The sequence below is a fragment of the Argiope bruennichi genome, chromosome 6, assembly GCF_947563725.1.
Source record: "Argiope bruennichi chromosome 6, qqArgBrue1.1, whole genome shotgun sequence".
Classification (NCBI taxonomy): Eukaryota; Metazoa; Arthropoda; class Arachnida; order Araneae; family Araneidae; genus Argiope; species Argiope bruennichi.
The window spans coordinates 136375317-136493696 of NC_079156.1; the positions used below are offsets into that span (position 1 = coordinate 136375317).

Genomic DNA, 118380 nt, shown 5'->3' on the forward strand with positions numbered 1-118380 from the left:
GGACAACCAATGGATAGAAATTATTTTTTCTGACGAAAAAAAATTGTAATTTGGATGGACCAGATGGCTGGTATTTCTACTGGCATGATATAAGAAATGAAAAAGAAATATTCTCCAAGCGCCAATTAGGTAGAGGGTCTGTCATGACTTGGGGCTGTTTTGCTTACAATGGTGTGGGCTCAATTGCATTCGTTTCAGGTAGAATGAATTCACAAGGATACCAAAATGTCCTAACAAATCATCTTTTGCCAAATGCTGAATGTCTTGCTGGAGAAAATTGTAAATATCAGCAAGACAAATGCTTCGATCCATTCGAGTAACAGCACAAAAAATTGGTTCCAAGTCAACAATGTTGAAACTGTGAAACGGCCAGGTAGATAACCTGACCTCAACCCAATTGAGAACCTTTGGGGTGACTTATCAAGAAGAGTTTATGCAAATGGGAGACATTTTACATCAACAACAGAGCTGAAATTTACTATCGAAGTTGAATGGTATAAAACCAACCCCACCCTTTGTCAAAAACTCGTTTCATCCATGAAAACAAGAATATTTGAAGTAATTCGAAGAAATGGCTCCTACACAACCTTCTAAGAATTTGTAAATTTTTTTCTTATATGTTATTTTCTATGTTGGCCTTAAAGTTTTTACTCAGGCCCAAATATTCATCTGTGTGTTCTGTAATATTTTCTAATAATAAAATATTTGCAAATTAATTTTTCTACTTTTTTTACTTTTACTCAATAATTTACTCAATAACTATCAATCAAATGGTATTTTAATTCCTCAGTTTATATGTTTCCATTTTCTCAAAAATTTTTACTGGCCTTAAAGTTTTTACTCAGGCTGTAAAACCCCTTTAATAAAGTATACCAATGCCAAAGCAATGTCTGCACATTACAATTTATAACATTGCATTTTTTCAGCATAATAATTATTAAAATTTTATTCTTTTTACTGCTGACTTATAAAAACTTGTTTATTTCATTTATACTACTATTATAAATGTGAAAGTTTGGATGGATGGATGTTTGTTAGTCAATCACGCCAGAACGGTTGAACAGAATGGGATGAAATATAGCACAGAGATAGATTATAGTCTGGAATAGGACACAGGCTACGAATTATTCCGGTTAATTGAGCGGTTAATTTTTTATTAATTAAAAACTAACTTTCCCGCCAAAAATCTGAGGTATTTATGTTAATTATATATTTTTCGCATATGCTTATAGTTTTAAGTGTATCGGTTTTTAGGTGAATTTTAATTTTTTTTGTTTGTTATTATTTGATAGTTTTTCGAAATGCCCAGAAAACGCAAATCTGATCTTTGCAGAGGAGTAATAAAGCTCGGACTATGAAAGTAGCTAGAAGACCTGTTTGCAATTTCAGTGAGCACTTGCGGACTTCAAACCCCCTCTAGCTGTGGGATAAATACAAGGATGCTTTATCAAAAGATATCGTGCATAGGCTGGATGGCACTCACAATAACCTAATCATTAACAAAGCTTTGGTATTGATTGAGGATAAAATGATTTCCATATCTGGAAAATGTCTCACTGATTTCGGCCCAACCCCACCACAGTGAAGAGTGGAATTATCAAGCGAAGTTGTGAAGGAGCTAAACTACGACACCGCGGTTTTAGAAGCGCAGGTCAATGAAATGACACCACGATTACTTCCCGAGTAGCGTCAAATCTACGAAACGATTCTGAACCGAATAAATAGTGGAGAGGAGGGATTATTCTTTCTTGACGCACCAGAGGGTACGGGTAAGACATTTGTGCTGAATCTCCTGCTAGCCCAACTCCGCAAGGACCGCAATATAGCTCTGGCTGTAGCTTCCTCGGGCATTGCTGCAACTTTGCTTAACAGCGGCCATATTGAACATTCCGTTTTCAAATTGCAGCTTAATCTTGCAAGCGAACATACCCCAACATGCAACATCACCAAAAACAACGACCGGGGAGTCCTTTTGCAGCAGTACAAGTTAATAGTATGGGACGAGTGCACAATGTCGCACCAGCATGCATTAGAGGCGTTAAACAGCAGCCTGCAGGACATCCGCGGCAATCAGGCGGTGATGGGCGGCTTTGCCATTTTGCTCACAGGCGATTTTAGACAGACACTGCCGAATGTTGATCAGACCGACAGTTCTCATAAATACACATCAAAATTTCCAGGCGAACGAAGTCACAGGTAAAAGCTAGTTCTTCATAAAAAAAAAAAAAAAAAAAAAAAGAAAAGAAAAGAAAAATAAAAAATAAAAAGAAAAAGAAAACAACATAATAATGTTCTGTAACAAGTAGAATGAAGTAGTTTAAATAAAGCATGAATTCAAAATCTGATGTCTTGAAAAATTAATTTTATATATGAATGACATACATTTTTATTCTTATTTTAATAGTATTATTGGCAGAATAAATTTAAATATGTATTAGAATTTTAACAATAGATATGTTATATAACTAAAATGAATCATTCCATTTACCATTTCAAAACTCAAAAAAAGACGAAAAATAATCATTCCAAAATGAGTATAATATTAATAATAAACATTATTCGAAGGTAAATTTATTCCAAAACGACATGCTTGATACAAGTATTTTTATATATTAGAACATGACATTATTTATAGAAATATTAACAAAAATTATGCATGAAAGTGAAAAAGAGTGAAGAGCAACAAAAGTAGACACTAATCGATAACCAAAACGAAACCGAAAACGCAAATGAATTGTGAACATCGGTTTATTGAAATGCAACTATTATTCCTAATCATGATTTCGATCAATCGATATTTTTCGAAAACTGGCATGAAAAAATTGATTTCTCAAAAATATCGATTTTTTTCGATACATCGAAAATTGGCACAGCCCTAGTGACTTTATAGCACACAAAATCATTACCGAAGGATTTTTGAGGATTCGTTATTTCATAAATGTTGGTTCTTTTTTCCACATCCACATTGTGAATGCTCACTAAGTTTGATATAAAAAAATATAAGAATTTCTTTCGGAGGATTTTTATTTATAAATTGTAATAGAGGCTCAATTACTCGGATTCTCTCAACCCAAATATGAAAGAATTGAACTGAAATCATCTCGATTCCTGAAGTGGTAAAATGTTTTAACGATAGTTTCTTTACTTCTCGTTATGGTCCCACACTTGGAGGGTGTAGTCCTTGCTGCAAGAAAGGAAGACCCGTGGATGCAGGGGGTTCCAGTGGACACTACTGATAGCGTCTTTGTGCTCTCGGTAGGTGGCGTTGCAGATTTTGTCGTCGAAAGACCCGCGATGGATGAAGCCTGTTTCTGTGCCAATCAGGAACAACTCCTTGTCGCAGGGGTGAACCGAAAGTGTTGTAGTACAAGCTTAAAAAGAATTTTTAAAAATGGAAATAAATACATGAAAACAAGAGTAAAAATGACTTTCAAACAATGTAAGATAACTTTAGAAAAAGATAACTTTATATGCGATAAGGAAAAAAAATTTCTTTTAAAAAAATGGAAATATATATAATTCTTTTACAGAATATCAGAAAGCACATAAAGATAAAACATCTTTTGCATTTAAAAAATATGACGAAATAAACATTTCTATATGCATTTAAATGAGAGAAATTTCTAAATATTAAATATTTTCATTCCAGGTTCATGTTAAAGATAAAGCAAATGTAATAAATACAAAAATTGGATTTTTTTTTTGTATCTGCTTCTTGAGTTTTCATATATTTCGATTACTTCTTTTACGCTTTCTGTATGTATGTTTTTATTATACTTCTCTTATCTGGTATGGGAAAAGTCTATAGAAAGCTAACAAAATGAAATCGTACCCAAAACATGCGTGTGCCATATTACTTTAGCTTTCAAATAATGCAGGTAATTTGCATAACTATATTTCTATTAATGAGATGAATTTGGTATGGTGCATGGCACACATATAATAGCTAACAATTACTTCGTATCTTGGATATTATAACGGTAAATAAATCAATTATAATTAAAACTGAATCATTGGCTTAGCAGACGACACGGTGATCCCTCTCCTGCGCATTGTCATCGATCACTCACCCAAATAGAGTTCACTTTGGAGCATGATAACAAAAATTAAAACTCACTGTTCAATCCTAGGTTCTCCCCGACTTTTTGCGAGGGTTCGAGGTTCATTTCCAACCCTTTCGGAGGCGGCTCTATTGGCCACTCCCTCAGTCGAAGGGAAGTGACCACGTCCGCAGGAAACAGGTCATTCTAAATTGAACAAGAAAAAAGAAAACAGTCTTTATTAATTTTTTTTCTTTAAGAAGGAAAATGGCTTGCTTTCTGGTAGCTAACCATATCTATTGCAATTTCCCATTGAAAATAATTGAATTCACATTAGAATAATCTAATTTTGAATTTGAATTTATTTTCAAAACTGAAGTATCCTTTTCAGTACCGGAGATGGATCAAAACTTTAGCTATGACAGATTCTAAAACTGAAAACAGAGCTCATCTGGGAATTTTATGGTTGATAGGGTCTGTGTGATTTAATTCCCATATAATCAACAGAAGCAATTAAAATACTTATTTACAAACAGAAGTAATTAATTTTAATTAAAATATTGAAACACCTAGTTTCACACCTCGTGATCACACAGACTACGATTCATGTGTGTATATATCGGCTGTAGAAAACACTGTAGACCACAGTTACAAGGAAAAGCGACCTGAAAAGTCCAAGGAGAACTCTTTCAGTCTTCACTTTGATTACCCGTCGTTGGAATCTGATGGTATTGCCAACAAAAGATTTCAAATAAAAACGTCTATTGACATTTAGATTCTAATCACCTGTACTAGAACAACTACATATTTCAATTAAAAACGGTTTCAACTCTTGGGACCGTTTAAAAAGTCGTCTAACAGAGATTCAAATTAGGATCATTCAAAAGACAATGAGTAATATCCTAAAAGCATAAAACAATTATCGAAACCAAATAACCAGTTCTCCAGTTTCAACCACTCGATAAGTTTAATTCATATATGAAATTTCATAATCACTGGATACACCATCAGTAGGCGCCTTCCATTCATCGTCTTCTAATTCCGACAGAAATCTTAAAAGCACTACTTCACTATGTATTTCACATGTCTGAAAGTCTTGACAATACCCTCCAAGAAAAATTTTGCATTGATTTCGCCAACTTTTATTGAATATGAAAGCACATACCCTCTAAATGAGTTATCAAAACTCCTCTCCTCCATCACCATCTCCTTCTCCTCAATAATTGAACGCTTTCGTCAAAATGCCTCTCTAATTTCCAAGCACACCGAACCAACTGCATTGCTCCATTTTCATAGTGAAAGTTTAAACAGTATTTAGATCTGAATGCACTTCAATCAACATGGCATTTCGATAGTACTGTAAAACACTTCATTATAACCAATGGTGAGATTGCATTGTAATTTTGTTCGCAAACTCCGAGGAGGGCTGGAAAAATACTAGTATTAACATCATCTAGTCATTTTTTTAAAAACTTGGCATTCAAACGGTGGTATTCGCAGAACATCAAAATTCAAAGAAATGAATCGATTAATTGATAATCAAATTCGGAAAATATTAAAAATGTACTGTCATTGACAACTCACAAGCGTGAAAATTTTTTCGAAACTATGTATATTATTAATGTTATATGTTATTAATCTATATATATGTTAAGAAATGGCCGAAAAATCAATTACAAAATTTCATTTTGACGAACTTAATAGAAGGTACGTAAACGCATATCGTATAACTCTAATACCGTGTTATTGCAAAGAAACACAAAACAAATTTTAAAATTGAATTTTTATAATATTTTTTTTATCTTTTATGCTTTAAAAAGGAATCGTGTGCAATAATATTTCAAATAAGTTTCTTACAATCGATAAAAAAAATAATACTTGCCAACAAGAAAAGCCAGTTAATAATTTGTCCATCCAATGAAACGGAACAAAATTTGTCGGGAATCTTTTCCTGTTGCCATTTCACCTAAATAATAAAGGCAGTTAGACCAAAATTATATAGAAATGCTTAATTTAAACACATCCATCTTTCCAGGCTTATAGGCTATTTTACCAGTCAAGTGCTCTTTTCTAAAAAAGAAACGTATGTAAACAATATGATTTCATTTTTCAATTTAAGGCTTTAAAGCAAAACTATTGGCCTCTTAGGAGACCTATTGTTAATGTCTTAGGAGACCTAACATTGGCCTATTATTAATGTTTATGATAACGGATCTTCCCTAATTGTAATTTCCCCATTTTTCATATATTTGAAAATGAGCACAACAGAAAAATTCTATTTACAGATGAAAACGATTCAAGTAAAAAAAAATAGAAAAACTTATAGATGAAAGTAAGTATGCACAGGTATGCACAAAAAATGTACACAAAACTTAGAACAATAGATCATAAAACAAACAAATGCAAAAGTATGATTGATGAGTTTACAAGCTGCAGACATTTTAATCTTAAAACCATGTTCATTTAGACATTAAAAGGTATATCAGAGCTATCAAGATTTTGAGAATATTGTTGAAAAGTTTATAAAATTCGCATTAAAAGAAACTGTCGATACAATTTTATTTAGTCCAGTTGAAGAACTGCTTACCTCTCCTACCAAGTCCATGTGAAAGCATTTGTTGAATTTGGAGTCATGACTTCTGGGCGAGTTGGCTTCCCTTTTTAGGTCGAAGATGGCCAGTGAACCTCCCACGAATCCCACAGCCACCAAATGCGGCTGACTGGGGTGGAAAGCGACGCTGCTAACCCCCCAAAGACAAGGGAAGATCTTCTCAGGGTGCGAGGGGCCCTTCAAGCTCAACACACACATGCAGCCGCCCTCTCGCATTAGGCCCAAATCGTCTGGTGAGAAAGGAGGGAAAATGGTGATTAATTTTTCTGCCACCTCGAAAATACCATAAAATACAGGTATTAATCTTGAACCTTCAAAATGAAAATCGATCGAATTTTATTAACTGAAGGTAAGTTATATCGAAATAAATTTCGATGTTAAGTTCGAGCTTCATATGAATAAGAGCTTGTTTATAAAATGAAGCAGAAAAATTAGACATATACAGCACACATATTTTCCTTGGAGGCAAATAAATTCTGTACCGATTGCTCTGTTTGAAAGAAAATTTTCTTTACAAAAATTGCCCAGAAATTTATTTTTCTGAAAATTAAATTATTTTTATTAAGAAGCCTTTATAAAAACCGAAGTTTCTAGATTTTCTGGTCAGATTTTTCATTTCTGTGAATATGCAACTTGAGAGCCAGTTTAAAATCAATTGTAAGCAATCAATTGGAAATTTATTAGAAAAAAAAATGAAGTCTCAGTTTAAATCTTAAAAAAAAGAAAGAATATCTAGATATAAAATACTTCAGAAAGTAATAATACGTCTAACTGTTAGAAATAATCATTTCGAAGAACAATGAACGAAACGTTTTTCAATGTAGGATAAAAATGAACAAACTTCTGCCGATTTTTCTGCTTCAAGGAAACGTAATTGTTTGTAAATATTACATACTCAAAACGCAAACGAATTCAACAAACTTGATTGCTTGTATTTAAAAGTAAAAATCGAGATATTAGACATTATTTATCTTGTTTCGCTTATCTGCATATTATAGGTTTTTATTAGTTTGAAATCCATCCTCTAATGAATAAAATGAGACAAGTGATTGTAACTAGGACAGAGTAAAAAACATGGAGGAAAGGGTCGGGATAACCTGGTTGATAGGGCGTTGAGATGCATCCCTTGGGTGGTTGAGAGTTCGAGCCCCAAAGGGCGGAGACTCACCATCTACATGGTGGCTGGTGTATGTATAAATCGGTCGTAGCCACAAAATCCTCCAAGTCGGGACACTACCACTGAGAGTACTGGATCAGAGGTGATCGTTCTCTGATTCAGGTCTAAATTATGATCTGTGGACGAAATGCATGAATGAAGTCCGCCGCATGAAAAGAGCTGTGACGCATGAGTAGCTAAGAGATACTCTCTGCCCTAGATAGCACTACTGAAACAAGAGACGCTAAAACGCGGATTAAAGTCGTTGACTTCGCCAGTGGTCTTGTCTATGGTAAGTTCCATAAGCAACAACAAGGAGGAAAGATATTCCTAACAGCCCCCAAAAAGTTAACACTTTTAAAAGCGTAGGAATCAAAAGCATCACTGAAGAAATAAAATGCTTTTCGAATGATGGTGATCGTATATGTACGCATAGTTATAGATTCGATGCTTTAAAATTAAACAAATTTCCTCTTTAATAAGCATTTTCATAACATAAAATACCGATCACTGGTATTTAAAACCATCTCTGTTCTATTCTTTATCACTTATTTTTTATCAATTTTTTTGAAATACATGGGAATCATATTTATGTCTATTTAACTGGACATTACAATATGCCCTTTCATTTTCGTTGCAATTCATGTAATACATTCGATATTTAAGGAAACAAAAGATCCACCTTCTTCTTGTTCGTCGGCATCATCATCTCGTATCTTCCGGAATCCGACCACGAAAAGGTCCCGGTAGAGGGCGTTCCAGCTGAGGCTGGTGACGGGCATCCGGTGGACGTCCTTGAAGGAGAGTTTCCAGAGGGGCAGCAGCGATCCCACGCTCGGAGTGAACTCGTCGTTCGGGTTGTCGTAGTAGCTGAAATCTGCAAAGTAAATGAAAACATATGTGGTGAATGGCAATTTAATTTATATCTGTCATTTCGTTTCGCACATATAAATGAAAATTGTGTGCTTAATTGAAAAAGACCTCGATTCTTTTAATTATTTTTAATGGTTTACGGTATGGGAATAAAAGTTATTTTAATAACTTTTATTCGTGTGAAATAATTTTTCGATACTTCTTATTGTTTTGATTCTTATTTGATATTTTTTTTTACCTGGTTTAAAAGTGCCTCAACAGAATGAAAAATTTCTTTCGTTGCGATTTTTTTTCCTTGTCTTGTCTAAAAATATTCAAGGGTAAATAAAGAGTTACAAAATGATGAACCTGTTATTCCTAGTATTACCGAATACATTACAGCAGTAATTACACTCGGAGGATGTTGCAAGAATACTTAGTTTTTAACATTTCTGGTCGCTCTCCTATTCACAAAACATTTCCTTCCACTTCGTGTTTTATTGCGGATATCGTCGTCAAAGATATAAAGAGTAACATAGATTTGCTAGTAAAAATTTCATACTTATTTTTTTTTCAAATTTATTCTCAATTTTTTTAATAAAATTCATCCATGAAAGTGAAAGCAAATTTAATACTCGTGCGGAATAATTTTTGATACGTATTGTTTCGATTCAACTCTATTTCGGATAGAAAAATTGCGCATAAAAATGTGAGACAATTTTTATTGATCTTCAACAAAAGTTTAAAACCCGAGTCTAGCTTCAAGACAAAATCAAATGAAGTTGGAATGCTTGAATCTATTAAATATTTACCAGCCATTTAGAGATTTAAAGTTATTTCTTATTTCAGAGTGGTTACGGATACATGCAATTGTTCTTACGGAAAGAAATAATACTTTCGTAAGAGATACGAATCATTTATATTCACCTTCATAATCAGAACAAGGTTCCTCCTAAGTAAGGAGACAAATGCAAATCAACTATGTGGGAAATTCATTTTGTAATTTTATTTGTACTCAAAAATATTATAAATTTAGAAAGAAATATAGAAATATAAATAGAAATATAGTTCGATAAAACTGGGAAGGGATATTACATGAAAAATACACCACTCACCTAAATTGGCTTCTGACGCATTTTGATCTAGCATTCTTTCGCACAATCTTAAGTACTTGCGACAGTTATCCTGGAACTATTTTTATCAATCAGAAAAAGAAAAAAAAAATATATATATAACCGTGAATAAAATGAAGATCTTATCACTGAAATGCCAAGCACAAAATAGAATTAAAATCCATTCGTGAAGTTTAGCAATAAAATAATTTCAAAGATCCAAGGTATGATTAGACAACTCACCGCGAGTTCCCTCCGTCCAATTTTCTTGACCAAGTCTTGTAAGTCAGTTTGAATCCAATTGTCAGTCTTCTCCTCTTTCATTCCGAGTTGCCTTTTTTTTCTCTGGACGAAAGAAAATTTCAATCATATTCGGATAACGGCATTATTATTGTATATATGATAGGAATTACATTCAGGCCATTGAGAATAACATTTATTCTAGATATTAAGATATATCATCACGTCAGAATGAACTTCGTCAAAACTCAATGACAGTGATAATAAATAATATAATATTTATTTACTTCATTTTCCTCATAAGCTTCCAGAATGGTTTTTTTTGTAACTGCGCCTTGGAATTTCAAGACAGGATACAAATTGGGATCAATATGCTCATTCTGATCCTGTAAAATAAATAACCAAAGTGCTTAATTTTTAATTTTAAAGATGTTTGTTTGAAGCTGTATCCTGGGGATAACAGATCCAACTATCACAATTTAACAATCATTAATTTATATGCAAATTTCAGTCTCATGGCAATAAGAAAATAATTCTCATATTTCATTCGTCTGTTTCAACTCCCAATAATGTATCGGTTTAGTGCTGCCATCTACAAAACTAATTTTTAAATGGTATAGCTTTCCTATAATTATTTGATTTGAAGACAATATTCTTGAAAAACCAATTAGTTTTTACACATTTTATGCCTATAAGAAGAAATATTCGCAAATATCAATGAAATGAACAGTCAAATAGCTTCTAGAATGAAAACCTTATTTATATATACAAACTACAGTCAGAATAGTGATGCCCTCTATTGTAATTTTTAGGAAGCTTTCATTTATTCCATTTATATTTTATGAATATGTTTTTATATATTCATCATATATTATTCATAGTTCACCAATAAATCCTTCCTCATCTTATTTCTTAAATGAAGATCACATAAATGGATGCGACGTCAGAGTCACATTATAACCGCAATTGCACATCTAATCCAATATGTAACTAACCGCCCGCTTTCTTGCATTGCAGTGCACGTCGCGCCATTTCTTCCTTCAAGATTAGAATTGAGTGGAACGTTTTATTCGAAGGTGCATTTGATTTTTTAGTGTAAATTGATTACTGATCAAAACAAATAAAATTTCAAACGTATGCATGGGAGGTCGAAATGTGCATCAATGGAAGATAAAATTATTTAATTATTAAGTACTCTTTTAAGCAACTATTTCAATAGGACTAATTGACTTACAAACTAGAAATGGCTTCGAATAAGAAATTAATTTTTGTTTTCCATTCATATATGTATATATATACATATTTGACATTGATTGCAAGAAAATGCTTGTAGTTTTTGTAGTAGTCTCATATATTTTTGGAAAGCAAGCGATTCAGTTATCTGTTTTTTTTTAATTCGATAAAAATCTTCCTGGATGTGCTCTTTTGCGTAAAATATCGTGCAAGTTTACCTTTGGATCGATAGCTGTTGTCTGCGAAGCCACGCTGCGAAAATTAAACTTATTTTTCATCTTTTCGTCTCCGTTAGCAGGAACCTCTTGATAGAAAACACCGTATCCTGAAATACAAACATGGTGCGTCCAGTAGAAAAAAAAGAGATAATAAAAGAATTGATAGTAGAAAGATATGAAGAAATCCAAAGTCGATTTTGTATTTTATAGAATATTTTAAATCAAATCATTATTTTTGAAATACACCTTTATTAATGTGCTAAAAAACAGCATTTTTCCTCTTTAATTATTTCGTACTCTTTAGTTTTTACTTTATAATTCATTATTATAAACAATGGTGTATTTGAATTCAGTTGTTTTCATGTGAATTTCATGTTTCATTTGAAATCAGTTTTCTCTTAACATGTGGAATCTTTGGTATGAATTAAAAGTTTAATTAAATTATTTGATTACCTTATAATTAAGTTCGGAAATATTAAAATAGCGTTTGCTCATCAGACATGTAATTGTACTAAATTTCCAAAACCAAGTTCATCAGAAAATGATTGAAAATTCGAATATGAAATTTTATTTTTACAAACACGAAAACACTATTTTAATTTATTTCATTTGTATAAATGACTTTTAAAGTTTCTATTTCTATTTTTAAAGCCATGTTGAATAATAGCATTAAAAATAGAAATAAACGATTTTAAAAGTCATTTATACAACTGAAATAAATTAAAATAGTGTTAAATAGTAGTAAGCTTCTTCCATTCTAAGCTAAATATCACAATGACTAACAGATAATTTTTTAACCTTTATTACTATTTTTTTAAATTCAAAACTCTGTTGCGTGGGTTATTTAAATTGCAAAGACGTAGTGGCTACTGGGATTTTGGAGAAATTATTTCATTCTTGAAAACTGATGAATGAGGATTACTCATACTCATCCATTTTGCAAACAATCCTACTGAGACTTTAACTGCACAAACTGGCTTCCCATTATCAGAATACGAGTTTAGTCAGATATTTTAGACTGCATTTAGAGTCAAAATATAGAATGGAATACAGCGACTTACCATTCCAGTACTCAAAATGGAGAGTAAACAACACTGAGGTACGGGATAGGCATTTCGAAATTTTATTAGGTGCATGATCAAAAACGCTCTGTAGCAGATACTTCTAAACAAAACTCAAACGCGCACAATTTTATCGCAAATTTTGAATCATCGATGCATATTTAACAGATATTAAAAATGAAAGAAAGTAGAAAGGCCTGTCTCACTAAATCCCCGTTCCGACGACCCGTGGCCTTACGGATATGGTCATAAATATGCCAACTGACCTATTGTTGGACCACTCCTGCCTGTGGAGGGCGATCGGGAACTTCCCGAAAATCGTTGGTAAAATGAAAAGACATCAAAGAACCCTGGAAGAGATGGGAAAGAGGGCAAAATATGCCAAACTCAAGGCGGGCACAGGTCATTGGAACAGGGCTTAACATCCATTCCTAATAAAGTAAAGTCGCCCCTCAGCGGAGAAAAATAAGTACGGTCACTTTTCGAAAGTTCCTCCATCCGAAGAAGCTAGACTGGTTTAGATGTGGAAGCTCTTCTCTTCGGAACAGTTGACTCCATTTATCTATAAAATGTCAGATGGGCTCGACTGGATGTCATATTTCATAGACACAGCTTCATTTGTGAATATTCTTGCCTTCGAAATCGTCGGATATTTAAATATCTTGTTTTAATTTATTAACTGATATCCCTCAGGGGCTCACTTTCTTTAGGTGGGTACGGGTGTCCTCATTGCTAGGTTCCCGGGGATCTTTATTCTTTTTTAGTTTCTCTGCCCTGCCCTTCTCTCTTTAAGTTTACACCCCCCCTGCCCCTTTCCTCTTTAAGTTTACACCCCCCTGCTCCTTCTCTCTGCTTCATCCTTCTATCTCTCTACGGCAAGCAAGGGAGTTTTCCATGAGAAGCTGTCGCCGCTCTGTTTGCTTCTTGCTTCTCGTGGACAGCTAAAAACCCCACGTGTTGGCCGTGCGTGGTGACCCATTAGACGGGTGGTACATTTCGGTCTCCGGTGTATCAATCGGCCAGTATCCCAGGCACTTAAATGGGCTGCTCAAGGGGATCAAGCGAAAGGGTCACTCCTTAGGCTTGGTGTTTTATTGTGGTCACTATCCCCAGGGATGACACCCAGCGTATAGGTTCCGGCTAGCATTATGGCAAGTGCCGAGGTTGGGATTTTCCAGAGCCGGTAACTACTATCCCATGTTGAGCTCCTTGGTGGACGATGCAGTCGGGTCCGAATATTTTCTAATGTCGCATGGCTAATTCTAATTCACAGCACAGTAATGCGCATCCTAATTTTTTTATTATTACTTCTGACAACAATGATTTAAAAAATATTTCCCCAATTTTGATTCACTAAACTGTCATTTCAATTGTAGGTGACGTAAAATCTAATAAAAAGTTAAATAATGGAAAAATATTCATTGAAAATATGAACGCAAAACAATCTGAAAATATTACTAAACTGGAAAAAATAGGAAACATCGATGTAAAAATTGCTCCACACCGTACTCTAAATCGCTGTAGAGGTGTAGTATCCGAACGTGAGCTACAGAGCGATCTTGAAGAAGATATATTAGATTGCCTTAAAGATTAAAATGTTATTGCAGTCCGTAGAATCACAATAAAAAGATACAGTCAAACTTTTCTACCAAAATTTGATTCTTACATTCAGCACTCAACATTGCCAAAATCAGTTAAAATAGCATATATAAACTGTCCTGTAAATCCCCTCATACCAAATCCACTACGGTGTTTGAAGTGTTAAAAATTCGGTCACACCATAACAGCTTCCCGAGGTAAATAAATCTGGGCCCACTGCTCTCTTTCTGATAACGACAGTAATAACTGCGCTTCTACGAAAGCAAAATGCTTTTAGTGAAATGGCGACCACTCTGCTTATTCCATCTCATGTCCAAAATATAAACAAGAAATGGAGATCCAAACTGTTAAAATTACAAAAAATATTTCATTCCCGGAAGTACAGAAAATAGTTGGTGGCAGAATGTCGAAACCACTCATCAGCACTAAATTCAATATCTCCACCTGCAGAACAAAATATGAAAAATCCGCAAGAAATATCCACTGCTAAAAATAATACTCCTGCAGTTGCAATGGTAAATTCTTTGGCAAAGCATGATACAATTACAATTTAAAAAAGCGACTGGCTCGCACTCCTAGCCATTAAAAAAGTTTGTGAAGAAACTTCCACCTTTTCTTCTGACTCTCCAGCTGTCCAAACATCTCTAACTAGCTCCATAGACGTTAGTTCTGAGTCTCTGACAAATGCCCCGATACCTCCCACAGCTAATTCATCTAATACGCAATTTGTTTTAAATAAAGTTGTTTCCCATTCTAGAACACCGTCTACATCAGAAAATACTCCTGCCCTAAATTCTAATTCTAAAAGTTCCCGTGACAACAAAAAGCAAAGAAAAAAATCGGATCAAATAGAAAAAGTAAAAGAATCCAAAGCTGCCAAACGTGCTCGTATACTTGCCACCAAAAGAAACCACGACATCTCAAATTCTTCTGATAATCGACTTCATTCTAGAGAAGATTTTTTGAAAGATTCGATAAAAGGAAAGAATAATGACAATGATGACGATAGCGACTCTCTTTTGAAGATGCATCCGTCTGAAGACGATATGTCAACCAGTGAGGTCGATGACCTCTCGCCTTCTTCGTTGTTGCTTCGGGCATTTCCCCCTTCTTGGTATTTTTGTACACTGACCGTTTTTGATTATTACACATTGATATGATTTTAACCCTAGTTTTGCACAGCATAGTCAAAACCATGACTCTTGCGCCAGAAAAATCCAAACAAAAAAATATTAACAGATAAATTATGCTCGCACAAAAAGGGGGGCTTGGAGTAGTTATGAATATTTACCAGATTCCATAAGATAATGAAGAGAAGATAGTTTCTGTGACCTGTGATATTTATTTTCAAAATATTGTGATGTTGAAATTTCTTGAATTTTGGTTTTGTAACTGAACTTATTATTCAGTGATTTTTCTTTCTTTCTTCAAGATTGTTCAAAAATGAAACCGTATAAAAAGAAAGTGAGAACACTGCGGGAATTCCTGCGAGAATTTTAAAGTTGCGCCGACTAAAGTTTTGTATTATACTATATTTCAAAATGTCTTTTCTTTATATAATACGATAAATTGACTTATAAGATTTACCGACGAATTAAACTTCATCGTTTAAAGTTGAAATATCTGAGTTCATTAATTGAATTAATAAAGATGTAAATTATGATGAAAAATCCGCAAAAGTCTACTTAGAAATAATTACTGTCGAAAAATAGGATAAAGGAAAAAGAAAAAAGGAATCTGAAAGTAGAACTAAAAACATGTTTTTATAAGTGTGACAAGCGACAATTTTATGTTTTAAATGGCATCACTATGATATTGATAAAGATAAATGTTTTTCATTATTTGAAATGTATATTAGTCGGATCGATATTCCTAAGGAAGATTAAGTGGCTCATTTTCTTCCAGTAGAAATTGCTAACTATCTTGCAAGAAAACATAATTCATGTAAAAAAAAATATATATGCTCGAACTATTTTAAGTTAAGCCTTGAACAATTGAGTGAAAAAACCGTGATTCATAAAAAAAGAATCGCTAGTTTCTGGGCCAGATTTTGCATTCAAACAGCAAAATTATTGTAAAAATGGATAAACGAATTGTATATCAAAAGATAAAAAAAAAGGAAGTTGCTTGATCTGTGGCTAGCGAAACATGCTTCCTGATGTGCAATCTTTTTATAGATGGGTTATCAAAACATTGATGATTTAATAATTCTTCTAAATAACGTCTTGCAATTTAGAAGAGATCAACTAATCAAAATAAGCAAGAAAATACTAATAAAAAGCCTTTAGTGAAAAATTACGAAAAATCAGTCAGTAGTGATTACTTATGCCCAGTCAAATGATTCTAAGCCAAAATATGACAAAGGGTTAAGAAAGAAAATAAATAGAGAATGAAATGTTTCACCTGTAATTTCTGAAGACATAAATTTTAAGAACGCGTTAATGAGAAAAAAAAGTCCAAAACGTTTAAAATGCTCTAAATTCTAAACATTTAAAATGTACAAATAAAATTAAAAACTCTGAAATTCAGGATATTAAATTATTTATTAGCGCCGTAGATAAGAAATTATGAATTTAAGATTAAAATTAGAGCTTCAAAGTATTATCTTTTCATCTTTTATTAACATGATTTTAACAGGAATTTGAAATGAAAACTTTCTCCATTGAGGCTCTTTCATTTTAAAATACCTATAATTAAATGCTCTGTTAAAATTAACATTTATATGCTAAAAAACTATATGGTGAAGCTATTGTTCAGAACTGATAACAAATCAAATATTTTCATCAATGGAAAGAGAATCAAAATCATATAAAAAAGAATTCTATCACGAAAGTGCTCATACGTCGGCTAATTTAAAGGGGTGCGAAGATGATGAAAATTATTCTCCACTCGGTTCTTCTAGTTAAGAGATCAGAGAACGAATAAACGGTTAAAATAATCTTTGCATAAAATGAATAAACAATAAAATGATTCAGAATTGAAGTTCTGAAGGGTCATTTTGTAAAAAAAAACGATTGGCATACATTTTAAAAAGATAAGGATCTATTAATTATCCAAGATGTATTACCGAAAGTAATCACACATAAAGAAAATGAGAGAAAATGCTCATTTTACTATCACGGAAACAGAAATAGTGTTTATAACAACAATTTTACATTCCAAAAGTGCGAATTGAAAGAGAAAGTGCTACACTAAATCGCTTTGAAGGAACTTCTATACAATGAAAATCATGGTAAAGGCGAATGTTTCTGGTATTTTTTACACAAAGAATACTTATTATTGATATGAAAAGTACTTTAAGTATTTAGCATAACGATCCGATTGGGCAGCTTCCCTCTAGGAATAATCGACATCAACATATTTACATAGCTGTGAACATATTCACTAAGTTTATTTGGTTTTATTCTGCGGCAAAGGAAGCATCGCTATTTGAAATTTCACGAAATATTATTTTGAAACCTTTCTGCAATAATTATCCACAGACGCATTAACCCTTCCACAATAAGCACTCTTTACTGTAAACGAATTTGAAACTATTCGCACAGCAAAATATCTGAAAATTTCAACTGAAATCTCCAAAGTAATTCAATGGTGAGACCATTCGAATGCAGAGAAACATAATACTAGTTTTGTTAAAGTTGTCTCATAAAAATAGAACGAATAATTACCAATATACGGCGGGAAATCAACCATACAAATTCGTAAAGTGCATTGCCGTTAGACTAATATGAGAGATTTATCTGTAACAATATGACATTTTAAAGAAACATGTATTCATTCTTTTTTTTTTTTGACTTGGTCACTTTTAGCCGCATGAAGGCAACATATCAAAACAGAAACGGAAAAACAAGTCGTATAACAAAAGCCATATTGTTAAGCAAAAAACAGAAAAACCAAGTCGTATAAATTACAAAAATTTAAAATATTTGTTTTAAAAAATTCTGCCGTGTAATGACGCTTGGTTTGTAATACGGATTAATCGATTCATTAGAATTTCGAATAATACCTCAATGCTTGAATATATTTTGCATGCCTAAAAAAGAAAAATATTACTAATCAAATAAAGTTCGTTCTGGTTCAGTTCTCAATTTTATTGATAATAGAAGTACATTTTATATATATCTTAGAATATCTTACCATATCTTAGAAACGGATTTTCCAGTATCTTTGAGTCGTAATGTCTCGAAACTTTAGATAACACCATCTTCTAAAATAATATTGTTCTAAATTTATTAATTTGACATTATATAACCGAACATTATAATACTCACTTCCTAAAAGTTTCTGTTTTGATGCCCCAACGTTTCTGTAATAAAAAATTGACTTTCTAAAATCGGCTGTCGGCTTAAATGTTTGGCTCTGAAATAAATAAAAATGTATATATATATATATATATATGTATTGTTATATGAAAGCTTTGTAATGTATCAGTTTACATTCACAGGACAGAAGAGTTGAATTCAGAATACATTATCTGATAGAGAACTATTAAATCGTTTAAATGGCGATGGCATTGTCAGTTCAGGTTTATAATACTCATTTTGTTTCTTTCTGGACTGATAAAAAGGGAAAACTGAAAACCAGACTTTAAGTACATAATCGCAGACGAAATAGAAAAATGTTAAGAAATACTTCGCGCCCGGCATTAGAGTTGTTTTAACTGCTGAGGGGGGTTATAATCCAAGAGCGCCGTTTATCCAATCATACATAAGAGTTTCATTTCAATTCTGAATGAAAATGTTATTTAATCATAATTTTAAATAAATTAAAAGCAAAAAGAGTATAATTAGACCTTACAGCTAGAATGTTTCGGTTATGTAATGTCACATTAACACGATTATCAATTCAAAAATCATACATAAAGAGACAATTAGCAATTTGTAAAGTGTACCTGCCACACAAATTACCTTCATCCTCGATCATAAAGTAAATTGCTGTACTCTGATACCATATATAATAGTAGTCCGTTAGATTTAAGTTTTTAATCACATTATATATATATATATATATATATATATATATATATATATATATATATATATATATATATATATATATATATATATATATATATGCTATATTACAATCTGCAAAATGTAGTACGATTATTTTAAATACTAAAACAATATAAAAAATAATTGGCAATATAATAATAATAATAACTTCCGAGAGCTGATCCGTAGAAAACTATTTTGAAAATGTGCGAATTTGCGAAATTGGGTACTTGTACATTAACCACGTATCGGCGATCAATAAAAAAAAATCACCGTTTATGTTTATTAAAACCAATAATTAACCGCCAAAAATCTCACCTTAGTCTGTTAATTATGTTCGCCAATGAGATGTAATTACGCCTGCAGTTCATCGATGGTATGTAGTTATGCCAGTGACATGAGGTTAATACATAAATACTGTAATGGTAAGCGTTAAAAAGAAAACAGGAGAGTTTTAATTCCATTGCTCTTCGATTATTTTATTTCACAGTTATTTTCAATGAACCACAGGTATTTAAATTCCCAGTTACGGTTCAAATAGGGTAGCTAATTACTTCATTCCAAAGAGTTCAAATTTGTGATGGCTGCCCTTTCTAGTGTCCAAGTATGCCATTTTAAGAATTAGCCAATTCGAATTAGGCTAATTCTTAAATATTTCGGTTACAAGTAGGGATTGCAATACCGGTGTACCGGGATACCGAATACCGGTATTTGGAGCCATTGGTACAATTTTGTAATACCAGTATTCACAAGTTTAAATATCGGTTTTTCGGTATTTACTAGAAATTTTTACAATTGTCTCCACTATATGTTCAGGGATCACCAACATAGCAAAATAGTATACGTTTTGTTTTTATGTCTCCCTAACAGGCGAAATTAATTAGCTAATTAATGGCTTAAAAATAGCTTAAATCTAAATTAGCGAAACGCAGATTATTCCTGAAAGAAGATATTGTATCCATAACGACTGGTGGAGGAACAATTATGAAAAAAGTTGGAAAGTGGATTGGTGCAAATCAGCAGTTGTGCTATGCACATGGAATTCAATTAGGAGTAATAGATGTATTATACCAAAAAAAATAAAGAACAGGAGAATCCAAATACTGTGGATATAGAAACTTCGGATTCCAACTTTGAAGAGACTAAGAGTGAGAGTGATATTGACAATATAATTGTTGAAGAAGATATTGCTAATGAGGATGAAATATTAACCTACCAAGAATTGCTCCCTATAATTTATAAAGTTCGAGAAATTGTTAGGATATTTAAACGTTTCTCTACAAATAAACCTGAAAATAAAACAGAATATATGTTAATATTAGATTCTAAAACACGTTGGAACAGGTTATTCCTAATGATGGAACGATTTTTGAAACTGAGAAATCCAATCCAAAAAGCAATAATCGACTTAAACCTAAAACTTAATTTTTCAGGTAATGAATTCGACTTAATATCCAGAACTATATCAGCTCTACTTCCAATAAAACTGACTATTGAGGCATTATGTCGGAGAGATTCTAATTTATTAACAGCTAATGCAACAATAAATGTTAGGTTGCAGTCACTGAAAGAACAGCATACATCACTACCTGAAGAATTATATATTACGTTGAAAAATCACAAAGAAGAAAGGCATACCGAAATAGAAAATGTCTTAAGGTATTTACATAATTATAATGATTTTAAAAATGAAAATGAAAAAGAAGAAAAGAAAATAATCAATTCAAATCTGATTAAGTTTAGAGTAAATTTTCTTAAAATTTTTTACCCACAAACCTATCCACATTCAGAAGAATTCAGTTCAATTATCGAAGATTATGATGTCATTACTGTCGATAGTGAAAAGGAATTGTCTCTTGAACAAAAATTAGAATTAGCGATAAATAAAAAAATTTCAACGAACCAAAATACAATACAGAAATCAGCTATATCCAAAACCATCCGACGAGAAATCGATTTATTTGAAGATGAGGGATTTAGAGGTAAATACTTGAAAAGGTATATCGCGCATTGCTAACAGTACCATCAACTAGCGTAGATGCCGAAAGAGCGTTTTCGACAGCTGGTCATTTTTACACAAAATTACTTTCAGGCTTAATGACAGCAAAATCGATGCATTATGCTTTTTAAGATCACATTTCAAAAATTTGTAATAATACCACAGACTGAATAGCGATATTTACACTTTTTTTGTGATTTAAATAAATAAGATGTTCCTTTACTTTTTTGTGGTTATATACTGTTATAATTTATAAGTTGCAAATTATTTTTTGTGATATTTACACTCTCTGGCAAATAAAACAAAGAAACACCTGTGTTTTCGTTCTTTTTCCAAAATTTCTAATACCGGTATTAAAACCGGTATCCCGGTATTAAGATTTAAAAAATACCGAATACCGGTATTGAAATTTCGGTCCGGTATTGCAATCCCTAGTTACAAGCAAGATTAGAATTGGAGTCAAATGTACTATAATTAGATTGGTTATTTATGATAAAAGCGACTTTTCAGATAGTCCATAATTACAAAAAACGCGATAATGACATCAAACGAAATTGATTGACCGGACATGGGCGTTAAAAGCATTGTATTAAAGTTTCATAACGATCATGTTATCCATCGTCTCACAAGGAGGTATGTCCCATTGTTGGAGATATTGCCATTAATGAACCACAATACCAACACTGAACTGATAATCTTCTCACCTTTTTGGCGACTTATGATCCTCATACATCGGGTGGCCTCCCTTGGAATCTTACCATTCATAAGAATAAATAAGAATTATCTTTTCCGTTCTCCGTCGAGCTTTCATCACAGTGACAACCAAGAATTAAGATTACCATTTTGCAACAGAAATAGATTAAAAGACCAATGCCGTCAATTTCATGAATCATAGTCACAAATTAAACATTACTGCGCATGTTACTTAATGTCTAACTTCAGACAATCAGGCTGGGCCATTGTGGCCTGATGGGAAGGCTCTCGGCTTCATGACCTGAGGGTTTCAAGTTCGTGCTCCGATTCCACCGAAGAACCGTCATGTAAGCGGGTCTGGTGCACATCAAATCCATCGTGGCAAAACTTCCTCCCGTTGGAGTGGTGTAGCGTGGAAGTTTGGAGAGGAGGGAGTCAGTTCAAGTGTCGTCCTCGTCATCTGGCCGCGGTTCAAAATGACGAGGTCTGAACCAAAATAACCCAAGTAAATGCTTTAAAGTATGCTTTAAAACGGGACATTAATATAACCTAATCAACCAGGTAATTAAAGGCTAACTAATCGTGCTGTAATGCACTTTCTCCTCTCGCAACATGATGGATTTCAAGATGAAATAATCGTGGAGCGGAATGATGGCATATTCATTAGCGCCCCAGAACTTTTTCCTTAAAAGATTTCTTTTAATCATTTTTAGTCCTGTTTGTACACATTGAGAATCTGAGGAGCAATGGAAGTGGAAAAAAAATAATGAAAATGAAGAATAAAGACAAAACCAATTAATCAATTTGTATTGGGTACATATGGCGGGATTTCTTGGAGACCACCTCTAGAAAACATCAAAATTCACACATGACGAGTATGATTCAAAATTCCTCCCACTGAACTTGGTGGTAGCTGGGCTGCTCTGGTCGTAAACGAGGTTTGGCCCACAGCCAATTATGTGACGTCCTATTTTACTTGCTCGTATATGAAGTATAGGGAAAGTATTATAATCCTCTAAAAGTTCGAATTTGAGATTTTGACAAATGTCCCCGTTTTAGAGCTCTCCGAGTTCGAAAAACACCTTTTTGGCACTATGCCTGTCTATCCGTATGTACGTGATGACGATAACTCAAAATCGCTTTTAGCTGGACAGGATGTAATTTGATATACGGTCTTTACATCAAATCTGTAGATCTCCTTCTAATTTTGAGTGAAATCCATTTAGTGGAAATCTGTCTGTCCGGCTGTATAATATAAATTAACACGGTTACTCAAAATAAGGAAAGCTAGATGGATAAAATTTTGCACACAGGTTTGAGCATCCAACATTTAGATACCTATAGAAATGAGAACCATTTTTTTTCTCAAGAAATTGACTTTTTGTCAGTCTTTACTTTCACATGTATTTAAACGCGGAAACTCAAAATCGCAGTGACTTAAATATATAAATTTGATGCATGATTTTTCGACTACATTTGTAATTCTGTATCAAATTTCAGTTTAAATCGGTTAGGAAAAAACGCGACTAAAGTAGATATTCGATTTTCGGAGACTAATCATATGGCAGGGATTATTCGCCAAAAATTATGCCAAGGATCGCGCTATAGATTCAATAAAAATGCCAGCCAAAGATTAATATTTCGTTACTTTCGTGCGTCAATGCCGTACAAAGTGCTCTCTGCCGTACTCAAGGCCCGCAATTTTTGGAGGATGTGTATATGGGGGGGGGGGAGACGCACTTTCATTTGAAAGTATACGAGAAAGGTTTTTGGAGACTACTCCAGCTGATTGGATGTTGTTGTTTTCCACCCGCTCAAGGCTCGCCTTTACTCATTTGATGGGGTTTTCTCCTTAGCTATCATTTACTTTTGGCTGCGTTTTCTTATCGCCATGTCGGAAACTCGTTTGCTTTAATGCATATCCATTTTCTTTTATTAGAAGTCACTCATCGAGAAAAAAAATACGTTGATGATTCGCTAAAATACAATTCCATTAATTATAAGTAAAAATGTTGAGCTATTTAAAAGCAAATCTGTTTTTTAAGAATCGTATTTTAATCAAATTATTTTGCAACATTTTTTTTTTTGTACCTTAGCTCATTTTTTAACTAACAGGCCGCCACTTGACATTCATCCCATAACCCCACTCACCACTCTAAGCTTAACTTTAAGCTTTCATAGCTGAATAAGTCGGATTTCTTACCTTGAGATCGAATTCTACGCAATTCTGTGACATATACGGATTATAACAAGTTAGAAATGTGTCGATTTCTTCATTCAGCTCCTATAATGAAACATTACAGATTAGTTTCCAAGACATTCTTGAAATTAAGAATATATTTAACATCAAGAAAATTAAATTGTAAAGTGAAGAAACCATAACTTCTTTTTCCATTCTAGGAATACAGATTTAATAATAATAATAATAAAACAGCTTTTTTCATGAAATTATTTATTTATTAGTATATAAAAAAAGCCCATTATTTTCTAGATTTTTATAATTAATTTATAATTTAGCATTAAAAGTATTAAGAAATCTTGAATTCAATTTATCTGTTGCAAGTTTTCTACTAGGTGACGCCACACAAAATGAATCAAAATTTAATCAAACCAATCGATTAACTAACATCTTATTCTGAAAATGTTAAAACAAATTGATTTGATGTTTACTGTTGCAAAAATGATTTTTAATTTTACTGTGCCAAATCATTAAAATTATTATCTAAGTAGTATATTATCATTGTAAATATAAAAATTTGTAAAATTTCAGAATTCTATCAGACCAGGAAATGAAGTGAAAACAATTATAAAATTCCATCTACAGTACAGTTAATAATTATAATTCCATCTACATAATACAGTTTAATAATTATGTTACATACTTTCATATGGTATCAGAAAAACAACATACCTCAGTTGTGAATCTTGGCGCTTTTATAACCTTTGCCTGCGAGAAAGAACAAAAGAAAGAGAGAGATTATAAATACGCATCCTTATAATTTATGGATACTTCTCATAGAAGCCCATTTGGCCATTGAAACATAAAAATGAGTACGAAATGTTTATTTTCGATGGATGGTACAGGCGCTAAATATGTATTTCTTCTGCAAATGCTGATGATTTATTCTCTAAGTTGCTAAGTTGCAAATTTTTGTCGATTGCTGACCTTGGCGCAACTTGGCTTCTACCTAGGTTCCGATTTATGTTATGACTAGAGAGAAAGATTGACGATTCCAAAACAGGACAAAAAAATTGCTTTGTTGCACTTGCAATTATTTTTCTGTTTATAATCTATTGGAATAGAAAATGGATGAATAGCATCTAATTTAAAATTATCTTTTACTGTCAAGTATATATATAATGTTATGAATTTTGTGTAATTAGATATAAATTTTGTAAATACTTGTAAATAGTTTAACTGTATAAAAATGACTCGCAATGAAATCGCGCGTCAGCGAGAAAAGACTGTTCTAAGGGGATTTCCAATAGAAGATCGCCATATTTGAGTAACTTGGAGATGTAGGTGTGTTGGCGACATAATGAGGTCGCTAATAATTTTTACTACAAGCTAAAATGTGCAGTGGAAGCTTAGAAATAAAGATTTGTTCCTAGGGAACGTTGGATAAATTTCCACACTTGCCTGGAACGTCCACGCAGTTTCTGCGTTTGCCCCGCCCACGTTTCGTAGACAATTAAGTCTGCATTTTATCCGCATCTTCCCATCATTCTTGAGAGAATTTTCGTAACAACTGGTGTCAGGAGTTGGGTTTAGTGAATGCCCCTAACAAGAGCGGTGGATGAACAGTTGGTAAACATTCTGGCCGCAGTTGCCGGCTTGAAGAAGTCGACGAATATAGCCATGGCTGCATCGAACGATTCGACAAATTCTGCTATTGATGGAGTGAAAGATTCGACTGCCATTGCGGAAATCAAGGAGTCTACAGATGTCGCCGTCGCCAAAGTGGATTCCGCTGTGACCGAAATAACCAAGATGTCATCCAGGGTTGAGCAAGTAGAGAAATCTGATCAAGATGTGAGAGAGTCAACTACTGCCGCTATCCGAGAAATTGAGGAAAGGATTCAACAACTGGAAACGAAAAGAGTGCCGAAGGCGGAAGGAGCGACGGATGTTTTTGACTGTCCCAGGGCCTTGAGGGCATCTCTACCGTTCCTGCAACCCCTCCAGGGCCGAAGGTCAAGACTTCCATTTTTGATGGAAAGAGCGCCTGGAACGTGTACAAGACGCAATTCGACATGGTCGCTGCGGCAAACGGATGGAGCGATGTCGCGAAAGCATACAATCTTGTGACATCTCTTCGTGGAGAAGCAGCCGACGTCCTGCTGACAATACTTGAGATAGGCGGGCTGATTTGACCACCCTGACAACTGCCCTAGAACTCAGGTTTGGCAACTAACACCTAAAAGATTATACTAGAGTACAGTTTAAGTCCAGGAGACAGAGATCGGGGGAGTGTCTGCAGGAGCTGGTGTCGGAAATCGAGCGGCTCTCCCTCATTGCCTTCCCTGACTGTCCAACTGACATCCGAGATATACCAGGTCTGGAGTACTTTGTGGATGCAATTCGAGATCCAGATATCCAGACAAGCGTTAGACTTTCGGATGCAAAGGACCTAAAAAGTGCTTTGGTGTTTCACATGAAGGTTGAGACAACCCACCTAGCCTCCGGGAAGGATCGTCATTCTGTCCGTACCATTGCTGTCCAGGACACTACAGAAGACTTAGAGAGGAGAATTCAAGAACTCGAGAGGCTCTTGAGGTCCTAGTATCCGGATGGACGGAAGTCCAAGGAATCGAAAATCAGCTCTAGACGTGCAAGAAATGGCACCTCAGGAGTAACTGTCCCGAACGAGTCTACAGGAACGAGACCATGGATAGTTAGTCGAATGAGAGATTGACGGAATCCCCTGCCATCTCATCGTCGACACAGGAGCCAATATGACGGTCATCCATACAGATATTGCGAGCCGTGTGAGGAAGCAGCTCATTCACATGGCGCCTTCGGTTTCCCTGCAGACTGCAAGCGGCGACTAGATTAGTGTTCACGGAAAACTCGAAGTAAACATCTCATTCGGGTTCAAAATTTATCAGCATAGGATGTATGTCGCCGACGTCACCGACCCGTGCATACTCTTACTTGACTTCTTGAAGAACTATGACATTACGCTCGACTTGAAGAAACGTGAGCTCCACGCTACAGGAGAGGAAGTGCCGTTGTTTGGATTGGACACAAGAACGTCACTCGTGTCGGATTTTGGCTTTAGAAGACATCGCTGTAGCGGAAGGTATTCCCAAGGCAGGAAGGTTCGGGGTAACCGATTTTCCTGATACTGAGAAATTCCCGAGAGGAGTGCTAGTAGGAGCGGCACTTAGAAACGTCCAGGGAAGTCGTGCCCGTGAGACTGGCCAACATCAGCGACGGGATGAAGAGTTATCAGAAAGGAGAAGAAATTGCTACGTGCTCTGCCGTAACCAGCATTGAGCAAAGAAATGGCAGGACTTCTGCTGTGCCCATGGATGACCTAATGGAACAGCAAACAGGACGCTCAACTAGACGGGAAGCAAAAGACAATAGCCAGAAGTTTGATCCAAGAATTGCAAGATGTCTTCTTCTCCTCGTCCAAGGATGTGGGGCGAACGAGACTCATACAACACCGAATTGATAATGGAACTCATCCACCGATCAAACCACATCCCCGAAGGCTTCCTATTTCAAAGTAGGAAAAGGCCTAAAAATTGCTTAAGGAGATGGAAGAGAGTGATGTTATCGAGCCTTCTTCCAGTCCCTGGGCCCCTCCTATTGTACTGGTCAGGAAGAAGTATGGCTCCACCAGATTTTGCGTTGACTGTAGGAAGCTGAATGACGTAACAAAGAAAGACAGCTACCCTCTCCCCAGAATCGACGACACCCTCGACACTTATCCGTGAACAAGTGATACTCAACCCTGGACCTGAAAAGAGGTTATGGACAGGTTGAGTCCATCCAAACGACCGTCAAAAGACCGCCTTCATTACTGAACTAGGACTCTGGCAGTTCAAAGTGATGGCCCTCGGCTTGTGCAATGCGCCAGCCACGTTTAAAGGCTCATGGAGACTGGTTTGAAGGAACTGTCCTGTGACGCCTGCCTCGTCTATTTAGACGACATAATCATAATTGGGAAAGACTTCATAGGGCATGCGTCAAACATCAGAAGAGTTCCCACAAGGTTGAGGGAAGTTCACCTGAAATTGATTCCGATGAAGTGCAAGCTGTTTCGCAAGAAGGTGAGCTATATCCGACATGTCATCTCGTCACGAAGGTGTTAGCACTGAACCCGAAACACACATTCTGTGAGGAGTTGGCCCCGTCCTCGTGAGGTACATCAGCCTTGAAGTTTTCTAGGACTCTGCACATACTACCGTAGATTTGTAAGAAACCTTTCTATGATTGCAAGATCACTCCATAGACTGACCGGGAGAAAACAAGAGTTCCTGTGGACTGCTGATTGTGACAACGCATTCGACCAGTTTAAGGCTGCATTAGCATCTGAACCTGTTCTGGCATAACCTGGCGTTGAGAAAGGCTTCATTTTATATACGGACGCCAGTAACGAAGGAATTGGAGCTGTGCTGTCACAGGAGATAGATGGCGAGAAGCGGGTCATCGCATACTTCAGCAAGAATTTGTCAAAGGCTGAGTTGAATTATTGAGTCACCCGGAAGGAGTTGCTGGCTATAGTAAAGGCCGTCGAACATTTCCACCACTACTTGTATAGCCGGAAGTTCCTTTTTAGAACTGATCGCGCGTCACTGGCCTGGTTACTGAATTTCAAGAATCCGTCAGAACAAATAGCCAGATGGATATAGCGACTAAAGGAATATGACATGGACATCCAACACCGAAAAGGGACATCGCATGGCAATGCAGCCGCACTTTCTAGAAGACCTTGCTCTGAGAATTGCAAGCACTGTACCAAGGCGGAAGAAAAGTTCGAAATCACTGCAACTGCTATCCGACAAGTAACTTCGGTCCCTTCAACATTAGACAATGATCCTTGGTGTGATGCAAACGTCAGCAAAAACCAAATCGTAGACAAAAACCTGAAACCCATTATAGACCTAAAGGCCGTCCGCAAAAACCAAATCGTAGACAAAGACCTGAAACCCAATATAGACCTAAAGGATGAAGGTTTCCAATGGGAAATCAAAGTGGCAAGATGTGGCACATTACGGTCGTGAGGTAACGAAATATTGGGCCATGTGGGATTCCCTATACCACAGGAGCGGAGTACTTTTTCCGGAAATGGGAATCAAACGACAGAAAGAACTTTAGGTGGCAAATGGTGTTGCCACGTTCGCGAGTCTTCAGTGTCTTAGAGAAGCTTCATAGCAGCCCAATAGGTGGTTATTTTGGGATCATGAAGACTCTCCATAAGGTTCGAGAACGATTCTTCTGGGTCAAATCGAAGTCCAACGTAGAGAAGTGGTGCAGATCCTCTGATGCATATGAATATCGCAAGGGACTCAAGACTCGAACTATCGGGGAGCTCCAGAAGTACAACGTGGGAGCACCGTTTGAAAGAATCGCCCTCGATGTGTTAGTCCCATTGCCTCGCACGGCCGATGGCAACAGGTACATACTCGTTGTCATGGATTACTTCAGCAAATGACCGGAGGCCTACCAGATTCTTAATCAAGAAGTGACCACCGTAGCAGAAGTCCTGTTACAGAACTGGATCTCCCGATTCGGTGTCCTCCTTCTCATCCATTCCGATTAGGGGACAAATTTCACCTCTGCAGTCTTCATAGAACTTTGTAAGCTGCTAGGTATGGAAAAGACCAGGACAACGCCTTTGCATCCACAATCAGATGGCATGGTGGTGCGATTCAACAGAACCATCCTGAATCACCTGGCCCTGTTTGTATCCCGAAACCAACGATTGGGACCAGAAGTTGCCGTTGTTCCTTCTGGCATACCGGAGAGCAACTCACGAGAGTACCGGTTACATTCCATCACAGATCGTGTTTGGGCGAGAGTTGAACTACCATGCGACCTGCTTTTCGAACGATCACCGGATGCGCCTTGTTCACCTGAGTAGTATCTGGACGACTTACAGGTGCGGTTAGAGAGCTTTCATCCGTTTTCCCGAGACAGAATCAACATCGCAACGGAGCGCATGAAGACCCGATACGACGCCAAGGGAACACGTGGCTTTGGAATCCTAAACGTCGGAAAGGACTCTCCCCGTAACTTCAAACTTGCTGGAAAGGACCGTACTCTGTGGTAAAACAGATAAACGAAGTCGGGGTTAGGATTCAAAGAACTCCGTCAAGCAAGTCCAAAGTTGTACACTACGATCGTTTGGCACTTTATTAAGGTGATAATTAACTTCCTCTTCTCTTGAGTGCACTGCCCGGGAGGTGCAGTCTTTAAGGAGGGGGGGGGGCAATGTTATGAATTTTGTGTAATTAGATGTAATGGAATCGAGCGTCAGCAAGAAAAGATTGTTTTAAGGGGATTTGCAACAAAAGATCGCCATATTTGACTAACTTGGCGATGTAGGTATGTTGGCGACATAACGAGGTCGCTAATGTTTTTTTACTACACGCTAAAATGTGCAATAGAAGCTCAGAAATAAGGATTCGTTCCTAGCGAACGTTGGAGAAATTTCCACTCTTGCTTGAAACGGCCGCGCAGTTTCTGCGTTTGCCCCGCCGCTTTAGAGGGATGCTATATAAGGCGCGGCGTGGGAAGTTCAGAGAGAGAGCTGAGATAGTCGAGTGTGGCTTGAGAGAACATCTTTTCTATTTGGCTTGCGTTCTAACAAGAGCCCTGCTCTTACCTGTAATTAGCGGATTGAATAGTGTTAATTCGCTGTGTACTTGTAGGTTGTACTGTGTGTATTTAATACACGTTTTGTAGGCAATAAAGTTTGCATTTTATCTGCATCTTCGCATTGTTCTTGAGAGAATTTTCGTAACAATATATAGAATTAATTTGATATAAAACGCAGAACACTTCATTTTTTACAAAGTCATAGCCTAAAAATGCTTGTCGTTAAATCCCTACTGATATTAATGCAATGCAATCTCTTTCTTCAGTTTCATCTGTATGATTTCACGCACTTTTTCAGTTGTTTCTTTTTGATGGATTCTTGGCGATGTAGCATTTATTTTAAATTGAAAAATCTCGAAAAAGAGTTGTAAGCCAACGGTTCAAATCTACTTTCTGATATGTTTACAAGTAATAAGCCATCATTCTAAAATAGCAAGTGACTGATATCTACTTTAATGTGCTCCTTGAGTTTATCGCCAATATGGTAAACCAAACAAACAAATGGAGTAGTTCTTCTAACAATCCTCTTACATTTTTTAAACTGATGTTTTGTGTAATTTAGCTTTATACTTGGCATTGTTGGCGTCTTCAGTTTCATGAAGAGGCATATTTATATAGATTTCAATCTGCTAAAGCAGCACCGTCACCAGATGATCACCAAGGTCGACTAATCTATTGCCAATTTCGATAGCGGTAACGAAATTTGATGCATCAGAAAACAGATCTCAACTCGGCGATTGTCACTCTGGCAAATCACCCATGTCTCCAGTTAAGACGTTTATTTATACCAGCTTCTTTATTTTAATTATACTTCCCTATGTCGTTGGCAGTTATCTAAAAGAAATTTCATATTTCTAACTTTACAAATAAATATATATGCCTTATGTGTCTGAAACCCTTGTCACGCCATTGATTATAGCTGTTAAAAAATCTGGTAATATGTAAAAAATCAAATAACGGATTTATATGGATACATTAAAAACTTTTGATAAAATCTAGAAACTGAAAGATAAAATTTACTACTTAGAGTTCTTATACATATACATATACATTATACATATACCAGTATACATATTAGGATATAGTATACTGGTTGATACTTTTAAACATGTCTTGAATAGGAGAAAGAAAATTTTTAATATGTTTTATTTGGTGATGAAATTTTTCAAGTTGATAAATTGATCAGTGTTGTCTGCTTTAACATTCCAAAGTATGGTTTGCCAACGGATTCTAAAACCCTGTGCGCATGTGTTAGGATGGGTTTCATTCGTCGAAATAGGGGTGAGAGGAAAGTTGAAAGGTTGAGATGATTACATTTAACAATTAAGTAACTCGCGGGTTGAATTAAAATAATAACGTCAAGAACGACACAATATTCATATAAACGTGAAAACAATTGGACAAAAAAGTATCTAATAGGGCGGAAATCAAAGTCAAAGAATGGCGATTAATTCCAGAAATGCGCTCTTTCTTCCGCATCTCACCCCTTAGTGAGATAGAATCGTCGGAAACGGGTCGTCTCAAGATACTGAAACGAACAGTATTAAGAACGGCAACTAATAAGCCGTCGGGAAAATCATGCCACACAATGAATTCACCAATTCTTAAAATAAAAAATCAAATAACGAGTCCGCTCTGGAAAAAAGTTTGGCTTACTGCGGTTTGACCAAATAAGCAAAAAAATTCTTCCAGAGATCATCACTCACTGACCATAGGTTCCTTTAAGATAAAGAGCGATTACTATATTAAATAAGGCAATTTATCTGAAAAAGTCAGGCTTAAAGAGATGGCACACTATTGTCATCCATCTCACAACATTTTCTCCAATCGTCAATACGACCGTCAATAATTAAGTATTAATCTTATTAAATATGACAAATTTAGTGAGTCATTATTTGAAAAAATGTAAGATTGTTATCTATCGTATTTTAAAGTCTAACGAAAGGAAATGAAGAATGCTGTCCATTTTTATCTTATAATATGGAGATTTTACTTTTTTAATCAATTTTATGTGAACAATTTTACCTTTCGTTTCTTAGCTTTCTTTTTATTTACAAACTTTGGAGGCATCCTTTTATAAATATTTTTAAAAAACTGAGAAAAACACCAAATCAGACATCGATTTTAATATTAGTAACCCTTCAAGCATAACAACAGATTTTTAAAAAATACACGTGATTTAAAACGTTTGTGAAGCGTGCTTTACCTAGAGATAGTCCAACATTTATTTTCATTATGCTTCACATAATTCATACAATGGATAAATCTGCTTTCCCGACATCATTTCTATAAAATATCATTTTAATAAACTGAAAAAAAAATATTAACCTTATGTTGTAACCAAGAAATAATCAAAAATGAATGAGCATTATAATATGCATTATTCTCTTGATAATGAATTTGATTAAAATAAATTCTTCTATACTGTTCTATGATAATTTTAAACAGAATCTGAGAGCGTCATCTAGTGAATATTTTTAGAATTATTCACAAAGAAGCAAGGAATTATACAGCTATTTTCGCCTGCTTGTACTTCTTCTTCTTCTTTTTCTTTTTCTTTTTTTTTTTTTTTTTCTAAAACAGCACCGCAGAAATGTATGCATACCTTTTGTTACATCTTACATATATTAGAGGAAATACTTTTTTCATTCAATTTCTTTCGGCCTTTTAATTTTCAAAAAGAAAAAAATTCGATAGTTCAATATCTGATTGGTGCAGAAATGATTGAGTCGTAATTTTATTGCCTATAACGTTTCAGAATTTATAGTTTTTTTAAAAATATTTCTGCCATGGATAATATTGAGAAGCTCAAATCCCGAGACTAGAAAATTTTTCAGCTTGCATAATTTGAAGGAAAAATAGAAATTACAATTTTTTTTTATCTTAAAGATTTTCAATCGTGGCGTCATCTGGCGAAGAGCTTCTAAACTAAAGCGAAGAGCTTAAAAAAAAGAAAGAAAAAAAAAAGTACAATTTCTTTACACAAGTTATATTATTTCATCTCATTCCTTCACTATTTTCTTCTTTTTTTTAAAAAAAAATTTAAACGGTCTTCTTACATTTTAAATTACTTTCTTTTTTTAAGATTGAATGCATCTTTACAATTGGATCATGTGACGTGCATGATACAAAATATTCAAACCGTTTAGTTGGACCTGCAGTTAAAGAATTTGGTATGTAGTTACTTTTTGCGTAGAAAGTTCTCACGAGAAAAGGTTTTTCAAAATTTTAATAAGACTTTTAATTGAAATTGTATGGAACGGAAATGAATGAAATGTTTTTATTGTAAGTTCAAGCCATATAATTGCTAAAAATGTAATTTTTACATTATTTTGGAAATCAGAAAATTAGAGCTCAGAGAAGATTAATTTTATTCCAATATAATATTTTCCTTACTTTCGATACATTTAAAAATATTTTTAACCCTATTTAATAACAATACTTTTCTAGCCTTTAGTTATTCTATTTACACTCATGCATAGTACAACGAGATTAAAAACATTTTTTTTGTGCGTTTTTCCTTTTCTCTAATGCCAGGTTTACAATCGGTCAGTTATAAGACGGCCAGTAGGCAGCGCATGTGTAGAAAGGCTGAAAATAAGATTAGAATTGTATTAGATAAAATTGTAAATAAAATTTGAGCTCCCTTTATTTATTTATTTTGCTTATTTTATGACAATATTTGGCTCTTTCAGTAATATTATTCGATTATCAAAGGTTGGTTTGACACTATTCATTTCAGAATTATGAGACCAGAGCTTTCGGACGATATTACTTCGCAAAGGGATCATGCACAGTAAGATGAGCTCATTTCCGAAACTTTTTGCTTTGCCATCCGCCCCATTGCATGTATTTTCTTTTAGTTTTTATTTTAATTATCATTATTTTGTTTAACGAATGACTTTTGCGTCACGTACATCGCATCTATTTCCGCTATGCAGTTTACGTATATGTCTATCTAAAAGCCTTATCATGTATTCAGGAATCAATCTGATCCAGGAGTTTATAAACCATGCATCTGAATCCTAAACAGCGTCTCGAAATATAAATATGGGTTCGCAGAAACATTGACAAGATTTTTTTTTCCGATTAATAACATTTTAAAAACTTGCGTTGATTAAGACATATCATAAATTATCAAATGACTGCATTAAGTGATTCTGAATTTATCAAGAATTAGTACATTATTTGAAATTGTAAGTGGTATTGTGAAAAATTTCCTGCTCAAGAGGATGAAATTTCGGGTGAAAGAAAAGTCTTAGAAATTGTACCTTGTGAACAGAAAACGCAAAAAGGCAAGGATTGATATCTGTCAACTCTTTCGCATATTTCAAGTATATTACGAAAACGATAGCTATAGTTTGTCTCAAATTTCCAGTTTACGCAGCTTTTTTTTTTTTTTTTTTTCCTCATTGCTTTTTTCCTTCTCATTTTTCTGTCTGTACCAAGACGAATTATCCTGTCCTCGTGTCATATGAACCAGTTTTTTTTTACACTTTTTACACTAATTCACGTGACATAACTTTATTCGTCAAACTTGAATTTCCATTTTATCAACGAATCCTTATCAACTATATCATCTCTCTCCCAAAATTTACCCAAAAACCTTCACACATTCACCAGAGCACAACATAACAAGCAAGCAAACAAACAACAATTCTAACGAACGCCATCAACCGTCCAATGAACCACAGACGATGCAATCACCTCTTCAACTCTACTCAAGGCCACTCCCGTCCGAAATTTTCTAAAACATCCCCCAAAACGTGACAAAACTGCAATTTCTACAACCCTTTAGCTGCAGAACCACCTGCACAGCGCAGAAGCAGGTGTAACGAACGGAGTGAACCCTTTCGGGCCGGCAGGTATCATTCACCTGGGCATCGAACCAGGAGGAAGCGGAACCCCTCCAAGGACAGACGCCGAGTTTCAAGGTCCGCACTTTCTCCCCGGCAGGAAGAAAGGCGCATCTCGATCTGAACGTTGCCATGGTGATCCAGATTCGGTTCTGGAGAAGAGGCTCTTCCTCCTCTCGAGGTCGTTGTTTTAGTTCGGGAGGCCAAGAGAGGAAGTGGCCGTCGTTCGGTGTCCGCATTTGGGGATGAGTTCATTGGAAGAGTAGGGGTGGAAGTGTTTGTATTTAAGAAGTACTGCACTAGGGCTGGAATTCGGTTTTCGATTCGATAATCGTTGTGTATCATTTGAATACCTCCATTGATTAGTCAAATGATCACTTAAAAAATATTTTATGTTGCATTTTTTTCGAAAAATCCTTCACTTTTTGTTAAAAAAAATCCAGCTACGATATAAATGTAACACAAGAAAATATAATGAAAAAAATTAGTTTTAACTAATAATAATTCAATCAGAATTTGTTTCAGACTAGTTATTTCCATAACTATTCAATTCTCTTTCATATAAATGGATTCGTTTTTAAATATTTTTAATGCAAATGTTGAAAGTCTGAAAAAAAAAGTGCATTGATGTCCTGATTCACGACCGTGAGTTTAAAATGCTTGGTTCTACGTCAAAATAAATAAATAAAATAAAAATAAAAAATGTTCAATAAAAATAAAACGATTTCTTTCTCTGTCATTCCATGACAATATCTGGAAATGTGTGTTAAAGCATTAGTTTAAAATATCAATAATAAACTAAAAGATCTAATATTAACATTACAACGTTGCGCGAGACCTATTAAGGTATGGATTATGATTAGTCACAACCTTGTTGCTTACTTTTAATTGCATGTGATTTCATAAAAAAAAACAAAAAAAAACAGAATTTTTACAGAATATTTTTTTAAAAACTAATTTTGAAAAACTTACTAAAAATGAAGGAAAGAATCACAAGATCAAAACATTGAATTTTTAAAGTGTGCAGGAATGCTCCGAAGTCATTAAGGAAAGACGTGAATATTTTCATTCATTTTAAGTTAATTAAAAAACTAATTAAAAGTTAGAAAAAGCGTTTTATTGTGAACACTTAGTGCCCAAAAGGTAAGTATGCACCACATTCACTTCCTGAAGATCCAACCTTCTGCTGGATCATACGGAACGACTCTAGTATCAGGTAGAAAGCTACTTATAAAGCCTATTCCTGTATGAAAATAAGATTCAGTTAAAAAGAAAAAAAATGACTGGTTTTCAGGTTACATAGTTATTTTTTTAAAAAAAATTGCAAAATTGAGTATTTATCTTATAAAAAGTTCAATTTAAAGAGTACATTTCAATTTACTCTTCTTCCCTAGTTCTGAAAGCTAGGGAAAAGAGAAGGGATGGACAACACACAAGCTGTTTAGAACTTGCAACCTTCTCATTAAAAACTATTGATGTCCAAGAAGAAAATTCGCTAAAAATCTAAATTTTTGTTTCTAATGTAGTCGTTTTTGAAAGATCAGAAACGAGGTATTTCTCAGCAATCAACATTAGGATTTTGAAAAAAATATCTTTGAAAGAAATACTGAGTGGTCAATACCGGATACTCTGTAGAAATGAATTCATTAGAGATGCTGGAGTGATGGATACTATCTGCGCTAGTCGAACACGAGAGTGTATCTATTTAATAATTTTTGAATAATTTACAAACGAAGATCAACCTTTTAGCAGACATCATTCGACTTCATTCAAATACGCTGGAGGGTGTCTCCCCAAACCTTTATCGCCTAGTTCCAGATAAAAAGTGTTATCCTCCTCCACCCAGTGTAAAAACTGTGAACCTTGAGCAAAGCCGTGAACACAGGCAATACTCCGATTTTTATTTTGAAAGTCCTGCATATACGCCGTTTTGTGTTTCGTTATTAAGAAAAGCGAGAATACATTTTGGACTTCTTTCTGTCGATCCATTAAAATTGAAATTTGACACAAAACAATACATTTAGTCTCAAGACCGTATACAAAATTTCATTGATATGAGTCATTGACATTTTAAAAATCAGTCATTTAAATGCTTGTAAATGTATGAGCTGTACAAGATCAACTCACTATACGATTGACGTTAAACGTTTGGCTCACTATTTGTTACAAATTTTCATTTTAGATGCCAAAAATATCTACCCAATTTTATCCATCTAACTGTTTAAGTTTTGTGTTGTTATATTCACTTGATACAAGTCAGGCAGACAGATATGCCTCCTATGAATGGATTTTGCTCAGAATTTAGTAGAAATTTATAAATTTGAAGAACTAAATTTCAACAGGTCTCTGAATTATCATGTTAATAAAAGAAGAGAAATACTATGTAGAATGAATATCATTAGCCATATAGAGTAAATACCAAAAATGTTTAGACACAAGTAGATCGGAAATTTAAGATTCTTCAAAAACTCCAACTTTGAACAATTGCAATACTTATTTTTTTGCTTAAGAGAAAATAAATTTAAAAAAAAATCTGTATCAATGACGAAACTACAAATGGAAGCCTTTAAACAGCAATTCAAAGGCGAGCCTAACGTAGTCATATAAATAAGTACACGATTGTTTAAAATTATAGAAAAAAAGTACTAAGTACTAAAAGACTGTAAAAAATGATGAAGAGGCAGAATTTTTTAATGATTAATCCTTTTTGAAAAAAAAAATTGTTTCGATAAAATTTTCTAATAATAACTTGATACTACAATTTTTAGACAAAATAATAATTTAGGAAATGAATAAATTATTATTTTACCAAATTTTAACTTGAAAGGTAATAAATAAAATTTTGACAAATTTGAAATTTTCGATAAATTTTGACTTGCAAGGAAATAAAGAAAATTTTGTCAAATTTGAAATTTTTGGCAAATTTTAACTTGAAAGGTAATAAAGGAAAGAAATCAAACATCAAAACTGTGAAAAAGTGACTGAAAAAAAATGAATAAAAATAAAAAAAAACAGGAAGTTCCTTTTCTAAAACAAGAGCGATGAACGAGCAATGAACTCGAGGTAAAAAAAAGTAGGCGAAGGTCGGTCCCAGCCATTTTTCGAGGGGTAGATGAACTTTTTGTCTTCTTTCTCTCCCCGATCACAAAAATAGACCCAGTCCATCCTTGACCCAAAACTTTCTCTTACCGCGAAGCGAAAGTGAAAGTGCCGAACGAAATCGAAAGTGGGTCGAAAGTGAAAGTGAAGAGCAGGTTCATCGAGCACAGGGGTGATCGCTCGCTCGTGGGTGTCATTAACCCTCTGACCGTGTCGTTGCACTCGATGAACTGCCTCCTCGCGACAAATTAACATAACTGATGAGTAAGGAGGGAGGAGTCGGAATTTGATGGACATGGAAGGGGCGGGGTTTGTGAACAAGGAAGGAAACTTTGTATTCATAGATGTAATAGATATGTGAGGCATTGTATTGCTAAGTAACAAAACTGCGAAAGTAGGTTGTTTGATTTGAATGACGGGAGGGCAACGGGGCGTTAAAGGAGGAGATACGCGTAAGCTGAATGTCAATTACAGAGAAGTTTCTGAAAATATGTGGATTTTACTGCAATAGAATGTTTTTTAATTATTTTAGAAAATTTTGTGAAAGCATATTAGAATTTTCTCCTTGTATTGTTAATTCTAACAGATATTAAATGAAGCGAATAGTGCTGACTAAGAATTGTAAGTAAAATAATGAAAAAAAAATTTAAAAAAAAGGAGTTTAATTTTATGCATTGTTTTCTCTTACAGTGCATTAGTACTTAAAAATAAAAATTAAGAATGTTGATGAAAATTTAATATCCTGATGTTTCCTAAAGTATTGAATTTTCAACTGCATGATTGAGATTAACAAAAAAATTTAGAATCCAAAATAAGAAGGAGAGAAATGATACTATTTATCAACGCTTTGTGCTAGATTTTAAAATATTTTTCATAACTCGTAAATTCTGCTGCATTTCTATTGACGTTTCCTACAAATGATATTTGGAGGGGGGGATTAAAATTAAAAATAACAATTTGTAGAACTAATTGCTTATTAAATACAATTTTTTCACTTTTTGAAAAGAAATTCTTTAGGAGGCAGTTAACAAGAAAAACACCATTGTACCGGGGGCGGGGATAAAGATCCTTGAAAATTTATTTTTCATAGTTCCGTACTCATATTATTTTAATATAAGTATGGTACTTAAGCAATGCATAAAGCGATACGAAACGATTTTATTTTGCTTTCGTCACAAAGTATGCAATCGTTTTATTGAAAATTTCTAATAAAAAATATTTCTAATAGCCTTTTAAAATACATTGTAAAATCAATTTAATACAAACATTATGTCGATAACTTTTAAACATTAATATATTTGCTTGAATGATTCTGCAAATCATATCCTATTTTTATTAAATGGCTGTAGCATTCCAAACTCCTGAGTACAATAAATCTACCTTCAATCTGCTGAATAGCAGCACCAATCAGAGGGAAAAGTTTTGAACAAAATACAAAATTTATTTAAAGTTACTCATGCTGGAACAAAATACAAAATTTATTTAAAGTTACTCATGCTGCCATCTAGTGAGCAACTTTTAAACATCACATTCCTATCTTATTCCCTTCTTCCAATTTGAGTGTTGTTGTTTTTTAAATTAATTCTTCCATTTATTTAAGTAATTTTTGAAAATTAATTATATATGTTATAACATTACAACCTTGATGTTTTTTGATGTGTGAACGAAATGTCAGTAATCGTGGGTTTGAAATATATTCAGAAATGGATCAATGCAATAAAATATTGCTCCGAACTTGAAACGGTATAGATAAGACATAGATTATTAAACGGCATAGATTATTAACGGTATAGATTAATTAAGAAAGCATAGTAGGCGCCAAAACTGTCTTAAATCGGAACAAAGCGGAGACTTTTAAACCGTGCTATCATTATTTTTGCCATCACAGTGCTTTAACGAAAAATTATCAGATAAAAGTTATGGATGAAATCAAGTTATAAAGTCTTAGCAACTTTCAACTAATCTGTGACATAGAAATAAGATTATTTTGAAGCTTAAATTACCTAGAGATAGAAAGATGGTTCAAATCAAATGAGAAAAATACTTAAAATCAAATTGGAAGCCATATCCAATTATTTATTTTCATGGAACTAGAAATTTATTTGATTTTTAGGAACTGATTGACAGCTAAATGCTGGTTAATTTTTTCTTTATCCTTTTATGTTAGAATAACAAAAACTTTCTAACTTTAATATCTCAAATGAGATTTCCTTACCCTAATGTCAGTCCGACTGGAAAATAATTCATTTTATACGGAATAATTCTTCGAATAATTTTTCTTTTTGTTTCGAAATGATGGTGATTGACGCGATCCCAGAACCGAGTAAACAAAATGATAAAATTACGCTGAGTAGAAATAGCAAAAATTCTCGCCTTCTGCTCAGCGTAATTGTATCATTCATTCCGATAGCATGAGCGCTTTGAAAGCACTATATAATTATCACTATCAGATGCATCCTATTTCTGTGCGCATTTTGTTTACTCTTCGTTTATTACAAAATGATGATATTAATATCATTTTTTGTTGGGTTCCGGGTCGTGTGGACATTTTTGGTAACGAAAAGGCCGACTCGGTTGCAAAATCGGTGACGCCGTTTTAAGAATCGGACTTCCATTTTCTGATGTTAAGAGGGTAGTTTTTAATCACACATATTCTTCTTGACAGGAGACACGGAACCTTCAGGTTCAAAATAAGCTACGTTCTATCAAACCTATCATTGGTTTGATAGAACGTAGCTTATTCTTCCTATACGTGAGATGGATGTCAAACGGACTCGTCTCCGTATAGAACACACTCGCCACACTCACAGGCATCTAATTTTAGGCGAAAAAGCAACGGCGTGTCCCACTTATCACTGGATTTTACAGTATATCACATTTTGGTCGAGTGCCGTGCTTTTAATTCTCATCGTATTCGTTTCTTCCATTCACTTAACTTTGGCAGACTTGGTGGTTGAGAATTACCAACCGAATATTTTTAACTTTTTAAAAGCTATTCAGTTCTACAGTCACATATAGATTAATTTGTGGTTGTTATATTTTTTAAATATTTCATCATTGTTCTCGCATTTTGCTGTTTTTGAATTATTTTATTTTTCATGAACTAGAATTTCAAAACTTTTTATTTCTCTTTTTGGCGTATTTTATGCATTTTTATCTTGTGCTGTTTGCTTTTACTTTTTTTATTCATATGTTCTTATAATCCTACCATTTGCTTGGCACAGCATGGCCATATATGGCTCTAGCGTCAATAAACATAACGCAAACAAACCCAGAATTGAAAATGGAAACTTAGCTTTCGGAAAGCATATAAATGGCAAAATAAGGAAATAGGCTCTGTATTTCTGCAATTCTGCGCTTTCAACTTCTGCCATCGGCCTGCGGTAAGAAGGGTGGGCTGCAAATGTGGAGTCAGCATTTTGCCCTGGCGCCTGATTCCGTTCTCACATACCGAGTAAGCTGAACTTGTCTCAAATTTTCAATTTTCAACAACATATTCTTTTGAAGTTTGCATATGAAACTTTAAAAAAAACTAATACATCTGTGTATGGTTATTGTATATAATATGTACTACTCTATACAAAAATTCAATATAATTTATTTTTTTTGAAATTTGAAATTTATTTTTTTTATAATAATAAGTAAAAGAGAAAGTGTGCTTAGTGAAAATCACTGCAGGCACGTGTCTTATTTTGAAATGAAATAGAATTATTTTAAATACTGCACAGATAATATGCACATAAAGTAATTTTTTTCTAATTTTTAATTATGATACTTAAAAATAGACAGTCAAACGATGGCATATGAATTTAAAAAAATTATTCTATTTTCAAGTCAGTGACGAGAATAAAATAATTAAACGTTGAACTGTTTAAAGTTCCATTTGGTAAATTTTCAGTCATAATCAGAATAAATAATTTTCTTTTATGAGATTATCAGATTTAAAAATAAAACACAATTCACAATTTTTGTTTGCTATTCTACCAATTAGCAATGATCAGCTGCGAAAACGAAATACCGTTCAGTCTCGCTATTGTAAAAGCTTTCTAGTTACTTTAGATCAAACATTACAGATGGCACCCCTATTTTCAACTTTCATCTGTTGGCAGAATTATTTATAAGGGCACAAGTTAAGTAGTAAATATTCTTCCAGTGTGATAAATTGATGAAACTAGTAAGAAATACCGTTCACATTTAATTCCCTTCGCTCCTCGCTTGCCCACATCGATAAAGCGGTGCTAAATAAATTACAATATCTGTTAACTTACAGTTATAATGCCAAAACTTGAAGGGAAAAAATTATGCTCAGTACAAAACTTTTTGAATTCGGTCATAAAAATTCTCTTTAAAAAATACGAAAAGATCATCGCAGAGCGAGTATCCTTTATAATCCAGTCACATTGCACTTTGACATGGAGAAAAATATATATCAGTAATCACAAAGATTTGAGTTATTGAATAAGCTATTCAAATTGGCATCAAGGTTTGCGCACGAATATGTTCCGGATAAGGAATGAAGAGTGAAGGGAGTGGAAGTCAAAAGACGTATTTTTTTTTTTTTTTAGCTTAACCCCTTTAGTACCGGAGAAAGGAGAAAAAAGCATTCCCCCAGCCTGCGCGCTACGAGAGTGTAAACACCCACAGACCCAGGCGACTTTTCACGTTAAGCCTAATTTTATATAAAAATTCATATAAAATCATTACTGCTGAAATAAACAGTTTATTATCATTGATAGTATCTGGTCAATCTTCTCCAGCGAGCCGAAAAAGTGCCATTGTTTTTATGTTTAAATACCAGGATTTAAAAAAAAAAAAAAAAAAAAAAAAAACCTTGCGAACCAAATGAGCATATTGAAAGTCAGTCTTCTGTGAAACATTATTCGAAATTATAACGGACTCCAATCGCCAACTAGCGTCATTTAAAAATTTAAATAAAACGTTCCAAATTGAAATCGCGTATACGTGATCGTGGGCTACTGGAGTGGGAAAGGCTCATCTCAGGTGCGATACCGTGGGCTGAGAAAGGAAAATCGCCTGATCACAGTCTTGAAGGGCTTAAGCAAAAAGCTGTTCATCTTAGAGGAAAAAGCTTACATTAATATGCTGTAAATATTAAAATGTCTATTAAATGAGTTATCAAACGTTATGATAATTTAAGAAAATCATGAATACATTCAATTCAAAGCAGAAAGAATTCAGTTAATGTCTTCAAAATTCTGAAAATTAACATATTCATTTACCTGATGTATGATTTCGTAGCAGAACTACAGCAGATGGACAACGCCATATACGCACATTTGGTGCGATCATGACAGTTAAAGACAAGTCCGGTATGCTGGTTAAAACAGGAATCCTCTCTTTTTTCTTTTTTTTTTTTAAATTAAAAAGGAAGATCCCTCAAAAGAGTGCAGCTGTTAGCCTGCTGTCATCTATAAGTAAAATTGCCAATTCAAATTCATTTTGCTCTTGTCCTTGTTTAGGAAAAGTATATCTATAATTGACTTTGATACTTATATTATACTTTTGATTTCGTGCTAACTTAGGCAATTTAGAAACAAGAAAACAAAATTATTTTCTCGTACTTGTGTGCTTTCTAAAAATCCGACATATTTCATTAACTAGAAACGTTTGAATACTCTAACGATTTACATAGCATGCAGTTGACAATGCCCACCTTGTTGTTTAAGAATACAAATGTCGTTTTCCGAATTTTTGACATCCTTCTAGAAAATGTGTTTGCAGAACATTTTAATATTACAAACAGCAGCATCCTTACTTTCAAGAAGAAGAATGAGAAGGATGAAGCGTTATGCGTGAGGTGCAAAAGTTTTATTTTCGTTACCCTCATGCTAATGTCCGAAGAGTCAGTCTGGAACTTATTTCAAAACCGAAAGTGTTGAGTGTATTTCTATGTAATAACTGGCATTCATACAACATTCGTGGAGTCCATGGATTCATACAATAGTTAAATGGACAACACAACGCTCATCTAGAATTTTACAATCGAACCTTACTTTAGATAAAATCAAATCCTTCTTTTCTAAAAAAGGAATTTTGAATAGAGGTATGTTCCTTTTATTGGTAGACAAATATTTCGAGATAGCATCGTTCATCTTACAAAGTATCATTTTAGAAACAGTGAAGATCCATTCTTCTTAAATGCAGTTCAATAGTAGTGACAATTTTCCATAAATGTACTTCGTATTTTCCATTTTGTACAATAATATGCTAAACAATAACCGATGTATTCAGATGGCCTTGATTGGCATTTTGTCTGAACTAAGGGATACATTGGCTTTGGTCCGTAGGTAAAGGGCAGAAATTGGCTACACGGTCTGTAGATGTTTGCCAGAAACTGTTTTTAAATCACACGTGATGAACTCGATCGCATATGAGGAAGTATTATTAAAAGAAGGCTATTCTGAATAGGTGTCGAAGGTGTTCATTTTGAATCAGTTTTTAAGCATTTAAATGAACGTCTTATTTGACCATTTTAAAACAAATTTAACGAAAGTGAACAAATGTATACTTATTTTTTTGATGCGGCATTTTTAATACTTTTTCGCGATATTGAAAATACCCATGGAAATGACAACAAAAGTCTCACAGATATCCTATCCCTGAAATGTCAAGAAAAGTGTCAATGAGAAAAACACCATGGAGATAGCATAAAAAAAATGGTTCTAACTTTTTACCGTCCCCCTCTACATAAATCATATTCTCATACATCTGGGTACCCTATCTGATGGAACTTTGTAAATGGAAATGTATGTATAATTACAATAGTTATGAAAATAAACACTTGTTCCGCTTTTGGAGGACACCTTGTATGTATCACATTTTTTATAGTAGATATACGTAATATAAATTATTCGACCTATGTTATAACCATTATTTGTAATATTAGTAATAGATGAATGCATAATTGCTAATTTTATATTTTAAAAAGAAAAATGAATATCAATGTATTATATTAAATTGTCTAAAATCTTTCCTATTATGGCGATAATTTAATTAGAGATTTTAAAAAATAATTTCTCTTTTGTTGTTCATTACGAGTAATGAGTCCTTAACACTTTTCAGACGAAAGGGTTCCATTCCGGTTTTGAGACTTTCTTTGTAAATGATTCACTTCCTGATTCTTTATGTCCTTTGATAGCAAATTTAGTGCAGAGACAGCCTTTGGCTTTAGACTTTCTTCGCTTTGCTTTTTCATGAATGCCAAGCAATTTAGATTTTGAATGAAGAGGATAATTGCTCTCATTGAAATATTTGCAAAGTGAGAGAAATACTTTCTTTTATAATAACAAATCTTAATTTTTCTAAAAAATACATTTTGGAAATATGTGAAAATAAATAACTTTTTTTTAAATTTTTCACGATTCAATCGAATATTACGCAACATTATGTATAAAATTGTTATATACAGCAGAGAAAAAAAAATTTTAAGCAGTTTAATAGTAGCTCAGAATACAGATTATTATATTTCTGAAAATCGAGTCCTGCATGTTAGAATGTATGACTGATAGCCAAGACGAATAGCACTCCACAAATGAATGAGTCACATTAGAAATATTGATTCTAATAATAAAGGAAATATTACCCGTAGGACAGACTTATTACTTCCAGATTTGGCACAAATATACTTTGGAGGGTGGGAATTTATACTAGGAGCGATTTGAGGGCGGGATTCAATAAGAATTTAAATGAATTAAATACTAGCATAATTTCGAAATTCATTCTCCATAACTTAAGAATAGCACAAAAGTGATTTTTACACATTCTTAAAATATCATTTTCATTTTTGTTTGCAATATTTCACTCTGATTTTATTTTCCATAGATGATGATCAAAATATGAGGATTCAATTTTTTTTCCATACTGAATGAGTTTCTGTTGAAAGCATATTTTTAATGAAATTTCTGATTATGTCAGAAGTAACTAATAAGGTTTTTTTTTCCTTTTTTTTTTTAAATACCGTGCATATTTAAATGCTGCCGAGGGGTTTTTTTTTGTTGTTGTTGTTATGTAATTGAATACATATAAATATATTATTGCTCTTTTAACTTAATGTATCATTTTCTTTTGTTGCATCTTATTTTTATTGGATCTGAGGAATTTTTATTGAAAAATCCGTTGATATTTTATGTGAAATATATTCTGTAGAACATCCAAAGCTTCAATGTAAAGGAATCTTTTTTATATCGTTAGATTCTGCACGAACGTGCTTTGATTCAGCTAGCACGTCACTACATTAATTGAAGTCTGATCGCTTTCCATTTAAAATGAAACTTGAAGCTTTAGTGAAATAGCAGAAAGGTGTATATCACAATGTGTATGACTGGGTATAGCTTCTAAATTAGTGCAAATATAAATGTGGCAGTCGATGTACATGTTATGTATAGGTAAGTGTTATAGATGCTACTATGGGTATTTTTCCCCTAGATATGTTTACTTGAACATTTCATAAGATGATAATTTTGCTTGATTTCAACGCAAAAATAACTGCATAAAATTATTTTTTAATAAATTTTTAATTATAATTTGTTTAAATCTATTTTATAATTAATTAAATAATTTGAAATAATTATACTGTTAATGACATCTATGTTTGACTAAACGATAATTATCTTAAACCTCATTTTTTAGAAAGCTATTTTGCCTAATGTTTTAACAGATAGTATCCCCTCCAAACAATTTGACATTGATACGCTAGAATTAGATAGTTTCAATTTAGCGGATGTGAGTTTCAATGAACCTGGAGATGTGGATATTTTATTAGGTGCCCAAATATTCTATGAACTTTTAAGATCGGGTCAAATTAGGTTTCCGGGAACAGACATTGTTTTTCAAAATACTGTGTTTGGCTTTGTTGCTACCGGAAGTGTTTCAATAGAAAACGAAACTACTGTTCATTGTGGGTTGGTAATGGAAGATTTGGATGCAAATTTAAGGAAATTTTGGGAAATTGAAGATGTTGAGGGGGATAAATTACAAATTGATGAGAGTTTAATATGTGAAGATCATTTCATGAAAACACATTTCAGAAATGACGATGGAAGCTATGTTGTTAAAATTGCACAGATCTAAATAATCGATTTCATTGGCTGTGAAGCCCTCAGTAATTTGTATCTTGTAATGCATTTTTGTGTTCTTTTCTTTTTATCTTTTCTTTTATATTTATGTCTATTTTCAATAATTAATGCTTTCAACATATTAAAGAGTAAACAAGTTGTAAAACGAAATTTAAAAAACCAAATTGGCACTATGAATTAATACAACTGATTTGATAGATGAAACAGCAAATCGCTAAAGACAGCTAATTTGTAATATGTAGATTATACTAATTAATAAAATTATATATTATGATTTATATTTAAATTTTATTTCTCTCATTCTCTGGCTTAAAGTTTCTGTTGAGGAGAGGGGAGGAGACCATGCGATTGCAGCTTAAAAAAAAGGGAGAATTATTTTTTTTGGTATTTGTACTGGGTGCCATTTTCTATAGCGGCATCTCTGATTTCTCTTTTCCTTCCTCGCAGTTAAGAATAAAAACAATGAAAAGAAATAAGAAGCAATATTTAGAATCCGAGAAAGTTTCAAAAATATAAATAATTTATTTTGCATTTATTCATTTATCTATTCTTCACCCTTTCCCTTATAAGGCTCTAAGGGAACAAGGCGCAGATGGTTGAGAAGAAATTATTAATTATAAAAAAATGAAACCAATAAAAGCTAAATCAGGAAGAAAAAAAAAGAGAAGACATGATATTATTAGTTCTTTTTTCTGAGTTTGATTTCAGAACCTGCCAAAGAAGTATGATGGTGCCAGCTGTACCACGTAATGCCCACTCTGTTCTCCTCTCCAGGTATGTAAAGGCCATTCAAGTTGGATTCGGTACAATAGTGGTACCACCACCCAGCCATCCGTTCATTGGCGCATTTGGGCTTTTCCGAATCCTTGGTGGAGAACTTATGACCGTTGTGGTAGGCCATGCTGTCTCCTAAAAGGGAAATGGCATCTGAATAAAAATCTTTTCAACACTATCTCGCTTGAAGTGTAGAATGATATGCCTAAACTCCAAAGCACGCCAAGTCGACCCATCGCTTATATCAGCAGCAGCCCTGTTATTTAGACATACAGTTTAGAGTGCGGTCTCAAAAATTAGGTTTTCCTTGAAGAATTAAAATTATAAAGCAAGTGAACATTCCCTCTGAATGTTTTGGATGTCATTTAATTATTTTGCAATTTATATTGTGAAAAAGCAACGCCAATATATTTTACATTAAAACTAGAAGATAAATATAGATTATTAAGGCAAATATAAATTTTTTTACGAACAGTTGAGGAAAAACAAGAAAATCAATGTATGCTCATTTGTCAAGCATCAAGCGCATAACTTTGGAATCGATTGTGTATCTGCAAATGAGAAATCGGATGTCGTTGCATAGCATAACAAACAGTGCTATTAGATACCAGATGACATGCACAACCACATTTGGTACGTGATTGGGACATAACGAAAATTAGCGGGTCAGAAAACAGATTTTCCTTTTAGAAGAGTTCGATCTCAATTATTCCAACGACCTGTTCTTCATATGTCATTCTGTTTTACATAAAATTTTGCTCTTAAAGAAAACGTTAAGTAAATCACTTTCTATTGATCTTTCTTGTTTAAATGAAATGCTTCTTCAAGATGATATATATATCCTAATAGGAAGACTACAGTTTGTATTATTACTCTTTGAGATTGAAAAGAGCACAAATTTATTATAACCCTTTTTAAATGAACCTCTGACAGCATGCGATTGTTTTGCTGTACGTCAAGTCCACCAACATTGGAATGGGTTAATGCAATGCATGGCTGAGGGAAATGAGTCGGCTGAAGAATATTCTGAGCTTTGCTCTAGCAATGTGTTTCTAACCAGCATTATTTGAAAACTGATAAATCGAAGTGTGCTTTTGAAATGAATGCCACGCTAAGTATGAGCTGGGCTCTGGTTTGCTTTCAAGCGAAAAAACAAATGTTGGCAAGCTTTCTCTAAAATTCTACTTATTGAGCCAACCTTCTAATTATTGGAGCCAAATCCGACTTGGAATTCTAAAAGAGGCCACGCACTTCCTGGGTTCAAAAACTTAGCTAAAGATACTAGAACAAGTGGGATCAGAACCGCCCACTGCAAATCTAATGGAATCAATTCGTGTTATGTCACAGCTGTACGATAATTATCTCAAGTCATATATTATCTATCCTGCGTTGTTTTACTGTTATGTCATGAAATTGTGATGCCATGATACCTTTCCCTCTATAAGAAGCGAAATGGATTTCGCATTAAATTGGTGCAATAAGCATTCATTACCAGTACATGAACGGCTGCATTACACATAAAGAGTCTTTGCACACACAGAAAAGATTAATTCCTACAATGCTCTAGCGATGATATTTATTTAACTACCGTCATTGGAACAGATTCACGCTTATGTCTATAGTCCTGTCCAATGAATACAGTAGCTGAGCGGTTAGAATGACCTCGATATTTGAAAATGTGCGCTGTTTTCACTGCTGTCAAGTGAGCCAAAGGAATCGTCGAAGGAAGCCAAGATGAACTACGGAAAGGGAGCATCGCTTTTGTGAGAAATCTGTTTTCTAGGTGAGCGGTGCAATTTCTTTTTTCTTGGGAAAAATTTTCTCTAGTATTTTGATATGGGATTATATTAGAATATTATGGGAAACGCCGTCTCGTTTTCTTTCTCGTTATAAAAATCCTTACTTCGTTCCTCTTTAGCGTGATAATGAAACGGCGGCAGAATAGTTCTCGCTGTTCTGTTGCATTTCTCTCCAGTATTTCTGCATTCTAGTATGCCATGTTAGCACATTGCGTACGGTTAGGGATTGCAATATCGGACCAAAAGTTCAATACCGGTATTCGGTATTTTTTAGATCTTGATACCGGAAATTTAAAAAAATTTAGAAAAAGAAATTAGAAATTAGGTAGAAAATTTAGAAAAAGAAAGAAAACCCAGATGTTTCTTTGTTTTATTTTCCAGTTTTATTAAAGAGTGTAAATATCACAAAAAAAATAATTTGTAACTTCTAAATTATAACGGTATATAAAGAATCACAAAAATGTAAAGGAACATCTTATTTATTTAAATCACAAAAAAGTGTGAATATCACTATTCAGTCTGTGGTACTATTACAAATTTTTGAAATGTGATCTTAAAAAACATAATGGATCAATTGTACTGTCATTAAGCCTGGAACGTAATTTTGTGCAAAAATTACCATCTGTTGAAAACGCTCCTTTGGCATTTACGCTAGATGGTGGTACTTTTTTGCAAGGCGCGATATACTTTTTCCAAGTATTTACCTCTAAATCCCTCATCTTCAAATAAATCGATTTCTCGTTGGATGGTTTTGCATATAGCTGATTTCTGTATTGTATTTTGGTTTGTTGAAATTTTTTTTATTTATCGCTAATTCTAATTTTTGTTCAAGAGACATTAATGCCATCATAATCTTCGATAACTGCACCGAATTCTTCTGAATGCAAATAGGTTTGTGGGTAAAAAATTTTAAGAGAATTTGCTATAAACTTGATCAGATTTGAATTGGTTAGTCTCTTTTTTTCTTTTTCATTTTAAAAATCCTTATAATTATGTAAATACCGTAAGACATTTTCTATTTCGGTATGCCTTTCTTCTGTGCCATTTTTCAATGTAATATATAATTCTTCAGATAGTGATGTGTGCTGTTCTTTTAGTGACTGCAAGATAAAATTTATTGTTGCATTAACTATTAATAAATTAGAATCTCTCCTACATAATGCCTCAACAGCCAGTTTTATTGGAAGTAGAGCTGATACAATTCTGGATATTAAGTCGAATTCTCTATCTAAAAAATTAATTTGCCCATTTAAGATTTAGATTTGCAGGTTTCAGGTTTAAAATTATTGCTTTTTGGATTGGATTTCTCAGTTTCAAAAATCGTTCCATCATTAGGAGTAAACTGTTCCAACGTGTTTTATAATCTAATATTAGCATATATTCTGCTTTATTTTCAGTTAGTATGTATTTTTGTAATACGGCATTTTTTGTAGAGAAACGTTTAAATATCTTGCAAATTTTTCGAATTTTATAAATTATAGGAAGCAATTCTTGATGGCTTAATATTTCATCCTCATTAGCAATATCTTCTTCCACAATTAGTCATTATCTTCATTGACAATATCACTCTCACTCTCTTCAAAGTCGGAATCCGAAGTTTCTATATCCAAAGTGTTTGGATTCTTCGGTTCTTTATTTATTATTATTTTTTTTGGTATAATACATTTATTACTCATAATTGAATTCCATGAGCTTAGCACAATTTCTGGTTTACTCCAATCAACTTTACAACTTTTTTTTATTACTGTTGCTCCATCAGTCGTTATGGATACAATTTCTTCTTTCAGGGATAATCCATGTTTCACTAATTTTGATTAAAGCACTTCCACACATTTTTCGGATGACATACTTCTCAAGACATGTGTAAGTCCTATATTCCAAAAATTTTTTCTGAATGAATATTTATATTTAAATAGTGTCTATTTCTTACACTTGTCCATTCATCAAATGTAAGACTAAATTTTTCACCATTTACTTTTAATTTTATTAGTTTGTGTTTTAAAGAATTGCGAACACCGTCACTGTAGTTTGTACTAGTTCTTATAGTGTTAATCGATGTTGGTAGATTTTTAAAGTAGTGATTTTCTTAATTCAGTAGAAGTGCAAAACACTGGGAATGGCAAGCCATCTAATGCTGCCATTTTACTTATAATTTCATCCAAATTATCTTTAAAAAAAAAAATCTAAAATCCCTGATGGCTTGGGCTTAGAAACTGTGCTTAAATTTGTAACTTCATCGCAATTAGATACTTTCCTCTTTAACAAGTTTGTATCATGTTTCATTTTCAAATGCGTATGGAGTCCGCTTGTACTTCCTCCGCTCACTTTAATAACTCTTGAACATATCTTTACAATATGCCACCATATTCTTTTCATCATATAAATAATGAAACCAAACCGAAGTATTATCAACTGATTTTTTATGTTTTTTAAAGTTATTCTAATTCATTATTATGAGTTATTATTTATGAGAATATATATATATAATAAATCAGAAAAATATTTTGAACCCTAAAGTATGATATACAAATATAATGTCAATAACATATTCACCAATTTAAAAAAATATCGAAATATTACGCACTTTCTTCAACCCTAAAACTACAACGCACTTTCTTTCAACACCTACAACAGATACGAATCCTGCGCGTGTGCAGTATCGCTCGGAGCTGTAATAGGATAGTTTTGACCCGCCTCCTTGGATGATTCGCACTACTTCTCTTGACTGTACGATGCAACTTTGTATCCACAGTCTAATTCATTTCGGCAGTTAGGGAGAAATAAAAACAAAAACGCATACTATTTTGCTATGTTGGCGATCCCTGAACATATAGTGAAGACAATTTTAAAAATTTTAAAAAATTTCCGGAAAAGCGGGATTTAAACTTGCGAATACCGGTATTACAAAATTGTACAAATGGCTCAAAATACCGGTATTCGGTATGCCGGTATTGCGATCCCTACGTACGGCGTTTTGCGTGCTCTCAGGGCCCACAGAATTTTGAACGCTCTAGAAGCTTGCTTAGCAAGTAATAGGATGCGTATTTGCATAAACTATTCTTAAATATTATTAGATATTCAATAAATCTTTTTATTATATAAGATTTTTTACGTTTTAAAAAGCTGTTTCCTAACAAATTAAGACATGAACTTTGAAATAACAAAATGTACAACAATAAAACCCCTTTATGAGGTACGGTAAAGGATCGGCACAGATCTACCGACGTACTGGCTGTACTGACTGATGATTTCCACAAGCTTGAATCGTCGGTATTCAGTTATTTTGCTAATAATTTGTCATAAGAATGTGTAAGGTTACGTTACCCAGATAACGTAACAAAAATATTTGCCTCTGGTTGGGTACGTATCGATTCAGTCGAAAAAAAACCTGAAAACGTGACCCGGTTCGTGACCCGGCCACAAAAAAACAAGAAATCTCGTGACCCGTACGCAATGTGTTAAAGATGTGAGATAGTAAGCAAATGATTCGAAAGTAGAACAGTGGTTGAGGTTGGTTGAGGTTCATTGCTTTTTCCTAATTATTTTAAATATACTTTTCTTTTTTGGCTGAATTATTAAATAATATTTCCCTTTTAAATTGTACATATCAATCGCGTGCTTTTGCCAATATTGAAAGGAATTGTTTTCATCTGACGTTTTCACTTTTGCTTTTATCATCTAGAATAAGTATCTTTAATACACATACTCAGTAATTTAGCATTAAATACTGCCTTTTGAAACAACTGCAAATTTTTTCACTGCTTGATCGAATTTTTTTCAAATTTTAGAGCTTACAAAATTTTCATAAGCTCAAATGAGCATCATAAATCTTTTTATTGCATTTTTAGCTTGAGCTCATTTTATATGATTTTATTTCACTTGATATGTTTGTTAATGAATTTACAGTCCAATTATTGTATTTCTAATGTTTGATTAAACATTAAAGAATATTTCAAAATCAGAGCTTCTAAAATAATGTGGATATAAATATAGTTTATAAAATCTGCATGGAACCAAAAAAATTTTCAAACAAAAAAAAAACTTTTTTAATGTTGCATCTTGTACTATGAAAATTCATTTGAATGTTAACTGAATTTCATAATTATTGGAATTCTGTTTTCAGAGTGTAATGATATTAAGACTTCTACGTGCAAATATCACATCAAGTATTATAAGTCGAGGCACCGGTAAGCAACTGATACCTATTAACACGTCTCCTCTTAAAATTATTAATCTTTTAAACTTTAAATTGAATCGCTTTAAGTTGCAAGTATCAATCTAAAAATTTCATACTTCTTCCATAGCCAAATACTATATATGTAAAATTCTAAAAAAGCTATTCCAGGCAATCTTCATATATTTGCATGAAACGATGAAATTAAGATGGCCGCTTACTTGATAGCTTTAGTTTTTCAATTAATTAATTATTATTTATAAGGGCTGAAAGTCTTAAAAACCTGCTAGATGACGAATTCGAAAATTTCACGATGTAAAATTTGGATTTTGCTTTTCCTTTCATTTCTATAGAACAAATGAACGCTATCGGAGATGCGGACAGCAGTTGATGAACGAATCCTACCTGCATCTCCACTGTAGCCTCCTATATGTAAAGTGTAAGTGCTGTTTCCGTCTTCCAGCCAAAAGGTTTGATAAAGAGCGAAGCGCCGATCCCATTGTGCGTCCATCAGGTCGAAACGGATCTCTTAGTGGGATTGGTTGGTCATCAAGTAAATATTGTCATTGCCTGGGAAAACATTTGGGAGAGATATGAAATCTATTTAGAAAGTAGTTCTTTTATCTTATATCAAATAAATAAAGGGAAAAAAAGAGCAGAAGAGAGCGAAAAAGTGCCTGAAATATTTTTGCCGATGATTATATGCTATTAGATTCTGATAAAGATTTCTTTACACGTGTCGATTTAGATATTTTTTTAAAAGAATTCGTTTAGCTTGACAGATGTTTATCCCTTCACTCGGAGTATGAGAACCGCTCATTTCAGCAGTTTTAGAGCTCGTGTGGCATTAATTTAAGAAAAAAGGTGGAATCGGATCAGGAAATAAGAGAATAAATTAGAATTAAGTTGATATGGTTTAAATTAAGATAAAAATTAGGAAATTAATTGGGGGCAAAATATATATATAGAAATCTACTTTTCCGATTCTTTTGAGAGTGAGATACCGCTTGCTAAATGGATAACAATTGGTATACGAGAGGCGAGCTTCATTTATCATCGATTATTATCACATTATAAAATAAGATAGCTCATAAAAGTTATTTATCTTGAATCGGAAGTTAACCCTCCAGCTGCGTATCCCGCGGGTTGGCAATCGGTCCATTTTCTGTTACATCCCGGGTTTTTCGCAGTTTAATGTGCTTATTTTTACAATTACAGATTTTTATTGTATTATATTATTATCGTGTAACATATAGTAACGGTTCACGTTCCTTGAAAAACATTTGAACTTATTTGCAAACATTGCATCTAAATGGTGATTTTAAAGAATTATACAGCCAGAGGGTTAATACGAGTTATTCGGGATGTCACATTTATCATTGACTATGGCAGAACTCAATTTCGCTATGGAAAAACTTTAACAAGTTTTCAATGTACCTCTGTTGCCTTTTTGTCATTATCAGTAAGAATATTAGACTTTTTTAAACCTTACTTTTAGGTATACTTGACTTTAAATTGTCATTTCGGTCGGCTATCCCTGGTTTAGGCTGAGAAATGTCAGATTTTAGGGTTGTTGGTGCTTTATTTTCGTTTGTCTTTTTGTAATGCAAACATAAACGTCCAAAAAAAAAATCTCTATTATTTCTTTTTGCATAACAGAAGCAGAAATCAGAAGAACATACCCAACCAAAATTCTTGAGTGATATCTCCGAATCCATTTGCGTAATCGTCCCACTCTCTGAAGAAATTCTCCTGATGCGAGAAATTTCCTCTCCTTTGAATCACCTGTGAGGAAAAATTATTAAAATTATCTTGAATTACATAACATTAAAATCGTTCGATAAATAGCATCGGATTCAAAATTTTTAACTTGCTTCTATTGACATTCATTGCTGTTACCATAAACCAAGCGGAAAATGAAGCTCTTGTAAAACTTCTAGAGACTTTTTAACAAGCATTAAAGAAGCATCATTTTTATGTTAACATTCGTACTGAAATAGCTCTCTCTTTAAAGCTCTCTTAAATTCATCCAAAGCATTGAAACTACTCGGTTCTAGATCTGGACTATCAAAAAGTGAAGGAGGGTGTCTCACTTGAATGGACCGAGTTTGGGACTTGATTACCCAAGTATTTTTCGTATAAAATTTTTCCACGACATCCTTATTTTCTCACTTCTACACTGGGAGCTCAAAACATCACTGAAAATTTTAACACCTTTCATCATATTTATGGGACTACATTTTACTTTTGTGCTAAACAGATAGTTTTTTTTTTTTTTTAATCTAACAAATTAGTATGTATTTTCGAACTCCCTTAACTTTCCGTTTTTACTACACAATAGCTAGACGTCAAATGTTTGAATTTTCTTCGCTGTATTTTCGAAATAGTAAAAAGGAATTAGAAAACAATCTTTTTTTATTATATATTTTGCAATAATTTAACAGTCTTTTAATATATATCTATAAAAAGTTTTTAAAAAAGACATTTCATTGAATTTTAGATAAATTTTTAAAAAACAAATAAAGGTCAGAATTTAATTTTATTTCATTCTTATTTTAATCTTTTTTGAAAAATAATTCAAAAATACTTATTGAAATTCATGCTTTAAATTAAATTGGACGTTAACGAGTGAATGAGTCATTTGAAAAATGGTCTGGATTGAGAGTTTCTTTCGACACTCCATCGAACAACGATGTAAAGTAGATCTATGGAATCATCATTGACAGAACGTTATAGTTAAAGGGCAAGCATAGACATTTAAATGTCATCCATTTTATATGTCAATAAATGCTTAGTATCTCTTACGCTCTATATGAAAATTAGTATTGAAATATGTTGACAAGAAAATATCCTCTCATATATATCCTTAGAAAGAGAGCTTTTTTGTCTACAAATTACTCTAATTATTTATTTACTTGTTATTATTTCAGTTTCGTGAACAAATTTTCTTCATTCGACAAATGACGCGATTTTTTTAAAAAAAAATTTTTCCTTCAACTTTAATGTGTATTTCTTAAAATGGTGATTACACTGTTTTGAAAATAAATGACTATAAAAAATCTACTTAAAAAAAGATTTTTTTTTATCACTTTGCATTAGAGGATATTCTGGTGATACGAAACCGATAGCATTTTTCTATTAGTACAAATAATAAATTCAAGGTTCGTATCGTTTTTTTTTAATTAAATAGACTCGGCCTCTTGAGCATGGAGTGATAATTTCAACATCAAAAGAGCAGCATCTTAAACTTTTTACTGAAATATGTTGTCTTCTTGTTATTTTATTCTTTCATTGCTAAAGTGTTTTGTTCATTTCAGAGCAATTTTAATGAACTTTTAAATTTGAGATACTTCTTTTTTCTTTCTCTTTTTTTATGATTTTTTTTTTTAACATGGATAAATTTAACTGGTGGTTATTAGGTAAAAATACCCACATATATTGCTTTATATTCCGATGATAAATATTATCCAAAAAAAATCCCTGTTATTTTGTGGCACATATTAATCTCATATATATATATATTATCGAAAGCTGTCATATAAAAAGAAAATGACGTTATTGAACTATGAAAAAAATGGTCTCACTGTCCATCCTCCGCCGTCAGTGTCCATATCGCAGAATACCTCCATCTCTACGTCCGCTGGCCAAATCGTATACACCCCACTTTGAGTATTTCCCTCATTGAGAATATCAGTACAATCAATAGGTTTCTGGTCGCAGATTAAGGGAGGAGGCAGTGGTTTATCTGAATTCTCAAAGGCCGGTTCATCTAAAAAATGAAAGGAAAAAAATACTTTTCAGTTGACGCTAAAGTCTCTGAATGAATCTGAGTATTTCTGTAGTCAAAACAAGAATGAATCAACGTGATTTGCGAACAATGCTATGATAGAAAATGAGAGATGACGCGAGTGGAAAAAATGAAGGTTCTGCACGAAATTCTTTGTTATGAGCACCTTCTGTCTGTACCTGATCTTAGATTGTTGCCATTTTTACTTTCTCGTACACAAAATATTCAAATTCAAATTAAAAAAAAATGAAAAATTTTCTAAAGTTTGATAAATTCCTATACTATGGACCTCCCTTAGTTCGTAAAACAAACTTTTTGATTTTTTTGTCCGACAGTTGGCCGGTCTGTGAAAATGATAACTCAAACATGCAACGAGTATAGGCATCATGTGGCGTCTTTTCATTCAATGTGTAGATTTCTGTTAAATTTTAGACGCAATAAATCCCTGGGAAATATGTCGGTTTCCCCGCCAATACCCATATGTACACGATACATTATAAATGCAAATGGTTAGATGGATGGCACAAAACATGTATATTTATCATTAGAAATGAAGATCTGTATCCAGTTTTCGATCGTCGGATTGACTATCTTTTGGTCTGCCTGTTTGCAACTTGTTTACGCGATACAATTTGTAAATGCAACAGTTTAGAGATGTGACATTTGACTCATGGCATCGCCACCAATATCGTGGATATGTATCAAATTTTGGGTTCATTTTGGAGGAAGAAGAACACTCTTAATCTACTCAGAATGTTCTTCGTCATTCTGTGAAGCGCCAAACGAGCTTTACTGTGTTAATGTACGAGAGAGAGGCACATTCCAGTGAGTTAGTTGCACGTTTGATCCATATCGATATCAATTGATTATAGATGTTAAGTCGAGTCCTGGTTAAATCGACAGGCAGTTTTTTGCGGACTTTACCCAAAATCTTAAGCAGTTCTGGTTTGAGAATCATTTCAATCAAGTTTCATCCATTTAAGTTGTTTCGATGTTGGCTTATGGTGTCTGCATATAAATGGATGAAAAGATCGACACAGAGTCCGCAACTTTTTTTTGTTCTGGAATTCATAAATCATTAATCCTTTTTCAGTTTTTGGCAATTATTTATTTTGTTTGCATACTAGAATATATAAAAACATCCTATCTGGCAACAGTTCGAACATCATATCTTTCGTTACAAGTTAGGAAATTCTGTAACTCTTCTTTAGCTATACATTTTCTGCCATTTCAAAATTTTTCCATAGAATTTTCTTAATGGGTGGATTTCAACTTACCAGGAAGATAATTTTCCTCTAACTCCAAGATCAACTGCTTTGCCTTTTCGAAGTAAGGGAGGGATCTTTCTCTCCTTGCGTTGGCAGATTTATGCTCCTTCGACACTGACAAGAAATTAAAAAAAAAAAAAATGTAATGCAAAACTCAAAAAAAAAAAAAAAAAAAAAAAAAACTGAAATTGAAAATCTTATTTGTAAGAACTTAAGTCTTCACTTCATCTAAAGAGCGAATGGCAAAAATGACTTCCTGTCAGATACATTTTCGACATGAAAAGTCATCAAATCCAGTCGGTTCGTTTTGAAACCTTGGTTGAAATGTAAAATTTATGAGCACAATCATTTAAAAAAAAATTTATCCGTTCTTTATAAAAAATAAAGGATTTTGGAAATATATCATAAGAAATATATTTTGGAAATCGTTTTCTGTCTTTCATCTCATTTTTTAACATAAGAAAAAAATAATAATAAGCGGAAAAGTCATTTCAGAGACGAAAGACAGAATGGTGAAAGAGTTTCGGCAAAATTAAAATGGAAACATTGGGGAAATAAAAAGTAAGTTGATGAATGGTATTTGAGGATCTTTTAGAAGTGACTCACAACTGTACTTGCGCATTTTTTCATGGTGGAATTAAAGTTTAAAATAATAGAGTTTCGGAACTTTCTCATTTTTGCAACTCTATTTCCTTTTATATTCGTTGTGTAGCAGCCATTGTTATTCATTTATTAGCTTACAAAAATAGGCTGTTTCATTTAACAATTAAAAAAATGTGGATATAGAACTCTGATAAAGTGTGTTGATATCTTTTTTTATTTTTTAACAATTTAGTTAAATTGTTACAAAAGGTAATAAAAAAAACGAACCACCCGATATGTTTAACATTGCACATCATCAAAAGTTTCTTATTTATCAGAGCAACTTTTTAAGAGCTTCATAAATAGAAATATTTCAATTCCAGAGGAAATGTAGGCTTATCACATTCCAAATCTAGAAATGTTTTCCTTATCATACGGAAGTTTACTTATTGATTTTAGCATCAAAGTGAAACCAGAATAAATTGGAAAAACTTTCTGTAATTTAAAAAAAAAAAAAAAGATTCATTCGAGGTCCTCTGCCGTTTAACACCCACTTAGCCTTTCATCCGCTTCAAGTCTTCTATCTGGTATTGAAGAGTTTTATTAAATGTAGAAGAAACAGCTGATCCCGCAGTTTCATGTCGACAGGAAATCTATGATGCTTGACACAACACTTACTGTTGAAATAAATATCTCTCGCCTTGGAAATGCAAAAATTGACCATGTCCCAGAGCATCAAGCTTTTCTCGTTTTTGTAACAAGACATTGCGTCGTCACCCTGGCTCCCAAGAACCACTGCTGAGACCAGAAGGACTCCAAAAATCGCATTGCGGCAGCTGCACATGGCACTGGAAACAAAAATTGTCTCTTATAAAAGGATTTACTTTCGTATATAAAACAGCAGAACTCGCAAGTCACAAATGTTACCGAAATCAAAATGAGTATAACATAAAATAAAATTATAAAAATGAAATAAAAGAAATAATGTATAAAAATTAACAAAATAAAGTAATTTTTCATAGGTTGTTAAGGCATGGAATTCATACTAATATAAAAAAAAAATGGAATGTATTCTGTGCTCAGACAACAAAATGTTATAAATAATTTTTTTCCCCAAAAAAATTGAGAATTTAGCATCTTGAAATTTTGTTCAATGTTTAGAAAGTGACAAAATTCAGCAAGGTTTCTCCCTGTCAATTTATAGAGAAACAACGATGGCAAATTATTATAAAAGTCACGAAATCTCATTTTGCATTGCTTCGTGACGAATATATAGCTCAGTAGGATACAGCAAATGAGAGTAAATGTAAGGACACGGAGGCAGCTCCTAGCTTTTAAGAACAAAGGGTATCGATGTTTGATTTGTAGCCAAGTATCTTTTATGCCGTGCTTATCCAGAAACATTGCTAGTTGCCTACAAAGTCACAGTGCATAACTGTTCCCATTTCTCTTACCATTCAAAACGTAATGCGGTGGTTTGGTGGTAAGGTCTCGCTTCGAAACCGGAAAGTTTCAAGTTTGAGATCCTTTTCCACCGAAAAACCATCGTGTAAGCGGGTCTGGTACACTCTAAATTCTTCGGGGTCAAACGTCCCCCCGCTGATGTAGTGTGGAAGTTTGGAGAGTGCAGTGCCAGCTCAGGTATCGTCTTCGCCATCTGACTGCAGTTCAAAATGACGAGGTCCGTCCCAAAATATCACGATACTGTAAGTAGAGTTTTTGGCTGCCTTGTAAACTACAGAGATACATATATGAACAGTACTGTTAGTTAACAGAATCTTTTCTTTTCTTTCTTTAGTTTTCAATAATGGAAGAAATCAATCGAGTAAATAAATATTTGGTGAAACAATGAAAATGGTTTAAATTCCACTGCAACAAACAATGTAATATATAAATATAAATCAAGCAAAAAATATTTCTAAAAAAAATTGCCAAGATTTAGCAAAAATTCCAAAGATTATTAAATTGGTATAGTTTAAAAAACAATTTTTAAAACGTGTATTTTTTTTTTTTTTTTGCTGTAATATTTTCAGAAGTTATCGTGGAAAAACGTCAAAATTACTTCTCATTAATTCTTTGAAAAAAGAAGACACAATCAACTCTTTCTCTGATTGATGAAGATTGACATGATTTTTACGGATATTTGCAATGATGTTACAAATTGACGAATCTGAAGATATAACGACTGAAAACGAATCCATTTAAAACGAAGTGGAATTGCAAATTTTGTGCTCTACTTTCAATTTTTATAAACAAACCATTCATTAAACCCTTGAAACTTTTTAAAATCAATTATCTCTGCAAAATGAATGTAGTGCAAAAATGAGAGAAAAAACTGCTTAAATCTGAAAAGGCCGGGGAAATTATCTATGGTAGCTATGTTTTCTTATTTACAGAAACTGTAATAACCAACTATTCTTTTTAGACGCTGGATGGATCACGTGAAAACATTTTCGTAATACCTTGAATTTTAACATTTTCGTCACGTAAAATGTTGGAAAAGTGATTTAGTATAACATTTTGTCATCTGACCCTAAAACTGCGAAATTAAAAATAAACCCTACAAATATTATTGAAAAAATACGAGTTCATTTTACTTAAGCTTACCTATGCTTTTTATATTACTGATGGTATTTTATTGAAGCGAAATAATTGTTGGGAGTAATAACGGAGTATGAGAATAAGGGGTGTCCAAAGATGGAAGGTATTCTAGTAGTACAAGAGGAAATAGAGATCGGAAGCCACCGTTTTGCGTTCTAATGTGACGTCGCAGCTTCAATAGGAGTCAACCCTATTAGATAATAAAAAAATTAGATCGTTAAGTGACTTCATTTCCTCGCAATAAGAAAGTTATTTTGTAATATTTCAACAAACTTAGGGTTAATCTACAGATAAATGTAACACCTTCAAGTTTATAGTTACACCTTTCTTTCCGTTAGTAAAATAATGCAGTAAAATTTAATCAAGTATTAAGTTTTCACATTTTAATCAAATATCAATAATTATATTAATCGAATGTATAGATTTTTCCCCTCAAAACTGCAAAAAGCTTTGATGCGTTGTCTTGCCATAATTCATTACTGTATTTCTTGCTTAATGGTGATGCTCCTAATTATGGTGCTGCACAAAGGCTTGGAGATTTCTGCTTTTATCCAAAAACTGTGACAATTTAATCGTATTCATAATAGTGAAGCCGAATTTCACACAAAAAAAGGCTGCTCTTTTCTAACTACTGAAATGCATCCGAACGTAAATGAGTGTAGTGTTAAAGCGGACGCATGTTATCGAAATGAATAAAATAAATGAACATTGCTTGCGAAAGAAGGCGATATGAGTTACATCAACACGTCCTATGGGAAAAACAATTTCATTTACTATTTTGAATAAGTAATGGAAATGAAAAACTTACTTCATGTTACCAAGCAAATGTTCTTAGCTCACAGACATCAAACGAAAGCTAATTGAGTATGCTTAGAAAGTCTTGTGGAAAGCAAAATCTTATCATAAACTGATAAAGAACGATTCAAAAGTTTTCAATCAGCACTGTCTCTTTCGTGCTAAAAATTATCTTTCTTCGAATCTTGCAATGGATTTAATTACCAGACAGAATGTAAACTTATAATTTTCTTTGATTGTAAAGTGACCCATTAGGTCACTTTAAAAAAAATTATAGGGTTCATTCAATTTTAATGCAGTTCCGTGAAGAGGGAGGGAATCCTTCGGGACACGAATTTTTTTTTATTTTTTATGGTTGACTACTCTAAGAATATTTGGTTATGGAAGAAGGAAAAATACTGTGAGTTACTCAGCTTCTAGAGGGCTCAATCCGGCAATGGGTGGAAGTCGTTTCAATGCAATAGATTCATTAGCAAATGGGTAGATGGATTTGAAATTGGACACGGCAAAGAAGGGCAGAGGCGACGGCAGATTTGTTTCTAAACGAAGGGGGGGGGGAGGTAAAACATCACTGACGGGAGGTGGGGGAAGCAAGCAAAATTAATCTAATTTAGCTTTAAAATTACAGACAGTGATTAGTTTCCTATTTATATCAAGATAATTAAGCACTTAATATCTAATTCAATTATAGTAAATAATTATTTGCCATAGATAATCGCTGTCGAAGAATAAGAATTGTACAACCGAGGAAGGGCAGATGTAACAGGCTGGATTTTAATGTGATTAATTTATAGATTCTAGAAAAAGTCCTCGCACTTCTAACAAGAAATCATTTTCTGAAAACTGTTGCACTCCAGTCACACACCCTTAAAAATTGAATGAAGAATTGATTTCATTTTTAACTCCAATTTGAAACACTCTTTTTCTTTGTAAAGATTTATATATATATATATATATATATATATATATATATATATAAGAATGGTCTTATAGTGTTATAGTGTCTGAGATAAGGTATATATGAATGTAGAATTTTATCGGCTGCAATTTATCTTTAACATGCGTACGTCCACTTTGTGTTGTTCTTTCTTTTTACACCGAAAATGGAGGATAAATTGCGTCTTAAGCATTCCAATCCGCTTTAAGCATTACATAAATTGCCTAAAAAAACTTTTCCAAAAATTTGTTGCACTCGGAAATTTGGAAAATTACATCTCTCCAAGTAAGCAGCAACAGGAATTATTAATTTCTTGTTCACGTGACTCATTAATTATTTTTTCAACGGATCATTAATAAAAATTTTCATTGGGTGAAAAAAAATATTCAACGCTTTTCTTTTTTTGAAAAATGATTTTGCGTTGGCATTTTATATAAAAATGAATAAAATGACATTTAAGTAAAAAAAAAATTTAACAGGGGAATATGAATTGATGAAAATATTATTGCGGAATAAATTTGTTCAAAAACAAGAAATGTATTCTTAAATTCGCACTGTCTCCATTTTTTAAATGTGGGTGATATTTTTCAGAATTTTTTTTTAAATTTCGAAAACTTGAACGCTATCAAAAATAAATTTGTTTTTTTATAATTAAGAAAAAAAATTCATTGTGATGAATATAGACATTTTATCAATATTTTTAAAATTTTTCATTATTTTAGCAAGACATACTTATCAATATGTCCTCAAAAAAGCATTAGGGTAAAGTTTTTATCTAGAAGTCATTGGCAGAAAAGGGGGGGGGAGGGAAATCACTTTCCAATTTTTAAATTATATTAGTGAATATTATATCTGAATATCTTGAATGGAACTCTTTGAACAAGTTGAGTACATTCTTGTATAAACTTGTATATATAATTGTAATGATAACTTACCATATTATATATTATTTATTTATTATATTCAAATTGCAATCGGTAACATTTTATTAATGAATTTTTTAATAGTGGCATAATAAATTAAATCACATAAACAGATATTATATAATTAAGTCAATCTAATTTTCATTTACACATAGTACTGGTTTATGTTGTTATAGTACTGGTTATCTATTTTTAACCAGACAAGGAAATATCATAGAGAAGTATAATATAATAAATTATAAAATTTTGGAGATTTATTCTGGAAAAAGAAATGATTGTATATATATATAATTTCTTTTCAATCGTGTTCAATAAAATTTGAATCTGAGAAAAGAATTTGAAAGACGTTCATGCATTTTTTTCATTAACTGAACGCCCCGGTCTTTTATAAAAGTGACACTCATTTTCTTTAACAATTCCACCAACAAGTGATATAAGCAATGGGTAAATATAAAAACCAAAAAAGAATTTTCACCTATCGCATTAATTAGTCAGTTGACTAAAAATAATCAGCGAAATATGACATCTTTCGTTATTCTGACAAAGGTAGTGCAAGCTGCTGTTTGACTGAACGATAGCAGAATCAGATGTCCAATATTCTACAGACTAAACTGTTGCTCAAAGGATCATTAAATCTAGTAAAAAAAATCGCTTATTTCGACTTTTCACCACACAATAACTTAAAGATAAGAATTAAATTATAAGTATCTTTGATATTCAATTTTCCAAACCTTCCTTCTGAAACAGTGAAAATTTTTGAGGACAAAAGTCTTAATTTTTCGTCGACAGAGCAATTACCCCCAGAAAAAGATGATGTAACTTTTTATACACTTTTCTAATTGACTAATAATACTATGAGACTAAGTCAATTCTTTTTGTGTCAAAATTCATAGTATTTACAAAACAATTACCAGATTTAAAAATAATATTATATAAAAACAATAACTGTATCTCTTAGTGCTAATCAGAAGAATCAGTTTTATTTCCATATTTTGATTTTAAAAAATATGTCACCAAATGCAATATATTCTAGTATTATGCAGTAAAAAGAAATAAGAAGACTATTACATTTATAAATATTGCACTGACCAGCAGGCAGCTTATTTCTTTTCTAGGTAGTTTAAAGTCTCCAGATTTTAGGGTTTACGATTACTCTCCACGATTGGGGTCTTTATACACCGAATAACTGAATAATTGTAAATGGAAAACTTTCAAAATGATAACAATGAAGTAATAGTAAGTTGGTAAAACCCAAAGCCATTGTCGTTTCTATAGATATTTTGCATGTTTACTAATAGCTGCCTCTGATTAAAATACACGCAAGCACCTCATAAATACTTAGCTTACTATGAAATTTGACTTAAATCATTTCATTCTATCAAATTAAAAACATGTGGAATTAAATTTTCAACGAACCTCCCATGTCGCCAGGAAGCTTAGAACGACTGAAGCGATTTTTCGAATGTTGTAGAAACCTCTTGAATTTCCAGAAACTTATAGAACGTTGATGAAAAATCTTTCCTCAAAATATATGATATAAAGATAAAAATGCACAATATTGTATAATTAAATGAGAAAACTTTTTAATTTGTACATTTTTTTATTGGAAAATAGTTGTACCTGTTACTATAACGAGAAAAAAATGTTTCAGTCCAATAGCTTACTTCATATTTGTACAAGAAACATTAGAATCAAAACTGTAATAAGATTTGGTAAAGAGAAACTATTTATTTGTATTCTGATGACGATCAAGAGAAGGAGTTGAAACATTTCTTAGCAGTTTCAAGATTCAGAGAAGTTAAAAGGACAAGGAAGCTGAATCAATATCTGTTCATCGCCTATCATCGAAACCCACGACTATTCCGTAAAAAAAGCACTTAATTAACTCTTTTTTATACTAGTTCCTTTTCTATTTAATAAATAATTGAAAATAATTTTGTTCTTGCAACTTATTTAAAATCAGAATATTTATTTAAAAGTGAGGTTTTCAATCAGTTTTATTTTTAACCTCCTTCTTAAAACTTTTTATAAAGAAATTTTGTAAAAAGATTGCTGAAAAAATACATTATTATTACGCGAATGTAGATGTAGCGTATGTTTGACCCACAAAGAGAAAGTACAACTCCTTTATGTCATGTAATTCTTTTCATACTTCAAAAATACTACTGAAACCGTTTTAGTATATATAGAATTAAATAATAAAGCAATATTTTATTTACGGCTAATAAAAATTACAAATTTTACAGATTCAATATATTATTACTCTAACAACATTAAATACTAGGAAAGGTATATTACAAGTACAATATTTTTCATTAAGAAAAAGTTAATTAATAATTCTGGTGGATTTTTTAATTTTTTTTTCTTTTCAAAAAACACTGGTTACTTTGTATTTATCTTTAAATTCAAAAATTTGATAGAATAGAAAGAAAATCAAGGTTTAAAAAAATGTAAATATAAACTTTCGATTTCACATGACTCCAAAGCAGTTGAATAGTAGAATAGAAAGCTGCATATTGGCAAATCCAAAAAATTATATCTATTCTGTAAAATATTTGCTCCATCCGCTTTTTCTTCATTCATATTATCGTTATTACAGCAAAGACATAACTGAATATTTTTTTTTTCTTTCTTAAGAGGTTTCAGCTCGATATTTGAGGAAATATGCAGCCTAAAATGTAAATTCTATAATCTTTTTTCTTTTGAGAATAGTATTTCATATATATATTTTCTCCTTGAAGTTAGATACAGAAGTATTGCATTCACTCAAATTTTTCTATCTAATGTCAAACAATATTACCTTTTAGACTGTTAAATATTAACGAAGAATATTTTACCTTGTCAGCTGATAAAACTGAAAAGCATGAATTTAACTGAGTAAATCCAAACAAATTATGACACATACAAATAATACTACAATATAAATGCAGAAGTGAAAAATCCTACTTCAGAATGAATGTCCACAGAAAACATTTTTTTAAAAAAATCTTAATTTCAACATTAGCAAAATGCAATTGAATATTTTAATTCGATGAGGTTGAACTGCATCCTAACTTCAAAAATTGTCACAAATTGTATATTGCAGCTAAAAAATTTATAAAAAATAAAGCATTGCGCATAGATAAAATTGATATCATTAAAATTTTTTTAAGCTTTAATCTAATTCAAAAGCCATTTTTATGACATAATTTTAGAAAATATGATCATCCATTTCCATAGGTAAGTCCACATTTTCGCAGTTATCAATCTGAAAATAACGAAGCCCATTTTTGCATTCGAATAAACTTTGTTTAATGCAAATTTCTTAAATATTTTCCTTCCTTTTCTTACATATCTTCTTTCAGTGATTAGTTATCCAAAGCATTTCCAATCATTATTTTGCAGCTTGATTAATTCACGAATTATAACATAAATGCAGCTGTAAAAATTTTCAATGAAGCAGTTTGAAATGTTCATATGATTTGTTTACATTCGACTGTTGTCATTCAATAATCTATCTATCTATACTTATATAAAGCTCAATGTGTGTGCGTGTTGGCGCTCTACAGGCCAGACCGTTCGACCTACAGCTACCAAATTTGGCACATGCATACCTTGGAGGTCTGGAATGTGCACCTGGGGTTCCTTTTTTTGAATTTTAATTATTAATTAAAAAGTAACTTTCCCGCCAAAAAAAACCTTTTCATTTTCCCCACTGCCAAATGAATAAGGCTTCAGTTTCTTTTTTTTCCACGTTAAGGAGGATAGGCTTAAGAAATTTTCGGCAGATTATTGCAAATGATTCTGTTTATTTTCTTAATTTTTGATGCATTTAAAATGAAACATTGTTAATGAATCGATCTTTCAGATTCATTCCGAAGTACTTTTGAATTAAAATAAAACAGAATAAAGGAAATTAAAAATTTCTAATCTGCATAGCGTTACCTCAACTGGCGTAGAAAAATTCAGGCATTTGCGTTACCATAATTGGCGTTGAAAATTCACGCATGTGCATTGTGTTCTGATTGTTGACATCTATTTTCAACGGATATGGATTTGGTTTTGAAGGCTTAATATATTTTCGTCTGATTATTTCAAACAATTCTGTTTATTTTTTTAGTGTTTGATGCATTTAAAACTTAACATTGTTAATTAATCGATCTGTTCATGATGAATATGAGAAAATTTTGTTGAAAACTTCTTGAGATATTATATAAATTAAGAAAAATATTCTTTACTGCCCATAAGGTTTAAATACTCAGCGACTCTGTTTTCAGTACTCATATTTTTAAAAAAATGCTTCGTTTCAGTAAAAAAAAATATTATGTTTATTGCAGTTCAATCATTTCCATCTTAATTTAAAGCATAAATTCTACGGGAGCTAACAGAAAATTAGAGAGATACATATTATGTTATGGCTGAAGGCCTTTATAATATTGAGTAAATTGTATGACTATTAAAATTTGAAAAAATTTTAATGAAAAAGCATGAAGTTCCATAAATTTTTTAATTATTAAAATTTTAATGGGCATTAAGATTGGCGAACCGGCTGGTAGGTAATAAGAAAGAATTTTGTACCACACATTTTAGTGTTTTCTTTACAGATTAGTTCAAAATCAAATATTATTGTTATTAAATATGTCCATCATTTGTATCTTTGGAATTATTTTTTTAAAGGCTGTCTATTTGCTCAGACTTTATTGTTATATCATCTATTTTTCAGTAAATAAGAGGTAATAAAATCTCACATAAAAAAAGAAATTGTTAGATGGAAATTGCATTATTTAATGAATTGCCAAATTCAAAATGGTTTTTAAACTGGAAATGTCATACAACAGAATTAAAAGCTTTTAAAAATCAATCCCCCCTTTTTTAAATTAAAACTGTGAAATATTATGAATAAATATTTACTGACATTATCAGTTCAAAAGTTATCTTGCAATGTAACCTTATCCTTTCTTTCTTAATTTGAACTAAATTTAAATGAACTTTTATTGTTCTATTTCAAAACTCTTAGCACAGTTCATTAAAAATTAATAATTATGTACTAATTATTTATCATAAATATTTAAAGCATCACATTCAGACATGACACAGGCTGTGTTCACAAAAAACTGAGCTTAATAAACTGAAAAGTAAAATTAGTACAATTAACTGAATACTAAAAATAAATTTATAAAAAAGTGTTTGATGTGATATTAAAAATATCATAGAAGTATTTCATAAAAAGAAAATGAATTTATCTCAACAACAATAAAATGTAATTTCAAAAATGTGGAAGTGTGACATGTCTGCAGATCATATGAAAGCAGCCATGGTACTAATGAGTCTTGATTTTACATGAGGAATTTCCAAAAATCAATTTAATACTATACAAAAGAATTTGCAAGAAACATTTGACAAAAGTCTTTATTGAAAGATGATAATATACATAAAATCTAAAACTTATCAGCACATATTTTACAAAAATTAAATAAGCGCATTTTCTTTAATTATAAAAACAGTCTGTTTTTAACATCTCCAAAACGTTCACTCTTGCATTCACAGAAAACATTATATACAAAACATATTTACAGACACAGAAAAAACATTTAATAAGTATTAAATGCTGATATATGAATACCCATAATCAAATATAAAAGTATAAAACTGGTAAAAAAATGAGAATGAGTATAAAAAATCCCCTTTATGATATTGGCACATTAATTTGCGAATAATGTAATGAATGATACATTCGGTCTTAGTTTTCCAAAATTTTAATGGAAAGATTATCTTTTTAATCTAATGGAATGAAGATTACTAAAATTTATTACCAATTCTATAAACAAAGTACAAAAAATAGCAGTCTAAATTTCAAGACCATAATAAAAATTTAAGGATTGATTGAATTTTAAGATATACATTATATTTTAGTTTGAAATAAATCAATTATTACACACAGCTGATAAAAAACAAATATTGTACTACTATATAATCTTGCATTATAATTTCTGCTCTAAACGTACAGGTATAACAATGAAGAGCAATATTTGGGCAATCTCAAAATAAATAGAACTAAACATTCTTGAGCACAGTACACTTATTTAACTTTACAACACACACTATTTTTGTAAGAAAATAAATTAAAGATAAATTAAAAGAATAAATAATACCCGAGAAGGAATAGAAGCAAGATTTTTTTTCTTCTTAAATTATCTATTAATATTGCATTTCAGATCTCATGCAGTAACTGACTTGCAAGTCCATATAATAAAAAACAAAATAACAATGTTCCTCATTTTTTTCTCCAAATTTTAAGAAATTGATTTCATTAGCTAAAAATCAATTCAAACAAAAATCTTACACAGTGAAAAGATAAATGATGATGACAACAGAAATTATCAGGGAACTAAAACTCTTAACAACAACCTTAATGATTTTGAGCTACAAAAAAACTATGAATTGAAATCAATGGGAATTTAAGAAAAATATTGGTGAAAGCAAGATTTATTTGCATTTAAAAACATGATACAGACATGCAATTAAAAAATGATATGGTTCTAAAACATCTTGCAGTTTCATTTTATGCAGGATTGATTCGTTGATGAAAACGAATTCAAAACAAACACTGCAGAACAGCATTGGGCAATTCAGAACACACTAGGTGGCCAAAGAAAGTAAGTACGTAAAAAAGATTACAAAAATACGAAAAGTTTGGCATATTTTTGTGAAAATGTTATTTTGTTAGGATTAAAATGACTGCAAAACTGCTCTTTTTCTTTCTTTCCTCTTTGGCATTTTATATTTTGATTGAAAAAATTGTTTTCAATTATGTCATTCTAATGCAAAAACAAGCAGTGAAATTTACAAAAATTCTTCCTCAAACACAAAGAGTTTTACATACACACCTGTACAGTACATCACAGGTTTGATTTTTTTTAAAGGAAAAAGTTTATACCAAAATACATGAGAAATATAATACACCATTCAAAGAGACATTTCTCAAAGTTGCACTTTCCCAAATATAAGGTACAACAAGACTAGAAAGAGAGAATCAAAAGATGTAAAACCCTTTGTGATAATTGCATATTCAGTCTAATCATGCCCCAGCACAGAATGTCTCTTCTTCTTATGACTCTGGGGAGGAGTGAGCTCTCTCAGAACAGTACTTGGACTGGTTTCATTCACTACCATCCTCTGTTTTTCTTGAACACGTTCCTATTGAAATAAAATTTTTAACATAAAGACTAATGTAAAGTAAAAATGCATTTTAAAAATGTTAATAGGTTCAATGAGGGCAATGTGGTATATTTCAGAAACAATTTTTTTTAAGAGTTATCAATTTTGATCAAAATAAATTTAAAATACTGACAATATTTTAATAGGAAATTTAAGAAACCACAGAAAATTTAAAGTAAAAATGAATAAACAAAGACACACAAATTATACAAGTTCTAATGCATTACAAATAAATTAACCATGATAAATTTTTCTTTTCCATCTCCCTGAATTGAATTAGTATACTAACATCCTGTTTCTTTGAAGCTACAGGAGTGTTATATTTGTATTGAGAATTTTTAATTATAAATAAATGTTTACCACAATCCATCCTCAATACTTCCACCAGTAATAAGGCATTTGAGTTGCACAAATTTAAGATGCAAAAGGCCTATGTGCACAACACATCTTTAGTGGACTTATAAAAGATCCTAATTTAGTTTACTGGAAAGTCTAGTTTCACTACACAGATTTTCTATCCTAAAGACATATGTGAACTATTTTGAAGTTTTTAATTATTGTTCCAAATATTTCATTAGGAATTAGATACCTAAGTTAGAATCATTTCTCTAGATACAGCAAATAACAAAGGAAAAGAACAGAAGAACAAATATGCAGATGCTTACCAACAGACTCAAGCATGCAGAATGTGTTTGAATGTTATGACAGTCTTCAGATGGAACATCTTCAAAGTGCTTAACAAAGACAGGGCCATTTTCATGGGCCACTTCCACAAAAGGTCTCATCCAAGTAACACAGGGTAAAAGTTCTGTCCATGAAAGCCCTATAAAAAACACCAAAAGTTATAATTAACTGAACATAATAATAACATACACTGTTTACACAACAAAAAAGATTAACTGCTAACACAGATTTAATAACAAATAAAAAACTGAAAAGTAATCACTATTATTCAGAAGAGGCAATTTAAAAGAAACAAAAAAATTCATTTGTCATCAATAAAAAAAAGTTCCAATTAATTCCATCAGAATTGAAAACCTTTTTTTTAAATATTTTTAACATTAAAATATTTCCTATCATATTGAAATAATTCAGACTTGTTTGAATATAAACGCTTGCTTTTTTTACATTAGTATTAAATACTAAAATAGATACTACGATTATTAATGTGGTTAAAATGATGTTGATTAAAATTAATAACTAAAAATAAAAATGAATTGATTCAACACGTTCAACAAACTTAGCAAATGTCTTACAAATATATAAAAAAAGATTATTTCAAAGTAATCCAACAATATGCAATACATAATAAATAATTTTGTTAAAATTAAAAAAATTTCTAGGGTATGTCAAGGTCCCCCCCCCCAAAAAAAAAAATTCTGAAACTTCATAGAAAGTCATTATATATGAAATCAAATTTAAATTGATAAGTAAAACACAATTTAAAAGAAAAAATTCTAAAAAAAGTTTTAAACAAAGGTATAATTTTTAAATTATTGGAACATCAACACTGCCTCAATTATACATATGTATATATAAAGGTTACTAATAAATACTAAGTGGAAAAATAAAAAAATTAATAATTCTATTTCTATATAAAAAAAATTATTCTACCTTTTATATTCTATTTTTTATTATAAAAAAAATTATAAAATAGATGTACGCATTATAATACTTCATGTTATTTAGCTCAATGACTAACATGAAGTTTTTAGTTAATGACAAATAAGGCAACATTAACAATGTTCTTCATTAATTTTAAGAACTGTGAATTAATTACTGACTAGTTGATAGATAAATAATAGATTATAATGAAATAAGGAAATTCAAAAAATAAACTTAATTGAAGTGATAAAAAAAGTCAATATTTACCTGATACATGCATAGCGGTATCTTTCGAGATAAAATGAGCAATAGCAGAAGCAGCTATTACACTGTATGGGAATCTCAGGCTTTCTATGTCTAAAATACATAAATCCAAAACCTGAAAAAGAGACAATGAAAAGTTATGAATGATCTAAAATCCTGCAGTGACTTTCATTGCTTAGTTTATACCAGTACCAAACATAAAAAGTGAGAATTAGTTATTTTCAAATTTTGCAAACAATTCAGTAAATCAGGTATGTTTTAAAAAAATATTCCAAGTGGGAAAACTGTACTTTGGAAATAACATTGTTATTACAAGGTATATAATTTAATAAACATATTATTTTAAGAGACATTAGTAGCAAATATTTATGAGCACTGCTTGCTCCAATTACTTATTTAAAATCAACAACATATTAAGCATGTTATAATATTAATAAAAAGCACTAGTGAATATTTATGGCTTAACATAACGGAACTGCTTTTGACACAACATGTATTGAACACTGCATGCCTTCTGCAATATTCTTACAATTTTAATATAATATTTAGCACATATGACACTTGATCATTTGGACAATTTTTTTGGGGGAAAGGGCACAGCAAGATTGCCAAGTTTATATGCAAATCTGACACTGCTTATAGCCACATTCTAATTTACAAAATGAAGCAAAAATACAGCAACTATATAAAAAAGAAATAAATGCAGAAAACTTTATGTTCCATCTTAAATGATGACAGAATAAGAAATAAAAATTAATAATAGAAATGTAAAAAAATAATTATAATGTAAATTACAGTAATATAAAGCTAGATAAATTTTTCTATTCTCAATTAGATATAATAATTCAATAATAATAGTGGATTAATTGATTGTAGGCTTGAATATATGAATAAAGAATGGAGAGGATGCCAATAAACTAAATTTCAGCTTATAAGAATTTTTTTTTTTTTTTTTTTTTTTTTAAATACACCATAAACAAACTTTTAAATAAATGCAATTTCTAATTCCACTTTCCCAAAAACTTATGTTAAAATGGTAAAAAATAATTAAATGGTAGATAATAACGAATTAGAAAATATATATAAATTTCAATATAAAATAAATTAGATATCATATTGGAACTACTTTGAACATAAACTTTTATCACATGGTAACATTTTTAAACCAAAATTGCCAAATTATAGAAATCAGTATTTGAAGCATTTAGTAGACCTAGATAAATAACACTTACCTTTGTAATTTCCACAAACAAATTTCTAGGGCATTTTGCAGGTCCAATCAGGTTCTCACCTTCTTCAATATGAGCAAGTTGCAAAAATATGCTCAACCAACATGTGACAGTTATTGGAGTAAGGTTCCAATTCAAAGTCTAGTTAGAAATACATATATATATATAATACAACCAACAAGGGAAGTCGCCTATTATTTAATAAGTATAAAATGACCAATATAAGAGAAAAGGATAATTTCACAAAAAAATTACAAACTAATCACTATGTACAACTAATGTTTGAGAAGATATTTACCTTTTACTAAGTCCAAGCAAGATTTAAAAGAAAGATAGATGCATTAAGTAATTACAAAAAATATATAAGCATTATTGTACTAGTTAAAAAAAAAAAAAAAAAAAAAAAAAGCTGATTTAATCAAATTTTATAAAATGTTTTTGAAATCTTATTCCTGTTAGTGAAATAAGTACAAATTCTTTTTTGATTTGTCTTTTTTAAAATTAAACTGAAACAGTATAATGGCATCATGAATGCATGTGTACTAAGTTTTAAAGCTCTAAAAGAATAGGAAGTGAATGAAAAATCAAAATTCTATCTTTAAAATATAAAAGTCAAGTTAAAGTTAATTAAGTTAAATAAAAATTTGCAAGATAATTACAAATTATATAATTATTATTTACAGCTTAGGACATTTTAAAAATACAGATTTATGTAATATGGTGCAAATAAATGCTGAAGGTGAATTACCATAATCAAGACCAACTCCTGTTGCAAAATTTGTTCCTCTGTGCAGGCACCATCAGTAACAAATGCAAAAGATTCCAACTTTGGTGGATAAATTTCCTAAAAACAAAACATAAAATTCTTTTTAATAACCCATAAAACATTGAAAACTATTGATAAAAAAATTTAGTTGGAAAAAATGTACTAACTTCCATTTTTGATGCAACAAAAAGAGCTGTTGCCCCCAGTAGTTGTAGACAATTTCGAGGTAAATCAGGTTTTGAAGTCAAAAATCGATCCACATAATCAACAGCCAGGTAAAATGTTTCTCTATGCATCTTATAAACTTCGCAGACCTAGAAATATGCATGTATTGTAAATACGTAAATATAAAAAATCATAAGAACAACTCGTGCTTCTCCAAATATAGATAGAGACACACATTCAGCACTGTTTGTGATAAAATACCAAGACTGTCACAGATGATTTTATCTTATATAGAGGTGATGAGCAAAGAATAAAACGAGCACATTTCAGAAGTTTTTAACTTTTATTCATTAGATGCATTTTTTCAGTTTTTTTCTTTGTTTATCATTTTAAAACTGTCACTTTATTTTAATTCAAAACCTCTGCATTTATTGTTTAAATGGCTAGTTTAATTTTGCAATTATATGCAACTTTTACAAACAACAAAGTTTAGTGTAATGCTAAATAAAATGCGTACATCTCTTCCTCTCTTTTTACTTTCTCATATACAAAACACTGAAATTACCAAAAAATTCAAACTTGAAATTTTAATAAATCTCTATAGTCCAGATTTCCTTGAATTTGAAAAAAGCACATTTTTGGCATCATGTCTGTTTATGAACACGACACTTCAAAACATTTTGTGCTAAATGAATCCGTCAGCTTGTTCTTTTGCATGCATGTAAATGCAATAATTTATATAAATGAAATTTGGTATGTGATTTTGTCACTATAACTGTAGTTCTGTGTGAAATTTTGATTTTAATCAATTGGCAAATAGCTGTTCAAAATATATATTTGCATAATAGATTGAGTAAAAATGTTAGATTTCCGGGAAAGACCAGCATTCAGTAACTATTGTTTGCCAATGCTGCACAAGACATTTGTGGCCTTGAGATTACTTCCATTGGCTTTTACTCTCCGAATTTTGAAGCATGCACAAAAAAGCATAGAGAACTTCTGCACTAAAGAATAAACAATGGCTCCAGGCAAAATTATAGGAAATAAAATATAATTTTTTTTAATAACAAAACGGAGGGACCTATATTTTGTAATGTTTGATAAAATGACTCGCCAAATTACTTCCAAAACAAATTTGTTAACATTAAACTTTTCCTCAAGGGCTATATTAGAAATTCACTATGACACTCTCATGGATTTGAAATTTGAGAAACTCATATTTTATATTATACATTTGAATAACTTGATGTTTTTTAGTGTAAGAGAAAGGAAACTGACCATGCAGCACCAAACAAGAAGCTAAAATCAAACGTAAGCGTATAAAAGGTTTAACGTAAATGTAAACGTATAAATGGTAAAATAAGGGACATCAACGACTTCAAAAGGGATAAGAACTGTTGCATTTTCCAATAAAATCTCCATCTTAAAAGATACCCAAGTGATTTTTTTTCAACTTAGAAGAATAAAAAATAAGTATTTACGTTTTAGTTAATTTAGAAATGTATTTACCTCCATCAACCAATCAAACAAGATTGCTCGCATTAAAGGTGCAAGATCTGGGTGCCTATATAACATTTTAGGATCTCTGCAATAAACCATGTCTTTCACAACCATCGAATGCCAGAGATCTTTCTGCTCAGCCCAGTCTAATTCAGGCAAAGGAGAAATCCTCTTAGATGAAAATGAGGATGAGCCAATCATTTGAGCAACTCCTCGGAAGCTGTTTAAGGAAGAGGAAAAGAACTTCTGTTCAGGACTTTTGTTTTCATCACCAGAAATATCTATATCTGAGGATGGAGCATCGTCACTGCTGCTTGGAGTCATTCCAATTGAAGATGATGATGAATATTCAGGAGAAGGACAAATCTGTACAAAAAATTCACATTTTATTAACCGAAAACAAAATATATGTAACCAACATTACAAGAAAAAAACATCAATTCAAGATATGTTAATAAGCAGAAATTAGAGTGCAAATGCTAAAAATAAAGATTTAAATTGAAAAAATGTCCATAAATGTGCAAGACTGCACTTAAATCCATAAATTTAAAACTCGCATGAATTCTACATTTAAATTTATAGGTTTGAATAAGCAATAGTCAGCAGAAATGAAGTTTCTTTTATTAAATTAGATGATATTCACTTTCTACTTTGTTACATGTTTAATTGTATTAAATGCATGAATATGCCAGAGGACATAACAAAGGATATTATACATATAACGACAAGTCATTCAATTGCATTAAATCATTAGAAGAAAGAGAATATATATTAAAAACCCATTTATTATTTCATACATTGGTTTCATCCTTCTCAAATTAATAATTTTAGATCTTTCTCTGGAAAATATTTAAATAGCCTAATCTTACTAACCAACAATATATTGTTTATCAATATCTTTTAGATGGCCTACAGCTATTTAAAAACCAAGCAAAAACTTTCCTCACTTTATGTGTCACCAGATTCCAATTAAATTCAATATTCAAACAGTGAATATCATTAAGTATAAATTGCAATTTATAATCTTTAAGAAATATGAATTTATTTTAAGGTATTCATTAAAATAAAAAAATTTCTTGAACCTTCAATTAAAAATAATGGGAAACTACACACTCCAATATTACAAGAATAGCAATAGTATATGATTTCATAAGTTTATTTTAAAAGTAAAAACTTATTTTAAAAAAATATTATTTATGAAGTATACAATAAGCAAAATTTACTCTTAAATTAAATTTTGCATTCTAATAATTCCATCCACACTTTTGGTTCTAGTAAAATGTCATGAGGATTGCCCAAATAACAGATCCATAACTTAGAGGAGATATTAGATAGCACGGAAAACAAGTTAGTACTCTAGTTCTAACCCTTCATGCCACTTCAAACACAAGAATATTTGTCCCATAGAAGTAGATTTAATGCACAGAAAATACTTTTCAAAAGATATAGCTATAGATTATTTGCCAGATATAAAAGCAGCAAATATGTATTTCATGTAACAATCTAAATCATAAATAAACAGAATTTATTCCTTTACTCTAAAAATGATAGTAATTTATAATGAAATGTTATCAGTAATCTGCTGCACAAATCTACGAAACAGATTATTTTAATGTATTGTGCATTATATGATTAAAGAGTAAAAGATTCTATCTAAATATATAAACAATAATTTTACTTTAAAGAATCAAAATGAACTTTGAAATGTTCATACCAAAATGCATAAATGATGTTATTTAGATCATATATTTAAAAGTGAATTGCATACCTTAGAAAAATTACATAACACACAAACAATTAATGAAGTAATACAAATATTTTTTATAACTTAAAACTGTTCTGACTCATATTTAACTACATTAAAAAATGTTTTAAATGTAAAATTATCACTCTTAAATGAAACTTAGTAAATTAATATTCGTTTCATATTTTAGTAATGTATGTGACAAATAATATTCTTTAATCATTATAAATATAATGTTAAAGGATTAAAAAAAATTTTTTTAACCAAATTAAAATATTTATTATTAGATTCCAAACTATGATATAAATAACAACTCAATCATTTTTTTAAAAAATCTATTGCGGAATGTTTAACAAGTCCTTTAACTTATTAATCTTAAATCAGTTTGACAATTTGCCTTCATATTATTAATCCTACCATAAGCCGTAAATACGAGCAACTTTTTCTTTTTGGTTCTATAGAAATATTTTTTTTTAATTTCTCCCTTAACCAATATTGCACAAGCATTAGTAATTAATATAATTATAGAATTTAATTTAATCTTTGAATGTTTTTATAATCAATAAAGTTAAAATAAAACTAAAATGTAATAACATCCTGAAAATGTAATTACATATCAGAGAAATACCTTTTCAATATCTAGTTTGAATGTTTTGAATAATTGTAATAAATATTTAAAATTTTATAATTTTTTAGCTTGACAAATGAATGCACTAAAAAAAAAATAATCAAAATTTGGAAGCGATTGCAATGCAATTAAAATTTTTTCTTATAGCCATATTAAAGAGTTAAAAAAACATCGACTACATGCTATTTAGCATTTTTTTTAGTTGACACTGAAAATATCTCTTAATGGACTTAAATCCTCTCTCACTTTTTTATAAACAACTGAAATATATTTAAAATTTTTAAAATACATTTTAAAAACTTAACTATTTCTGGTAAAAAAACAAAACCTATTTTTTAATTTAAATAAAACCATTTAATAAGATAAAACAATGAAGCTCAAAATTATAAAATTTTTAAGGAGCTAATCTCAAAAAAGATAAAACTGCTATAAATATATTTCAGAAATAAATAAGAAAGAAAAGAAGCTCAATTAACAAGTCAGAATATTCATTTCATAAAAAAATTAGACTAACTATAAAGAAAAATTAATGCATTTGAAAAATTATTTTTCACTCAAAACTACCTATTTTTCTTCTAAAGCAATATAAATTAAATATTTCCATATCTCTACAGTAGAGGATTTTCCTCTATTATTCCAGTGACTAGTCACTGGAAAGCTAATTTCATATTATAAAAAATAATAGAATGTAGTTATAGGACTGTTTTCAATAAAACTGCAGGACAAATGATGGAAAATTTTTCTGTAGGAGAAAGAGTTAGGAGGATTAGAACAGACTTCATATTCTTTTTTTACTTTACTTACCAAGAGAGCAGTTCATAAAACACTATTAATGTTTTTTGAGTTATTTTAAAAAATACAAACAACTGTCTTCTATTAGAGCATAGTTAAAAATTGCAACCTTTTTGTCCCACACCTCCCTTATATGAAGGAAGAATAGGACAAGGTTTGAGAAAATTAGTAAATAATGTATTTTAATACTTAAAGTAAATAATGTATTTCATTCAATGATTATGATTTTGGATGTGCCAAACAAGAGCTGATTTTGAAATCTTTATTGCTGCTGCCACATATTAAAAATTTTAATTTTCTTTTACAATCATTTCCACTGATTTCAATATGTTATTATTTAATATAATTTTTCTAATTCTGGGTGCTTTTCCTTCCATATTCATAGCATTTTTATATTTAAAAAAAGATAAAATAAATAACTCTTTTTAATTTAGAGTGACAAAAGTTTTAATAAATAACTTTCATAACTAGCTCCATTTTTTCATTAACTAATATTTATTAAATTGCCTATTACTTCATTATATTTACAGTAGAAATTTCCTTAACTGTAATTAAGTGGTAAACTTGATTTTAGGTACAATATTTTTTTAAAAAAATGTGAAATGAACCAAATTTTATAGTATGTATTCATACTTTATCTGGTTTCTCTTCAGAATCGTGCTACTTTGTCTTTTACTTAAGATACGATACAATTATTAAAAAAATAAAAAATAATAAAACATGCTTAAAGACACTGGTGCTTTTAAGTAAATTTTTGAAAAAGAGTGGAATTTTCTTTTATACCTTTTGTTTTATAGTTAATGAAAGGAAGTCCAGCTTTTGTTGTTGTATATTTTTTTATATAATTTAAAATCATCAATTTAATGTTGCATTGCAACACCTTAACTAATTTTATTAAACAATAATAAAAAATAAAAATTTAATCCTTAGCTTATTTAGAAAATGTACTGAAAAGCAATTGAGCATGCTCCATTCCTCCAACAGCAAAATTTTCTTTTAAAATGCATACTACATTTAAACTTAATTTCATTATTAGTTCATAAATGCCATATTTTTGAGTTTATTATACATTTATAATATTTTTATTTTACAAATAAAAAGACTGAAAAAATAAGAATTTGTATTTACTTTTAAGACATAAAAATCATATTTTCTGTTTTAAACATAAATAATATTATAGAAGGTGTAACAATAAGGATAAAGTAAAAGGCTATAGCTGCTCTTTCTAATGGAGAAAGAAATATATTCTGCTCTTTTATATAGGCATAATTGCAGCTGTCTCATTCCTTCCAACTCCTCCCTATACATATTTTATAGAGGAGAGATTTTTCATACTTCTGCCTGCAGATTTCTTTCTGTAGTTTACCATTTAGAAAAAGTTTCTGTAGTTTACCATTTTTTTTAAAAATCAAATTCAACTCAAAACACATGTAATGACAACTTCAAGATTAAGAAGATGAAGTACATATGTTCAGCCCTTAAATACTAGCACTTTGGAAATGTTCGACTTAGTTCTCTTTCCAATGAAATACACATTTTCAATATACACCAAGGCATTTGATTCTCAATATTCTAACATTTTGAAACTTATCAGTAATGGTCAATTTCATTTTTTTGTATTTCTTGAATAAATTTCAGTTGCAACAAAACACATTTAAGAGATGAAAGAATTTTCAGGTAATTTAATAAAGACACATAATCATTTAAGATGAATTTTTATATTCTTCAACAGTTTATCTATGGGAATTAAAAGTTTAGTCCATTAATGTTTATCAAATTAATATCTTAAGAAGTTAGCATCAAAAAATATAATTAGAAGCTTTCTTTGGGCTGTTTACAGTATTTCTCAAGACAAATATATACACTTTCTTACACATGTTAAAAAATTAAATTTTAAAAAATTTATTCCCTAGTACCAAATAGAGGAAAGGTAATCTTTTAATTACTATAGAAAAATTAAAACTAACAACTTGATAGTATTTTAAAAACATTAAATTAATTAAACTTGCATAAATGAAGAAATTTCTAATTAGAAAGTTATACAGAACAATTTGTCATGTCATCTAATCCACAATATCAATTATCCAAATACATGTAAAATAAATAATTGGATTAAATAATATAACTTTATAACTAATTAAATGAGAACAATATTTTACAACTTATTTTTAATACTGAATAATTTTAAATGTTTTCCATCTCTTAACCCTTATTAAAATCATTCATAAATTTTAAAATGATAAAAATATTTGATTAAATAAAAGCAGTGAAAGCTATTAAGAATTGAAAATTTAACTAAGCATAAAGCATCTTTTCTTTTATTTTTCAATTAAATATACTTATTTTGGAAAGGGGAAAGAGAAGGAAATTACTTTTATGCTAAAATAATTTTCTTTGTTGTATTATATAAAACTTTAAATTATTATAACAATTATATATTAAGGATTATATATCATAGAAAAAGAAACAAGAAATATTTTAGTCGATTTTGAAAATGCTATTTCCTAATAACAATTATTCAATGACTATTTACTCTCTTAACCCTTGGTATTATTTTCAAAAATACTACCAAATACATATTAGATTTTAGTTCATCTTTGCTACACTATAAAAGATAAAAGTATTTTACAAAATGTTAAAAGCTGAACTTGAAAATAAAACAAAGCATGCAATTATACACTTGGACTAACATCAAAAGAACAAATTAATTTGAAAGCAATTTGCATATCATAAATTATTTTTTAAATTTTATTTACTCTTTTAATATAATATTGCATATTTAAGAGATAAAAAAAAATGTATAAACTTTATTTAAAATTTTGCATTGATTTTTTTTAAATAAATCTGAAAATATTTTTTTTTTTATTTAAAATTTTTAAGAATTTCATAAGATTTATTATTTACTTAATAATAAATTTTCACACTAACCATCATATTTCTAAAACGATATAAATTTTAATAAACATTTGAAAAAAAATTAAGTTCAGGAATTTTAGAGCGCGCCAAAAGAATGTTCACACGTAGCCCGGGTCCTATTGGAATACCGGTGTGCGGCATATTGGCGGGAACAACTTGCCGCCCAAACAGATACCAAATTCCGATAAGGTACCCTTTTCCATTGATAAGATATTTAAAATATGTTATAAATAATTGATAATTTTTCAGAAAAACAGTTAATATAGTAAAATTAGTCAAGAAAAATAAACAAATTACACTGTAAACACCATACTCAATTGCATGCTTGATGTAGACAGGATGTGACGATAATTTATAACAAAAAATTATTTTAAATAAACTTACTGTTATTTCCTTGTCTGCTTTTCGTTTACGAGACAAAATAGCTGGTTGCCGACAAGATCTTTCGTATTTTGTGCTGCAAAATAATTTAAATATAAAACACACTATAGCAATGGCTAAATGGTAAAGGGGAAAAAATCATAAAAATTAAATAAAATTCTAATACCTCTTGATGGACATCCTTAATAATGATTTGAATTTTTTTCGAAGGCTAGCAGCTTATTTCGTTATAAATTTCTATTGAAAAAAAGAAGCAAAATATTAATTCAATGCTACTAAGTTACGAGGAGAATGTACTGAAAAAAAAACATTTAAAAATATTAATGCACTTAAATATGTCCAATATTCTTTTGTACGAATATTTACAGTCAAAAAGGTGTTACACAACTTAAAATAAATGTTTTTAATTTAAATTTTAAAATTCAGAAGTGTTGATATTGCCGATCAAACTCATTAAGGTGCTACAACGTGTAATGTTATCTCAGTTTTTCTAAAATATTATAGAGTACTTACTAACAATTTTTGTATTAAATCAATTTTCAAGCGATTCTGCATTGATCAGATAAAATTTGATGCCAAAATAAAATGACAACTATTTTTAAATTATTTTAGAAAACATGACACATCGAAAAAGCAATATGGATGCACTTACCGGAATCTCGTCGTTCGAACCGCTGAAGTCGTTTTCCAGCTGAGGAACAGGCAACGCGCCAAATCGTCCAGGCGCATAAACTTAGAGCCTGCGCAGTACGTGTTCTCTCTTAGGGTTATCAACGTCAACAAAGTTTATTGACTGCCAAACAGTTACAATGTCGCCAGAACTTACTCTTGTTATAAAGTGATGTCAAACTTTTGGCGTATTTGGAGAGCGATAAAAATTTAAATATAGCATTACTTTCTACTGCGGAAAGAATTTCTCTAGATTTTATGACGTCAGGCGCCTTTTCAGTTCATTCTCAAAATAAATAAATATCGTTTTGAATTAAAATGACTATTATGGTTAATTAAGAGCAATTCATTTATTTCAGGAACTAAAATCTTTTAAATAGTAAAAATCTTTTAACAATCTTAATATTTTTAATTTGTATTATTAAAAAATGATTTGGGATGATTTTTGTAACCGTTATTAACTGAACGTTTAATAAACATCCCAACGATAAGAATAGGTTATATCATCTTTCCGATGTAACTGTTATCGATTCTATTTTCTAAACATGATTTCAATTTGTCTGCTCTCAGAAATAAAACACTCTTTCACATTAAAATAATTAAAAAGAAATTGTCTAAACATTTGAAATTAATTTAACACAATATAACAATTTAAACTATGTAACTAATTTCCAACTTTAATTGAAAGAAAATAATATTTTTAATTTTTAAAAAATAGAAACAGATGTAAAAAGGAATTACAAACCAGTGTCACACTACTTTATATTAATTTCTTTGTTTCAATAAAATCTTTGACAAAAAAAAAAAAAAAAAACTTTACTGTGAAGAAATCTTGAGTATACAGGTTTATGTTTAAGCTACATGTAATTTAAGGAGGAAAAAAATCATTCCTATAGTTTTATTAGTATTTCAATAATTTCAGTGTCTTCTTTTCTGTAGTTAAGTAACTGAACACAGTTTTCATTTTAAATTTAACACATTAATTTTTTTTTTTTTTTAAATCTACATTTAGTTTCAATACATATTTTAACTGAGGATTGGGAAAATAATTTAAAAACTAGGAAAATATTTTTATTTATTTTGTTCATACAATGTAGTAAATTTTATGAGATTAGAAATAAGATTTTAAACAAAAATATTGTGCAGTGAATTAAAAGTAAATTTTTATTTAAAAATTTCTTAAAATAATGACAAAGCAATGTATTTCTGTTCAACAATAAAAAGATTTTAAGGTTAGCACTGTTTTAGTTTTCCATTTAATAGTTCATATATTTACTTTTCCATTTAATAATCTATATAGTTACATTATATGTTATGGAAATTAATTTTGTATGAAATATAGCATAAAACTTATATTCAGCATCATTGACAATTTATGAATATTAAAAAAAAAAATTTAATAAAAGATTGAACAAAATGTTAAATCCATAAATATGAAAGCATGAAAGGATGTACAGTAAATTTGATGATGTTTGTTTTGTGTACCATATTAATTTTGTTTTTAATTCAAATATTTGTAGAGAATGTTCTCATATTCTTTAATAAAATTTATTTAGATATATAGTATTTGTCATTTGCTTTTTAGTTATTTTCTAGAAACATTTTTAGTGGATAATTTTGTACTGTATCATATATAAGCTAATATTTGTTAATTTTCATATTAAAATAGTCTGACTATTCATCATAACTTATTTTAAAGATTTTTGTGAATTTAAAGTAATTTCAATTCAAAAAAGGAATTTACTGTAATTTTAACACCTTTCTCTTATATATGAAGTTTTATTGAAATATAGGTCATTAATTGTAACTGAAATGTGTCAGTAAATCAACAGTTTGAATTTTCAGTAACATTCTTTGGAATGAAGATGCACTTTTGACTTAAGGACCGAAATACTATAGATTTTACTTCATTAGAATGAATTTCAGATAAATTTTATGCTATAATTTCGTATAGCTCAAATTTAAAATTTTCAACTGTTATCCACTATTAAACATTTAATATTAATTTCAAATTGACAATATTATTTCAAAATTGTTAGTACAATTATTGTAATTTATAGTATATTTATAATATTGCTATTTTTATTTAAATATTTCATTATCAAATATGTCTTTTTAAATTTGAATAAAATAAACTTTTAAATTGTTATGTTCATATATATAATTTTTTTTTCTATTTATAACAATTAAATGTTATAGGCCTCCCTTTTTATATTCTAACTTTATTATAAACTTCAGAATTCCAATAAAGATAAAGAAACACTACAACTATATTTTTAAGAAATCCAAAGCTTTTTAAGTTATGTATGAAACATGTTTGAAATTTAGAATAAATAATCAATTCAGCAATTTTCGAACAAGCAATGCATTGTTGATTTTGAAAAACATTGTCTGAGGTATGATTTCAAAGAAATTTGTTTTACAATTTAATATGTATTAATGCATTTTCAATAGCATAAACTATTATAAAGCTGAAATGTTTGCTGTCAATACATTTGAAATTAAAGACTGAAGTAGGAATTTTTTTGCACTATTAAAGGTAAATAAATATTCTGAAAGAAAGTGTAATTGAGTTTAAAGCATTGTAATCTATAAAATTTCCTTACAATTTGTTTAATGTACAAATGGTTACTGATATTAGAAATCTATGTTTATTTTTCAAAAACTTTAATTTTGTATATTTAATTTTTGTTGAATTTAGAACACCATCAGAATAATTTAAATTTCTCTTACTTTTGTTTTTCACAGTATTATTACAAATCTTACTTTAAAAAAATTATTCTTTCATTTTAATAAACAAATATGCATGACTATCATATTTCATTATTTTATTAGTTTCAGAACAAATTGTAAAATTTTTTCATATTGATTTTTTTTTCAGAAAAGAAAAAATTGGCTTTTAATCTAAGTAAAGTTTTAACTTGTGTAAAAATTTTAATTTCAATTAAAAAAAAAACTAAATTATCCCTCTTAAAAATGATACCTAAAGGCTAAACATAAACAAAATTTACTCTCTGTTAAAGGCTAAACATTACCAGTTTACATGCATTTTAAATGCTCTGAAATCTCCACGTCCGAAGCTATTTGGGAAGGATATATTCTAACCCCACTCTAAAAAGGTAACCTTTCATGCAAAAGCATGCTGATAGAACAATGTAAAGGAAGGACATTGTCAGTGTGCTTGCAACACACCAATTTTTTGTTGCTGCCATAAGGCATTTTATCAAGTGAGGGGGTCATTTTTTATGGGGATGGGTGGTCGTCTGCTTGCCACGTGTCGTTTGAATGCACGTGAAATACGAAGGGTGACTCTTCAATTTGAAGAAGGATGAACGTTGTACGTGTAAAGGCACGCGTTTCTGGAAGAAGGGAGGGGGTGCACCACAGAGGGGTAGGTGATTCCTGAAAAGTCCTCAGCTGCGCTTTTTAATACAATGGGAAGTCTTTCCACGCCGTAGTGTGTGCCCTCGAAAACGTTTCCCTCAACTTGTTCTAAAGTCCTTCCCTTTATGTCCCCCCCCCCTCCTCCCTTCCAATGTAGAGAAATCGGTTAGAAATCGACATTGGAAAATTTACTATGCGTTGTAAAATTGTAATCCAGCTGTTCGATGCTTATTCTTAAATGTGTAATCCAGTATGCGTCAGAATCTTTTTTTTTTTTTCCTTATAATTTTTAGATTTCATTCATTCTTTCTTTTAATCGAATTCCATGCGCAAAAACGAGAGCTAAAATTTCTTCAAATAGTATCCAAAATTTATTTCAGAATTTTTTTGGTAGGTGTATCCACCTTTCCTTCAGAAAACCACCTAAATTATAAATTTTTCAATACGATAATAATAAGTGAAATTAATTTGACTTTAATTTTTAAAGCTTTCCTGAGAATTTCGAAAAATACCCTCCCCTATCCAGACATTTACCATTTATTGTAGTATTAGTTAGTGTACTATTTCAAAAATGATTTCATTTTCTCAATATACTTAATAAACTTTCTCTTTCCTCCCTTTTTTACGCAGAAAATCGCATGTGTCGAGGTAAGATTCAATTCAATGACAATTCCGTTTACTACTATTCTCTAAATGCAAATAGATACGATGGTATTTCCTCCTGCACACATTAATAACAATGTCAGCTTTGTAGCCAGTGGGAGGGAATGATGCTCAGGACATAGTTTGATTTTTTTTGTCCTTTTTATCACATTTGATTTTTAAATACGATATAAAAGCACTGAAGTTTTATTTTCACTATGCCGGGCTTTTCATACCCTATTTTACTAAGCCTTTGAGTAGTAAAACAACTCCCTAAAAACAAAAACTGCTGTAGGAAGAAGAATGGAAACAGTTCATTAAAAATAAGCGTTTATGTGTTCTGTGATAATTCAAGTTATCAATGAATGGAAAATCAGGCGGGCAGAATTCCTATTAAGAAAATATTTTTTTAATGTCTGCGCATCTTGGGATTATAAAAGTGTTACTAAAGCAACACTAGGGCTATTTTAGGATGGACCTCATCATTTTGAGCCTCGGGGAGATGACGAGGACGACATCTAAGCTAGCACCCTCTCTCCAAGCTTCAGCACCATGCCCGCTTACCCGATGGTTTTTCGGTGGAATGGAAACCTGAACTCTCTGAAATTCGAACCGCTCTGAGGTCGAGGCCTTACCTCCAGGCCGCCGCGGCCCGATTATAAAGGTAAATAACGTTCTTGAAATGAAACCCTTTTTAAATACAGATTTTTATAACTCAGAATATACATCACTTGTGTTTAAAACTAAAATCTTTTCAAATGGGTATGTTATTTCTAAATACATCAGCAGTATTTTCTGAAATATTTAACGGGCTATAACTGCACACAGCATAACTTACGGTTGTCATAAGCTATTGTAATCCAACTTTTATCATCGACCTCTGGTTTAAACTGTAGACATCCCAAAAAGTGTGCTTCTAAAGCAATAGAAATTACCTTGATATCTGATGAACTAGAGAATTTAATTTAAATTCCAAAACTCTCGAATGGTGCACCCGCGCGCTGTCTACTTCATTATTTTCACTTACACACATTTTCGAACCATTGTTTTGATTCTAAAAGTGTATAATAAGGATACGAATTGCCGAAATATTCACTGAAAAAGTATCCCAAGTCCCTTCTTTTTACTTTCTTAAAAGCCCCAAAGTATTGTCAACCTTGCAACACGTACTCCAGATGTGTGCAAATTTCAGCAGAAGGTCTCCTATCTCGAATTCCAACACTGCCATCTGCCCCTCCTGGCTGTTAAAAGAGCAAACAGCGATTATCTGAGTTATCTCCGAATTTCTGTTTCTTAAACCCGTAGTTAGTGATGAGTAATAGGAATAAGGTCTTCTGTTCGAAGATTGCTCATCTCGCCGTGGCTGTCATTTGAGAATGGCAATTTCCTTAAGAATAGCGTCGATTTGTAGCTTGCATATCCGAAAATTAAGATATCTTCAAAACTGTTTTTAAGTAATTTTTAACACGATAGGCTTTTTTAAGTTGTTGAGACCCCACCACCACCACCTACACACAAATATTTCTACAAAAATTCAAATAAAGAAAAACTGCTTAGTAATGAATTCAAACAGAAAAATGGAAACTTTTAAACTAAAAATGGTTGTAAATATATTTTTTCTAATATTTATCAATTGAGTCAACAATTAAATAATAATTAGTGAATAATTTTAATAATTAAAGCAACGATAGTTATAATTACTAATTTAACAAACTCATTTAAAAATGAGTTGCATAAATAAACAAACAATTCCTAACAAAGAAAGATTTTGAATGCAATGAGGTAACGATAAAATTTCTAAATAAGCAGTACAATGAGTATCTAATGTGTTCAAAATTTTAAAGAAAAAAGAAGGATTTATTTATTTATTTTATTTATTGTTTGAAAACTTTGTACAATATGGTACTTTGTACAAAGTACCATATTGTGCAAAGTTTATGGTACTTCGTACGTCGAAGAACCATAAAATTATTTATTTACATTATTGATATTTACGATCATAGAGGACACAAGGGAAAGGTGTATTATTGAATTAATAATAATGATGTCTTAAAAGTCACATAAACCCTTTTTTTTTTTGCATTCATTTTTCTAGGAAATATCATTTTTATATTTGCACATACACAAACGTACTAAAAATTTATAGTGAATCTATAATGTTAATCTTTTCGCCAGCGTGATGGCAATGCATTGTTAAAATCTAATTTTCCTTTACAAACATAGCTTGCTCCGGCAGGTTAAATTAAAATGTTATTTTTGGAAAATCTGCTTAATATATTTTTTAAAAAAAAAAATTGAAAAAAGAGATTGAAAAAACTATGCACAAAAGTAATAGGAGTCAATGTAAAGATAAATTTAATTTACAAACCTGACATTTAAATTTTAGCTAGAGCTTATTTAAGCATTTCAAAAACTTAATATTATTTATATGAAAACAAAATCCGAACATAATCCTTTTATTATTTTTTTCTATTATTTCACAGAAAGTTTCGCAAAATCAAAAGTTCGAACCATGGGACAGTAGCCTAAGTCTATTTGAACCATGCTTAATGAATATTATCGTTCAATTTACAACATTGTTTTCTTATTTACAATTTACTTTTGACTTAGATGGTAAAAATCGATTCAATTTGAATCATTGTAAAGTAACTAGGTTAAATAAAACATTGGTTAATTTTGCATTGGTGTTAACTGCCATCTCACGGCTTGCCCTCTTTCTTTAAGATTTTCTTTGTTTTATAATATGCTAAAATTTCTTTCATAAATTTCCGTAAAATTAAAAATAAATTTTCGTCTAAATAATAGGCATTTTGAATTTAAAAAAAAAAAAAGACAGAAGGAATTGCTTTCCTCCCGGAAAAACAACAAAACAAAAGAAATCAGTAAATTATTCAATCATGCACCCTCCGTTAATATTACTCTCATTTATATCTTTATCTCTTCTTTTGTTTAAAAGTGTTAATTAAATCTAAAAATTAATTATATGATCATAAACTGAGCTTTACATCAGCAGCAAATACGTGAATCGGAAAAGACGGTAGTATATATTTGCTGCATATAGAACTGCAAAATAGAAATCTACCTAAATTCAGTGTTTCCAGCTTCAGGACAAACACCACAAATAATTCTTTTACATAAATTATTTACAGTTGTGGTGAATGTTAATAAACGGCAATATTCTTTTACATATCCGTCGTCCGTTTACTCAGAATTCTATTGGTAAACTTTAGAATTTATCCTAAATTATAGGCTCATTATCTGTCTAAGAAATGTCGTGATACAGATTCGCTGCGTTACCATTTTACATTATCTCAAATAGTTCCTCTTCTATTTTGTATTCAACTGCCTCTTCAGTAACCAATTTTGTTCAGACAATATGGATAGAAGATAAAGATATCGCTGAAATGCCTTTCAAAGAAATCTAATAAGCTCGCCTGCAGTGTTAACATTTAAAAACATATTCTTGAAATGAAATTTATTCGTTAGCTCTAATATTTTGAATTTCAATGAATTTAACAACATGAACATTGACTTTATGGAAAGAATGCTCACTACTAATGTGTACAGATGATGGCTTTCCTCACGACCCTTATAGGCAGATGTCATTCCCCACATTGAAATGTTCACATTGCAATGTATGTGTGGCGGCACAAGCGGATCGTGTCAATCAGCGGATGGATATTTTTTAATTAGAATGAAAATTATTAAGAGTGCAAGAAATGATTGATTACAGTAATTCTTGTAAAAATTTAGGAATTTGAAAACGGCAGCTTTCTAAAACGCTAGACGTATGTAAATCATCTGTGCATCTGCTAGTCCGGAAGTCGTCTTTTTTAAAATTTTTTATTTTTCCTCATTTTCTTTCTCTTCAACAGCCACCTACGGACATTTTGAATACATATAATGAAACAGATGGCGAAAATGATTGGTGTGGTTCATGAAGTCGAAAAATAATATTCTTAATGCATGAAATTCACCCACTAGAGCTACATTCACATTGTAATCTAGCTGTTACGAGCGCCTTTGGCTAAAAACTAATTTTAACTTTAATCATACTAGAGCTATAACTTGCTTTTACAACTCTAAAATCAGAATTAACTGCGCGCGAAACCAATGTATGTTTTTGTATATGGCAACTAAATATAAATATAGCATGTAAATAGAATTGTAATTTAGTTAGATAATAAAATGGAGTCAGATTAATAACGAGTGGATTATTTCACATTACGATCCCACATCTTTGAATCTTATTAGCGGAGAAACGACTGAATGAAATGAAATTCAGGTAGAGTCTCAACATTGTGGTGAACCCGGACGTGATTGCTAAAAATACGGTACGTCTGTTTTTATTTGCAATAAGAATTAAGTAGTGAAATAAAAATGGAGATGTCCGTTAAGAAGCGAATACCTATTAGATCTAACTTTACGAAAACGTATAATGTTTTAATTGAAAGATTAAAGGTCGATGAACCTCAGGAAAAAGAGATTAAATCACTTTTCGGCAATTTGGAACGAATTTATTCGGATTTGGCCAAATTAGATAATGAAATATGTAGTTTTCTTCTGGAAAATTCTGATACCGAAAAGTATGAAGATGAGTATATGAAAATCGAAGAATACAGCACAAAAATGATTGAAGCGAAAGTAAATGTGGACATATATTTGACTAAACTTTCTTACGCTGAAAAGGAAAGCGTTGGTTCTGTTTCTCCTAGAATTAAACGAAAACTTAAGTTACCTAAAATAGAACTCGTTAAATTTAACGGTGAAATTAAGAATTGGCTGGCTTTCTGGAGTCAATTTAAGCGTATTCATGATGATGATAAATTAGAAAATGAAGACAAATTTCAATATTTGATCCAATGTGTAAGTGAAGGAACTAGAGCTCGGGAAATTATAGACAGTTATCCTCCAACAAATGCGAATTATTGCAAGGCAATAGAAAGTTTAAAGTCGCGTTTCGGAAAGGATGAGTTGCTTATTGAATACTACGTTCGTGAGCTACTAAAATTAGTTATAATAAATGCTTCAGAAGCTAAAAGGAAATTAAGCACGTCGCAAATTTATGATAAATTAGAAACTTACTTAAGAGCTCTAGAATCAATTGGTTTAACATCAGACAAGTATTCAGCAATGCTTTTCCCCCTGGTGGAATCCTGCATACCTGAAGATATATTCAGGGTATGGCTGCGTAATCCAATTATAATAGCAAATCATGACCCGGAAAGCAATGCTTATTCAGAAAAACTGAAAAACTTATTACTCTTTCTGAAAACAGAAATAGAAGGTGAGGAAAGAATTCGCTTAGCGAAATCAGGATTTGCACCTAAGGTGTGTAAGGAGAGGAATTCTGATTCTGTGGCTACTGCTACAGATTTGTTTTCAGGAGGTACAGAAAAAAGAAAACATACTACCATCTGCGTTTTTTGTGAAAAACCTCACGAAAGCAAAGAATGTTACAATGCCAAAAAATTTGATTTTGAAAAGAAACAAAAGATTTTGAAAAATAAAAAATGCTGCTTCACTTGTTTAAAGCCTGGCCATAGGTCAAGAATTTGCAAGTCAAATGTACAGTGCCTGCTTTGTAATAAGAGGCATTGGACTTTGATGTGTCCAGATCTGCCAACAAACAAACCAAAAGTCAAAACACCTGAGGTGGAAGAGAATCTAAATGTCAATTTATCCAATCAGTGTGCTGCTGAAGAAGTTCTCCTTCAAACATTGCAAGTTAATATTAAAGCAGAAGGAAAAACACGCAGAGTACGAGCTCTTATTGACAGTGGTTCGCAGCGATCATACTTATTAGAGAAAACAATTAAAGAAATGAATCTGAGGCCCATTGAAGTTAAAAATATCATACATTCGGTATTTGGTGGATCTACGTTAGAAAAACAAGATCATGGACTATATGAAATAACCCTTCAGAATTTGAATACGGGATTCACTTACGATATGCAAGTCCTCGATCAACCAATTATATGCGGAAAAATACCTCGGATCCACAAAGGAAATTGGCAAAAGGAGTTGAAGAAAAAGAATATAATACTCTCTGATCAAGGCAAAGATTGTCCGGACATTGAATTGCTGATAGGAGCTGACTTTTGCGGACAGTTATTCTCAGGAAATATATATGCTCTGAAATGTGGATTAGTAGCATATGAAACAAAATTAGGCTGGCTGATCATGGGTAAAGTTTTTGGAGGAAAAGAGGAAAATACTTCCGCTCAACTGGTGACTTCAATGCTAATACAAAATAGCTCTATCTCTGATCTTTGGAAATTAGAAACTTTAGGTATTATGGATCCAGTTGAAACTAAATCTAAAGAAGAAATGAAAAGAAACGCAATGGATCATTTTATGAAAGCAGTGGATAGAGATGAAAATGGCAGATACATAGTTAAGCTACCTTGGATAGAAGCAAAAGAAATTCTACAAGACAATAGATCCACAGCTGAACAACGTTGTATCCGTACTTCACAAAAGTTAAAAGATGAAAAGAAATATGCAGAATATGAGGCTGTTTTTGAAGAATGGCTTGAGGAAAATATAATAGAGAAAGTGCCCAAAATGGAGGAGGGAAATCCAAGTTATTATTTGCCGCACCGAGGTGTTTTTAAGGAAAACTCATCAACCAAAGTACGTCCAGTGTTTGACGCTTCTTGTCGAGTTAAGAAAGTTCCGTCCTTAAATGACTGTCTGGAAAAGGGACCAAATTTAATAGAGCAAATTCCACCCATTTTAAGAAAATTCAGACAAAATAACATTGGGGTAATTTCTGATATTAAAAAAGCCTTTCTTCAAATCTCAATTGCAAAAGAGGATCAAGATGTTTTGCGATTTCTTTGGTGGAAAGATTACGAAACAAGAAAATTTGAGATACTTCGTCACCGCCGTCTTGTTTTTGGCCTCACTTGTAGTCCTTTCCTCTTGGCAGCGGTTTTGATGAATCATCTAGAGGAAAGTAAAGAGTGCTTTCCTGAAACCTCCGAAATATTGAAGAATTCCTTTTATGTAGATAACTGTGTGACATCCGTGCGCAATGAAGATGATCTTACCCGATTCATTCAAGAAGCAAAGCTGTTGCTTTCCAAGGCTTGTTTTGATCTTCGAGGTTGGGAATATACAAGGGACCTAAGTCGGGACGAGCCAACTGTTCCAACCTCAGTACTTGGACTGTTATGGAATACAAATGAAGATTTCCTTTTCTGTGATTTACAAAATACAGAATTTAATTTTGATGTTTGCAGTAAAAGAAATATTCTGTCAACGTCTCAAAAGATATTTGATCCACTTGGATTTTTATGTCCTGTGACAATATGTTTAAAACTCTTAGTGCAAAATATTTGGAAAAGAAACTTAGGGTGGGATGAAATTCTACCAGATGACATTCAGAAAAAATTCAAAACTTTGATTGTTGATTTGAAATTGCTGTCTGAAGTTAAGATCCCTAGATGTGTAAAGATCAATGGCTGCACCGAAGGACTAAGTCTTCATACCTTTTGTGATGCCAGCAAAGTTGCATACAGTACTGTCGTATTTTTGAGAAATACCTTGGGAGAGGAAGTCAAAATATATTTTATAGAGGCAAAAAGTAGAGTAGCACCTTTAAAGGTTATTACAATACCTCGTCTAGAATTACTAGCATGCTGCATTGGAGCTAGGTTAACTTCAGATATTAAAAATTCTATGTCTTTGAGAGACGTACCTACTTTTTATTGGACAGATTCTTCTGTTGCTCTTCATTGGATTCAAAAAGAAGATCATTGGGGTACGTTCGTGAATAACAGAGTAGAAGAAATAAGAAGTCTTTCTTCAAAGGATGCGTGGAAGCATCTCCCAGGCACTTGCAATCCTGCTGATCTCCCTTCCCGTGGTTGTTCAATCCAAGGATTTTTGAAATCGAGATGGTGGGAGGGCCCACAGTGGTTGAAACTTCCAGAAGAAGAATGGCCAGCGACAGACTCTGAATACAATTTTGAAGAGGTTTTCCGGGAAAGGAAAAAGAGGGTCGTAACTTTAGTCAACTCTACAGATCTGAATAAATCCTGGTATTTGTACAAGTTCTCAAGATATTCCAAAATTGTGCGAATGATAGCATGGATGCTACGATTTGTACAAAATTGCCGAAATCCAATTAACAAGATGAAAGATCTTTTAACTGTTGCAGAACTAGATGCCGCCGAAAGAAAGGTGATACAAATCGTGCAACAAGAAACCTTTAATAACGAAGATGCAAGATCAAAACTTAAATCACTCTGTGTGTTTAATGATTCTGATGGACTAATTAGATTGAAAACTAAAATTACTAGACGAGATGATGAAGAAAATTTTAGATACCCTCTAGTATTGCCTTGTAAGCACCCATTAGTGGAGAGATTGATTTTCGAACATCATTTGATCTCTTCCCATGCTGGAGTTCAAGTTGTCCTAACAGATATCCGTCAAAAATTTTGGATTCTGCAGGGCCGAAAAACTGTCCAGAAAGTGCTCTCAAGGTGTATAAGATGCAAAAGATATACGAGCAAGAAAATTGAATCAATTCCTGCGCCACTACCGGAAGATCGTGTACGGGAAGCCTTGATATTCGAAGTCACTGGAGTGGATTTAGCAGGGCCGCTTCATTTAAAGGATGGGAAAAAGGCCTGGATCTTGCTTTTTACTTGCGCTGTATATAGGGCCATTCATTTGGAATTAATACAGAGTCTTTCAACTAATGGATTCCTTCTAGGTTTTAGAAGATTCGTCGCAAGACGAGGGCGACCTAGGACTATATACAGCGATAACGGAACAAATTTTACTGGAACAAATAATTTGATGGGTTCTCTTGATTGGGACAAGATTGTCAATGAAGCCTCCGTCTTAAGAATTCAGTGGAAATTTAACCCCCCAACAGCTGCTTGGTGGGGCGGATTTTTTGAGAGCATGATTAAGATGGTGAAGAAGCTTTTAAGAAGAGTTTTAGGAAAGGCATCGCTTCATTACGAAGAAATGTTCACTATTCTTTGTGACGTAGAAGCCAACATCAATTCTAGACCTTTGAATTATCTATCGGAAGATCCGAATGATTTAATTCCACTGACTCCCTCAATGTTCATTCAAGAGACTACAAAGGTAGGAGTTCCCGATTTGGATACTTTGGATAAAGTAAATATCTCCAAACGATATCAGTATCAACAAAAATTACGAGAGGACTTGAGGAAAAGATTTCGAAAAGAATATCTAAGCTTGTTAATCCAGAAGAAGCCAAAAGGAAAGGAATCTAGACAAGTGCAAGTGGGAGATATTGTTATAATTGAAAGTGATATCAAAAAGCGACTAGACTGGCCTTTGGGATTGGTAATCGAAGTGTTTCCTGGGAAAGATGGCTGCATCCGAGTAGTGAAGCTAAAAACAGCGAGTGGGGAACTTGTGCGTCCAGTGCAACGTTTATACCCCTTGGAATTAGACCATGACGATCCTGTGGGTGCGAGAAAAAACGAACCGGTTGCTTCGTATGAAGAAATCGAAATCCCGAGCTCGGAAAATAACGACTATGAAACAAAAACTAGAAGTGGAAGAAAAGTGGTTAAACCTTCACGTTTTAACTAACTTTTAAACTTTATTATGTACTTTTCAAATATGTGCATTTCATGTTTTGATTTCTAAATATTTTGAATGCAATATTTTGTTAATTTTGATTTTGTAACCTCCTAATTTAAAAATCAAAAGGTGGGAGGATGTTACGAGCGCCTTTGGCTAAAAACTAATTTTAACTTTAATCATACTAGAGCTATAACTTGCTTTTACAACTCTAAAATCAGAATTAACTGCGCGCGAAACCAATGTATGTTTTTGTATATGGCAACTAAATATAAATATAGCATGTAAATAGAATTGTAATTTAGTTAGATAATAAAATGGAGTCAGATTAATAACGAGTGGATTATTTCACATTACGATCCCACATCTTTGAATCTTATTAGCGGAGAAACGACTGAATGAAATGAAATTCAGGTAGAGTCTCAACACTAGCATTTAGTACTGCGACATCATATTGTTTCCTTTTTAAACGATGTGCAAAAAGATTGCGAAGTATCATTGTCGTTGCGCATTGGATGAATATCTCGTGAACACGAATTGATTTTACGGAAAACATTTTAGTATGCAAACATTTCACTAAAAAACTTGGTTGCAGTGAAAGGGTTTGAATCTGTTCTGAATGTGTGTCCCTCGTATTTCTATCAAGATACAGAAGTACAAGAAATTCTGTCAAGTGATGGAAATATCTTTTCTTCTGTGGAAGAAATTGAAATTTAATTTAAATGTGTATACCTAGTCTTTTTTTTTTTTTTTTTTTACAGATAAAAGTTAATCTTGGAGAAAAAAAATCAAACTAAAGAATTAATAATTACTTTCAGATATTACAAAAAAAAAAAAAAAAAAAAAAGGAGGGGAAAAAAAAGAAAGAAAAAAAGAAAAAAAAAAAAAGAAGAAGGGGTGGGGGGTGGGGGAAGAAACTACCAAATTATAAATTGTGCCTTTTTTTTAGTTTGTATAGTAAGAACATTCTTCTAATAAATATTCTTCGGTCAAAATTTACTCAGAAGGCGCATTCGATAGAATTTTCATTTTCTGTTTTTGCGGTATTATTCAAAAATCTTCAGTACCCATAAAATTCTGACAATGTTTCCGAAAGTTATTCATTGAATCAAATGATTCCTCTTATCTCCAAATAATTGCAATCATCAGGAGACATTCACGTGTCAGGTCGCCCTGGACGGGAAAAACGCATTTGTGAAACGATGTCTCCCTCTGTGTGAACACGAAAACTCAAAAACGCTTTGAGACGCTGACAGACAACATTTTTTGCACGGTCATTATACCAAACTTACAGATTTCTATCAAATTTTGAATGAAATGTATTGAGAGGAAGTCTGCCTGTCCGGCTGTTCGAATAGAAGTGAACAATAACTATCACTATGTAACTATAAGTTAACAATAGCTGTCACTTAAAAACAGGGAACTAGATGGATGAAATTTAGAATACAGATTGGACACCTAAAGTGTAGATATGTCAAGTTTGGTGCCAAATCCATCAAGGGTTTGACTGTTTATGAGTCTGTATTTTTTCATACATGTAAACCAGATATTTCAAAAATGGAGCCAAATGAAATTTTTTTCACACATTTAGAATCTAAAGTGCAGATTTTAATGACTTAATAGGGAGATTTTTATAACTTTTATGAATTTGGGAACGATTTCTTTCTTTTTTTTTTTTTATAACAATTGAGATTTTGTGTTCATTTTATTTTCAATCCAACGTGAAGCAAAAGTCCAAAATACATTTTTTTTTTAAATTCTTGCCTATTTATTGCCCCTTTCCCAAATATCATACATTCGTTGATTCTTTCGCAATTGTTCTTCCCTATTGACATGCGATTTATAAAACTTGAGCACATTTATTAGGGGCAATCCGAAAAAGTGTCGGGAAGATCATTTCCGGTGGTTTCTGGGACGAAAAAGAAAAGGGGAAGATGAAATAATTAGAAGAGACTCATAACAAGGGGCTAGTTTTATAACCCCTCTTAGAATCCTCTTTTCCTAACCAATTCCAAGTCTGATGTGGCTTAGTTGAAAAACTGAAATACATTTGGCTGCTTTATAAAATTTCCTCTGTTAAGCAATTTAGATCAGGCGGTTTTCATAAATGTTACTTTCCTATATGAAAGTCCGGTATTATTTTATTTGAAATTTCTTTTTTTTTCTCCAACTTTCTTATAATGAAATATTCTTATTTCAATAATATTCCAAAATCTACTTTCAATAATATAGCACACCATTTTCTTTTTATTATTTTCTTAATTATATTCTGTGCAATATTTTTTTATTCGTAAACGAATACATTTACCAATACAGAAAAAATAAGGACAATTAAGTATAAGTAACAAAGTAAATAAAACATACCAAAAAAGTATTTTTATAGATCTAACTTAAATGTTTAACTGAAATTATTTAATTACAATAACTTATTTAAATATAAATTTTATATCCAGATCAGTAACGATATATTTTGTGATGAAATTTTATGATTTTACTTTGAATCAAAAATATAAAATTTGAATTTCTCAAAATGAATTGAAAAGCGGCAGAATCGCTTGGTGGAAGCACAACACAGATCAAAAAGTGAATAAAAATATTTTGTTTTTACTTAAAAAAAATAATTCTGCAAAGAAGTTATGAATGTCAGAACTCACCGGACTCAGTTTATCGAAGTTGAACTGAAAATATTTTGACTAAACAGGGAATTTTCAGATTTAACAGCTTAAGAACAAACCCTGGATTCATTCGCTCCAAGTAATACTTTACATAAGACAGTTCAAAATATTTGGATTATGAGCTGTCGAAAAGCCAGGATGAAGCAGGATTTTAATCTGAAAATGAGTGAATCTGAATTTTTAACATTTGGATTTAAAAAATTTTTTCACAAATTTATAGATACCATTTGCTACTGTTCTGATTATGCATGTAACATAATTGCACTTTAATAATAGTAGTGAGTATTCAGCTTTTTAACTAGTTAAATATTGCAGATCTTCGCACCTTCCTAAGACCAAATCGCGAATCGTTGAGTTGTTAGAGCGGGAAAAAGAAATGGTTCGTTTGACACCGTGACCGTTTTTCAGGATGGCTCCGAGGAAGGCGTTTCGCCCAAATTACGATTATGAAAGGAACGAAATTTTGCTTCAAGGTCGTTGCAAGTGGTTCTGCAACACGTGATTCACCCGCTATGCCGGCCAAGACCTTTATCTAATTGTTACAAGAGGATTCTTCAAGAAGGGATGGGAAAGGGGGTCGCACAAGCTACAGAGAGAAGATTCTACATGATCGAATTATTTGCAAAAGATAGATAACCTTCGTTTTCTCTTTTCAGACGTATCCCTGCCTGCAACAAACAGGTGTCTCTGAAACGGATTGAAGTCTATAGATGGAAAAGTTTCTTCAGCTTTGTCAAATGGCGTTTTTTCTGTCTGAAGAAATACATTCCGAATTTAATATTATGGAAACTAAAAAGGAGTCCGTTCGGTGCTGGTTATATAAATTTTTAAAAGCGGGCCTTTTCGATCTGCAGACAACATAATACAAGGCTCTACTGAGACTCAATGAAATCATTATTTCTTCAGTTAATTTTCTAGCAAGTTTTTAGCTTCATTTTCGCATCATTATATGCTTTAATGTAGAATAACTTTAAGAAAAAGAAGAAAAAAAATATGTAAGAATAAAAATAATAACTTCTACCTTTAGTTGCCATTTGTTGCATGATGCCATAACTGCATTCTTACATCCCATGAAACAGGGCTCGTCTTCGAAATTCTGTGTTGAACTATAGTTAGGGATAGCATTCCAAAGTTTTAATTTTTTCATCACAAAATTTCATAGATTTTTATATGATAACTAAGAATGCTATCAAGTTGAAGTGTTTATATATACATATTTAGAATTATGAAATTATTTCTCCCGTGAGAGATAATAGTGAAATATGAATATTTTTTAACCCCGAATTTTAACTCCACGAATATTATTTTAATGTTTAATGAGCGAATTTGACATCCAGTAGAATTAGGTTCAGGAAACAGTGTAGGAAATGAATGAAAAAGTGAGAAAGCGTCACGACAGCATCATTTCGATGTCGAGGATTTTCGGCAACTCGGACATCTTGATGCGAATCTTAAGACATCTCTTCCTGGTTTAAATAGAAAGGAAGCTGATGATTCATCAAATAAATCAATAGTTAAATAAATACGCTTTCGAGATGAAATATATAGGCTATAAATATCAAAGAAAAAAACATTCTCAATTTCCGTCTCTTAATACTTTTGCCCAATCTCTACCTTATTTCGTCTACAAATGTGTTGTATGACTCCAAGTGTATGTGCAAGTAAGAAAGTAAAATAGTTACTTAAGGATAAGCAAAAGGAAAGCTTCTCAAAAAGTTTATTTGAAGACTTTAAACAAAATATTCCAAATTATTTTTTTTTATTTACTTATTTCTATAAGAATGGCAACTACAAATGCTGGCATTATTTTCAAGATATAACTTGTTTTCAAAAAGTATAATTCCTGATGTAAATTTAAAGTGAATAAATTCTTTCGCTAAATAATAACCACAAAAATAAGGCAAAAAAAAAAAAAAAAAAAAAAAAAAGAAGAAGAAGGGGCAAAAAAGATTCTAACCTTTAGACCGAAACATCAAAGCATGATAATGTTTTATGCTTTATTCATTTATCACAATTTTTTTTTCAATTTATCCTCATTCTGTAACAACGACGAGGCTCAATCAAAAATTGATTTAATGTCGTCGCGTTGCAGGCGCATATAAATGCAATAATTAAATAAATAAAATATATTTTGAAAAATGTGCTTAAAATTTTTTAAAAATTTACTCTAATGGAAAAAAAAGGTGGAAATCTATGGAAATCAAATGTAAACTTTTATTTTTTTATTTTATTTATTTGTTTTGAATTTTTAACTAGTCTGAAAATAGCTTTTGTTCTGATCTAATTAAAGAAAAACAGTAACATTTGGATTAAGTTTTAATTAAAAGTATAATTAAGATTTTGAGGAACTATTTCTTCTTGAGCACCAACTATTTATCTGCCACGTTTATTCGTACTAAAATCAACATTCCCTTTCAAAAAGCTTTGAATAATTTTTGTTGATACAAAAATGTTGTCAAAATGTGAAAACAATCTTCCATGTCAAAATTTGCACATAGCATCTGTCTCATAAATATTTTCATGTTCAAATAATTCTGTTGTAAATGAACACTCTGATGATCGCAGACTAAACTTCTAATAAAACGCGGCACCTGCTCTAAGCCTTTTGTTAACTTTTCGAGTTGTGTGAATAATCTCCAATCTAAGATTAAAGGAAAGATCAGGATTAAAAATCCAGATTAAAGGAAATCTTTACTAAAATAACAGCCGCTGTGGCCTTCTGATAAGGTGTCGGCTCCGGAACCGGAGGACCTCAGGTTCGAGACCTAATTCTTCCGAAAACCCTCGTGTAAGTAGGTCAGGAGCACGTTAAACCAGTTGGCGCCAAACGTCCTCCTGCTTGTGTGGTGTGGAAGTTTGGAAACAGGGGTGCCAGTTCAGATGTCGTCCTCGTCATCTAACTGCAGTTCAAACGTACGAGGTCTGCCTCAAAATAGTCCTAGTGTTGCTTGAAAAGGGATGTTAATATAACATAACATAACTTACTAAAATAACTGCAGATAAAATTTAAAGTTTAGAAGGTTGTGGAAATTTTGATACTTTTGATGAACACACTTTTAATACTGATGGTTCACTAGAAGAAAAATTCAAAGGTTTTCTTCAACCCCATATATTTTATTCGAAGGATAGATTGATATTGTTAGTACATTTATTACATTTTTTAAAAATAAATATAAATGAATAATAAATAAATATGAAGGTAATTATAATTTAATAAGATTAAATTATATTAATGAAATTATTAAATTATAACAGAGAATTAAAAATTTCATAAAAACCTCTCTAGCTTTTATTAATAAACGAGTTGCAAATGCTTTTTTATGTAAGCTTAATAAATCATATTATTAAAAAAAATCCTTGCTGCATGACTTAATCTTACCATATTATTGACCACTAACTTTGTTTATATTACTGGCAGAAAATAAAAATTATCGAATAATAGCGTGATAATAATATAAAATAAAAAGAGCCGTTTACCAATTTTGTATCTGTATGAAAATGGGGGAAAAGTTAATAAAAGCTGGATTCGATAACCTATTGAAATGAATGAGATGGTATTTCATCCAAAAGTATTCTCATAAAAGAGTAAGGATTATCAAAGAGGAAAAGCAGCTTATCTGTCACTAGAACACACATTTCCAGAAAATGTTACACGATTTCAATATCGTTAGTGGCTATTCACTCTCTGTCACTATCTCTACCTCTACTAGTAATAAAAAAGAGTGTGCGTGCGTGATCGCGCTCAAAGAACAGTGTTTAACCAAAATCTTCAAAAACTGGCATAGATATACATTTAGAGGTGTCTCTATGCCCATTTTTGGAAACTTTAATTAAAATTGAGAGAATTTTTAACATTTTTCCACTATAGCTCCAGAAAGAATTATTGCACAAAGCTGATATTTGTACCATTTTATTTTAAATTGTAAAAAAAAAAAAAAAAAAAAAAAAAAAAAAACTTGTACATATTAATTTCACTATTGTGAATTTTTTTTTCTGAATTAAAAAAAATTATGTAATTTTCACTAATATATTTCCTAATTGAATGAAATTGAAACCATTTTCATTAATAAATATATTTTTTCATATATATATATTTGTTAATGAAAGTCTAAAAAGAAATAGATTTTGTTTATGAATTTTTTAGATGGCAATTTACATGACGAATCAGAAAGTGAATTATATTACCAGTAAAGACAGTAATTTGAAATAGAATGCAAGACTTAAGTTTTTAATGACTCGACGATGTCATGGGACTCTATTCCGTTAGGAAGGTTCATGTACATAATAAACAGAACAGGTGTAAAACTAATAAAATAGAACGGCTTTAAAGTCTGTTATAATTGGATGCTTAAAAACATTTTATTGAGAGAATCACAAAGTTACTCATAAATTATTTCATTGAAATGAAACACAATCGACATTTTATAAAACACTGTTTTCAAGTCAGTTCTATCATTTCATAATTAACATATGAAACTGAAAAGGAAGAAAAAAAGGGAAGAAACATTTTTTGAAGCGCTGATTGAGGCTAAGATGCAGCTCTCATCTAATCTAATCTCTGATTGATTTCAAGAGTTTGGTTACTCCATTACATCGGTTACTTCCTTTTCACTGCATAACCAAAGGGTAATATCTCTTTTGAGAAATCAGTCCATGTGGTATTCCAAAAATATCTTAAACATTTCACATCATCTGCCAGTGCCTGCATGTTTGAAGTAATATAACAAGATGCAAAAGCAAAATGCGCAATGGATTTCAAATTTAAGTTTATGTCATCTACTCTCCGTGTGCTACATAAGCATGAATACTTTCCTTTGAACAGGAATTTACATTCAAGAATATATTTTGTTTAGTTACAAAGGATAAAGTATCGGATTGATTGCTAGGAGGCTGGTATTTTTTTTTCTTGAGATAGAAATGCTAGTTTGCATATAATTGCTTTATTCCGGTATGACGTTGGTTAAGCAGACTTGGACTAGCAGACCCTCGAGTCAGTGATTCATGATAAAAGCGACATTTATTTGTCAGAGAGCCTCCTGAAGTAGACATTTGATATAGCTCTAACGAATGAGGACAGATTATCCTTTTTGAAAACTTCTAGATATACCTACTTCTCTTGGAGGAAAAACTTTCAACCATTGCTTAAGAATGATCTGAAAGCATTTTAATGTTGAAATTCGCCCATTTTTTATTAAAAATTTCCTAGCTATTTTTTAATTTCGGACAGGCTAGGAACTAGTTTCCATTTGTTTGCGACGGTCACTTGAAGTACATTCAGCATTAAAACCTTACATTGGATTGATAACTAAGCTGACATATTTTCCTTGAAATAAAATCGTGCAAAATTCGGGTAATTAGTGGAAGTGTAATTAGTAATTTCAGCTGCAAAAAAATAATGGTGACTTCGATAATGCTTAATTTACTTAAATATTTTCGTTCATCCAAATCCATACTTATAACATCCTATTTCAAAACACATGTAAGTGTACTTAAGCATTTTAGTATTTTTTTTTTTTGTGATCTTTGTCTTTTATTAACCTTTTTTGTAATTTGTAACTGTTGTCTCTTATTTATATATTTTTACACAGAAAACATTAATTTCCTTCTGATTGCAAATACATAAATATTTTTGTTATATAGTTATTACAAATCTATAATATATATTAGTACTTTTATTACTTCTCTTTACGAATGTTTAAATTAGTTGCTCCCATGAATCAGTAAATTAATTTCAATTCATTTGATTGATTATAATTAGTTATTATTTGATACCCAGTTTGAAAGAATTAAAGCAATAATAATAACTTTTGGTTTATTTTTTAGTTCAGAAATGTCATTATTATGTATTCTCTATTACTTTTATTTTGTATTAAAAGCAATAATTGGGTTATAAAATGTTTATGAAGGCAACATTTCAATAAAAGGTTTTATTTATTTTGCTAAAAAATGATGACCATTTTAATAATAAAACATATTTGTTTTGATGATGAACAATATTGATTTTAAAAGAAAGAAAAAGTCATTAAAATTTTTAGATATATGCCTATTATAAAAATGTAAATCTTGATTTTCAATTATTTTTGATTAAAGTTTGTAAAGCACAATTATTTCATTAAAAATATTGATAGAAGGTGTCAATACAAGATTCAAATCCTAAATGTAATTGCTAATGGAATTATTGAGATGCCCATTTTTGAGGAATAACATGATTTTTAACTTTAATGTCACAATTTTCCTGCAAATTAGTTTTGAATTTTTTCCTATTGTGTACAGAGTAGTTAACATTTATATTAATAGATGGCAGCACAACCGTTTCATAATCTAGTGTATTGCATCTGTTATATTAGTTGATATTTTAGTACATTTATGAATAATCATGTTTATAAAAAGAAATTGAAGAACTCTCTTACCTCAAATTTTTTTCTTTAAATATATAGACAAAATTCTTTAAACTTTTGAGTATTAAAGTAAAAGGAAGATATATATCAACATTTCAGAACTTTTACTTAGAGCTTTGGAATCTAGATGGCAGCACTACAATATGTTTTTGTGGTCTGTTCCTATCGAAATTCATCCTGCTTAAATGCGATAGAAATTTTAAAATATTAGCCTCCTTCTGGCGCAGTTTCACTCTCCTTTGAATAATAGAGTAAGATATGAATGAAAATAAAAAGAAATGAAGTATGAAAATTGCTTTCATCTTCTTCATAAATGAAAGAATTTGATGAGATCTAAAATTCTTTGTATAGTTTAAAATCGGAACATTTATTGACGATTTTGTAGACGTCAAAGAAATTCGGAATTCACTTATTTTGTACTTGAATTTTTCTATTTCTAGCCCGATCGTTTACTGATGCCCTTATCATTAGAAAAATTATTCTAATTAGATTTGAGGTACAAAATGCAGCTGAAATTTAAAAAAAAAAAAAAATCAACCCTTTAAAGATTAGTGAAAGAAAAGTTTTTTTCTTCTTCTAATTATATAATTAAGTTAAAAACTGAGTTTGAATAATGCATTTAATAAATCTTTTAATTGTTATACTGTATATTTCAATATTAATTAGAATTAAAAAAAACTCACTGCTTGATAAAATTATTTGATGAAATCAAGAAGACAATAATTCTTTTTATTTAAATTCGTATTTTCTAAGAAGTGACGGTCATAAATAATCAGACTTCAAGAATAAATATGATTTTTGAGAATATTACTCAAAAATTATTACTGTTTAATTCATTGTTATAAAGTGAAAAAGGGTTATAAATTTTTATATTAAAAGAATAAATCCAAAATTTCTTTTTGTATCAAAAGCGAATGAAAATGGGAATTCATTTGAATAAAAAAGCCTTATTACTTCTTAATACATGCGTGGAGGCATCTAAAAGTTATTAAAAAGTTTCTGAACTTATTTTTTAATCATAACACTTATTACTTCACTCCTTTTCTAATTTTAACGAAAGATTTTTATTCTCTTTCTTGTTACCTTAACGAAATGATTAATATAAAAAATATTTCTTGAACAGTTCAAAATGTTTATCGCAAAATGAGAGGAAGATTAATTTTTTTTTATGTCCGAAAAGCAGAGACTTCCGGCCACAGTTTCGAACCCTATTCCAATCTGTATAAAAAAAAATCAATTTTATTTGTTATTTGTTTGTTAATTATGTCGGAAACGGAATAAAATGGAACGGATTGGATTTCATCTACTTTATTGTTTTTACCACAGTTTCTCTGCAAGAAAGATAATATCGTATCAGGAGAATTTAAAAAGAAAATTGCAAATATAAAATTACTTTATATAACTGTTTAATTATTCATTTAATATGTAGCAATATCATTGCAGTGCATTTAGATTATTTGCAACGCATGTCTTTTGCTTGGAGCCATATGAATATGGAGATTAAAATATCATATAATGGTAGTCACCAAATTTGCTTCCAATTGGATCTGTGATTTTCACAATTTGAATAATGAGACCGAATCCGGCTTCATCTATACAAACCTGCACTGACAGTTCTTTTTATAATTCGAATCATCTGTAGTTTCAGAAATTTTAATTTATATCTCTGTTAGATCAGACAAGTCGTCATCCGTGGTCTTTTTCGATCAGCTGTCTGGATATCAGAGAGGATCGGGTGTATGACGTTCGTGGGACAAACGTTCTCCGTATAGTGTGGTGCGGCCATTTAGAGCAGAGTATAGCGGTTTAGTGGATATCGTCATCGTCTAATCACTTTCAAAGATATTAAGTCCCTCCGATAATAGCCTTCGAATGGCTTGAGAACTAGATCCTCGGTAGTTACTTTGCCTACCGAGTAATAGTGAATTGACTTTACGGTAGGGTACATATGGTAAATCAAACATATACTTACTTAGAATGACTCATTTATGAACAATTTTATGTAGGACAATCTTCGGTGAAAGGCAATTTAAAATAAAATATGAAATTCCCAATTATATTTTGCCACTCTTTCATAGCTGCTTACAATAGTGAGTTCAGCTGATTTTCGCCAGTTCAAAGGACTCATTTTAAAATAGGATTGGGATATTCAAATTTCTCTTTAGGGTAAATGACATTAAAATTTTTTATAACGTGAATAATTTTTCGAGTCTTTTTAATTATTGACTATCCGGCCAAGCGAAGTAGGAAATTATGTTTCAATTCATTATTGCAAAAGTTGATTTTAGTAATAAATCAGTAATTAAATGTTTCGAGTCCCAACATTGATTTACACGCTCAAGAGGTGACATTTCTTAAATGGTAGTTGAATGAAGTAATGAGGATGTTCCCATACAGATGACGCCACCACAGCATATCTTTCTTTTCTTCCTCCCTATCTGGTTGAGACCCGAAAACCGGATGTCAGTAATCAGATAGTAAAGGCAAAAAAAAAAAAAAAAAGTAGCGAAATATTCCACAGTAGTGTTGCCAAGTTTATTCTCTAAAGAAAAAAAACCCATTTAGCGAACCCATTTATAGGCAAAAGTTATGGAATTCAACCATAGCTCATTACAAAATATAAACATCTACAAATAAAAGTCATAAAAAATTCATCAAAAGTAAAAGTTATTTCCTTGAATTTTTCACGGTGAAACCTTTTATCATGTAATATTGTGAGGATTTCGTGTAATTCATTATGGACGTTAGGTTTTTTTTTTTTTTTTCTCTTCCAAAAACGCAAACCAGCCGTTTATCCAATATTAATAATTCAAGGCACTCCTGTTCTCTCTTCTCAGCCGTTTTATAAAGCTTACAATTATCCTTATTGATTCAAACATTATAAATGAAGCACTGAATCAACGTTTCCCATTCGTTTTTTAAAACGCTTACACATGACGCTCCATTTTACAAAAGTTAGTTTTTCGGCAAACCGATTACACAAAGTAATATTGGATAGTTGTTTTAAATGTAGACAAGATCGATGCCACGTGTTTTTTATTTTTATATATACGCAAAAGTTTACTAAGTCAAGGGGACTTTAATTTTTAAAAATGGCATTCATAAAAAAAAAGTGCATTTCTTAAAGGTATATGACTACATTCGGATGAATTTTTTTGAAAAAATAAAAAAAAGCAATAATATTTTTGAATTTTTGCATAAAATAGATCAAAAGACATCAATCAAACAAAAATATATCAAATGCCGAAAGTGTTTTAAAAAAAATTGACATTTTTTTCGCTAAAAAGAGATATAAAGTAAAAAGCTTCTGCTTTAATAGTTTATCAAAGGAATTGCATAAAATCTTGAAGATAGCTTAATAAACACAGTTCCTAGTTCTTTAAGACAAAGGAAACGAATATTTCCTTTTATTTAATCTTTAAATATTGGGAACTGATAAATGACGTAAATTTTTAAAGGTTTTTTTTTTTTTTTTTTTTTTTTTTTTTTACATTGTGAAATATTGAAATAACTATTGAATATTTCTGAATGAACAGATTGTTTATACTCTATTGCAGAAACTGCAGAACGTGATGAGAAATTATTATATCAAATTTTAGCATAAAAATGCATTAGACCTTAATTTATGAGATTTTCTCGTAAGAAAATTCTACTAAAGATTAGAATTTATGAAAAAAAGTATTTAGAAATGTAAAATAGCATTAACAAGTGTATTATGTAAACATAAAAAATAAATATAATTTCCAAAAGAATAAGTACTGAAACGAAATTCAAAGATTTTTATGAGCAAAACTGTTTCTAAAATTAAGAATATTAAATAAAAAAAATATTTGATATTTTTGAAAAAAATCGACTTTTTAACGAAATTACCTACTCCAAAAATAGCAAATACCTTGTAAATAAAAATAACTCTTATTTCTTTTTGCTATTAATAATAATCATAATAAAAATCTTCGTTTGGCTTTTATTTTCCATGCTCAAAAGCAAAGAACATTTTAAGCGGAATGATTCCGTGAGCATGCGTTTGCCAAGGATTCAGAATATACTAATGAAGAATACTATAAAAATGGGCTTCAAAAACTGAAAAAAGAAACTTATTTTTATTCTAACTATAATGTTTTCTTTCGGAGCTTTAGAGCCAGATAGAAATTAGAAAAAAGTCGCATGATTTTTATTTTAGAAGTCATTCATGATTTACATATCATCCAATAGAAGATCATTTAACAATATATTTTCCAGCTGACATGCATCAATAAAATCTATCCTTTTGTTGAAGCTCTTCAAACCTTGTTACTTTCTCGTATAAGAGATATAGAGCAGGTATTGTAATCGTGAAAAAAAAAAAGAAAAAAAAAAAAATCGAATTCTAGATTTTGACAAATCTACACATTTTAACCCCCCTTGAGCTCGAAAGCACATTTTTATAATTCTGTCTGCCTGCTAGTGACAGTGATAGTACAAAAAAGTGTGAAGCGAGGCAGATGAAATTTGCTATACGGCCTTTCTTTCAAATGTCGAGTGATTCAGGGGAAGTAAGACCCTTTGTTCGAGTAGAACCTGATACGGTAACTACGAAACGAAGAGAGCTCGATGGATCCATTTCGATACACGGATTGAACATCTAACGTGTTGGATGCCCATCAAATTTAGAACCAACGCCTTGAAGCGATGGATCGTCTGTCAGACTGCACTTTCACAAGCATGTGAACGCGATCAACCAACAAATGTAATGAGTTCATCATAACAAATTTTGTTACGTGGTGTATGAGTATATGATTTTGTGACTACGATGCCAATTTTTTTTTATTCAGTAAGTTCGAAAGAACGCATCATTCGAACATAAATTCGATTTTCGGATACCATTAATCGCATGCCAGACATGAATAGCGAAAAAAAAAATCGCCAAGAAGCACACGACATATTCAGTAAAAATGCTAAATTCACACAAGAGATCAATATTTCGTAACTATTGTTCGCCAATACTGTGCAAGGCACCTTATCCAAGGTCCAACATTTTATTGGGCGAGGGGGGGAGGATGAGATGGATAAAATGCCTTTTAGAGAGTAAGCAAGAAAGTTTTAGGGAGGCCGCACCAGCTGATTCAAATTATAACTTAATTTCTAAATATATAAGTAAGGAAATTTAAATGTGCGGCTTTGAAATTTCATGTTATCTGTATGGAATTTCAAAGCCTCGCTTCAAATGTTCGCAAAACCATGTCATTGTTTCTTTATTGAATGGACTTCCATTTAGAATCGCACTTGGTTGCTTGTAACGGAATTATATACTGAAAAATGAATTATATTGGTTAATGTGTTAGGTATTGGCTGGTAATATGAGAAATCTTAGTTCTATATACATAATTGATTGACACTATTCACTCATTATTCTAAATGAAATGATCCAAGTTGTTTGATATAGATTTAATTTCAACTAATCATCACCTTAGATTCTGAATATTTGGCATAGACTGCCGGCTTGTCATTCTGTCGGTCCTACGGACCCTCATGACTTCTCGAAGTTTTCTTCTTGAATCTTTTCTTTAAAATACTAAATAAAAGGGAAATTAAAAGAACAATCAGGAAACAGAGGTATCTTAGACTTTTTAAAAAAGAACATTTAAATTTATTAGGGTCGATTACGTTGCCATCCGTCATTTGAAAGGAAATGGAATTTAAATACGTGTAGCTTTCCAGAAAAACAGTAAATAATTATATCATAAAAAAAGCTTCAAAAGTCTCTTCCGAATTTTTTTTTTCTTTTTTGAAAGCAGGCTGACGACTTCATCCTATTAGCTTGAAATGGCGAGTTCATTTGTCTTTTCTCTTTATCGCCTAAATGGATTTCCTGTGGTCCGATAGCGCTTTTGGTAAAAGGGAAATGGTCTAAATTCGTACTGATGCGCTTTTTACTCCATTTTTTTTCATTTTTCATTTTTTTCAGCAAATTTTGGATCATTTTTGCTAGTATTTGAAGTTTATACGCCAAGTGCATCAAAATCAAAGAATTGCGAACTTTATTTACTTCAACAGTAAATAAACGTTTAATTTTAGTCTTAATTTAAGATCATTTTATTTAGCATGATATCATTGCAGTGAATTTCGATTATTTCCAACTCTTGAGCATTTTTTTTTTTTTTGCAGACGGGAAATCACTGATTCGAACCCGGTTTCTTGGAAGACTTGATGCGTTAATGTGGTGGGCAAATGAGGTAAATGTATTCAAATGATTCATTGTCATCTGATTTAAATTCTAAATTACAAGATATACCTAAAGAAATCCCTGTAAAAATTGGTGGATGGTATTCTAACATGTAAATAAACAATCATTATCTTCAAAATTAAATACTATTTATCGAATTTTTAGCGATATATATAAAATGGAAACATTTTTCTTCATTTAACATTTCTTGTTTCGTTATACAAATTAAAATAAAAATGAAACATTTCTTGTTTAGTAGTTATTCTTATTGAGTAGTATTTCCTGTTAATCGTAGTTAATGTAGCGGTGCCTTTCAGTCGCTTCTCTTCCCACTCCATACGATTATTTTTCATCGTATTCTCTATATGGCGAGAGTTTATGGATTTCTTTTCAGTAGGGATAGTTTGGGATGCACGCCCGAATATTAAAATCAAAATAGCTTCAAAAATATTGACATTTCAATTCATATTTTAAGAGACAAACTGCTATTTAAGGAACAAATACTATACAAAGAACTAAATACCGCTAGCATCACTTTTCAAAGAAAAAAAAATATATATACAATTAAAAAATATATAATATGATTATATAATATAAACATTTGCAAGCGGTTTAATATATTTAAACTGTATCGATAATTGTAAATACACTATAATAGTAAATCTACTAACTAAATCAATAATAGTAAATATATTAAATTATTATTATCGATGTCTTTTGATAATAGGGTCTTAAATGCTTGGTCACATTTTACAATTTGGAGAGAAATTTCGATACAAAAATGAATTCTGCCATCCTTCTGTTATACGTCGGAACTGCATAGGAGTAACTTTTACGAACCAGTGCGGGGAGTACTCATTACTAACAGCGCATTTTGCATCATTCTTGCTTTGAAATGACTTGCCTGGCTTCATTCACTAACTGAGGCTACGAACGGGTGACGAGAATGCAGCCCTCTTTTAAAATTCAATATTAGTTTAATAAGAGTATTTTAGAAGCTTCCACAAATAACTGAATGTCTCAAGAAATCTTGCAATCCTGTCCATTTTAACTGAATCTTTGTTATCGGGCACCACTACAATGACAACGCCTCGAATAGTGATCGTTTTCTTCGGATCATCGGATGTAGATGCATCCGTTTGCTTTTCCGTATGTACGAGCGCCGAATATATACGGCGGCCACTTGATGACCTGTATGTACGAGCGCCGCCTCTAGTCGGCATCAGGACGATATTACTTGATCGCCCACAGCTCGATAGTGTGGGATTTTGTTTGTTTGCATGAATGCACATCATACATAATATGGCTATCGTTTATTTTATTCCATAAAATAAACACAAGTAACAGTTTGTCCCTTTCTGCATTTGTTTTACTCCTTAAAATAAACACATACAACGGTGAACACATTTCTCACTACTGGACAAAAATCATATAGTGAGATCGGTATTCAAACTTGAAGTAGCGACTCTTTAACCTGCTGGCAACACGCACACTTTTTGGAATGATGACAACGACAGAGCAGACTACTGTCAAGAAAGGGTTCACTACGACTCATTTCTTCGTTTTCTTGGTGAGTCGATAGCCATTGTTTGTTGGCATATAGAATCGGGAATGGCTCTGTTGTTCTGTCACTCCAGTAACTTCAGCATTTTTTTGGAGCCATTTTAATCCAATGTCTCACGTAAACGTTATTTATGCCATTATAAATGAAATGTCGAAAATTCACAACATTTTGTGGTATGTTTTCCATGTTTTTGGAATTTGGCAAAAACGCATCTTAGCAATCTGTGCGTCATTCAGTGACCGGAGATTTGACTAACTAATATTTTTCTGTTAAGATACAAGCATCTATTTTGTAACTATGAATGCAATGCATCTTATTAGTCACTCACTAATACTTTCTGTTCACTTAGAATATATACTTCTTTGACTTTAATATGAGATAAATTAGCTTTAACATGGAATATATAAATTTCAATTCATGGAATATTTCAATTTTGTTATTTAGTAAGACTAAAAAAATATGAATTTAATGAAAATTGAATTCATATGAAAACGAATTATTACTTTTTTGCATTCCTATTTTTGAAGTAAGGCATTTTTGTATTGGATATTATGATTCATAAATGCATTTTATAAAACTTTATTAGACTGAATATTAAGATATTATCATGTCATTTCATTGAAGAAATGTTGGTCCATCACTAAATGGCTTACCAAACATCCACCATCCGCTGTGAGAGGAATTTTGGCGAGAGACATTTTTTCCTTTGGCGAGTATAATTTGTAAATAATTCAATTTGATAACCTTACCGCAATCTTAAGTATTCTCTAGAAGTTATCAGATGAAATCAAAATCATTTCATTCATTGAGATGAATTGAAATACATATTTTGAATAGTAAGTAACATCAAACTGCTGGGAATGAAAATATCTTTTAAAGTTAATGTATTAAAGGAAACAAACTTTGCTAATCATAATTTCAATAATGGAAAAAGATAATCTTATTAAAAGAATGGTAACGTATTTAAAAAAAGACTGGAGTCGAGTGTCATAAAGGGATTAAGATTTTAATGCCCGTTAAAAATATAAATGAAAAAAACTTTAGAATGAAAAAAAAATGCCATAAATATTTAATGCTGAAATATCGATGGCAAAAAATAAATGACCGCAAGAATAATAAATTGAATCAAATTAAATAATAAATTGCATCAAACGATCATCTACGAAAAGAGTCCTTATGAAAAATAAAGTGTTACTCATCATGAATAATATGTAGAATGAACTCTCGATGGACATCACTACAAAACTATGAAGTTGGATTTTTATGATACAACGACAAAATATGAAAAACGAAACGGAACGAACGAAAAACGAAATTTATAACAAAAAAATAATGTTATAAATAAAAAAGCGACAAGATTTTAAAAATGATGGTGCAGATTAAATTTACATCATAAAAATATTTTTTAATTTTTTTTTTGAATTTTAAGTAATGTAAAAGTCGTGCTATGAAAGATGGCTAATTTTTAAATAAGTAATTTTAATTTACTCTGGACTTTGAATTTCTTGTTTTGGAAAGCAGTGTAGTAAATTTTATCAAAATCCGGCAAAAACAAAGTTATTTTGAGAAAAGCTGTATTTATTTTCCGAACTTTCACAACATATCAACAGGAAGAAGTTTCAGTCTGACGTCATACAGCCGAATCGGGTTTAAAATCCCGACGATTAACAGATGGAGGATTGAATGTGGTAGAGGGTAAAAATCGGCACATTACTGTTGTATCAATAAAGTATCTGTATATTTTATTTAGAGGCGTGGAATCCTGCCTGTGTTATACTATATAAACAAAAACTGATTCTGAAAGATGAAATTTGTAAATAAAATTTTGGGCAAATACAATTTAATTATTTTCCCTATTCCGGATGAACATTTAACACACAGTTCATACATTTTAACTTCAAAACTGGAGGCTAATAGCAAATCATTCAGGGAGGAATGTAAGGCCGATCGCTTTATGAAAAGAGGATCTCATTCTTCGAACTGCTAACAATTTGAAACGACAATACCGCTCGTGGTGCCTGTTCAATAGTGAAAGTAGTTTCTGGCATCATTTTCTTAGATGCTATACCTGTCTTAGATGACAGCTGTTTGATACAATCATCAAGAATTCCGACCAGCTTTAGATGTTTTTGAACAAGATGTGGTGTTATCTGAAACACGTTAATAGTGGCTGCCTATTTAAATTCGTCAGAGTGTCTCGTAAAGCTCTAACATAATAAACTGACGTTAATTAAAATACATCAGGTAAAGATTCTCAAAAAAGCTTTAAAAATAAATTTTAATTCTATGGATAACAATATATTATTTCATAACTAAATCACGGAAAATATTCTCTTGAAACATTTCCAATCAAAAATGGTAGTTACACATGATTGTCACTCATTCATGAGGAATGGTGAATCATTATCAACATGTAAAGCAAGAATGATGAAATCATCAACAACATGTGATGGCAAACTAACTGCGCATGTCATCTGGAAACCAAATACACGCTATATTGTGCTATCACACATTTTTTTTTCGTACAACAAGAGCCACTATAAGTTCCAAACGTATATAAACTCTTTTGATGTGCATTCAATGATTTGATCCATTATCAACTTATTAATAAATAAATGCATTTCTGGTTATTTGTAGCTCATTAAAGCTCTAATTGCCAGCAGAAAACTGCTACTACTTGAAATTATGATAGACGATTCTGTCTATTTTTTAAAAGAAAATTTCTTTTAAATTTTCATTAAAATTCCTT

The 118380-nt window shown here is 31.3% G+C and overlaps 4 protein-coding genes across 7 annotated transcripts in view; 1 reads left to right on the forward strand and 3 right to left on the reverse strand.

Moving 5' to 3' along the window:
- The window catches only part of LOC129972080 (dynein axonemal intermediate chain 1-like), a 21758-nt gene extending 7553 nt beyond the window's left edge, over positions 1-14205 (reverse strand). Inside the window, exons 1-11 of the mRNA XM_056086061.1 lie at positions 14190-14205; positions 12790-12873; positions 11463-11569; positions 10299-10397; positions 10015-10116; positions 9775-9850; positions 8490-8684; positions 6628-6881; positions 5923-6006; positions 4118-4247; positions 3146-3371 (exon numbers count right to left, since the gene is read on the reverse strand). Of these exons, the coding sequence (XP_055942036.1) occupies positions 3146-3371; positions 4118-4247; positions 5923-6006; positions 6628-6881; positions 8490-8684; positions 9775-9850; positions 10015-10116; positions 10299-10397; positions 11463-11569; positions 12790-12873; positions 14190-14205 (1373 nt within the window). The remainder of the gene's footprint in view (positions 1-3145; positions 3372-4117; positions 4248-5922; positions 6007-6627; positions 6882-8489; positions 8685-9774; positions 9851-10014; positions 10117-10298; positions 10398-11462; positions 11570-12789; positions 12874-14189) is intronic.
- A 22441-nt stretch (positions 14206-36646) lies between these two features.
- On the forward strand, positions 36647-47686 carry LOC129972081 (uncharacterized). The gene is made up of 2 exons (XM_056086062.1): positions 36647-36742; positions 47246-47686. Exons 1-2 carry the CDS (start codon positions 36647-36649, stop codon positions 47684-47686), a joined length of 537 nt encoding a protein of 178 aa, XP_055942037.1.
- A 506-nt stretch (positions 47687-48192) lies between these two features.
- LOC129972082 (techylectin-like protein) lies at positions 48193-63577 on the reverse strand. Its single transcript, XM_056086063.1, has 7 exons — positions 63485-63577; positions 60754-60923; positions 59503-59607; positions 58023-58207; positions 56121-56223; positions 54844-54966; positions 48193-48600 (listed from the first exon to the last, which is right to left on the reverse strand). The coding sequence occupies exons 1-7, from the start codon at positions 63487-63489 to the stop codon at positions 48371-48373; spliced, it is 921 nt and encodes a 306-aa protein (XP_055942038.1). The 5' UTR covers positions 63490-63577; the 3' UTR covers positions 48193-48370.
- A 7213-nt stretch (positions 63578-70790) lies between these two features.
- On the reverse strand, positions 70791-85238 carry LOC129971616 (G1/S-specific cyclin-E1-like). 4 transcript variants are annotated; one of them, XM_056085553.1, is made up of 10 exons: positions 85171-85238; positions 84685-84755; positions 84522-84594; positions 78067-78423; positions 76560-76706; positions 76375-76470; positions 75630-75767; positions 74401-74512; positions 73194-73351; positions 70791-72507 (listed from the first exon to the last, which is right to left on the reverse strand). In XM_056085553.1, the coding sequence occupies exons 2-10, from the start codon at positions 84696-84698 to the stop codon at positions 72385-72387; spliced, it is 1218 nt and encodes a 405-aa protein (XP_055941528.1). In that variant the 5' UTR covers positions 84699-84755; positions 85171-85238; the 3' UTR covers positions 70791-72384. The 4 variants fall into 4 exon arrangements, with proteins under 4 accessions (XP_055941528.1, XP_055941530.1, XP_055941529.1 ...); XM_056085555.1 differs by lacking the exon at positions 85171-85238 and adding an exon at positions 85032-85088; XM_056085554.1 differs by lacking the exon at positions 85171-85238 and adding an exon at positions 84885-84977.
- Between the last annotated feature and the right edge of the window lie 33142 nt (positions 85239-118380).

What these genes read in the sequence shown, in the direction of transcription:
- LOC129972081 (XM_056086062.1), top strand. Translation starts at nt 36,647, where the DNA reads ATGCACCACATTCACTTCCTGAAGATCCAACCTTCTGCTGGATCATAC. An exon ending in TACTTATAAAGCCTATTCCT is followed by an intron (nt 36,743 to 47,245) that starts GTATGAAAATAA and finishes CTCATTTTTTAG; the next exon opens with AAAGCTATTTTGCCTAATGT.
- LOC129972082 (XM_056086063.1), bottom strand. An exon ending in AGAGGAAAATTATCTTCCTG is followed by an intron (nt 58,208 to 59,502) that starts GTAAGTTGAAAT and finishes TTCATTTTTTAG; the next exon opens with ATGAACCGGCCTTTGAGAAT. An exon ending in CACTCAAGAATTTTGGTTGG is followed by an intron (nt 54,967 to 56,120) that starts GTATGTTCTTCT and finishes AATCCCACTAAG; the next exon opens with AGATCCGTTTCGACCTGATG.
- LOC129971616 (XM_056085553.1), bottom strand. An exon ending in TGTTTGATTGGTTGATGGAG is followed by an intron (nt 76,707 to 78,066) that starts GTAAATACATTT and finishes GCATATTTCTAG; the next exon opens with GTCTGCGAAGTTTATAAGAT. An exon ending in CTGCATGCTTGAGTCTGTTG is followed by an intron (nt 72,508 to 73,193) that starts GTAAGCATCTGC and finishes TTATTTCAATAG; the next exon opens with GAACGTGTTCAAGAAAAACA.